The sequence below is a fragment of the Pipistrellus kuhlii genome, unplaced genomic scaffold (assembly GCF_014108245.1).
Source record: "Pipistrellus kuhlii isolate mPipKuh1 unplaced genomic scaffold, mPipKuh1.p scaffold_m20_p_9, whole genome shotgun sequence".
NCBI lineage: Eukaryota > Metazoa > Chordata > Mammalia > Chiroptera > Vespertilionidae > Pipistrellus > Pipistrellus kuhlii.
In genome coordinates this window covers 34,282,994-34,396,897 of record NW_023425595.1, presented here as the reverse complement: position 1 = coordinate 34,396,897, position 113,904 = coordinate 34,282,994, and the positions used below count along the sequence as shown (strand labels likewise).

General features: G+C 50.0%; 2 protein-coding genes, 1 long non-coding RNA gene and 1 pseudogene across 5 annotated transcripts; 3 read left to right on the top strand and 1 right to left on the bottom strand.

Annotated features, from left to right (window-relative positions):
* The first annotated feature begins 21,951 nt into the window (after positions 1-21,951).
* On the top strand, positions 21,952-25,728 carry LOC118712772. The gene is made up of 2 exons (XR_004986129.2): positions 21,952-25,160; positions 25,350-25,728. It is a non-coding gene; the product is annotated as an uncharacterized LOC118712772 (long non-coding RNA).
* Positions 25,729-26,130: 402 nt separating this feature from the next.
* Positions 26,131-79,642, bottom strand: SLCO2B1 (solute carrier organic anion transporter family member 2B1). Of its 3 annotated transcripts, XM_036426878.2 has the most exons (15): positions 79,176-79,639; positions 65,713-65,843; positions 64,085-64,222; positions 61,621-61,783; positions 57,780-58,016; positions 57,463-57,561; positions 54,689-54,867; positions 42,373-42,472; positions 37,228-37,585; positions 36,147-36,152; positions 34,276-34,441; positions 30,794-30,957; positions 29,361-29,425; positions 28,900-29,020; positions 26,131-27,580 (listed from the first exon to the last, which is right to left on the bottom strand). In XM_036426878.2, exons 1-15 carry the CDS (start codon positions 79,189-79,191, stop codon positions 27,403-27,405), a joined length of 2,121 nt encoding a protein of 706 aa, XP_036282771.1. In that variant the 5' UTR covers positions 79,192-79,639; the 3' UTR covers positions 26,131-27,402. The 3 variants fall into 3 exon arrangements, with proteins under 3 accessions (XP_036282771.1, XP_045433405.1, XP_045433406.1); XM_045577449.1 differs by lacking the exon at positions 36,147-36,152 and having other exon boundaries at positions 79,176-79,637; XM_045577450.1 differs by lacking the exons at positions 26,131-27,580; positions 28,900-29,020; positions 29,361-29,425; positions 30,794-30,957 and adding an exon at positions 32,853-32,975 and having other exon boundaries at positions 79,176-79,642.
* A 5,060-nt stretch (positions 79,643-84,702) lies between these two features.
* Positions 84,703-86,276, top strand: LOC118713726 (annotated as a pseudogene).
* Positions 86,277-100,745: 14,469 nt separating this feature from the next.
* LOC118713725 (olfactory receptor 2AT4) lies at positions 100,746-106,287 on the top strand. Its single transcript, XM_036428639.1, is given in 4 exon segments — positions 100,746-100,955; positions 100,957-101,452; positions 103,297-103,400; positions 106,213-106,287. Coding segments are annotated over 4 exon segments (885 nt in total).
* Positions 106,288-113,904: the final 7,617 nt, after the last annotated feature.

Sequence of the window (113,904 nt, the reverse complement as noted above, 5' to 3'; positions counted from 1 at the left end):
CCGCCACCCACAGGGTCCCTTATTCTTCAGAGTTCTGTTTATTCTGTCACACAGTCCTCTTGTTCCACCTGCCAGCTGGCTTCTCAGTCCCTCTGCTTTAGGAAGCTTTCCTGTGTTGATCTGCTTGCTCTGGCCTTGGGATGTAAATGTAGACCTGGTGGAAATTTGTCTTGGTATTTATCCCAGTTCTTGGCACAGCGCCTGGTACAGAGTGGAGGTTAATGAAAATATCTTGAAGAAAACAACAACCACCACCACAAAAAAATTAGTCTCACTATTTCCTGCCTTGTTCCCCACCCTTCTCCCCCAACTGCCGAGTTCTGGGATCTATCCATGGTGCTGAAAGTCTTTATCCTCCTGGCCACCGTCTCCTCAGAATAGCTGCATTCCCATATCCTAGAATTCAATCTCTATTTTCTCCCTCCCTCCATCTCTCCCACTCCCCCTCTTCCTCTCTTCCTACCCCTTCCTCTCTTTCTCTCTCTCTTCCCCCTCCCTTATATTCCATCTCCCCCTCCCCCATCTCCAGATCATTGGCCTGGACTATTTAAAAGCAAACTAATACGTGCTGTTGTATACTAATCAAGTTTAGGTTCAGCTGTCTGGATTAGAGTTCCCCAAACAACAATCTCTTAAATGACATAGAAATAGAAGTTCTTTTTTTTCTCATAAAAAAGTCCAGATGTAGCAGTACAGAGTCTGAGTGGTTTATCCACAGTCACAAGACATCATTCTGCCTTTCCTAGTGTTCAGTCCTCATTCTTGTGGTGAAAAGTGGCTGGTGCTCTGGCAGCCACTTGCTCTGGCATCACATCAGGTAGCAGATGGAGGCAAAGTATAAGAAAGGGTGCCCCTTTCCGTTATGGGTCCTTCATTCAACACTTTCACTTACATGGCCACATGTAACTGGTTTCAAAGGGCCTGGGAATATAGTCTATTAACTGGAGTCAATGCACCCAGCAAAACGTTGTGGTCATTATTGCTGAGGAAGAAGGAGAAATGGCTGTTGGGAAGTAGCTAGAAATCTTTGACATTAGTATTGGAACAGTGGTGTTGATGGTGACAGTTACTGTGGTATATTAGTTGTGGTGTTGATAGTGACAGTAATGGGAATGGCTGTGATGTTGGAAGAGGGGGTGATAATGGTGATGATGATGATGAAGAAGAAGAAGCAGGAGGTTATGGTGAGTGTGGGGATGAAAAAACTGATGGTCAGAATAAAGCCTGGTCCAGGAGCACAGACTTATTCAGGCATCATCCTGGATCAGGAGAATTCTGGAAGACGGGCCCAGTGATGACAGGTGTCTGGAGCCAGAGGCGTGCTCAGAGCCACAGGGTGTGATTTTTGGCCCTGCTGCTCCTGTGCAGCTCACCAGCTATGAGCCTCTCGTCATCTTGAATCCAAGTCACCCCCAGCAGAGCATAAATCAGGTTCTCTCTATTTAGGCTGGAAATAACTATGGAATAAAAACTTAGGGCCTTAGGGAGGTGGAGCAGGAAGGGCAATATTGAGCTTCCTTTTATTGGATAATAAACACTGATGGAATTTGTTATCACAGTCAAGGAAAGCTTTGCTGTGAAATACACAGAGAAACACATGGACCCATAGCTTCAGAAGCAGAGACAAATGGTGACAAGGACACGCGTGCAGAAAGAGTCACACAGAAAGGAATTGGGCCCACAGCTATGGAGACCCTCAGGCACCGACACGCTCAATCTCACAAGGAGGCACCAGGCCAGCCCAGGTTCTGTGGCTGAAGGTGACCAGAGGGGTGGGGCTTGGGTAGGAAGGGGTGTGTCCTTCAGGATGTCTCCCCCATGGGCCCAAGGACACACCTGGAAGCCATTAGCAGAGGAGCCAGCAGGCTCTGGCTCCAGGTGAGAAGGCGTGATGAGAACATGTGGCAGCCTCCTGCCTGCTGGAGTGGGGCCTGGAGGACACCTTGGCCCGAGTAGTTCCAGCATCACTTCCCCAGCACCCACTCGAATGCAGAAGTAACCACCGCACAGGCACTGGCGCTCAAGATGATTGGTGAGTCCACCTCCAGTTCACTTCCCGAATTTTTGACACTACATTTCCAGACTTTCCTTTAAAAAAAAAAAAAAAGTATTGATTTTTAGAGATGAAGGGAGAAGTACAGAGAGAAAGAGATAGAAACATCAGTGGTGAAAGAGAATCATTGATTGGCTGCCTCCTGCACGCCGCAGGCCGACGCTCTATCCACTGAGCCAATCCGGTTTTGGCAGTGTCAATTATTCTTGATGAGACACATCCGGTATTGAAATGTGTTAATTATAACTCCTATTATTAGTAAGGATTGATCAATAAAATCCATAAGAGGCCCTGGCTGGGTAGCTCAGTTGGTTAGAGCCTTGACCTGATGCACCAAGGTTGTGGGTTTGATCCCTTGTCAGGGCACTTACATCAACCAATGAATGCATCAATAAGTGAAAAAAGAAACCCATGTTTCTCTCTCTCAAGTCAGTAAATAAGAAAATTAATAGAAATGAAATAAAATAAACTTGGCAAGAAATAAAAATAATCAGAAGGAAGTATTGCCTGGTCCCACTGGCTGTGACTGCGGCCAGGTCTCTGGGCTCCTAGTGTCTGGGCGCTCACCCCGGCCACATGGGGACACAGAGCAGCTTAGACACTTGGTTTAAAACCTGAACTTGGTCTGACCAGGCACACAGCCCTGTCCGTGGCGGGCACACAGTGGCTGAGCTTCAGGTCCTGTATGGGGAGAGCAGTCACCCCTGGTTCCAGGGGAAGATGCACAGCGACCAATCATAACCAGGTCCTCTCTGAGGCCATGCCCTAGGGCCCTTTAAAAAAAATAAAAATAAATTATATATATATATATATATATATATATATATATATATATATATATATTGATTTCAGAGAGGAAGGGAAAAGGAGAGAGAGAAAAACATTAACGATGAGAGAGAATCATTGATTGGCTGCCTCCTGCACGCCCCCTACTGGGGATCGAGCCTACAACCAGGAATGGGACCTGAAGGGGAGTTGAACTGTGACCTCCTGGTTCACAGGTCGACACTCCACCACTGAGTCACGCCGGCCAGGCCTGGCTTTTCTAGTGACACTCCTTTTCCAGGAAGACTTCCCGAGGCCTCCTCTGTCCTCATGCCTTTGTCTCTTTCTCAGCTTCTGCTCAGAGCTCCTGGACGACATCTTCCTGACCTGCCTGCCCTTTCCATCGATCTGCGCTGCTTTGTTCGTGGCAGCCACGCCTGGCTGCAGCCACAGAGGCCCTCCTCCTCTCTGCCGGCTGGAGTAGCTTTATTATGCTGTGGCTTCAGTCTCTCAGAGATTGGAGATGTTTGGGTGCCACCCTGGGTCTCAGCTCCCTCTGCTGCTAATCTTTGGCCCTGGGACTTGTGACTGACGGATTTCCCACCACGGGAGTGGTGGAGCCCCTCTCTTTGCAGACAGACCCTCTATTGCCACCAGCCTGGGCCTCAAGAACTGGAGGTTCCCTGATCCCGCAGAACCTCTCTCTCTTTCCAGGCTCATGTTGGCCAGTCCCCAGGATGACCTAGTGCTGGTTTCCCCCTGCGGGTCTGGAGCTAAGTCTCCAGATTTTCCCACTGTATTTCCAAACGGTAGCGAAAGCATTCAGTCTCCGGTGAGGATGGGATAGCTTCCCCACCCTAATGAAGGCGTGACATCCCTGTGGATCTCTGAGCTCATCACTCTCTGGAAGGCGTGGGTGGGCAGGCAGACCTTGCAGGCTGACCAGAATATTGGCTGTTCCACATACCCCTGGGCTTAGGACAGGAACCTCAGGACAGACGGATGGACAGCAGCCTGATCAGTCAAGAAGCAGCCTTCTGTTGGGGCCGCCCCAACTTCTGTGCCTCAGCAGCCCCCGTGGCACCCCCAAGAGAAACAGTTCTCACTCCTTCCTCAGTGCAGGGCCTGGCGAAGGCGGGGGCTTCGATGTGGCCCTGCCAGTGTGTCTTCAGCCCTGCCCTGGGAGGGAAAGAAGCCGTTTAGGAGTTCAGAAAAGGAAAGGCTAAAAAGGAGCCCACAATCAGCACTAATTAGCCATTGGGAGGAGGAAAAGGAGGTCAGAGGACTGAGACTACTTCTGAGGGAGAGCACCTGGCAGGCAGACCACGCTGGTCTGCACCCTTACACCACCCAGCAGGGCCCCACACAGACCCAACTGACCCTGACCCCTAGGTCTCCCTCCTGGGAGAGGGCTCTGCCTCCCCCCACAGACCCCACTGTGACCCTCTCCTCTGGGAGAGGCAGCTGGCTATAGGGAAAGGATGGAGGAGGGAGGGGAAGGCAGGCAGGCTGGACTGAGCATCCACTGCATGCCCTGCACCAAGCTGAGAACTGTATTTAATCCTCACAGAGCCCTGGAGCGGAGGTACTCTGGCCCCCATTTAACATGAAGAAGTGGACCCTCAGGTTAAGTAGTTGACCTAAGATCACACAGCTTAAAAGGGGCCGAGTGGAGAGTCCAGCTCAGACTGTGCCTCTGCAGCCTGTGCTCTTGCTGCTATAAAACGAGTGCTCGGAGGGCAGGGCCCTGGCCTGAGTCATCTCTGTGCCCCCAGTGCGCAGCCCGGGGAAGGGACGGGCACGTGGCAAGTGCTGCGAGAAGCTGTTGAACTCCACGGGCAGGACAGGCTGAACCAGGGAAGGACACGATGAGGCACTCTGCAGGGGGCCCTGGAGGGAGCTTTCCTGGGATGAGTGCATCCCTGTGCCTGGCCGTGGGGGAGGCAGGGAGGCAGGCGTGTGGGAACAGTGCATTTCTTCTTCCCTCTTTGCCACTCCTCCTCCCCCACCCCTGCCCAGATGGTTAGGCTGCAGAGAAAACAGAATGGAGAACCTTTAGCCCTTGCTGGAGCCAAGCCACCTCGCTTAGTCTGGGCAGGTCACCAGCAGTGCAGCTGGGCCAGGGCCAGGTGTGGTCCGGGTGGTGTTGCGCCCCCCCCCCCCAGGAGGAGAGAATTAAGTACACCAGCCTCAGGGCAGGGCACGGTGCCCCTCCACACAGGCTGGGACTTCTGGCAGGGGCCAAGTGTCCCTATCAAAAGAGAGAGGCAGCAGGATGGCAAGGAAGAGGGGACCCCTCTTTCGCCTTGCCCAGGAGCACCCCAGTAGCAGCCAGGGAGTAATAGAGACACATTTTGAGTCCGGCAGACTTCCCATATCTAGCAACTAGTTCCGTCTTCACCCTGAAAGGTAGCAATTCTCGGTCCTGACTGCAAAAATAAGGAAACTGAGGCACGGAGAGGCTAAGTAACTTGCATAAGGTCCCAGAGTGAGTAGGAGGACGGCTGGGATTCCAACCCTGGCTGGCTGGCTCCAGGCCTGTTCTTCATCATCACCATCTCCTGAGAGGAACAGCAAGAAGCTTGTCTGTCTGCACCCACCAGTAATTAGGGGCCCCTCGGCGTTGTGAAAAACACCAGTGGAGTGTGTCTGATTAGGCTCATCAGGGCCCAGCATGGGACACATGAGTTTTTAAGATGGATCACCATCATCCTTGGCTGAGGAATGGCGTGGGGTTTTCTAATTACAAATTATTCCTGTTGGATTTCATTATGCTCCCTCTCGTACTGGCTTTTTGTGTTCTCGGTAATCTTAACAAAACTTTGAAAACCATAGCCAGCCAAGCTTATTTTCTCAGTCTTAAAATATGCAGCTAAGCTTTTACTCAGACACAATGTTGTTATATTTTTAACAAGTTAATGTTTGACCCAAGATTACAGGAAGACAGCAGTTACTCGAATCGCACCATCTCCATTTATGATGAACCAGAAAAGAAGGACGGAAATTTACCTTCCTGTAGAGAACCTTCCTTCATTTCCTATGGGAGAGGGAGGTTCTCACGTACATGTTTTAAACTGTTTTCAACCAACAGCCAATTGGTGTGGGCAAGTAACCTGGGTTAATTTGATAATGCCTAAGTGAGATGATTTCACTGAGGACTGAAAAAGCATTTCCAATTTAACAGCACTAACAAAGACAGTAGAAAAAAGGATTGATGTATATCACTTAAAGTGAAGAAGAAAACATAGTGGGTCCAGGACTTAGCATAAGTTTACTTAAAGGAAGCCAGCCTAACTTCCCCTCTCTCCTCCTTTGGGAGAACGGGGTAATGGATCAGGTATCTATCAGAGTCCTGAGAATCTTGACTTTGAAAAGACATTTGGAATATTTCCCAAAGTATTTTTTATTGTGAGATCGGGGCAGGATCGAATAGAGATACTCTGGGGGAGTCCCTGGCTGCCTGGATGACCAGAGGAAGAGAATTGATTAGTGGATCAATAGTAGCCTGGAGGGCAGGTCAGAGCCCTGCTTGGGGCTTGGTCCTCTGTGCTGACTTGCTCAGTTGATGTATTTTTGAAATACTTGGTCAGATAAAACACACGTATCAAAATCTGTAGGCAGGAGAGTGACTGTGACAGAGGCAGAACTGGGTTTCAAAATGATGTGGATTGACTTGACCTCTAGGTTCAAGTTCATGGAGGTAAATGTCAAGTCCTTATTGAAGATCAAAGGTTGGGGTGAAGGAGAGGAGAGGAGAATAGACTGCATAAAAGATAGCTCGTTTAGTTATGAAAACGCTTAGAATAGGATGTTGGTCTCATTTTGTAGGAGAAGAAATTGAGGCCCTAAGACACTCAGCATTTGCTCTGGGTCACAGCTAGTAAGAGGTGTACTGAGATCAAGACCGAGGCTGGTCAGACACGTAGGTGCACCGTCTCACCAAAAGTTCAGGAGGAAGGAGACAGAGCTGAAAGTAGTTTATGTAAAAAGAAGACAAACGTGCATATGCATGTGATGTCAGTCCCAAAGTCGGATGCTGAGACTTTTCTAACCATATCCTCCGGGGCCACCCTTGAGCCAGGCTCAGGGTGCAAAGATGAAAACTGAACCTGTGAGCAAGCGGAGCCCTGGTCTGGGAGAGAAATGGACACAACAACCAACGAACCTGACAGTGCTGGGCGCACTGAGCACTGTGGGAGCCCACGGAAAATGCGGCGTCCTCCAGGATGCCCCAGAGAATTGCACAGAAGAGGCAGTGCCTGAGGCCTGAGGCCTGAGGATGGCTGGCTTGTCTGGGAGCCCAGGGGAAACATGGGATGAGGGTCCAGGTGTACGGTACCAGCCTGAGCACTTCATTCCTGGGCTCCGCTGTAAGGCTCAGGAAGAGTCTTGGCTAAAGGGATGGGGAGGCTGGCCAACTCTCCACTCCAGCCCCCATGCCAGCAATGGAAGAAGGGAGTGGGAGAGGAGTGGAAGTTCTGGAAGGCACCAGGAGCCGGAATCGGAGACATGCTCTGGGAATGCTGGGAGGTTCTGGGGCCACAGGCTCTAAGCATGCCAATTGCTTTCCTACCACTGGCTGAATCCAGCAGCTGCTCCTGTGAGTGAGAAGGGCCAGAGATGTGTTCAGGGACAGTGAACACGCAAAGAACAGAGGTCCCGGGAGTCATTCGGGAGAGGCAAGGAGGTCGGCCATGTCCTTGTGCCTTTGGGGGGACAGTGTGGTTAACATGTACGAAGGTATCAGAGGTGGGGTCAAAGCCAGGTGGGTGGAAGACGAGAGGTCAAGAGATGAAGGAGGAATGCCATGCTTTCCTAAAATTGGGCAGGCCATGCTTTGTTCAATATTTTAACCTTTCTCCAAAGGCAAGAAGAAGCCACTGAAGGCTTTTAAGCAGAGAGGTGACAATCTTTTTTGCATTTTGGAGAGCTCATTATCCCTGCATGATTGAAGGAGGCTGAGTGCAAGAAGACAAATGCGGAGGCGCTTGGAGGGAGGAGCAGAGGTGGAAGACGGCTGCACTTGGGCTGCTGGGTGGTGGTGGGGAGAAGTCAGCTTTGTTACTTTGGGCCTGGTGACAGGCTGGATACTGGGCGAGGGGGGATGGCTCCGGGGTGTTGGCTTATGGGTAATGAGATCCTTCACTGAGAGAGGAAGACCAGGTGCAGGGCGGGCAGAGAGTGTGAACTTGGCCGTGGTCCTGGTGAGTTAGCGATGTCAGGATATCCCGAGTGGAGGCATTGGATGGGCAGTTGGACATTTGAGCCTGGAGCTCAGGAGCTGTGTCACGGCTAGAGATGCAGAGCTGGGAGTTGTCAGCATTGGAGTGGTCCTTGAAGCCGCCTGCTCACTCAGGCCCGTGGGTCCATTGTCTGCTGTGGGAAGCCGTGCCTGACCTCCCACCTTGTCCGAAGGCTGGCTGGCGGCCTCTGGGCTCCCACGGCTTCCCTATCGCAGTGTGTGGGCAGCATCTGCCTCACCCCATAGATGGCGAGCTCCTTGAGAGCATGGACCGCGTGCATCCCTGCACCCCCGGAGCCCAGCACAGGTCCTGGCACAGAGGAGGCATTGCGGGCAGTTTGGTAGTTAGTACACGAAGCGACTCTCCGTGGAGTGGGCGAAAGGAGGAGCTTCCTGCCCAGAGGCTTGTGAGCAGGGACCTAGGGCTCAGGAGGGAGTAGAGGGGAATCCCTGTAGCCAGCACGTGTCCTCTGACTCCTGAGGTCAGGATTGGGCTGGGCCTCTGTGGCCTCCGTAGAGATTGCTGTAGGCTGCGCTGACCTTAGCAGAAGCTGCCCTCCCCCACAGGCCTCTCCACGCTGGAGCTGCCACCCAAGCGCAGATGCCTTGCTAGAGTTGAGCAGAAGCTGCTGAGGCAGCTTTGGCTCGGGCTGCCAGGGCTGGCTGCACGCCCTGCCCAGCCTTCTCGACCTCGGCCTTGGCGTGGGCCCTCCCCCCTCCCCAGCCACTTCTGCTCTACCCCCTGCATGCTTTACTGCAGCAGCTTGGCCACTGCAGGAGCCAAAGTGGACCTCTGCCTGGAGATTCTGAGAGCTTGGCAAGAAGAGGGTGTACCTGGAAGGAGGAGGAGAGGGAACGCATCGGTGAAGATTCTGGGAGGGGAGGGAGAAGAGGAGGGGCTGGGAAGGAGAAAAAAAAAGAAAAAAAGAAAAAAAAAAAGAAAAAGAAAAAACACACAAAATGCCCCCTCCACTCCCTGGTTTCGAGGACCTTTAAGATTATCTGGCTCCCTCACTCTGTCCAGAAAGAAACTGAGCCGTGGGTCGGGTGTGGCGAGGTGGGTGCAATGCTGACTTGCCAGAGGATGCACCGGGCACCAGAAACCTTGTGCTTGGAGAGGGGAGGGAGGAAGGAGCAGAGGGCCCTGCAGGCCATGCTGGGGACTATCCCACCTGGGGGAATGGGTGGAGAGGTGTGAAGGTCCTGGGTGTGTACTCACCATAGAAGGTTCAGGAGTCAAGGTTGGCTGAGAGTGATTTCTTCTTTTACAAACCAGCCTCCCGTTCTCTCCCCCACTTGTCTCCCCATCTCACAAAAAAGCTCCTGAAAAAAAGAGAGACCGCCTCTTCCATCTGATCGGAACGTTCCTGAGGCAGGGAATAGTCAGGACTCCTCCTGAGGCCGGAGGCCTGGCTCCTCCACCGGACTGGGGCCGGGCCAGGACCAAACCTCCATCCTGTTTGTCCACAGCACTTGGGGTTGGAGCAGAGCTGAGAGGAGAGCGGACTGGGACAAGGAGATGCAGAAGGCACCTCTGAGGGCCTGCACGTCACATGACGGAGCAGTCCTGCCTCGTTCAGAGAGGGAAAGGTAGAACCTGAGCCTGGGAAAGAGAGAAAACCAGCAGAGAGGAGGATTCCAGCCTCATTCTCAGTGTAGCTGGGCCCGGGAACATGCACATTGTTACCAGAGGTGGGCAGGCGGGCGGGCGGGCGGGCGGGCACGCTGGGTTGTTCCTGGCCTGGCTCAGTGTTTTCACTCTGGTGGCAACACAAACACTGCAAGGGACTGCCAGGCTGCCCCGGAAAGCCCAGGACTCCTTTGGCTTCCAAACTACTCGAGGACAGGACTTCAGAAATTTAAAAGGACCCAAAACACAGCAGCGAATGCCACTTCTTTGTTAATACCATTTTTATGCTTGGTTCTAAAATACAATTGATTTTACTTCTTTTTTGAGTATGCTCACCGTAGAAATTTGGAAAAAATGTAAGTTGAAAGAAAAATATATTCATAATCCCACAATCCAGAGACTTAAAAAAAAATGTATTTTTTTGTTACAGTATTCAATATTTTGTGTTAGTTTCAGGTATACAGCATGGTGATGAGACAATCATATACTTTACAAAGTGTTCCCTCCAATATTTTCAGCATACATAGTTATTACAATATTATTTATTTATTATTTTTATTATAATATTATTTATTACATTTTCAATAATATTGTAATAACTGCCAGTTTGTACTTCTTAATTCCTTCACCTTTTTCACCCAGTGTTCCCCCCATCCCACCACAACCATCAATTTGTCCTGTGTCTATGAGTCTGTTTCAGTTGTGTTTGTTAGTTTACTTTGTTCTTTAGATTCCACATGTAAGTGAAATAATGTGCTGTTGGTCTCTCGCTGACTGACTTACTTCACTTAGCTTAATACTTTGTAGGTTCATCAATACAGTCCCAAAATGTCAGATTTCATTCTTTTTTATGGATATTAACCCCTTATCAGAAGTATCATTAATGAATACATTCTCCCATGTTGTATTTTAATTTTGTTGATGGTTTCCTTTCCTGTGTAAACACTTTTTAGATTGATGTAGTCCCATTTGTTTATTTTTTCTTTTGTTTATGATAGCAATATATCAGAAAAAAATATTGCTAAGAGACTGTCAGAGATTTTACAGCCTATGGTTTCTTTTTCTAGGAGTTATATGGGTTCTAGTCTTACATTTAAGATTTAATTTATTTTGAGTTTTATTCTTGTGTATGGTGTAAAAAGGTAGCCTAGTTTCATTTATTGAATGTATTTGTCCAATTTTTCCATCCTATTTATTGACTAGACTATCTTTACCCTATTGTATGTTCTTACCTCCTTTGTCAAATATTAATTGAGCATATAGGCATGGGTTTATTTCTGGGCTTCAGAGACATTTTTGACAAGTTTTCTTCCAGTCTTTTTCCTGTGAATATCTCTAATAATAAAAGCATAATATGCTAATTAAACCGGACAACCTAACGACCTTCCAGATGTCCTTCTGGACAAAGACGTGGCAGTGGGTGCCGAGGCAGAGGCAGTTAGGGGTGATCAGCCAGACAGGCAAGTGGTTAGGGGTGGGCAGGCAGGCAGGCAGGCAGGCAGAGTGGTTGGGGTGATCAGGCAGGCAGGTGAGTGGTTAGGGACAATCGGACAGGCAGGCAGAGTGGTTAGGGGCAATAAAGGAAGGCAGACAGAGGCAGTTAGGGGCAATCAGGCAGGCAGGCAGAGTGGTTATGAGCCAGCGGTCCTGGATTGTGAGAGGGATGTCCAATACCTCCTGTGGGATTGGGCCTAAACCAGCAGTATGACATCCCCTGAGGGACCACAGATTTTAAGAAGGTGCAGGCCAGGCTGAGAGACATCCCCCCCCCCCCCCCATGCATGAATTTCATTCAGTGGGCCTCTAGTTTTCTTCATAATTGTGTTAATGCTGCTATAACCTTTAAAACTTATACTTTATTTTTTTCTTATGAATATAAAGATTTTTAAAAACGAAAGTAAAGCCTGGCCAGTGGTTGAGTGTTGACCTAAGAACCAGGAGGTCATAGTTGTTCATGGTGTGATTTCTGGTGAGGGCATGTGCCAAGTTGTGGGCTAGATCCCAAGTGTGGGGAGTGTAGGAGGCAGCCAATCAATGATTATTTGTCATCACAGATGTTTATATCTCTCCCTCTCCCTTCCTCTCTGAAATCAATAAGAAAGTATATATTTAAAAATAAAAGTACAGAAGAACATTAAGGAGCAGGAAAAAATTACTCATAATCCCATATTTCATTAACCATTGTGCAAAGACATTGGGATATTTACTTCTCCTCATTTTCCTGCGCTCCACACTTTTAAAAAATATATTCGAACCATAAGTGCAAATGTTCTGCGCTTACGATTTGGGAGTCAGCACAATGTATTTATAACAACAGCCCTCCCTGCCACCCTGCCCCAAACACACGGGCAGTGAATTCTGGCTTCATCCCTCACTTTGGCCATGCACGCAGCACTTGATGAGTCCGTGGTAAAAGTATGACGGTGTAGTGCATATTTCTCACATGTTCGTTTCCTAAGACTAATCTCTTGCTTTGTATTTTGAGTGCATCTCCCTCTAGGTGAGTCCTTCTGGAAACTAGAACCCCATCTCCCACTTCTAAGACAAAGGAGGCCAGATTCCCTCCCACTCTAGCGCCCCAGCGAATTGGCCAGCTGTACCTGCCTCAGGACTTCGATGTGACCATTAGTGAGGCTGGGAGGAAGGTTGGTTAGAACTCATGTGTGCTTATGTCATGGAGCAGGGCCACATCTGGGCATGCAGTGTGGTGGTGATGTTTAAAGGCTATACTGGTGGGGGCGTTGGGACCAGCTGTTCCTATGGTATGACCTTGGCTATGAATCCAGATGCCCACTCATCTGGTTGTACAGCTTTCTCATCCATTCTGAGCTTCCCAGTGGAACTGCCAACACTTTTTTTTTTCTGTTTTGCTTAGTATGTGATAGTTTCTATTGCTTGCAACCACAAGAGTCAGTTCTTAAATCTTTTCAACAGTAGGATAAATTTCAGGCACTAGTTTTAATTCCCAGCCAAAGTTTCCATGCAGGTAAGTCCCAGATGTGTTAGAAGTGTTGTGCTTACTGCTGGCCTTTTGGACAAAGAACAAGGCAGCCCTAGATCTGTGTCTCACTGCTCAGTCCAGAGCCTGCTTAGAGAGAGGAGGCACTGAGAGTTGCTTAAGGGAAGAATAGAGGAAGGGAGAGAGCAAGCAAGGAGGCATTCACACATGCCCACTTACTGCAGGCAGTTTATGTGTCTCCACTTGAGCTTCCAAGGCTCTTTGGGCCTCCATCTGCTGAGTCCTCTGACTTGAGTGCCCATAGCTATTGCAACTCATCTTCCCTTCTCACCCTTATGGGCTCCTGTGTTTCCCAGAAGATGGCATGACCCAAGTTAAAAGCTCTGGTGTCTCCCAAAACCCTCCTGGTCGACCTTCTAAATGTTCCTCAATCCCTGCCTTGCCTCCCCACTACACCGTCTCCGCCTGCCACCATCATCTATCCAAATTTGCAAATGGTGACTTGCTCGGCCCAGAACTTGTCTTCAGAAGGCCATTTGGGTGGCAGGAGCAGGCCCCCAGAGGCCAGCTCACTTTTGACAAGCAATGCTGCTTGCCTGGGATTCTCAATGTTTAGGTAAAGGGCCTATGGGCAGGCCCAATCAATAAGCAGAGCCCCAAAGACTCAGGCCAGACATGAATCCCACCTGGAGCCAAGCTGGGACTATCCATCTTGGCAGAGGGAGATATTTGTGTGCCCTTCTACAATAGAATTCCCTGTGGGCAGGGCCTAAGTCTGGGTTCATCTCTCTTTCCCTTACTCCCCTGTCCCCAGTTCAAGCACAGAGCCTGGCCTGCTGTCAGTGCACAGGAAGTATGGATTGATTAGGAACTCTGGGATCATTGCCTCAGGCCTTTCTTGACATGCACCAAAAGTGAGACATGGCAGGGCCAGTGTGGCTCAGTGTTTGAGCATTGACCTATGAACAAGGAGGTCATGGTTTCATTCACAGTCAAGACACATGCCCGGCTGCAGGCTTGATCCCTGGTAAGGGGCAGGTCAGAGGCAGCCAGTCAATGATTCTCATTCTCTCTCTCTCCCCCCCTCCCTCCCTCTTTTGAAATCAACTAGCCATATATATATATATATATATATATATATATATATATATATATATATATATATCCATCCATATATGGACACACACACACACATATACATATACATATACATATACATATACATATACATATACATATACATATACAGAGAGAGAGAGACCTGGACCCAACTACCTCTCCTGCCTCATATCCCCAATTTCTCCCGTGAGCTCTAGGCTCCATCCACACCAACCCGTTCCCTGAATGTGTGCCAAGCTTTTGTACATTTTGTCCACGTTTTTGGACAAGCCGTTCCTTCCACCCAAAGCCCTCCCTCTACCATGTCATCCCAGTGAACTCACACTAACCCATCCTTCCTTTAAGGCTCAATGAGTGCAAGTGCTGTCGGCTATGGGGAGGCTTCTGGAGCTTGCCCAGGAGGCTCCCTCATTGTGCTCCTTTGGGCCCTGCCCGTATGGGCCTCTGTTATACCACTTGGCACAGAGAGGTGTGGGTATGTGTTCTTCCATTAGGCAACACCTCTGAGGGAACTGGATCTGTTCCTCTCTGTACCTCCAGTGCCTCGCCAGGCCTGGCACAAAGAGAAAGCCAGGATGTTTCTTCCCTACCCACCCGCACTCCTTGGCAGTAGGAGATGCAGCTGGAAAGCTTTCAGGGACTTGAATGCCAGGCTAAGGAGAGACTTAATCAAATTTTAATTGTGGAATGATAGTGGTGGCTGGACCCCCTCATTTGGGGAAAGAAGAGTGATTTTTTAATTTTTTCCACCCCAGAGATCAGGGGGTTAGTTCTCAGCAGGAAGATGGAAGAAGGGCCTCTGCCTGAGGGCTCTGCTGCCCCCTCCCCTGGACACTGCTTCTGCATCCACTCCCAAGTCTGATGTCTCTCTCCAAAGGCCTGGGTTCTGAGATCCACCCCCACTACTCAAGGGCCAAGTCCAAACCTCAATCCCCTGTTATGTAAGTGAATTATGTGCTGTTCCCAACCAGCGCCAGCCAGATCTCCTCCTCCTCCTAATTGATTTAATCTTCTCATGCCAGAGAGCTGGGCGGGATTGGGGAGACAGAAGCCAACACATCAGTGGCGTAGGCTCATTAATGACAGGGAATCTAGGTCACGGATTGGCTCTGATTTCCCCCTCCCAGTCATTTGGGTCTCTGAAAGGACACTTTCAGCTCCTCCTCAGTCCTAAAACCCTATCCTATATGGAGAGAAAGTTGAGGGTCTCACAAGACCTATTTATCTCTCAAGTCTGCCTAAACTCTGAGCTTTGGATAGAAATTCCCAGCATTCTTATCTGAGCACAGGGCACAGCAAAACCCAAGGTTTAAAGAACGAAGAGGTGAACAGATGATTTCATTTTGAGGTGGGAAAAGACCTTAGAGTTGCTTTCCACGCCAAACAAGTCCCCACTCAGCAACTTTTTAAATAATAATGTTCAGATTCTACTTATACATGCCCAAGATGGGAAGCTCACTCTCCAAAGATAGTTCTGTTCTTGTGTGATAGCCTTTCTCACAGAGGGCTGAGACATCGGCCTTGTGACTTTCTCTGGGACCCAGCTTTGCCACTGAGGCCACAGGACATGCCCCAGGAAAGTGAGACATAGTGATTGTCATCCATGACTTTGCTCGTCCCTGGGCTGAACACCCTGGTTCTCTCACCAGTTTCTCACTTGTGACTCCAGCGATTACTCTGCCCTGCATTTCCTATGGCTAAGCCATGGATGTCATCATCCCAGATGGGAAGAGCAAACACATACTCTAGAGCAGTGTGAATAGTTCACGTTCTTCATTTTGATATTAGACTTCCATTAATACAGCCTGAAATTGCCTGAGATCATTTGGGGTATTAGCACATTTTTTACTTAACTTAAACATGGAATTAGTCAACTCCCATAGCAATTTTTCTGACATTAGAAGGAAAATTTTCCATGAAAATGATATTTGTGATATTAGTAATGTCTCCATGTTTCTTTCCCATCATTCTTTTCATCCACCCTAAAATTTATTTTTTCAATGCAATTATCCATCCATTCATTCACCCACACAACTATCTATGTATTAATCCACCCATTCACCAACACCAATGTACACCTACATTCCCTTCTACTCAGCTGTCCATAAATTCACTCATTCACCTCTTCATTTATCCATCTGCCTACCAACCCACTTTCCCACTTTCTATCCACCTATCCTATCATGGGTTTATCTTTCCATCTATTCATTTACCCACCATACACCAATATACCCATTCACCAATTTATATCTCTTTATCTATTCTCTCTCCTAGTCACCCATACATCTGTATTTATTATCCGTTCATCCATCAATCTAATAATTATTGAGATTCTATTACATTTCAAATCTTGAGTAATTCTGAATGATTCAAGGCAGAATGAAATATAAGTGCGTTTTCTCCCTCCCTCCCTCTCTCTCTCTCTCTCTCTCTGTGTGTGTGTGTGTGTGTGTGTGTGTGTGTGTGTGTGTGTGTGTGTGTGTGGGTGTGGGTGTGTTCACTCTTTGGGGAGAGAGTGAGAGCCAGTAAGGCAGATGATGCTGACTACTGTAAAACAGCAATGAAGAAAGTGCTTTGGGGATTCAGAGGGGCATCTGGATAAGGTTATGGATGCCTTCCCACTAGGGGAGACTTTTTGGGCCTTAATGGGACAGCAGTATTTGGACATACACAGATGCATTGGAAGTGATTCTAAGTAGAAGAAGCACATCAAACATATAGAGAGCAGAATTCGAGTATCATTCTTTATATCTATGCCTAAGTGCATAGTACTGAGCAAGGCACACCATAATAACCTAATACTTACTTATTGATTTATATTTTTCCTTCTCCACAGAGGCATTCTTCCCCCTCTCCCCCACATACCAACACTTGATCTGAATAACATCTCACTCTTTATCTTTAAGAGAGTCCTACTAGATGGCTTTGGACAAGTCTTAGAACTTTTCTGGGCTTGAGTTTGTATTTCTTTTTTGAGTTTGGGGTTGTATTTCTGTATCTGGTGGTCCTCCCCTCCCCATTTTAATTATTTCTACTATGCTCTCTGCTTTCTGCTGAGAGACCAGCATTTCCATATATCTTAAATTTTATTATCTTTTGTCAGCACCAGTGAACTCAATCCCACCTGTCTTCGACTGCCTCAGCCCCAGACCCAGGCAGCACAGTGTGTGAGTGGATAACGGGGAAAGTTCTGTGCAAGTGAAGTGGGATTGCAGTAGGAACCAGGAGCCACGAATTTAAACCCAGCTTTGCCAGGAGCTTGCCGTAGTACCTCAGGCCAGTCTCTTTCCTCTTCTATTTTAAAGGTTCCTCTTCTGCGCACAATTTCAGCACGGACCATGGAATTTGAAATTGGCTAGTCCAATGTCCTCATCCTACAAATGGAAAAACTGACTCATAAAAGCCATGTGACTTGCTCTAGATCCATGGTCAGCAAACTGTGACTCCAGAGCTACGTGCATCTCTTTGGCCCCTTGAGTGTGGCTCTTCCACAAAATACCACGGCCTGGGCGAGTCGATTTTGAAGAAGAGGCGTTAGAAGAAGTTTAAATTTAAAAAATTCGGCTCTCAAAAGAAATTTTAATCGTTGTACTGTTGATATTTGGCTCTGTTGATTAACAAGTTTGCCGACCACTGCTCTAGATCACATCTAGATTAATGGTAAAGCCAGAACTAAACTTCAAATTTCCTGACTTTTGGTTCAGGGTTTTCTTTACTTAACCATCAGACTCCATTCACAGCCCGTTTTTCTCAAGGAAAGTTTCCTCTCCACCTCCATTCCCCAGAAAGAAATGTATGAATCCCCCAAGAGTTTCTGGCTGTGTGTTACTGATTCATGCCTAGGTGGGGGCTGGGCAGGCAGTATGTAAGAGCAAGTATCCCCAGCCTGGAAGAGTTAATTATGTTCATCAGGAAGAGAGAAGAGACGGAACAAGGCACTCTGGTTATCCACTGCTCTTTAATCAAATTGAGAAAAGAGGAAATCCATCACCCAGAGGCTAAGGGAGTTGGAAAGCTTGGCTTCTTCCGCTGGCTCCAGAGGCCTGTAATGGGTTGGGCGCTGTCCAAGGTGCTGACATCTTCACTTACTGCTCCAAGTTGCTGGGAGGATCTGGGAGGAGCCCACTTGCATAGAGGGTTAGCTTGTAGGAGATGCCCCAGGATAGAGAGAACAAGAGTCTGGACATATTGGAGATCCAAATTTTCCCTTTGCATCCTGAATCTTCCCTTTTCCATTCATTTGTCATCTGCTTTAGAAAAAATATCCTTTCTTGTGGTCAGAGTCCTGGGCTGGGTTTGCAGGAATGGAAAAAGAGGGGAGAACCCTAGACTCTCTGCTCTTGAGGCTACAGCCACCAGTATGAGGGCAGACGCCTAGTCATTGGCATTGGGGACTTCATCATTTTAAGGAGAGATGTGGCTTCTGCTTTTTACAAAATCTTCAGTGCAATGACAGAGACACGAACTTGCCTTTGAGAATTTATTAATCTGGTGGAGGAACATCATTCTACCTTTAACTCTAGCTCAAGTAAAATAGAAGGGAGTCATGGCTCAAGTCTACATGGTGCCTCAAGTCTGATGGAGAAAACTCTCAGGGTGGTTGAAGAAGACATGCTGTTGATTTAGGAGGAAGCCTCAGTTTCATTCAGGAAGACAGGATGGACAGAATACTTAAAATGTGCAAAATAATTAAAGAGCTCATATCTTCACCCATATAATTGTGGTTACTGGTACTAGATATTCAGTGTCGATCAAGGAAGTCTTCCTGGTAGAGGTGAATTTGAGTTTAAAGGAAAGCAAGGGACAGGACTCCATAGATCTTAGACCCCTGAGAATTATGACCATACTATCTTATTTCCTTATATCCCCTTTGTGATCTGCACAAGCCTGAGCACAGAGAAGGCTCTTGTTTTGTGAACCATCACCAACAGATAGAGAGTGAATGTATCTATTTGGTGAGTTGGAGATAGCAGAGAGGGAATGGAGTAGGGATCAGGGAGGAGGGTTGTTTGGAATGGAGAGCCTGAGGCTGGTGTGGGAGTATGGCAGTAAAGTGATAACAGGAACAGAGGGAGTTGCCCTCTGTGTGTGCAGGCCACTGAAGCACAGCATTTAGAGCAATGCCCTCAAGTTTCTGGAGTTGGTGAGACACTTTATTGAATCTTGGATAGTTTAAGCTAGAGACTATTAAATTATAAAATCATAGACTGCTCAGCTTCTAGAGCCACACAACCATGGAAAGTTAGAGAACTAAAACCATAGCATTGCCCTAGCCAGTTTTGCTCAGTGGATAGAGTGTCAACCCATGGACCAAAGGGTCCTGGATTCCATTCCAGTCAAGTGTACATACCTCGGTTGCAGGGTCAGTCTCCAGCCCTGGGCAGGGTGGGAATGGGAGGCAAACAATCAATGTATCTCCTTCATATGGATGATATTCTCTCTCTCTCTCTCTCTCTCTCTCTCTCTCTCTTAAAATATATTTTATTGATTTTTTTACAGAGAGGAAGAGAGAGGGATAGAGAGTTAGAAACATCGATGAGAGAGAATCATCAATCAGCTGCCTCTTGCACATCCCCTATGCCCGCAACCAAGGTACGTGCCCTTGAGTGGAATCGAACCTGGGACCTTACAGTCAGCAGACCAACGCTCTATCCACTGAGCCAAACTAGTTTCGGCTCTCTCTCTCCCTTCCCCCCTCCCTAACTACCCTCTCTAAACATCAATGGAAAAATATCCTTGGGTGAGAATTAGCAAAACCATAAAATAAATAAGTAAATAATCATAGCATCTTAACAGGGCAGAATCACAGTGTGTTGAAATTATAGAACTGTAGTATCTTGGAGCCAAAGAGCTAAAAATTCACATTAAATAATCTAAAATTCAAGCTATCTCAGTGTCAAAGGGGAAAAGAAACACTATTTTATGGACTCCCTCTGGTTTTATCTGTTATGGTGCTAGTAGTCTTAGTATATTATCCCATTTAATTTCTTTCACAAGTTTGAAGCCCTTCAGTTCCATCTCTACGCAATGGCAGTACTTCTGACAAAGATCTATCAAACACAGGCTCCCATAAGTTTCTTTACAGAGGAGTCCTTACCTCTGTGCATACCTGTACCCCCTGCTAAATAGCAGCTGGAAAGTTCTAACTTACAGAAGCTATACTCTGTCTCCTTGTGGTGTTCCCACATTAGTCCAGTTCATGCCCTTAGAGCTACATGGAGTAAGTCTAACCTCCATTCACAGGACAGACAGCCTTTCAGATAGGTAGAAGTCCTTCTTTCTTCTCTCAGATAGGCTGGTTGTTCTCAAGTAGCTAGAAATGGGCCAGCAAAGCAAAGACTATTTTATCTAGAAAGGCCCTAACAGTCATGTTGTCCAGAGAGTTCCATTTATTGCCAGGAAATCCTGCATTATGGTCAGAAAGCCTGGGCTGGAGAGAGAGAGAGAGAGAGAGAGAGAGAGAGAGAGAGAGAGAGAGAGAGAGAGAGAGAGAGAGAGAGAGCTCTGAATTCAAAATCCAGAGGCACAGCACTAACTTGCTATGTAACCATTGGCAAACTACTTAATGTCTCTGGACCTCACTCTCCTTATCCGTAAAACAAAGAGAATGATAATATTGACAGAGCAGAGTTGATGTGAGGATTGAATGGGATAATGCAAGGGACGCTCTTAGCAGAGTGCTTGGCACACAGTGAGCAGTCAGTAAATATTAGCTACTAGAGGCCCAGAGGGGCAGGGCCTTGCTCAAGATCACAGAGTAAGCCACAGGCAGAGCTGGAGTTAGACCAAGGACTCCTGCCTCCCAGCCCAGGGCCCTTTCCTATTCCACATTTCCACTCTGCCTTCCCCGGGGAAAGGAAGTGATCCCAAAGGGAACTGGAATACTTTGTCACCGAGTCAGTGGGAATGCAAGTGAGAGAAAACCTGGTAAGGATGGCTTAAACCTTTTATGTCTTTAACAAGGAGGCCAGAGGAAGATGGATCCAGGGTTGGCCTGGTGATCCGCCGTGTTTCTGATGACACAGACTTTTCCCATTCTAAGCCTTGAGGGAGACTCTCCTTGTGATCACAAAGTGGCTGATGTGATCACTGAGCACCATGTCCTCCCAAGCAAGAAGAAAGAGCATAGGAGCAAAAAGGGCCTCCTCCTCTCGTGCCTCTCCTTTACCCAGGAAGGGAGCTTTCCAAGTGGACCATCTCCTTATGTGCCATTGACCAAAATGAGGTCACACATCCCCTCCTAGACCACTTAATGGCAAAGGGGAAGGTGTTTCCACGAATCGCTTGAATCATCCATGTTTCTGGGCACCTTGCTCATGAAGTAAGGATGAGGGCATTGGCTGTGGGAAGGTGACCAATAGTGCCTGCCATGCTTACACTCTGCCTTCTCTCTAGATTGGCCTCTTCTCCTTTCCAGCCTCTTCAGGGAGCCCTCCCTATTTACACCCCTTTGGCCAGCACACCCTCTCCTATCATGTAATCAAACATTACCCAGTTCAGCTCACAATCTACTTTGACAAGGTCTCTCATCTTTTCTTGTCCAAATCTTGTCTTCTCAACCTGTCGGCTTTGGGAGACTAATAGCAGCTACTAATGAATAAGTACTTATTGTGTGCCAGGCACTGTTCTAGGCACTTGTGAGCCAGCTCCCAAATGGCTCCCAGTAATCCACACCTCCTGCTATCCCTAACCATTTGTATTCCCCTCCCATGTATTACTAAGGTTAGTCTGTGTGACCAATAGAATATAGCAAAAGTTATGATATGTCACTTCTAAGATTAGTTGTAAAAGATGAGTGACTTCCATCTGGGTAGCACACATTCTCTTTCTTGGATCATTCATTCTAGGAAAAGTTAACCACCATGTCATGAGCAGCCTTGTGGAGAGGCTTGTGTAGAAAGAAACGGAAACCTTTGACCCTGGTTTCAGAATAAGCCTAGAAAAGGATCCTCCTGCCCCAGCTGAGCCTTCTGATGACTGCAGCCCAGGCTAACATTCAATTGCAATGTCATGAGAGATCCTGAGCCAGAATCTCCTAATGGATCCTCTTCTGGGTTCTTTATCCTCAGAAACTGGGTAAAATAATAGAGATTTGTTGTTGTTTTTAAAAAAATTATTTTTATTGATTTCAGAGAGGAAGAGATAGAAACATCAATGATGAGAGGGATTCATTGATCAGCTGACTCATGCATGCCACCCCCACTCCCACTCCCATTGGGGACCAAGCCCACAACTGGGCATGTGACCTGACTGGGAATCAAACTGTGACCTCCTGGTTCATGGGTCAATGTTCAACCACTGAGCCACACCAGCTGGGAAAAACTTGTTGTTTTAAGATGCTAAGTTTTGGGGTAATTTGTTACTCAGCAATGGTTAACTACTTACTCTATTGCCACATTATCACATTAGATCCTCAGAACAAATGTGAAAGGTAGAATTTTTCTCCCATTTTTCAGATGAGAAAACCAAGGCTGAGATGAGTGTAGTGACTTCCCACCCCTGGGAAGTGGCTGAGCTGGAATTTTCCCCATGTCTATTGGGTTCCAAATCATAGGGAAGCTGGTTCTGTTTCCTTAGCTGGAATGTCTCCAGCTCCAGGGTGATGTTTGAGAAATCGAGGACAGGAGGATGTGGTCTCTTTATCTGAGGTGTTTCTCTCCCCCTTTTCATTTTAATCACATTAGTTTGCAGCTATGGCATCTCTTGTGTATATGTGAGTCAGTGACAAGTAGGTTTATTAGAAAAAAACATCAGAGTTTTATAAGGGGGATACTTGGGCTCTTGAGTGACCTTGGATAAGTTCTTACACTCTTGTAGGCCTGTTTCTCTATCTCCTTTATGGAGATAATAACCCCTGTTCCTCATTCCTTACCAGGGAACCTTGAGTATCCAGTACAAAGGGACTTTGTAAAAATGTCAAGTATTGTGATCCCAGAAAGGTTTGCTTTGAGTCAGGAGCATGCCTCACCCAGTTTGCCTTGAGGTAGCCCCTCACAGTCTGCAACAGTGACCTGTGCTCCCTCTTATCTCCCACCTGCATCTAGGTTCAGGAGACAGAATACTGGGAGAAATTGAGAGCCCCAACCCACTTCTTGAATCTCAGCCTTCACTATCATCTTCCTCTTCAGCAAGATTGCAGCCCTCCTGAAGTAGTGGAAATTCCCCAAGCTTTTCTGCATGCTGAGCCTCTGTCTTTGCAGTTTCTTCTCTCTGGGCACCATTCTCAGTATTCCACCTGGTGTGTCACTACTCATCTCTCATGACTCAGATGTCCCCACTTTCAGGAGACCTCTTGACCTGGTTCAAAGCCTGCTTCTCCTCTGCATTAGTGCACCAGCCTCCTGACTGAGCACGTGGACTCCAGCTTCTCTTTTCTACTTAACAGCCCTCGTGGCACAGCCAGCAGTCTTTCTAAAACACACATCTTGTCATGTCACTCCCTGCTTAAAATAACCGCCCAATGGAATAATCCATCCATCAATGTTTCAGAAGCTCCTCCTTGCTCTCGGGAAAACATCCAAAGCCTCCAGCTGGAACTCAAGGCTGGCTCCCCACTGGTGTCTCCAGCCTCAGCTCTCCCCTCTCCTGATCGCCCTGCACAGGTGGTACATCCTAGCCGCATTGATCTCGTTCCATAACTCAGACATGCCTCGCTCTCTTGTGCCTTCTGATCTGCTGGTCCCCTTGTTTTCCATGCCCATTCCCATCTTAGCCACCTAGTGACTTCCTGCCTAATGTAGAAGGCCAGCTCTGATTTAATCCCTTCTGGGAAGTCTGCCCTGGGGATCCCAGGAAGAGTCCATGGCTGCTTCTTCCCTCTCCTATATGACTTCTCAAGCTGTTGTTACTGTTGGTCAGCTTGCCTGCTTACACTAGAAGTTTCTTGTATCTGACACATGGTTGGGTCCCCAGCAGGGTCAGCACAGGTACTTGGAGCAGTCATGTAGGATTCGTTGGCTGGTTGAATGAAGGAAGAAATGAATGGTGAATGAATCCATCCTTGAACCATCGCTTCTTGGCCAGCCTCAGAACTGTTATTTTCCAGGGCAAGCCCATTTTATAGCAAAAGGGGAAGCAGAAAGGACTGCTTTGGAGTGGAGAAAATCAATAAAATGTAAATCTGGGTAAGAAAAGCTGTCCCAGATTGGCTGTGAGGAGAGATAAGACTGGGATGATGAGCCCCGGTTGACAATAAAAGAGATTAGGGGACAAGCAGAGCTGCAGCCAGGGCAGGGCAAAGGGAGTATCTCCCTTCATTGGTACCCCCCCCCCCCCGTCTTTGCCACTTTCCCTGCCCCCATGCTCTATGCACTCCTTCAGTTCTCTCAGGGATCCTAGATAGAGACGGAAACTTAAAAAATGTTGATCATCAAATGCACTCATTTGGTCTTTACAAACTTTTGGGAAACAGGAGATAGGAACGATCAACCTCATTTTCCTTTCCTCCGGTGAAGAAACGGAGGTGTAGAGAAGTTAAATCACTTGTTCAGGGTCACACCATGAATAAGTGCCAGAGTCAATATCTGAGTTTAAATCTGACTCTAAAACGCTGTCCTTTTCCCTCCATTGCACTGGAGGTCTTGAGCCAGGCTTCAACGGGTCCCCAGCCTCTGAAATCAGATGCACAATTGTGTTTATGTGCATTTTTTTAATGGAGGGTTTATATCTTGTATCGTCCAGGGTGATTGTCACCCATCACCTTGCCTATCCCATGTTCCCTCCCTGGAGGAGGCCTCTGAGCTGAGTATAGCAGATTGGGATACAGTGGAGTGGGGCGAAGGCCAGCTGGGTAGAGAAGAGCACATGTAAGGGTAGAATAGGAAGAAAGAATTCACTAGGTCTAAAGGATGCTGAGGGAGGGAGCTGTGGGTTCTTGCTTCTCATTCATTTGTGCTCCAATCATGGCTCCTGGCTCCCAACTTCTAAGGAGCATCTGCCCCCCCTGCAAGGTCGAAGCATGGGCCTACAGGTCAAAGGAACTCCAGGCCAGGCTTCAGGATATCCGCTCTGCCTCAGTCCTGTCCTCTGCTGGACTTGATCACCTGTAGAACCTTGCAAGAAATTTCACACCTTCTCCCGAGCACACAAGTCAATTGCGTGTGGTTCCTTGTGGACCAGCAGCTAATATTAGGGAAGAGGGCTGCACCCTGGGTCCCTCCGTCTCTGGGAGCCCCTTCAGTCCTTACCTGCTCCACTTCTGGCTCTCGGCCCACGTCTCTCTTACGATGATTCCTGGAGTCTCCTCGCCCTGACCAGCCTGAGAGGTTTTAAGCACAAGGACCTCAACTTCTTCAAACCTCTGCTGAATGTACAATAGATTCAGCATCAATACCCAGCTTGATGGGGCCTCTGCATGTGTTCACATTGTCATGTTCTCAGGAAATTTGCAAAGGTAAGATACTTTAACCACAATCAGTTCAGATTGCTAAGTCTTTTCACACCACCTTCCCTGGTGTCCCCACTTCCCTTTATATGAGGTGATTGGAGAGGCCAAGGGCATTTCTGGGACCTGGCTACGGGGGAGTGGAGTTGTGGATCAATATAATTTGGGTCCATGGAGATATATTTATGTGGTTCTCAGCCATCGCTGCATTTAGGTAAATCATTGCCAGCCACCTCTATGTACAGAGTGGCTTCTAGGAATCTTCCTTTCACACTGTCCATCTCACTCAGAATTGTGACATCAAGATGTCCAATCCTGAGGTCATCTCATGGCATGAATGTATTTCATGCCACCTGGCCCTGGGAGAACATGGGCAATGGAGGAGAAACAGGTTGAAAATGTACAGAAACAGAAGCTAATCTGTGGGAAACCCTTCCACTTGGGGGGTTGGGCAGGTGACGGGGGAATGTATTTTAGAGGTGTGCATGGCAGAAATGCCCTGTGCTATTTTTCTGAATTGTGTGACAGTTGTTTTGACTTTTTTCTCATTCTAAATAAATACTCATTTTCTTACCTCGTTTTGTGTTCTTTTTCTTAGAGGGCTCACCAAATTGTATAAGCTTCCAGTTCCCACAAAATCTGGATCTAACCCCAGTGCCACCATGTATGTTCTTGGTGATCTTGGGCAAGTTACTTAACCTTTCTGAACCATTTCCTCTTGGGTAAACATACATGATGATTTGGACAGGCGAGGACTCAGAAAGCCTCACGCCCTCATTCCATTTCTGAAACCATTACTAGAGGAAGTAACCCAGCCAAATGGAAATTAGACCAGAATATACAGATAGGGGAAGATGTAGACCACAAGAAATAATGGTGAGCAGTGAGTTCAGGAAAACTTAAATCTCAGTAATTGGAAATAATGCAGTTTTTGCAAATTCTAATGCAGTTTGTAAGAAAGGATTTTTGCAATAGGAGAGACAGTATGCAAGAACAAATTTAATAACAAGCTATATCTACAATTCCAGATTATTTCTGCAAAACCTGGGAAATGGGGGAAGGAGAAGGAATATAAACACACGAACAGCCTCTCCCTGTTGGGAACTTTGAAACTCTTGACACTGATAAATAAAGGCTCTGATAGTTGTTAACCATTTAAAGGTATCAACAAATGGTAGGATAAAATGGGAATGAGAACTCTTGTACTTCCCTCTTCTTTCACCTGAGATAGCCTCAAAGCCCCATGCTGGGAGCTGCTCAGAGGGCCCCAGCCAGGCCCTTCAGCTCTCCCTGGCCCCGCCCCCCCACATGGCTGGACACAGTGTGGGAAGCTGCTGATGGCTCCCTGTCTCCTGCCTCTGGAGCAGCAGGTCCCAGCGAGGTCAGATAGGTGAAGGCAACAGAAGGGGCAGGGAGCAGATCAGGAAACTCTCTCCTCCCAGGGAGATAAGCAGGCCTGGCCAGAGCATCAGACAAGGCCTGACATACACAGGCCAGGTTTGTTTAGACCTGAGCATTCCACAGATCTACTCATTACACAGAGCTGAACATTACTGCTCCCAGGAATTACAGGCCTGGGCAATACAAAGAGCAGGTCCTTATACCAACCCTTTCACCACAGAGAACCAGTTTATCCCCCAGGCTTAGGTGTCATAGAAACAGACATTATGTACAGAGCCCCGGGTGACACAGATTCAAGCACCTAGGAGGACGTGGTGGAATTAGGATTCTAATTACAAAAGGCACAGTAACTTTGGTGGGGGGCCCTGGTCAAATATGTCAAACCTCGGTGATGCATAGGGTACCAGTGAGTATGAGGTGGGTGTGTTTGGTCTTTGAAGTTGGAAAACACCCAAGTGAGGGGCCCAGGTCTCCCTCGCCACCGAAGCCCCTCACCCAGACTGTGGGCAAGGTCTGAGATTTCCTGAGTCCAGAGAGTGAGCCGCCCCAAGAAGGTCAGAGCCCTTCGAACCCTGACACAGATTTCCTACAGGCCCTGCCCGGCCTGGATGCTCACCTCCTGCCCAGTGGATCGCTCCTCAGAGCTCAGGGCTCTGCCTCCAGGGGGCGCCAAATGGACACTTCTTGTCAGAGGCCATCCTGGCCCCACCCCAGGCTGAGGAGGAGACCTGCGTCCATCCTGACAGCACAGAGGGTCACAGGGCTCCGGACAACCCGTCTCAGGCCAAGAGCCTGGAGGAGGCGCCTGGCGTGGCTGCCACTCTTGGCCAGGATCGGGCCCTGGGACGGCTCACACCCTGGATTCTTCAGGCTTCTTCTCTGGTCGCGACATTAACGGCTGCTGCTGTAGGCCAGGGCGTGTCACCGCCTTGGTCCCCTCCTCTTTGCCCTGCTGCCTCAGGATAGCCATGATCAAGGCGAAGCAGGCCAGGGAGCCGGTCTTGAAGAAGAACTGGAGACCAACGAACCTGGGAAAGAGCAGGAGATCCCTGAGCCCAGGACCTCCCTTCCAGGCTCCGGCGTCCTTGGGCGGGAGCAATCACCACCCACGGTGCAGGTGGAGACATGGAGGCCCTGTGGGGAGGAGAGGCCTCCCCAGCCCCAGTAGACTCTGCGTCACCACAGCCTGGAAGAGGGGGACACACTCTGCAGGAGGAGCCCCGGGTGGGGAGCAGAAGCCCAGGCACCCTCCCTGCCCTGTCCCCGATTGCCTTGTGGCCTCGGCCAGGGTGCCTCTGTCTAGGTCTAAGGGCTCAGAGGCCCTGCCTGACAATTGTAGCTCTGGATTGGCCTCCAGCCCCCATCTGCTCCACCAAGAGGAAAAGGGGGTTCCTTCTCCCCCACTTGTCTCACTCGGTGATTTTCACCTGGTGTGCCGCAAGGATTTTTAAAACATGCAGTACCTGACTATTTAGTCAGGGGCACTGACCTCTTTTCCCTTAGATGGTCAAAGGGAAAAAAAAAAATGACAACAGCCAACATAACAATAACTGTCTGGTGCAAATGAATCCAAATTATACCTTTTTAAAAAAAAAAAATCAGGTCATCAAAAAAAGACATTTTAGTAATTAGTTAATGTGTGCCATGAGATGAAAAAGGTTGAAAATCCCTAATTGAACTCACCCAGTCTCTACTTTAGACTTTTTCTTCCTTAGGAAGTCCCTGGACAGTCCCAGCCCATAGGAACCATGGCCTCCTCAGAGCTGGGAGTGACCAGCTCCATGCTCCCAGCCCTGCTAGCTAGTCTCCTCCCCATCCTCCTTCTCCTATTCCTCCTTTTCCTGTTTCCATCTCCCAACACATCTCAGGGCCAGCAGCCTCTCTGCCTTCAGGTTCCTTTGGGCTTCCCATTGTACAGGCAGGAAGACTGAGCCCCGAAAAGGCAGGTCCCACATTGAGGAAGAAAGAGCTGGGCCCAGATTGTGGGGTCCAGCATTATTCACAGAGAGGGCCTCCTTCCTACCCCACCCCAATTCCCTGTCTCTCTCACCACTGGGCTGCCCCCTGGCTCCCCCACCCTCAGCCATGATGATGCATGTTCCTGCACGGACTGCCATCAGAGGGCTGGTTCAAGGCCCAGCTTTCCCAGTTACCAGCTGTGTCTTGGGCCTCTTTACCCCTCACTTTTCCATAAAGGAGGAGACAGTATCTAGATCCCAGGACTGGATATAGCACCTGCCACCAGCAGAACTTCCCCTCCCTGCTGGTGTTCTGCCTGGTACCCCCCACCCCCCACCCAGTACTTTCAGCAGCCTTCCCACAATCCCCTGGCAGCCCGGGGTCTCACCGAGTTCGGAGCAGGTCGTTGTCATAGTAGCGGCAGACGGCCCGACGCCCACAGCTCCAGGCCCAGTGCACGCAGGTGGTGTCGATGGCACTGCCGTGGATCACAGGACTGGGCATCCAGGCTGCAGGAGGAGGTGCTCAGGGGACAACGGACCTGGAATTCTTGTTACCCTCCCCCCCCCGCCCCCTTATTCCCTGGTCTGCACAACCCCTCAGGGGCTCTGAGCCACTGGAGGCCTCCGGGCCCATCTGTCCTTGGCCCTAAGCCCACCCCTCACCCTGATGTCAGATGCGACCTCCCTGCTGGGCTGTCCAGCTGTTTATACACCACCTGCAGGGACCCGGGTTGGATCTGTGAACCCCATGGACCAGTGAACCCCAAGGTCAGGGCCTGGCTCTCACTCATCCCTGTGCCCAGCCCCGGCAGGCACACAGTGAGTGTCTGGACCAGAGGTTCTTTACCTAAAACTCTCAGGAGCATGAACTGGATTCCCACAGCCAGAGTCTTGTCTTCTTTCTTCACTCCCCTGGCAATCAGGGAAAGGGGTGACATGAGGATGGAGAGGGGCCCAGCCCTCGAGGGCTCTCACCATTCCTGCCCTCCCGCCACCCAATGCCAGCCTTCCCCCAGTCTCACGGCCCCTGAGTGGGATGGGGCCAGGGCCTCAGGCTCTACCCTCCATTTCCGATCAACCCGCACAGCCTGGTCCCCGGGTACCAGGCACAGCAACTGACCGACCGTCAGCCTCCTCTGCTGACCTCCCTGTGTTCCTGGTCACAGATACCTCCCAGCCCCATCCCCCCTGGCCCCACCACATTCTCCCCGTCCTCAGACACGTGACAAAACCTGGAGCTGGGCAGCCAGACATGCCTTCTAACTTCCTCAGCCATGGCGATGCCGTGGCCCAGGCGCCCCGAGAAGTACCGGCTCCTCTCCTCAGTGATATCAGCAGCCGGCGCTTACGAAGGACTCATTCCCTATTGCAGCCCCTCCCCACCCCATGAGGAGGTGTGTCATTAGCCCATTTTACAGAGAAGGAGACTGACAGCTTCTTGGACAGGCTGAGTGACTTGGCAAAGACCCCACGGCAGATGGTTTCAGGAGTTAGAATTTGTGCAGCACATTGCCTGCCCTAACTCCGCATATGCAGGCCTCATACTTAACTCCTTCATCTGATTTCTCTACTTTCTCTCTTGTGGCCAGACTATGTTATGGATCTACATATCTTCTAATATTTGTAAGGGGTTCCATCCCCATTCTAACTTTCTATAAAACAAGCAGGGAATAAAAATAGTCCCGGCGTAATGAAAATTGGAATTACCCTTACTACAGCCCCACCCGGGAGCTGCTGACTTTGGCCCCGGGAGACAATGTGTGGGTCCCAGCAGGCACCCTCAGGACAATGGCCAGGGAGATCTTGGACCTTGGGCTGGTTCACAGCGGGCCCTGAGGTGCTTGTTGGTCGGAGTGGTGCTCAGAATCATGCCACATGGATAGTGTTTGGTTTTCTGCATGCCCTCCTGAGGCCCGCCCCTGACAGATGGTCCGGGTGGGGAGTCAGAGGACAGTCCTCCACTTCCTCCCCCTGTGACTGGGAGGCAGAGGCAGGGCCTTGGTGTGGCAGGAAGGGGCTCGGGCTTGCTCCCCAACACTTGCCACATGACCTGTGGTTAGCTTCTGAACTGCTATGAAAACTTACAGATAAGTTTTCTTATCTGTAAGATGGGAGACAGCTTCATCTCCGCAGGATGGCATGAGGATGAAGACAGGACCGTGGGAGCCTGCTGTGCTGTGGGCCCTCCCCTCCTCCTCCAGACTCCTCCTTCGGATTCCTGTCCTGCCTGTGGCTAAGGACTGCGTGGTGTCCACCAGCCCTGACCCCTCCCTGTCTCACCTCAGGATGAGCATGAAGGAGGGAGTGTGGGTGACGCTGGCCATGGCTGCACCCAGGCTAACCAGGAGCATGAAGGGCAGCACCAGGTGGCTGCAGGCCGAGTCGCAGGAGCCTGCAGGCACTGGGCCGCCCCCCACCACGCAGCTACAGTTGGTGTAGAAAACCTGTGGGGAGAAGGGGGGAACCTTCAGGGACAAGCAGTACCAAGGGGCTGCGGTTCAGAGGCGCGACAGACCCAACCCAGCTGCGACAGGGCTGGTGGGAGGCTGAGTCAGATGGCAGGACCCGGACTCGGGCTGTCCGTCTGCACACACATGGGATGAGCCTGCATGACGCTGTGGGGACAGAGGGGAGTGAAAAGGAGGAAAGGGAGAGGAGCCTAGAGGAGCATCACCCTCCACACACACACCCCCACACACACACCCCACACACATTCACACACACACATTCACACATACACAACACCACATTCACACATACACACACACACACCCCACACACATTCACACATACACATTCACACACACACCATACACACACACACACACCACACACATTCACACATACACATTCACACACACACCATACACACACACACACACCACCCACATTCACACATACACATTCACACACACACCATACACACACACACACACCACACACATTCACACATACACATTCACACACACACCATACACACACACACACACACCACACACATTCACACATACACATTCACACACACACCATATACACACACACACACACACACACATTCACACATACACATACCACACACACACACACACACACACACCACATTCACACACACCATTCACACAACACACATTCATACACAACACACATTCACACATACACATTCACACACCACACACACACACTCACACATACACATTCACACACACACCATATACACACACACACATTCACACATATACATTCACACACACCACACACACACACACACACACACACCACACACATTCACACATACACATTCACACACACACCATACACACACACACACACACCACACACATTCACACATACACATTCACACACACACCATATACACACACACACACATTCACACATACACATACCACACACACACACACACACACACACACCACATTCACACACACCATTCACACAACACACATTCATACACAACACACATTCACACATACACATTCACACACCACACACACACACTCACACATACACATTCACACACACACCATATACACACACACACACATTCACACATACACATTCACACACACCACACACACACACACACACACAACACAAAACACATTCACACATACACATTCACACACACCATACACACACACACATAAACACATTTACACATATCATATAGGGCAAAAGTTGATTTACAGTTGTTCATGTGGAAAATAACAATAATTAGTAAAAACAATATAAGAATAAACTGTTTCATGTACTCACAACTGTATACCTACTTGTGCATTACCCTGTATACACAGACACCACACACATACACATACACATACACACACCCTCACATATTACTCCCCACACACACACCCACATACTAACTCATTCTTTTACCTGGTGATGCCAGAATGTTCCAAACTCCTGACCTTATGTGCAAGGAATCAAAGCAACAGAGAGTTTTTTAACCTTAAACTTCTTCTAATGCCATAGACTCGCCCAGGCTGTGGTTTTTTGTGGAAGAGCCACACTTAAGGGGCCAAAGAGCCGCCTGTGGCTCGCGAGCCGCAGTTTGCCAACCATGGGCCTAAGGTAACAGAGTCAGAGGCAGAAGAGGGATTTGAACCACGTGGCCTGGCCTCGGTGTTCAGGGGCCCATATTCCCAGTGCACTGTCCCCCTCCGGGATGCTGCCCCAGCCGCGAGGGCCTGGAGGCCCCTGGGGTGATCTCAGGGAGGTCACGCCAGGTCAGGACAGGGAGTGCCAGGAGGCCCCAAAGCCTTGGATTATTTTCGTTCTAAATGCAAACCGTTTGCCCAGCCCAGGTGCCGCCCTGCCGGCTTCTGAAGCTCACTCAGCCAGGTGCTTCGCTCCGCACCAGCCCGCGGGCCAGGCTGCCTGCCCGGAGAGCGGCAGGCTCAGAGGCCGGTGCCAAGTAGGACACAACGGCAGGCGGGAGGCTCTGGAGAGAGGACAGTGTTGTCATAACAATAAGCCTGACCCTCCCACCCTGCACACACACGCTTTACCACCCAGGGCTGGATTTTGTGCCGGTTTGCCATTTGTTGGGCCTGAGGAGAAAGGGGAGGAGGAGCCAGTTGGTCTCCTAGGGCTCACACAGAATGCACTGCTGCTGCGTGTGCCGCCCCTTTCCCACCCGGAGAGTTCCTGGAAGACAGGGCCCCCCGGGCTGGCTGACAGGCTCATGGTGCAGCCTCCCCTCTGGTCTCCGTCTCCCAGCCTGCACTCTGCTCACCTCCCTCCACGCCGGCCTCCGTGTGATCGCACACCAGTCTGACTCTGTCACCCCCCTGCTTCAGAGTCACCCAGCACTCCCTGCTGCTCTCTGGATGAACTTCCCACTCACGGTCTGGCATTCAAGGCCCTTCTAGGTCTGGGCCTTGCTTTCCCCCCATGAACCCTAGCTTCTGCTCCAACAAGCTCTCTGCATTTTCATGAAGCATTGTGTGTGTGTGTGTGTGTGTGCTTGCTTCCACACTGTGGGCTCCTGCTCTTCCCCAGACTGGGACTCAAATGTGAGCTGGCATCACAGTGTGGCGGGAGGAAACCTGCCAAAGAGCTGATGGCCGCTGAGAGCAAGAGGCCAGGCAGGCAGCTGGAGGGACTGAGGGCCTGGGTGGTGCAGGCAGAGTCCCGGGCAGCAATCTGTCATCAGTCGGGCTGGAGTAATTCAGTTCAATTTACCCACTTGGTCCAGAAAGGCTTCTTCAATGTATTAGCACCCAAAGTTGCGTGAGTTAATGGCAAGATTACAGCCTGGGGCCTGTCTGGCTCAGTGGACAGAGCATCGGCCTGCGGCCTGGGAAGCCCTTCCCTAGTTTGCCTGCTCACCCTTGAAGATCCGGCACTAACGCCACTTCCCATGAAGCCTCTGTATGTCCTTCCATCTGTGTGTGTGGCGGGGGGGGGGGGGGGGGGGGGGGGGGGGGGGGGGGGAACCACTTCTCCTGCCTGGAAGCACCCCGGGAATTCCTGAGCTATTTCCATCTGCATCTCTCCTGCATGGGCAGCTGGGAACAGATCTGCGTCCCCTCTGGGCGCTGGCACATGGCAGGGCCCAGGCTGGCAAGGAAAGCTTATTGAGAGAGAACAACGTTCTCCGTCTGCCAACAGGAGACAGACAGACAGACAGAAGCGCCAGAGAGTGAGAACATTCCGAGCTGGGGCGTGTGGCAGGCACAGAGACAGGGAAGGCGGAGAGCCCCTGAGAGGCAGAGGGAGCAGCCAGAGGCCTGACCCACCTGGCTTCTGTCCAGAGCCTCCTGGACCACCCGGTGTGTGCAGCCTGCGTGGCAGGGGGTGAGGTACTCCACACGGGCGCTGGGGTCGCAGACTGGGTTAAAGACGTCCGGAGGGCAGGCGCAGGGCTCCGTGCAGCCTGCGGAGATTTCCGGCCCAGGCTGGGACCTGGTGGGAGAGAAGGCCGGAGGGTTGGCCTGGCTCTCCCTCCCTCTGGCCACAAACCAGAGATGCCCTAGCCCTCGGCCTGGCTCCCCACTGAGAGAGCAGTGGCCAGAGGTGCCCACCCCATGCAGGTCCCACACCGTCCGGGCTGTGGTGAGCTCCCTGCAGTGGGGGGTGTGAGCAGGAAGGTGGCCAGGAGCCTCAGGGCCTCCTGAGGGGAAGTGGGGGGCAGGGAGCAGAGGGGACCAGAGGCCTCTGAGACTCCTCCCGCCCCAAGAGCCTGTGATGTTTGACCTGCTTCTGTGAACAGCTCCACTCCTCAGGGGCCCTTCTCTGGGGAGCATAAGATAAATCCCTCCTGGGATCTAGTCTCAGGTGATCAGTGCCCTTTGCTCACTGTAACCGGATTACTTCTTTTTCTTGGGACATTTGAGCTATGCGTGTGGAACTCAGGATACGTGACTAGCTATGGGGTCTCAGACATGCTCCTGCCTCTCTCTGGGCCTCAGTTTCTCTTTCTGTCACCTTGACTGAGGATCCCCCGCCCCATCGCCATTCTCCAGTCTCAGGACCTCTCAAAACTCTCGTTACCCTGGTCACTGTGTGCAGGGCACGTTTTATGTCACACACACCTTCCCTCAGAGATTCAGTCCCCAAGTCCCAGGAGAACCCCCATCCCAGTGAGCCAGGGCAAGAGGGGGCAGGAGAGAGGAGAGAGGCTGAGTCCCAGGGGTAGGTCACCCGGGAGGGACAGAGGTGCCCTGGGACTCAAATGTGAGCTGGCATCGCGGCGTGAAGGGAGGAAACTGGCCAAAGGGCCGATGGCCGCTGAGAGCAGGAGGCCAGGCGGGCAGCTGGAGGGGCTGCAGGCCTGGGTGGTGCAGGCAGAGCCCCGGGCAGCATCAGTGTCATCAGTTGGGCTGGAGTAATTCAGTTCAATTTGCCCACTTGGTCCAGAAAGGCTTATTCAATGAATTAGAATCCAAAGCTCAGTGAGTAAATTGCAAGAACACAGCCCGAGCCTGTCTGGCTCAGTGGACAGAGCATTGGCCTGCGGACTAAAGGGTCCCAGGTTCTATTCCAGTCAAGGGCATGTGTCCCGGTTGCAGGCTTGATCCCCCCAGTAGGGAGCATGCAGGAGGCAGCCAATCAATGATTCTCTCTCATCATTGATGTTTCTATCTCTCTATCCCTCTTCCTTCCTCTCTGAAATCAATAAAAAATATTTTAAAAAAAGAATATAGATGAGAACAGAGGTGAGATGAGATGTCAGAGTCAAGGTGAGAGGGAGAAGAAAAGAGAAATAAGTTATGTGGTATAGGCTTTTTAAAAAAAACCACCACTCAAGGATGTGCAGAGAGAGACAAGGAGGGAGGGAGAAAGAAGGGAAAGAGGGAGAGAGGGAGGGAGGGAAGGAGAGAGGGAGGGAGAGAAACATTGATCATTTGGCTGTCACATGCTCCCCAACTGGGTATCAAATCCACGATCCAAGTATGTGCCCTGACGGGGAATTGAACGGGCAACTTTTTGGTGCACAGGATGATGCTCAACCAACCGAGCCACTGCAGTGGGGATAGGCCAATTTAAAAAAGAAAAAAAATATATGTGGTCACATACTCATTTCCTTTTTATTCCAAAAATCAGTTCAAGGCCCTGGCTCCCTCCTCAGACCCAGGGCCTGGCTGAAGCCCCCTTGCTGTGCCCAGACCCAGGGCTCCGCACCCAGAAGGCCCGCCCTGGCCAGCGCAGAGGCCTCGCAGGGGGAGGAGAAGGAAAGGGAGGAGGGAACAGGGGGTGGGAGAGGTCTGTGCGGTGGGACCTGGGACGGGGAGGCCAGGACTGAGCATTCCTGGAGCCCGAGCCCAGTCCTCACCCTCTCCTGCCCCACAGGAGCCAGGTGCAGAGAGCTGGCACCGGTGCAGGGAGGAGGGGCCTGGGAGAGTCGGGGACGGAGAAAGTTGGGAAATTCTAGCTGAGCGTCAGGCCAGCCTACGCTGGAACAGTTCCTAGGAAAAATGAAATCATCCTGGAGAAGAGGCAGCAGTGTTACTTCCCACATCCTCTCCAAGTTGCTCCCAAGGGGAGAAGGTATGTGTTTTGGGGGGGCGGGGGGCGCTGGAGAGGGAAGGAGATAGTCACCAGAGGATTTCCTCCTGGGGGGTTGGAGGCAGGTGCTGCCCCATGGATGGAAAGAGAATCCTGGAATCTCAGGGCAGTGGAACGACAGAATTTAGCTCCCAGGCTCTAAGAACCAAGAACCTCCGAGGTCTCCAGGGCAACCCCTTCCCAAAGCACAGGTCTCCTCTGCAGTGTCCCTGCTAGGGGCCTCTCAGCCCCCGGTCTCCCCCTCGCCCCCAGGATGGAGAGCCTGCTCCCTCCTGAGCAGGCCTTTCCCCTGCCCGGGAGCAAAGCCTTCCTTAGGCCGAGCTGGGCCCAGCTCCTGTGGTGCGCCCCGCCTCCCCTGGCACACAGCGCTTATCTGCTCTGGAGATGCCGTGCCCACAAGGGACTTTGTCCTGATGCCCTGATTCAGACTCCATCCCTCCCCCGGCCTGACCTCTTACGCCAGGGCAGTTCCTTCCCTCCCTGCCCCTTGGAGTGCTGCCCAACACATTCATCAGAGAGACAAGTCCCACTGCTCACAGCTGAGTCCAGGGGGGAGAGGAGGAGACAGGGGTATGGGGGAGGGGAGAGTTGAGGTGCTCCGTTGCCTGGCCTTGTTTGGGCTGCACCCTTCCTGGTCCCGCCCTCTCGCACCCTGTTGTTCACAGGCCCTCGCACATACTCACCCAGGCGGGTGGAAGACGCCTGCGATCTGGTGGGTAGGGCAGCCCATGAAGAAGAGGGGCAGGGTGAAGAGTAGGCAGAACAGCGCCCCCAGCAGGCAGAGGACGCTGCAGCGCATGGGGCCCAGGTGGAGGCGCTTGACCAGGACGCCCCCCACGACGATGCCCAGGATGGCCGAGGGGATGGAGAGGCAGCCGAGGAGCATGTTGGCGTAGGACGCCGTGACGGAGAACTGGCGCTCCAGGAACTTGGGCAGGAAGGTGGCCATGCCTGCCACCATGGACGACACGCACACCTGGGACAGGACCACCAGCAGGAAGATGGGGTGTCGCAGGGTTCGAAGCAGCACCCTGGGGAAGACTGTTGGGGTGAATGGGGAGGAGGTCAGGGTGGGCGGCCACTCATGTCGTTCCTCTCTGTTCCATCCTGCCCTATCCAGTTTACGCCGTTCCATTCCTTCCAGCCCATCTCATCCCATTTAGTTGTTACATTTAGTCCTATCCGAGCACAGCGGGCTCCTTTCTGCGTAATTCCAGTTCGTTTCTGGAGTTCTGTTTCATTCTATGCCATTGAGTTGCACTGCATTTTATGCAACTGTGTTTCCTTCCACTCCATTCAATTCAAAATTCTATCCATGTACAAAATTCTATTCCATATCATCCTATCTGATTCTATTTCATCTCTGCCACCCCATCTCACTTCATTCATTCTGCTCTAGGTATTCATCTTTCCTTCTCTCCCCCCCACTCCCCCCGCCATGCCCCCAACTTGGCGCTTCCCATCCTGTCTGCTGTAGCTCTTTCTAAGCCAGCCCAGGCCTTTGTCCTCCCTTCTTCATCTCCAACTCGGGACATCGTCTCCCCTGATCTCTCCACCCTTAGTTCACGTTGCTCCATAACACTTCACCTAACATCCTGCACATTGTACTTATTTGGCCATTGTGCTGTCACCCACCAGTAGGCAAATTTCATTTAGAGCAGGGGTTTCTGCCTGTTGGGCTAATTGCCGAATTTCCAGAGACCGGGGCACAGTAAGCTCTCCACACACACTTATGGAATGAATGAGGGCATGAATGAATGGATTTACAGACTAACATGCGGTCAAATGTCAAAATGATGGGGCAGATCTCAGACCCCCAGGGAAGGTGAAAGCTGAGCAGGCTGGGTGCTGGGCAGCCTCCCGGAGGTGGGGCCTGAGGAATGGGAGGGTCTGGTGAGGTTGTGTGAGAAAGAAAAGGAATGTCTAATAGGGGGCACAGCAGGGGCAAAGGCCTGGAGACAGGAAGAGAAGTGATGAGCTCCCCAGTCTCTTGCTGACTCCTAAACCGGTGCCTGGGGACAGGTTCCTCACTGCAAGTCTGCTCAGAGGCACCTGACACTGGGGGAGCCCGAGCTCTGGGCCTCAGGCCTTCCTCAGCGGGCCGCCATGGTACAGCCAAGAGGCTTCTGTTCAGACAGACTGGGCTGGTCGGCAAAGGCGGCCATAGGGCTTCTCTGGGCCCCGTGAGTGGGGAGGGTCCCTGCATTTCCTGCAGCAGCAGGGCCAGGGTCTCTGTCACAGATTGCTGCCGCCCTCAGAGCACGCCAGAACCAAGCCATCGGGTTCCCTAGCCCCCAGGGCTGGCCCAGAGCTGTCTTCATGGGAGCCAGAAAATAGACAAACAGTCCTGGCAGGGGAGGTGGGAGCAGGGGCTGTGGAATTCCCCTTCATTCACGTCCCAGGCCTGCCTCCTGTCCCCAGTCCCTTGTCACAGACAGAGAACAGTCAGCCAGGATTCGAAGCAGAGAGATGTGATGCCAGGGCTTTGGTTCCAGTCTCCCTCCCTCTCTCCCTCCCTCCCTCCCTCCCTCCCTCCCTCCCTCCCTCCCTCCCTCTCTCCATGAGTTGCTGGTCCAGGATTGGCCTGGGCTTGGCCCATGCTATACAGGTACCCTCACCATACAGGTGGCAGGGAACTCAGCCCAGTTTGGCTGGAAAGGCTGGGGCAAGGCCAGGAGTTGCTGGGGGGTTCCTGACTCAGTATAAGGGCCATTCTCCCTTCTTCTCCCACCATCCCCCCACCCAACCTCCCCCGCCCCCCCTATACCCGGGCCTCTGGCTGCCTGACTCCATCTACTGTTTCCATCCCACTCTCCTATGCTAATCACTGCAGTGCCCATTCGCTACCTCCAGCATCTGCAGCCCGGTCCTAGAACAGATGCAAAATTCTCAAAGGGCACTGAGATAGGGATACTTGGAGGCATCTCCAGGGTCCATCTCTCACTCAGAAGTGTGTCTGATCCATTAGGCAGAGGCTCCCCTAGACAAGCCAGGCCTCTCTCCACTCAGAGGCTCCGTCTCCCTTATCAAAAAGGGCCCCCCACAGCTCAGAGGCCAAGTACACCCCCTCAAATAGAACAGTTCCCCTCCCCCCCAGTTTAGGGACTGTGTTTCCTCCACTTGTCAGAGACTTCCCTCAACTCAAGGACAATGTCCCCCATCAGATAGGGGCCTCCTCCAGCACAGAGGCCAGGTCTCCTCCATCAGACAAGGCAGGTGGGTTCTCCCTCCATTCAGGGACTATGTGTCCACCATTGGACAGGGACCTCCCGCAGCACAGACACTTGTCTCTCCCCTCAGCCAAGGCCACTCCCACTCAGGAACTATGTCTCCCCTATCAGACAGGGGACTTCCATAGCTCAGGGACTGTCTTCCATCAAGAGTTTGGAGCTCCTCCAGCTGAAGGACCACGGTTCCTCCATGGTGCCAGGGGGTCAAGGCCAAGCCTCAGGGTCAGATGGGTCCCTCTGTGGAGCTTCGCAGAAGGCCCGGCAGCCAGTTGGCTGGCCGCTTTCTGGCCCCTTTCCCACAGGCTTATGTTGAAGTTAAAACCACCAGAGACAATTCCAGACACCCACTCCAGGACTCAGTTTCAGTGACTGGCTCCAAATTCTCTCTGGGCAGGAGCCAAAGCAATGATTAATAAGCTCCCCCACGGAGCAGCCTGCCAGCGCCCTCTGCAGCTGAGGGTGAGCTGAGCAAAGGAGGCCAGGCCCCTGCCCTTAGGCCCAGCTCACAGGAGTCCATGCCCCCTTGCCCTGGGGACTGGAGAACTGGGGGCTAGATGACTGCTCTCCCAACATCGTGTCTTAGGAAACGCTTCTCGAGGATTGGGCTTAATTAACTTCCTGTTGCGAAAGTTCTCAGTGGGAAGATGATGTAAACCTGTGGTTATCACACCCTTAAACCACAAGCAGCTTGATTTACTGTCCCAGGACAGTCAGAATAATAACAGTAGGGCAAGGAGTGATAATTGGAATAATAATTGTACCTTATATACGTAGAGTTTAAAAAAATAATATACAGCCGAAACCAGTTTGGCTCAGTGGATAGAGCGTCGGCCTGTGAACTGAAGGGTCCCGGGTTCGATTCTGGTCAAGGACATGTACCTTGGTTGCAGGCATATCCCCAGTAGGGGGTGTGCAAGGGGCAGCTGATTGATGATTCTCTCTCATCGATGTTTCTAGCTCTCTATCCCTCTCTCTTCCTCTCTATGAAAAATCAATAAAATATATTTTTAAATAATAATAATAATAATAATAATAATAATATACAAAGGGCTTTCCATTCACCATCCCATTTGATTTTTCTAATGGTCCTTGAGAAAGGATGACAGACCCGATCCTTCAGGTGAGGAGACGCAGGTCAGGGGAGGAAAGGACCTTCCGTAAGACTGTACACTGGCCAGTGTTGGGGCCTCTGATCCAGGTCTCTGACTTGCCGTCCAGGGCTGTTACAAGAGCCTGGCTCACAGCAGGCAATCAGTGGTCATGGGATCCGAATCTTCAGAGAAGACGGCCTGGTTACTGCATGGACCCTGGTTACTGATCAACTGAGCTCATAGTCTCGGGACCAGAGTGGCATCAATATTAGATCATTGAGTCTACCCCAACCACCACCACCCAACACACACACACACACACACACACACACACACACACACACACATACTGCACAGGTGGGGGAAACCAAGGCCCAGAGAGGAGCAAACCCAGGACAAAAGTCTAGGTTTCTGCCCAGTCTGTGTGGCTCAGTGGTTAAGCATCGACCTATGAACCAGGAGGTCATGGTTCGATTCCCAGTCAGGGCACATGCTTAGTTGCAGTCTCGATCCCCAATGTGGGCCGTGCAGGCGGCAGCCAATCAATGATTTTATTTCATCATTGATGTTTCTATCTCTCTCTCCCTCTCCCTTCCTCTCTGAAATCAATAAAAACATAATTAAGAAAAAAGTCCAGGTTTCTGCACTTTAGCTCAGAGGTCACTCTACCCATACCACCGCCTGGGAACTTAATCAATATTTACTGAGAGCCTCTGCTACCGGCCTCAGTGGTAGCTGGGAGAAGGGTCACAAATGACACAGGCTCTGACATTCAGGAGCTCACTGCTCGGGGGAAGGACTGGACTAGTATGCAGCACAGATCTGAGCTGATCTGGAAGCCCTGGGGGTTCAGAAAGCTGAGAAGAGGGGAGGGGAGCCAGGCTAGGTGAGCAAAGGAGAGAAGTTGCACTTGATTTTGACCTAGAGGAACAAGGAAAATTTTGATGGCAATAAAAAATGATATTCTGTTAGAGGGCTGCTTGGGAAGGCTCATGGGCAATTTTCTTATATCAGCCCAGGTGTTGGCAGGGGCGGGACTAGATATGTAAATCCAGGCATGCTAGGGCCTACTTAAGAATGCAAATAAGTTGGTGATAACTTCCTGGTATTGGGTTTATAAAATAAATGCACAGGGAGGGGTCGTAGTCATCTTCTACCCGCCTCTCCAGCAGAGAGAGTGGCGGCCCACCCAGCTCCCAGCTTAAAATCTGTCTCTGTGTCTTCTCTCTTTATTTCTCAATTCCTGGATGCCTCCACTTAGAACTGGTTCGTTCATCTCTCTTTCCGTGCGGTAGGTGCAAAAGGGAGATCCTCGCCGCATCAGGCCCCCGCAATATTCCAGGCAGAGGGGATCACATGAGCAGAGACTCACAAGAAATGAAGGGTGCTCATGAGGGGCCTTTAGGTACAGAAGATGAATCAAGAAAGACAGGAAGGGGTAGACCCTGTACCATCTCAAATGCCCCTCCAGCTCTACGTCCACCTAGCCCGGCCTGAGTTTACCTACCTTTGATGAACTGGACCATGGTCAGGTCTGGTGCAATCTGGGCGAGGCCATCCTGCTTCTTTGGGGACTCCTCGGGGCTCTGCTCAGCGGAGTCTTCACCCTGGGAAGACACAACCACGGGGTCAGCTGAATGAGACATCCTGCTCAGAGATGCTTGTGGGCTGGGGAGGGGAACTCTGGGAAAGGAGAGGCTGGGGGTCTGTCACCTTGTCAGGAGCAATGGGGCCAGCAGTGATCTATTTGTTCTTGGCCCTATAGGTACTTAACAAGTGTTTTTTTTTTTCTCTCTGTGTGTGTTTTTAAGAAAACAGATTTTATTGCCCAGCAATTACAAGTATTCAAACATGTATTTTCTACATAATTTATTGTGAGGTGACCCATGTTAAATAAAATATCAATTTTCATCATTTGCCTCAGCTCACGACTTCTTGACTAATTCTTTGTTTTTCCTTTCAAAATGTCACTGCCACACCTCTGAGGCAATGAAGAATTTTTAAACACCACAGCTAAGAACTTGAATATTCATTCATCTGCAGTTACTTATATGCATGTTACATTCAATTGTGCTTCTAGGGGTTTAGTCATCCTCTATGAAAAGTTTTTTGGAAAACATTCATCATTCAAGTAGTTTTGAAAGAATGGATGAAATTCCAGTGGTCAAACTTTGTCATCACCATCATTAATATCATAATAATCACCAACATTATCATGAAAATTTCTTCCATAACTGAAAGCTTCATCAGTATTCCCATCATCTTAAACATCACCCCATTCACATCACCAATATCATCATGAATAAATGACTAATATTGTCCTAACTATTATCATTGTTTCTGCCATAGTCACCCACCACCAGCACAATCATTATCATCATCATTGTCACCTGACACTTCGGAGTCACTAATGAAATCATGACTCTAAGAATCACTGTCTCTAACATCATCATTATCCTAACCCTGCCACTGTCTTAATCACCATCAGCATCACCAACCTCTATCTGAAGTTAACACCACACCGCTGTCTTCAGTTATTATATCACTCATGGCTATCATCACTTAGAAAGTCACCATAGTAAGAGCCTCCATTAACCTATGCCTTCCTAGAGGTTGGGGTTGGTTGGGCCTACAAGCTTATCTGTTCTATACTGTCTGCTGAGAGAAGAGAAGTGGGTTGGGGGAGGCAAGAGGCAACAGCTCCTCTCCTCTCGGATGAGCCAGACCACACTCGGAGAGGGAGAGGACCACTCAGCTCTACCATCACGCTATGAGGAAACTCATGGCCACCCTGGAGTGTGACCTCCCATCTGGGTGAGGGTGGCCTACAAAAGAGGCCTTAAAAAATGTATATATATAAAAAAATCAATTATATATATATATATATATATAATTGATTTTTTTTTTATTTTTTTTTTTTACAGAGAGGAAGGGAGAGGGATAAAGAGTTAGAAACATCGATGAGAGAGAGTCATCAATCAGCTGCCTCTTGCACACCCCCTACTGGGGATGTGCCCTCAACCAAGGTACATGCCCTTGACCTGAATCGAACCTGGGACCTTTCAGTCTGCAGGTCAATGCTCTATCCACTGAGCCAAACCAGTTTTGGCCAAAAGAGATCTTTTATCCTGGGAAGAAAGAGATGTCAGGCCACAGTCACAGTCTTCTGATTGTCAGAAAAGAAGGATGAAATTGTGATAATAATTAACGGTTACTAAGCACCTATTACAAGCCCGGTGCTATTCTAACAACGAATGCATTAACTCATTGAAACCTCATAGCAACCTTCTGAAGTAGGGACCATTATAATCCCTATTTTTAGGGGGTAAAATGGAGACACAAAGAGATAAAATAACTTGCTTGGTCATAAAACTAGTAAGTGGTCTGGCTATGATGTGAACTCAGACAGTGCGACTCCAGAGCCTCTATGCACTTGGCTGGTTCGCCCTGAGGGAAGAGGGAACCAAGGTCATTGAGTGCTGAGTGTTCTACCTGCCTTGCTCTAATATGATATTGTCATGCAGGTATTATTATTGTGCATAGTTTTTACATGAGGAAACAAAATCTTGGAGAAGTTGCTACAGGCACAGGCTCATCTATAGTAATAAAAGAGCAATATGCTAATTAGACCAGGAGACCTTCTGGAGACCTTCCAGACATTTTTCTGGACAAAGCCATGGTGACAGGGCCTAGGCAGAGGTGGTTAGGGGCAATCAGACTGGCAGGAGAGGGCAGTTGGGAGCGATCAGGCTGGCAGTGGGGGCAGATGGGGGTGATCAGGCTGGCAGGCAAAGTGGTTAGAAGCAATCAGGAAGGCAGGCAAGCAGTTAGGAGCCAATGGTCCTGGATTGCAAGAGGGATGTCCCATTGCAGGATCAGGCCTAAATCGGCAGTTGGACATCCCCCAAGGGGTCCTGACTTGGACAAAGTGCAGGCCGGTCTGAGGGACCCTCCCCACCATGCATGAATTTTATATACCTGGCCTCCACTTCAACTATAAGATCAAGTGGGTCTGATTTCACTACATTTTTCTATGCAGCCTAAGGCCAGAATTAGAAGCTACATGCTCTATGGAGGAAGCCTGAAGCCCAATGTAAAGAGCCCAATGTAAAGATGAGGCTGTCCTGGGAGGAAGTGAGTTCCCCATAACCAGAAGCATGCAAGCAGAAGCTGACTTCTCGCTGGTCCATGCGGGAGGGCAGGTTGGGCTGGAAAACTTATCTAGGGGTCCTCTGGTTCTGCCTCTTAAGGACAAAAAAGAGATTGTGTAATAAAACTGACAAATCCAGTGATGGAAAATAACCTCACAGGGTGATCTGATCATAAATTTCCAACGGGGCAGGTCATGCGGGTAATCACACCCCAGGCCTATGACATTTATAGTAAAAGATTTATCAAGCCCTGTCCATTGTCCCTGTGCATCTATTATAGGTTAACACACCTTGAAATGCGAGAGTAATCCTCTTCTTCAGACCCCTCAGAGAGGTCCTCAGGGAGCCTATATCTTGACTATGCTATGCCTTGCTTTCTCCCACCTTCGTTGCTCCCTAACTCCAAACGTATTAAGAAAACAGCAGAACGGCTATTCTCCGGAGCATCTGAAATCTTGCTTCCCAGCCGTTGTCATCAGGTTGGCGCAGCTCCGTCTTGTAAAGCTCTTCTCTACCCACGGAGCCTTTGTCCCTACACGCCTCACCTTTCGGCCTGTGTCTAACACATTCTCCTTCCTTCCTCATCTTTATTTATTGTTAAGGGAGCCACTGGAAGCAAACACTGGATTATCCCACATTTCAGAACCTCCAAGCCAAGGGCACACTGTTCCAGCCTTCCCCCACCTGGCTCCTTGGTGCTGGTTGGCTCCAGACTGGCCTCGCCTGGCAGGGAAATCCATTCAAACATCAATTCCTGTGTGTGTTCCTCTCGTGGGCTTCTCCTCTCTCCTCTCCTTTATTTCAGCAGGGAGAAGGGCTCTGGGTTTCCTGGTTTCGGGGAGGTTTGCAGCAGGACAGAAAGCAAAATTGTCCTTCCCTGCCTTTGTTCCCGAAGCCTGAGTCCATTGAAAAAGCTGGGTGTTGTGTATGTATGCGTGTGTATGGGGTGGGGGGGAGTGCAGGGAGAAGGAGAAGGGAATGAGAGGTGAAGGGGTGGGGTCAAGCAGTCTGTGGGTCCCGTGAGCAATAGAGAACAGTTTACCTCAAAGGGGCAGGCTGCAGGCTAACCTAGGGCTCCCTTGTCCTCAGCTACACCAAACTCTTTTTTTTTTTTAATATATATATATATATATATATATATATATATATATATATATATATATTATTGATTTTTTTTTTTTACAGAGAGGAAGAGAGAGGGATAGAGAGTTAGAAACATCGATGAGAGAGAATCATCGATCAGCTGCCTTTTGCACACCCCCTACTGGGGAAGTGCCTGCAACCAAGGTACATGCCCTTGACCTGAATCGAACCCGGGACCTTTCAGTCTGCAGGTTGACGCTCTATCCACTGAGCCAAACCGGTTTTAGCTTCACCAAACTCTTATGCTCCAAGCTTGTTGAGGGGACCACGTGGGACAGGATGGACTTATGCTGATGCCTGCTGGGTGGCATGGCTCCTCCCTGATGCCTGGGCACCTGTGAGACCTCAGGACCTTCGCTTCATCTTGGTGAAGGAGCCTTGAAAAAGGCTGAGATTGCATTTTTCTTTTCTTTTTTAATATATTTTTATTGATTTCAGAGAGGAAAGTGAGGGCGGGGGGAGCGGATGATGATGAGAGAGAATCATTGATTGGCTCTCTCCTACATACTCGCACTGGGGATCAAGCCTGCAACCCAGGTATGTGCCCTTGGCTTGACTTGAACACAGGACCTTTCAGTCTGCAGGCCAACGGGCTCTATCTACTGCCAAACCGGCTAGGGCTGAGATTGCATTCTTGCTGATCTGGCAGGTGGGCGTTCCATGAGAAAGTTAACTTTCAGAGAAAATAAAGAAGTTTCTATCTCACACATACTTGGCTAAGAATCAAAGTTTGTTCATTATCTCTCCTCTGCTAGTCTCTGAGATCTGCAAGAGCCCACCCCCACGCAGGAGCACACTGCTCCAGCCTTCTTCCATCTGGCTCCTGGGTGCTGGCTGGCTCAAAGCTGGCCCTCTGGGACCCTGTTCTCTGTCAAAACTCTGGTGCTTCCCCAGCCAGCATGGCTCAATGGTTGAGCATTGAACTATGAACCAAGAGGTCCCGGTTGGATTCCTGGTCAGGGCACACGCCCAGGTGGTGGGCTCCATCCCCAGTGGGAGGGCGAGCAGGAGGCAACCAATCAATGACTTTCTCTCATCATTGATGTCTCTTATCTCTCTATCCCTCTCCCTTTCTTTCTGAAATCAGTAAAATAAAAACAACAACAACAAAAAACCCCTCTGGTACCTAGCCAAGGGCCTGGGGCAAAATAGCAGATATCTGATAAATATAGGAAAGAAGGAATGCAAGAAGTGATTCCAACCGGGAGTGGGTGCAGCTGAGACGCCAGGCTGTTGAAAGAAAAATGAGAATAGCAGCAGGAGATACCATCATGCTGCAAGCAAACTCCCAGACTGCTGCTGGCTCAGAGCGGGACAGAGGGTCCACACCCAGCACCCCCGGGCCTAGCAGAATGGAGGTGGCAGGCACACCAGGCCACTGGCTGTGTATGCTCAGGCCCCATCCTCACTGGGACCTGCAAAAAAAGAGACTAAGCACGCCACACACAAGCAAACACGCTGTGAGGTTAGGTAACTTGCTCAACATCACTCAGCTAGAGAGTGGCAGAGGTCCGAGCTCAAGCCTTGGCCTTGGAGAACATTTTATGAATTTGATCCCAAAAGCAAGGGAAGTAAAGGCAAAAATAAGCGAATAAGATTATACCAAACTCAAAAGTTTCTGCACAGCAAAAGGAACTTGCCAACCAGACAGAAAGGCAACCACCCAAATGAGAGATGATATTTGCAAACAAGAGCTTCAACAAGGAGTTAATATCCAAAACATATAAAGAACTCATTCAACTCAACACTAAACAAACAAACAATTAAAAAAGGGAAAGAGCCCTGAACAGCACCCCTCCCCAGAAGACATATAAATGACCAACAGATATATGAAAAGATGCTTAACTTCACTGGCTATTGGGGAAATGCAAATCAAAACTATAATGATTAGAATGGCTATTATCAATAAGACAAGTAATATCAAGTGTGGGAGAAGTTGTAGAGAAAAGGGAACCCTTATTCACTGCTGGTGGGAATGTAAACTAGTACAGCCACTATGGAAAACAGTAGGATGGTTCCTCACAAAATTAAGAATAGAGGTACTCTATGACTCAACAATCCTTCTTCTGGGTATCTACCCCAAAACTTGAAAACATTCATTCACAAAGATATATGCACCCCTACATTCACTACAGCTTTATCTATGGTGGCCAAGACATGGAAGGAACCAAAGTGTCCTTCAATAGAGGATTGGATAAAGAAGAGAAGGTACATACTACTCTGAAATATTACTCAGTCAATAAGAAATGATGAAACATTTCCATTTGCAACAACATGGATGGACATGGAGAAAATTATACTAAGAGAAACAAGTCAGTCAGGAAAAGCCGAGAACCATATAATTTAACTCAAATGTGGGATATAAAACAGAAACTCATAGACACAGTAACAGTAGGGTGGCTACCAGAGGGAAGGATGGGGTAGTAATAAATGGTAAAGGGGCCAAATGACTGTGGGTGGTGGGTGCAACATACAAAGCATGTGTCATAGAAATGTACCCTTGAAATCTATATGATCCTATTAACCAATGTCACCCCAATAAATAAGAAATATATTTTATTAAAATTAATGTCTTTTGTTTTTGAAGGTAGCTACTAGAACATTTAAAATTGGCACGTGGCTCACATACCATTTATTTTGGACCTGCTGCCTAAAACGAAGGAACATCTCCTTGTCCTGTCTCAGTCTAGGCAGGCTCCAGGAGAGCCATGTTGGGGGGTCCTGGTACCTGAGGGAGAGGGTGCTGCCCCAAGAATGGGAGTAGGAAGGGCAGGGATAGACTGTTGACTCCCCAGCTTCTCTTATCACGCAAGCACAGGCTTTCCCTCTGGACAGGCAGAATCTTGTGAGTTCCTTGCCTGGGACTCCTCGTCCTCAAGTGAACAGTAAAAACAACCACAGTGTCATCTCTGGCCACGTGCACAGCCCTGTACCCTGCACTTTCACTTCCACCATGTCCATTCATTCCCACAACAGTCTGGTACAAGGGTTATTACACCTATCCCTCAGAAGAAACTACGGCCCCAAAAGGGGAAGTGTCTCCTGGGGAGAAATTGGCAGAACAGCTCTTAAACTCAGATTCTCTCGTCGCCTCACCCCCCGCCTGTCCCATGCTGTGAAAAAAGAACATGGGGAGCAGAGACAGGAGGGGATGACAGACTTTCAGGGGCTGGGGACTCAGAGAAGGCACCCAGGGAGAAGTGAGGTTTGAGATTTGGATAGACAGGAAGAGAGAAGTCATCGGAAGCAAGGGCATCGTGACACAGGCTTGGAAGCCAGGACAAGCGGGAGAGGGAAACTGAGGCAAATAAACAGCCAAGCAGTGGACAGCCCTCGGGTGCCAGGAGCACTCTCTGTCCCTGGCTCCCGTCTCTGTGCGTTCCACAGATGCCCACCCCTTCTCCCCAGATCTGTGTTGAGGACTCCTGACTAATAGCGTGCTCCAGAAACAGGAAACATGCCTCTGCTCAGAGCAGGGCTCGGAGTCCGACCCATCTGGCTGTGGTTTGGCCAGGTCAGCAGGCTGGGCTGAGAGCTGGTTAGCATTTCCCCTCCTGGTGCTGTGTGGTGCTGACGGCTGCAAGCTTGCAGGGCATGGGACACTGTGTGGCCTGGTGCATGGAAGGCCTTCCTGTCTGCCGGGCCACAGGGATCCCCAGGAGCTGTCCTCAGGGGAAGCTGGAATCCTAGGAGGTTCTGGCCCGGAGCTGTGTCCCCAGCTCCCAGGAGCCAAGGCTGAGCCTGGCAAGGGATACAAAACCTCTGTCAGCCCTCAGCTTCCGTCACGTGTGGCCACAGAAAGCAGCCACAGGGATGGGGTATCCATTAAAATTCCTTTCCTCAACAGGAGGGAGGCTGTGGTTTGTAGCAGAGTGCCTGGGGATCTGAACTTCCGTGAGGAGCAAACATGCTCTGGCTTTCTTATCATGAGATTCATGCACCTGGCCACGCTTCTCTTTCCCTTTGGCTGCCAGAAAGCTCAGAAACAAGCAAGAGGCTCAATGACATGAACTGACTATGTTCCACACTTCCATGTTTCTCTCTCTCTTTTTTATTTTTATCTTAAATGTGTGTGTGTGTGTGTATATATATATATATTTTTTTTATTTCAGAGAGGAAAGGAGAGGAAGAGAGAGTTAGAAACATCTATAGTGAGAGAGAATCATTGATCGGCTGCCTCCTGCACACCCCACACTGAGGATCACGCCCACAACCCCATGACCTCCTGGTTCACAGGTGGGTGCTCAACCGCTGAGCCATGCTGGCTAGTCACACTTTGATGTTTTTCTCTAAGTCTGGTTACCTTTTTCTGTTATTTCTGTTTTCCTGCTTCTTGGCCTTGATTGAGCTGTGGCAATGCTCTTCCTGGGTCTGGATCGAAGAGTCAACATTCACTAGTCATGTGATGAGGCTGTTTAATCCCTCTGTGACTCAGTCCCTCCGGTGTAAACTGGGGATAGTAACTAACCCTATTTCATAGGTGGGTAATGAAGATTAAATGGGAGCCGAAACCGGTTTGGCTCAATGGATAGAGCATCAGCCTGCGACTGAAAAGTCCCAGGTTCGATTCCGGTCAAGGGCATGTACCTTAGTTGCGGCACATCCCCAGTGGGGGGTGTGCAGGAGGCAGCTGATTGATGATTCTCTCTCGTCGATGTTTCTAACTCTCTATCCCTCTCTATTCCTCTCCGTAAAAAAAATCAATAAAATATATATTTTTTTTTTTAAAAAAAATTAAATGGGAGAATACATCAAGGGTTTAGAGCAGCACATGGTACAAAGTAAGCAATACACATTAGCTTAACTTTCCACTTGTTTACTAGCACTGCGCATGTGTTTGGTGTAAGCTGTCTTAAACCTTCTATGGAATATAGTGAAAGTAGAACATAGAAAAGTCTACAAAAAGAGAACTAGAAGAAAAGGTAATTTTCCACTGTGTTTCATCTGAAGAGTTGGCCTGAAGAGAAAGACACTGAGAACAAGTGCTCCTGGTTATTGAACCCTCGTATGAGGCATTAACTGCCTACCTCACCACTTTGCCTTATTTCATTCTTCCAAAAAACTCAAGATGGAGATTTTATGATTATACCCATTTTATTTTACTTATTTACTTATGTTTTTAATCCTCACCCGAGGACATTTTTTCCCATTGATTTTTAGAGAGAGTGGAAGAGAGAGGGGAAGACAGAGAGAAACATCAATGTGAGAGAAACACATCAATTGGTTGCCTCCTGCATGAGCCCCCGACCAGGGCCTGGACGAGGGAGGAGCCTGCAACTGAGGTAAGTGCCCTTGACTGGAATCGAACCCAAGACCCTTCAGTCCACAGGCTGACACTCTATCCACTGAGACAAACCGGCTAGAGCTGATTATACCCATTTTATAGATTCCAGAGTCAATAAGTGTCAGAGCCAGGATTCATGCCCGGGTCACTATGGTGCACAAACCATGTGTCTGACTTCTGCCCCCAGTGGTGTCTTTTGGGCCACATCAGCCGCCAATCACCTCTCTTCTTCAGCCTCAGTCTCTTCCTCAGTCAAATGGGGGTACTGGACTAGATAAGTGGTTTTTTTAAAAAACTGGTTTTTAGCAACAGAACCCTTTTCCCAATTAAAATCTTACTCAAAAGACTGAAATAAAAATACATAAAAGTAGAACTGTCCAATTGAAGTGAAACTCAGTTCAGAGACCTTCTCTGGGTCATACAATCCCACCATCTACAATCCCAATGTACTACATCCCACCGTCTCCTGGGTATCATTAGAAACTGCATTTAGTTGTAGGAGGGTTTTAGGGGACCCCTCAACCTGGGAGGGAATACTGGAAGGGATTTCAGAAGTAATCTTTTCTTCACTTTCTCCCCCGGTCAGTCCCCTCGCCCTGCAGAAGATAACACATCCCATGCAGCCGATTCCACCTCCCGGGGCCCTTCCTCCTGGTCCATCCACCTCCCCATCAGCGGCCTGAGCGAGCGGGGCCAGCCCCAGGAACTTAAGCAGACACAGTCCAGGCAGCCTCAGGAGGCAGGGGAACAATTCCTCCCACATCAATATTTATTGCCTGAGAGCTGCTGGAAGCAGATCATCATGTTCTCAGCCTTTGGTTCTTTTTTAAGAACCTCTCATCCCCTTCCCTCCGCACTCATCCCCAATTCACCGACAGAGTGAATCCTGACAGCCAGGCAAGTTCACAGCCCGAGGACCGGGTTTTCAAGGCATCACAGACACAGACCTCTTAACATCCAAATCTCTGCCTCACAGCAGCTTCAACCCAAAGAATCACGCATTCTCAGAAGCCGGGTGCACAGAATATGTATGCTCCAGGGATCCAACCTCAGCATCTTCCACAACAGAACACGAGAAGGAAGTGACTTGCTCAAGGTCACATGACCAACATGAGACTGAGCCCAGCATAAGTAAATCTCTTCTACCGAATCCGACGCCCACGTAGCTATTCTTTCTGTTCTGTATTAAGACTCAGCTTGGGGATTGTCCATATGCAGCGGCCCAGGCTCTCCCTTTCCTCTGTGATCACTCTCACTTCTAAGAACTCTTCCCCCAGTTCTAGGAATTTTAGCTCGTTCAGATTTTTGACCTGGGCTTGGCAGAACCGGGAAGGACCATCTGTGGTTCCAAGCTTTCCCTTTCCCAGAAACTGCTCCCTCTCCAGCGCGTCACGTGCCTCCCCTGACTCTGATCCAGCATCAGCTCAGCCCTTCACTGTCTCTGGGACACCCCACAGCAGAGCAGTGCCCCTGGGCGTCTCCTGGGCTCGTTCCCATGCCCCCTCCCCCACTGCCTGTGCACTGGTAGCTCCCAGGCCAACGTCATGACCGCCACCTCAGCCTCCAGGCCTGCAGCTCCTCTCTCCACAGGCTTCACTGACTATTGCAGTTCGGCCTCTGCCGAGAGCCACAGGACCCCTGCCTACCCTCCTGGGCCACCTGCTGCTGTGGAAGCTGACAGGCAGGCAAGGTTCCTCCTGGTCTGGCCCCTGCTGGCAGTTCCAGCATCCTTTTTCTTAGGGCCCCACACATACACCCTGTGCTCCAGCAGGGGGGTGAGGCGGGAAGGTGCCTACAGAAGCCTGGGCTGGGGTCAGAGAGACTTGGGGTCAAATCCCAGCTTTTCTAGGCAGAGAGGTTTTCAGTCCTTGCTCATAGGCCCAAACTTTCTTGCTCTGAGAAGGAGGTGATAGCATATATTACAGCGAACGCATATGTAAATGCACCAACCTGCCACGTTAAGTAGAATTATTCTTGATGCAAAATATTCAACATGGTTTGTTTATTTTTTATAAATGTCCCTTTGAAATCAGAACTACTTGTCAATTGACTTAATTTATGCTTGTGATTTATCACCAATGACTTCCCTGTGAAATAATTATGTATGTATATTATATTGTGTCTGTTATACATACACAGGTCTCCATCCCCCGTTCCTGTCGCAGAGCTCCTAAAACACTTGTAAACAGGCGTGCTAGGAACATTGTTTGTTCTGACATGTAGTCTTTGGCCCTGGTTCCGGACACACAGCTCCTAGGATCTTTGGAATTTCCTGGGTTGATAGGAGCATCTTTTGTTTTGAACAGAAGACGTTAGTGGGGTTTTAGGCGGGAGCCGGTCACAGATGGACCAAGTGATGATGAAACACTTGGGACGTCAGCCCCATCCTTCCACTCTGCAGCGAGGGGAGAGGGGCTGGGAACGGAGTTAATAACAGATCGTGCTCCTTGCTGCAGCCTCCCAACAATGTGGGTGTGTGTGTGTGGGGGGGGGGGGGGGGCTTTCAGGCCGGGAACACATCTGCCGGCACACCCCAACTCCACAGGGACAGCAGCTCCTGCTCCGGGGACCCTCGCAGACATCGCCTATGTATCTCTTCATCTAGCCGTTCACCTGTATCCTTATCATATCCTTTATTATATAATAAACTGATAAACATGTTTCCCTGAGTAAGGGAAATCCCAGCAAATCACTGAATCCAAGGAGGGCGTGTGGGAACCTCTGGTCTGCAGCCAAGTTGGAGAGAAGCGGTGGGGAACCTGGGACCTGCTCCTTGTGATTGGCCTCTAAAGCGGGGCAGCCTTGTGGGACAGAGCCCTTCAGCGATGGGGTCTGACGCTATCTCCTGGTAGAGGGAATGAAGTGAAGTTTTAGGACGCCCAGCAGATGCTGCAGGGGATGTGGTCACAGAAGTGTATGTGGGAGTAAAGGAGAAACACGGGAGCGCTATTCCTTCACACTCCCATACTTGGGGAAAGAACACAATGAATGCACAAAATCTCAGAGCAAATAAAATCTGTAATCTTGGGCAGGTCACTTCCATCTCCGGCCCTTGACCTCCTCGGCTGTGGGAGGGGCAGGAAATGCTCCCTGCTCGAGGCTATTGGGGGGGATGCAGAGGAACACAGCAGGAGTGGCTTTGTAACCGTGCAGTGCCCAGGAGCGATGGCGTTTAACGTTACATAGGAGGACACACCAGTGGGGGCTTGAGCCTGGACCAAGGTGGAGACCTAGAGGGAGCTTACTTTGCTGACGATGGCCAAGACCCTTCGCCGGAAGTGAAGCTCATCTTTCTCCTTGGCCATCTCCCTGGGGAAGAAGAAGTAGGGGGTGGCAGCCAGGGCCACGGCAACAGCAGAGATGAGGAAGCCCAGCCACCAGGCACCCACCCATCGGGGGTCCTTCGAGGTCAAGTTGATGCCACCTGGAAGAGAAGACCATGGTGATATGAGGTTCAAGACGGACCCTCGATTCCTGGCCACCTCCCCTGGACTGACCTCTGAGGCACAAGGTTGCCTAGGAGGAAGTCGGGAGACCTAGATTATGGTCCTGGCACTGCCATTTACGTCCTGCGTGACTCTGGGCAAGTCCCTGACCATTTGGGCCTTGGCTTTTTCCACTGTGAAAGCAACATGTGTAATGGTCAAGGTCATGGACTTTGGAAGTGGACTCTGGGTCTGAATTCCATTACTAACATAACTTAGGGCAAGTTACTCAACCTCTTTGTGCCTCAGTTTCTTCCTCTGTAAAATACTGATATTAGTAGTATGTACATCAGAGGGTTGTGAGAATCATAGAAATAAATACATGTAAAAAGCACTTAGAATAGTACTGGCACACAGTATGTTCTACAATATATAGGTGTTTGCACTTCTCCATTTTACTGTTACTATTATTATTATTATTATTATTATTAAATTAGAGGCTCAGTGCACAAAACCTGTGTATGGGTAGGGTCCCTACTGGCTGGGGACTTCCTTTGTTCCAAGCTGCCCCCTGGTGGTCAGTGCACATCATAGTAAGTGATCAAACTGCAGAGGAGATACTTTACATATTAGGTTTTTATATATATATATATATATATATATATATATATATATATATATATATATATATATAGATGGTTAGGACTACTCTTGTGGTTCTCAGACATTCAGGACGATTAAAATCACCAGAGATGCTTATCAAAAATACCTGGTCTGACCTAAAATTAACTTAGAAATACCATGGGGTGGGGTGGAAAGGTGACCAAGGAATCTGTACCTTTAACAAGTTCCCCAGGTGATTTTGATCTTCCACCAGGTGTAATTAGGACTAGATTATCCCAGATGTAACTCTTGTCTAGAGTGCCCACATCCCCCAATCAAAACTCTTGACCCCAAGGCTGAGTTGGGTCCCTCCCCCTTCAATTGCCACAGCATCTGCAAACACTTTATAATAACACGATAGGTCTGATGCACAAAATTCGTGCAAGAGTAGGCCTTCCTTCCCCTGGCTGCCGGTATCAGCTTCCCTCATAGCCCTGGCTTTGTCTGTAAGATCGTCCAGAAGGACATCCATTGTAATTAACATATTACCCTTTTATTATTACAGTTGGATGCAGCCCCATGAGTCAGACTGGCTCCCAGGTAATCGATCTCGAGTGCCTCCTGGGCAGAGGCCAGGGTGCACAGTTGACACTCACCAAATCAGTAAAACTGGGATGGAGTTGGCTTTAGCACTGATGCCCTCCTCCACTTATTATTCCCCCAGTTTCTGTGCCAGGTGAAACTCATGTCTCTCCACTTCTCACATACCAGTCTGTGCTTGCATCGGACATGATCCACCCACCCCATGAAATTCTCCAGGGAGAAAGAAGGACTAGAAATTCACATCTCTCTGTGGAGGTGCCACATCTGCAGGATGATGCCAAAAGAGCTGGGGTGTGTCTTAGGAACCGAGGGAAGCCTGACTCCCACAAGAGAGAGAGCAGAGTGCTAACCAGAGGTCCCACTTGGCTCCCAGGCCCTGTTTTCTAGCAGAAAGGGAGGTATTGTGGGTAGGGAGGGGCTATCTTGTTCAGAGCTGCCCAGACCTGTCCTGGCTGGAGCATCATTGAACAGAACCAGAGAAGAACAGAATCTGCATGTCCACCTAAGTGTGCGTCAATCACTGAGGCTTCTCGTGCTTCCTGGGAAATCTCCAGGCAAGGGACAAGACTTCTGAGCAGCAGAAGGCGGAAGGCGTAGCTGGGGCTCAGAACTGCTTGGTGTGACAAGCAGGCGGCTGAGATGCCACAGTGACCTGTTCTAAAAGGAATGTTTTCCCACTCCCCGTAGGGCCCAAGAGCATCAGGACCCCCCGGCACCCCCACCCCCACCCCCGCAAACTCCTCCCTCTTGGTTGCCTTCATACCAAGCTCCAGTCCCCCCCACTTGGCCCACTCTGACCACTACCTGGGTCAGAGACCACTGTTCCCCAAATGGTGCCCTCGACACAGGTTCCCATTGATGGGGTAGGGTGGGAAGGTGGTCAGAACGAGAAGGGTCCTTAGAGGCCACCCAGGAAATTCATCGGAGAGAGGCCCAAGGGAATGGAGTCCTGCTCCAAACACTTTCTCTGACGCGCCAGTGTCCTCTCTGCTTCGCCTGCGTCTTCTCCCCCTAACGAAGGGAGCTCCCCAAGGGCTAAGAGAGTATGCACGCCTGTCTGCCCACAGGGCTGGGAACCGGGGAGGGGGGAAATCAGGGATGAAACAGGGTGAAGGCGTGATAACAACAGTGACAACAATCCTAGTTCCTTATCTGGTGGTGCTTCACAGCTTATCTCACTGGGTTCTGATTGCACCTTTGGGAGGTAGGCAGGACAGAGACTCTCTCAAAGATGAGAAAAAAAGAGAGGTTAAGAAGCATGTCCAAGGTCAGCAGAATTGCTGGGATCTGGACCTGGACTGCCTGGCTCCGTGTCTCCTGGGAGACCAGCTGGCAGTTAGCTAGCAGCCACGTGCCCCTGGGGGCAGCTGTGTGGCCCTGGGGCTCACCTTCTGGCATCCGGTCAATGTCCACATAAAGGCGCAGCATGAGGCCACCCAGCCCATAGGCCATGCCTGGCCCCATCATTGTCACAGCAAACAGGAACCCTGCAACATGAAGCGTAGGTGAGGCCACTCTGACCCTGGCTTCCCTGCAGGTCAGTGCCCGCTGGGCAAGAGCAGCCTATCTCCCCGGGTGGAGCCCAGGAAATTTCCCGGGGCTAGTCTGAACTTCCACTGGCCCGACCCCCCTCACTCCAGGCCTCTGGTCCTCTCCCCTGAGCCTGGCCCTCCCTCAGAGCCCGGAGGGTGGTACCACTCCTCACCGAGGTAAAGGGGAGAGTTGTTGTCATGGGCAAAGTCATCGATATAGGAGATGCCGAAGGGCTGGATGGGCACACCGCCCACCCCGAGCAGGGTCTGTGCCAGGAACATGATTCCCACCGCGGTCAGATGCTGGGCCTCCGTGGAGCTGGAACAGCTGCTGCCGTTGGAGGGGGTCAGGGCGGGGGCTGAGGCTGTGGTCAGGCACAGGGAAGCCTCAAAGTCCTGGGGCATGTCCCCTGAGAGGCGTTGAAAATAGGATGACAACAGCTAAGACTTTTATACAGCACTTCCTGGGCGCAAGGTACTGATCTAAGAGCTTGTGTATTTCCATCACAGTAAACCTCAGGGAGGATTGCTTTCATTACCCTGAGTTCACAGGCGAGGACACTGATGCTCAGGCAGCAACTAGCAAGGGTGGGGTCAGGATCCGAACCCAGGCAGCCCCGCTTTGAGTCCTTGCTCTTAAAGCACCCTATGCTACCTTTCTGGGCAGAGGTGTGTGCTCTCGCGTGGGGTGGGGCTGTCAGAGGAGGTCAAGTTTGAACTGGGTTGAGAGGAACAAACAAGATTTTCCAGAAAAAGAACTTGGGGAGGGCTATTCCAGGTCACAGTGCATTGCAGGCCTGGGGGCTCAGGAAGCTCAGCACCGCTGGCCCCAGAGTGTGAGGGGCAAGGCCAGGGCTGAAGGGCGGGATGGCAGGGGCGGGATGCTGGGGCGGGATTGTGGAGGGTTCTAGGACCCTTGGCCTTCATTCTGAGGAGGGCTCCGTATCAGCTCGGGACACGGAGGTAAAGTGCAGTGAAAGGGCATTTCTTAATTTAGTACCAGACATTTGTTCCCCGTAGCTAACCAATATTTGGTGAGCAAACTTAAGACCCTCATGCTATTATTATCCCAAATGTGGGTGCAGAAGTGGCCCTCCCTCCGCAGCCTGTCCAGCCCTTTTCAGGAACTGGGGCTGAGGAAAAGCTTCATGAACCCAGGTAAACAATCCAGACATTCCATCTGTGGTAGGCAATTAGACAGACATGGGCAGAGCGAGGACAGTGGGCCAGGTACAGAAGGTCACCAGGGCGGAAAGCCCCAGGTGCCTAGCAAAGGATGATTGCAGGGTGGGACCTCGCCCCCAGGGTGACCTTTCCTCCCCTAGCATATCGCTGGTCATAAGGTTTGGACCCTCTCACCTTTACTCCCTAGAGCACATGTGTCAAACACAAGGCCCGCGGGCCAAATCCGTCCCGCCAGGCCTTGCAATGTGGCCCACACCGCGCTGTCATCACTGTACTCCGCTGCGTTTCCATCACAATGACAGTTTATGACTGTTCAGTAAACCATTCGGCCCGCGATTTAAGCTGGATTTTAGATTTTGGCCCCTTCTCTGATTGAGTTCGACACCCCTACCCTAGAGTTAACATCTCGGCCTCAGTTCTATTTTAGCTTCAGGCCCAGGGAAGAAACAAAATCAGACCAGCAACTCCACGACTGACCTCAGGACCAGCTGCACTGAATAATGACCCCTGCCCTGGTGGTGACCCATCAATCAGTGGAAACCAGACCCTGAAAGGACACACCTGGAAAGCTGCTGACTGTCCGGTTAAGATCAGCCCCTGGGAATTAGTGGTCCTGATAAGAGGAGATTAGGACACAGATACCCATGCAGGGACAGCCACTGGAGGACCCAAGGAGGAGCCAAGGAGAGGCCTCAGGAGAAACCAGCCCTGCGGACACCTTTGTCCTGGACTTCCAGCCTCCGGATAGGGGAGAGAACTTCTGTTGTTTGAGCCACCCAGCTGGGGTAGTTTGTCACCCACTCCCCAAACTCCTGAAACTAATACTCTGCTCTCCAGCCGGGCTTTGCTGGCTCCAGCCTACCTTGACTGACAACCAACTGCTTCCCATTTTTCTGACCTGACCGTGAACCCTTCAAGAGCAAGGGCAAGTCTCAATTTTAAGTCATCAAACGCTTTTTTGGAAAGGGCCAGATAGAAAATACTGTAGTCTAGCTGGTGTGGCTCAGTGGTTGAGCATCGACCTATCAATGGTGCCGGTTCAATTCCTGGTCAAACACATGCCCATGTTGCAGGATTGATCCCCAGTGTGGGGCTATGCAGGAGGCAGCTGATCCATGATTCTCTCTCATCATTGATATTTCTGTCTCTCTCTCCCTCTCCCTTCCTCTCTGAAATCAACAAAATATTTATATATATAAAAGCCTAAGTGCCTGCTTGACTGTTTGACCTTTCAACCAGTAGCTATGATACTCACTGACCACTAGGGGGTAGATGCTCAACACATAGGCATGGAAACATGGAACAAACTGATGAATCTCAGAGGGAAGGGGGTTGGAGGGAGGGCAGGAAGAGATTAGCCAAAGATCTTATATGCATACTAGAGGCCCGGATCCACACACTGGTGGAGTCCCTCAGCAATCTGGGACCCCTCGGGGGATGTCAGAGAGCCACTTTTGTGAATCCATGCACCGGGCCTCTGGTATATGTATATGTATATGTATATGTATATGTATATGTATATGTATAATATATGTATATGTATATCTTCCCCTGGGACCTCCCCTAAAATCTCCACCCTTAGACCCTCAGGAAGGGGGACGCAGCACAGTTCTCCTTCCGGGGAGCATGCCTACGCCTTTCCCTTTCCGCCTCTCAGCCTCCCCCCTCTCCACCATGTGCTCCCATTATCTTCCTCACTCCCAAGCTCCAAGGGCCCATCCTTTACCTCCATAACGTATTTCCTAAGCCCATTTCTTCTAGGAATTACTTCTTCTACCTCTGTGATTTACCAAATAAATGTTCTCTTACAGCTTTGGTCGTGGCTCTGAATTCTTTCCTAGGCAGAACCCAAGTACCAAGGTTGCTAAACCCGGGTCTGGTCTGACCCCACCAGTCTAACACCTGGTGCCGTTCCCGCACCTACAACACACCGAGGCTGCCTGGGCTGAAGACGGTGACCCTTTTCAGCCCTCTGCGCCTCCATCTCCTCATTTTTCAAAAGCCTCCTACAGAAATGCAGAATTCAGAACCAGAATAATTCAGTAATTCAGAGCAAGGGTTCTAGGGCCTGGCTACCTGGGCGTGTCATAGCTCTGGCAGCTGTGTGCCTTGGAGAAGGCCCTCCCGCTCTCCCTGAGCTTCAGTTCCCTCGCTTGTAAAATAGGGTGATAGCACCTGCTCAGAGCATTGTAAAATGTGGGGTAGGGGGTGGGGAGGTGGATGGATGGGTAAACAGGCGGATGGGAGAAAGAAGGAATGAGCAAATGCTAAGGCTGCTTGGGCTGTTCTCTAAGGGACAGGCGTCCATCTGTCCAGTAGGCCTTTGACAAAATCCCAGTGGGCTGAACAGGGGCTTCACTATTCCTGTCTGAAATTCTTTCATTTTTCAGTTTGCTTCTTCGCTCACTCATTCTTTCTTTCATCAGCACATTGGCTTCTTGTAAAGATTAAATGCATGAATACATGCAAAGTGCTTAGAACAGTGCCTAGTGCATACATAGGAAGAGGTGTGTGATGCTGTTATTATCCCACAGGCATTGCCTGAGGACCTGCTACTGTCAGGCCCCAAAGCAGACTATGGTATGAATTTGCCTCAAAAGAAGCAGTGGCATACAAACAGGCCCTCGCCAAGACTAGCCCAGAGAGCTTTGCCCCAGGACTGCACCCTACCCCACACCCCAGGACCACGCTGGGATGAGGGAGGTGGTGGGGGTGGGGCGGGGAAGTGCCCTGGGAAGCAAGGCCAGAGTGGAGGCCTGGGGAAGGGCCCTGGTGCATTGGAATGCTGCTCCCCATGCCCACCTCCTGCCCGGCCTCTCCCGCTCTTACCGGGGCTGGTGTGGTCGTAGTGGTATGGCTCCGAGATGAAGTGTGGGAGGGTCATGAGCAGCCCCGCCAGGGCCACAAGGATGGCCCCACAGCCGATCAGTCGGGGCCGGTGTACCCTGCTGCCAAAATAGCTCACAAACACAATCAGGGCTGTGTTCCCCACCTGCAGAAGGATGAGGGGACCCGTTAAAGTGGAGCAGAACCCAGAGCTGGAGGTCTACACCGTCCATGCCTCTATCGCCAGCCCCAGTGTTCCCATCTGTATAATGGACTGGCAGACTAAATAAGAACCAGATTCTGGGCCCTCCTAGGAAAGGATCACTACCCTATTAGGGGAGAGAAATGAGGGAAGAGTGGACAAGGTCAGAAGTTCAATCCCATTCTGAAACGGGTTGGATCCCATATTACAGCGATGTTCAGCAGGTGTGCCCCAGAATTTTAGTTTATGAGCGTCCTGAGATGAAAAGGTTGAAAGTCACTGCCGGATTAGAGTATGGAGGGGGCAGGCAAGGAAAAAGGTTCTGATTTCTGAGGTGCCATGAATGAGAGAAACAATTAACAATGACTAAGGCTTGGAATTTTGAACGTTGGAATCAAAATCCTAGGATATGGGCACTGGAGGAACAAGAGCTTGAAAGTAGAGAGCAGGCTGCTATGCCAGCATCTGTATCCCACTCTACTGCTTCCCAGCTGCTGACCGTGGGTGAGGTCCTCACCCCCAGCCCCGGGCTCCTTGCTGGTGGAGTGGGGCAGCATCAGTAGAGGGCTGGGAGGAGGGCTGACCCTGAGAGGTGCGGCAGGCAGTTAGACAGATGTGAGCAGAGCAAGGACGATGGGCCAGGAACAGGTCACCAGGTGGAAAGCCTAGCAAAGGACAAGTGTAGGGTAGATTTGGATAAACTGCTTTGTGTGGATTGGGAGATCAGAAAGTCCAGCTGTGCCAGCTGCTCCTCCACCAGCTGTTTGGAGAAGGTCATATGGTTTGACCCCCCTCACCTTTCCACACTAGAGATAACAAGGAGGCCTATTTGTATTTCAGCTCCAGGCTCAGAAAAGCATCAAAACCAGACCAGCAATCCCCTGGCTGCCCTCAGGACCAGCTGCATTGGATAATGACCCCTCGGCTGTGGTGCCAACCAATCAGTGGAGACTAGATCCTGGAAGGACACCTGGAAAGCTGCTGAGTATTCTACTGAGATCTCCCCCCAGACCTCCCCTAAAATCTCCACCCTTAAACCATTTGGCTGGAAGACCCAGCCCAGTCTCCCTCCCAGGAGCACTTCCTCACTCTTTCCCTCCCCTTTTCCTCTCCCTCTCCTCCTCCTCTCCAGGCGAGTTACCATTCGTTTCCTCACTCCCAAGCTCCAAGGGCCCTTCCTTTATCTCTACAACTTGTTTCCCAAGCCCATTTCTTCTAGGAATTACCTTTTCTACCTCTGTGATTTACCAAATAAATGTTCTCTTATTGTTGGAGTCTCGGCTCTGAATTCTTTCCTAACCAGAACCCAAGCACCAAGGTTGCTGAACCCAGATGTGGTCTGTCCCCACCGGTCTAACACCTGGCACCCTCCCCGCCGCCTACAACAGAAGGGCAGCCGCTCTCCGCGGTGGAGATGGGACACGGAGGCCCAGAGACAGTGGCTTGACCAGAGTCCCAGAACTAGACAATGACTTTCTCTTCCCCTCCCCTGAGGCCTGGAGGTGGGCGTAAGGAACATCTGGGAACGCTGTGGAGCTGGCAAACCGGGTTTGGGAGGAATGTGACACATCGCTGCCCAGCGGGGAGAGGAGCTCACAGGAATCTGCTGGGGCTGGGAAGTGAGAGTAACTTCTGGACAGGGGCCTTCTCCAGACATCTGGTGGGGGAGCGGCTGGCACGCCTGGACTCTGATCTCCAAATCCACACAAAGCCGTTTATCGACTCCTCCCTGACTGTTGGCCCCAGAGGCAGAGGCCCTGGATCCCTGGGCAACTCCGAGCTCAGTACAGCCTGCTCTGGTATCAACCTCTCCCCAGCCGCCCCAAGGTTCCAAAGTTCTGCCTCTGATCTAAGGTAACCCTCTCTCACTGCCATTGGAATGACTTCCTCTGATCCTTCCCTGGGACTGGCAACAGCCAGGTGCCCGAAAAGGAAAGGGAATCAAAGGGAAAGGGGCGGCTATGGGGACAGGGGCTGGCTCTCAAACAGCCCCACCAAAGGCCCCCCCCCCCCCCCCCCCCCCCCCCCCCCCCCCCCCCGCAGGATCGCCTGTCCTGTGACTGTGCAGGGAGGGGAGGTCTTCTCATTGGGCCTCGTCCTAACATGTGGCTTGTCCCTCATTGGCCAAGACAACGCTGTGATGGGGCAGCCTGCAGGTCCTGGGAGGGGAAGGATGTGCGTTGGACCAGTGAGAGGGGAGGACGGGGGTTGATGGGAGTGCGAGTCCACCTCCCACCCACCCTGTGGCCGGGGCGGGGCCAGTACCTCGTTGAAGGCAGCCAGCAGCCCCGAGGTCTGGCTGGAGAGGCCAAAGCGCTTCTCCACCGTGGAGATGGAGCTCTTGAGGTAGCCGGAGATCATGAGCTGCGCCAGCTGCAGCAGGCTGTGGCACAGCACGAAGAACTGCGGGAGGGAGGAGGGGACACAGCGATGCGGGGGGCAGAGGGACAGGGAGACAGTGGGGAGATAGAGGCATGGGGAGACAGAGACGGAGGTGGGGAAAGAGGAAGAGGAAGGCCATGAGAGGAGCAAGGAATAGAGATGGGGAGACAGTGAGGGAGACATACACACAGGAGGAGAGAGTAAGGGAGAGCCAAGAACAGGAGGAGAAATGGGGAGAGGGAGGGAGAGAGGGAGAAGGAGAGGGAGGGAGAGAGGGAGAAGGAGAGGGAGAGGGAGAGGGAGAGGGAGAGGGAGAGGGAGAGGGAGAGGGAGAGGGAGAGGGAGAGGGAGAGGGAGAGGGAGAAGAAGAGAGTGTTATTGAAGTAGCCGTAGCTTCTCACACAAATGAAAAGCTGCCAGGATACCCTCAGTGGCCTGGGGTCTCAAGTAACCCACATGACTGAGAGTAGGGTCTTCCTGAGCCTAAACTGGTGAGAGGCCCCTCTGAGCCTTAGAGCCCAGAGCTGGACTGGCCCACCTCCCTCCCCTTTCTCCTGGAAGCTATCCCACGACCTCCTCCAACCCCCACCACCTGCCCTCAGAGCTCCCCTGGGAAACAACCTGTCTCACCAAATCCCCCCTCCACCCAGCCCCACCTCAAACATCCCCTCCCGCTTCCTAAAAACATGGCAGAGTTCCTAAGAGGAAAAAACCCTAGCCTCAGAGAATTAAAAAATAGCGTTTTTATGCCAAAGCTTAATAACATCCACTCTGTTCTTTTGAGGCTGGTGTCCCTGTGTACAGCAAGGGCAATGTTTCTCCCCTCCCCTCCCTTCCTCCCCCAACTACTGTGAGAACTAAATGAGAGCCTGTGGAGACAGCACTGGCACAGGGCCTGGCACCCTGTAGGTGCCAGTGGGCGCTTGAGTATTGAGGCTGCCTGTGCTGGAGACACAACTTCCCCGATGCCACACAGGTTCAGACCCCTGGGCCCCTCTCTTTCCCTCTAGACCAGTGGTTGGCAAACTGTGGCTCGCGAGCCACATGCGGCTCTTTGGCCCCTTGCGTGTGGCTCTTCCACAAAATGCCATGGCCTGGGCGAATCTGTTTCAAAGAAGTGGCGTTAGAAGAAGTTTACGTTTAAAAAATTTGGCTCTGGAAAGAAATTTCAATCATCGTCCTGTTGATACTTGGCTCTGTTGACTAAGGAGTTTGCCGACCACTGGGCTCGGGAAACGAGAGGTAGAGACACTGGTCTCCTATCGCCACAGAGCAGCCCCTTTTTCGTTTCTGGAAGGGGGGGCCTCGTGCTGGGCATCTTCCCTGTGCCCCAAACCAAGCTAAGCGCTTTCCTAGATGATCCCTTTGATTCTCACAGCCACCCATTCTACAGATGAGGAAACTGAGGCTCAGGAAGGCAGCAGCTTGCTTGGTGATACACCGCCAGCAAGTGGCGGAGATTCCTCTGCCGGGTTCGGTTGGCCCTGCCGCCGCCAGGCCCCGAGCGGTACCTTGATGCTGTGGAACACGCTCGGCCGCAAGTCCCGAGAGTGCGGGCCGGCTTTGCCTCCAGCTGCGTCTTCTGTGCCCATCACGGCCTTGGTGTCCTTGTCTGGCATCTGGGGCTCCGTAACCACTGGCCCTGAGGGACAGACAGCCAGAGGGTCAGGCGAAGATGGAATCCCAGAGAGCGGCCTGGCCCAGGCAGCCAGCCCACGGTATTTCAGGGGCTGGTTAGGATCTGAGAGTCCAAGCGCCTTTGGACACCGGAGTCCCAGGTGCTGGAGGGTGTTCACGCCTTGTGCCTGCTTTGGCCAGATCCTGCCTGGGGCCACCGATTTCACACCTTCGCTCCGTCCCTAGCATAAACCTGCCTCCTAGGGAGAAGCTGCTCAGCACTACACAGCCATCAGGCAGTGGCCCCAGTGGCAAGAACGCAGAGTCTCCGCCTGCCTTGGGCTGGAGCAGTGACATACGGGTGCTCTTGGAGACTGGGTCTGTGTCTGGTTCTGCCTGGCTTAGCCTGGGATCAGACGTCTGGGGCCAGGCTTGGTGCATAGTCAGGGCATAAAGACTTTTCCTGGAATAAATACCAACACCTCCATAGGAGAGTACCCTGCATGCCATTACAGGGGTGACCAGCCCAGTCCCCAAATCATACATCAAACCATGTTGTGATTGGTGTAGAGGGCCCTCAGAGTTGTCCTATTCAACATACCTCCCCCCCCCCGCCCCCAAAACTGGGGCCCCAAGTGGTGTGATGATGACTCAGGAGGCAGAGAGGTGATAGACAGGACTCTGGCCCCATCACACAGGTCCGTTTTCTCCCATGGCAGCCACAGCAATCACGTCAGTATCCCACTCACGGTCTTGAGAAGAAGCTGAGCCCCTCCAGAGGCATCTCCTAGGGTCTCCTGAGGTTTAATGGCAGCGAGGAGCCAGAAGTCCGGCCTTGAGAGACTCTGCCCCTGACTTAGATGGAAACCCCCTGTACCTTCTGGCAGCCCAGGCCTCCATGGCCTTCCTCCCCGCTGGGGCTCCGCTTCCTGTGGGAACCTCCTCCATTGTTTCAGATGCTTCTCAACCTGCAGGAGTTTCCTCCCATTCAACAGACCCCTTCTGGAGCCTGGAAACTGATCTGAGTACGCCTGTGCCCAGCCTGGAAGGCACGCCCAGGGAGGGGGCTCCGGAGGCCAGGAACTGCCCCAGCGGGTGGTTTGTGCTCCTCGGAACCTGGGAGCCTGAGGACATTTTTTAAAATTGAGATAATATAATTCACATGCCATAAAACACAGCCCTTTAAGGTACACAATTCAGTGGTTTTTAGTATAGTCAGAAAGTTACATACCATCACCACTAATTCCAGTGGGGTTTCCATCACCCCACTAAGGAATCCCATACCCATTAGCAGTCACTCCCCATTTCTCCATCCTCCAGCTCCTGGCAACCACTAATCTCTTTCCTGGCTCCCTGGGTTTGCCTATTCCAGGTATTTCATATACATTCATGTACGTGAAACCACACACTATGTGGTCTTTTGTGACTGGCTTCTTTCACTTAGCACAGCTTTCAAGGTTCTTGCTTGTTATAGCATACATCAGTACTCCATGCCTTTCCAGGGCTGAATAATATTCCATTGTTTGCACAGACCCCATTGAGTTTACTCGGTCACCTGTTGATGGGCACCTGAGTTGTTTCAGATGCTCTGAACATTCATGTACAGATTTTTACGTAGACATATGTTTTCAGTTCTCTTGGGTATATAGCCAGGGGTGGAATTCCTGGGTCATCCGATAACTCTATGTTTAACTTTCTGAGGAACAATCAAACTGTTTTTCCCACATGCCTGCACCATTTTATCCTGCCAACAATGTATGATGAATTCAATTTCTCCGCATTCTTATCAGTACTTTTTGATGATACCCATCCTTGTGGGTGTGTGAAGTGATATCTCATGTGGTTTTGATTTGCATTAATTCCCCCAAGGGCTACTGATGTTGAGTGTCTTTTCCTGTGCTTGCTGGCCATCTGTGTATCTTCTTTGGAGAAATGTCCATTCAAATGGCTAGAGGCGCTTGACGGAGGAAATGAAAGTGTGTGTGGCTGGGAAGGAGTGCCTTTTGGCGGCATAAACACCCAGAGGAAACAGGAGATATTGAAACAAAAGCGACATCTGACAGGGAGGCGATGAGGGTTTGGCTTAGTGAAGGGCACGAGGGAAACTCTGCAAAGCTCACCGAAGGGTTCCTAACAAACTCTCCCAGCGGATATCACGGGGCCGTTCTAAGCCCCAGGGCCCTCACCTGCAGAGACCAGGGAGTCACTACTGCAGGTGCTGTGCTACATGCTCTACATGCTCCTGCAGGCTCTCCACAACTCAGTGGTGCTTTCCTTGTCTCTGTGCTTCTGAGGAGGCACCGAGGCTCAGCGGTAACTAGGTCTGCCGGGTGACATTAGTGCAGGGACTCAAGCTCAGGTGTGAATCTCACCATCACTTGATGCTCCTTGTATAGGTGTGATGAGGGGAAGAAGCACAGTGCACTAGCCCAAGCAAACCTAGCCAGGCACCCGGAAGACAGCAATGCCACCGGTCCTGGCCAGCCAGACGATAGGCTGGCTCTGAGGCCAGGAAGGCAGAAGTCACTGATTCAGAGGCTCAGCTCTGAGAGAAACCCATGGGATAGAGGAAGGAGAGGGACAGAAGGTCAGTAGACTTGCTCAGAACCTTCCACTTCCCTGTGGCCCATTCCACAACCTGAGCCTCTGAGCAGAAGAGGGAAGCACTGGGCCTACCCCCTGGGTTCTGAGACCATGAGTCAGTGTATGGAGTGGTCAGTCAGTCACAAAATGGGGCTGGTCCGACAGGTTGTCAGTCTCCTCTGAGCCCTTCCTGTGGGCTGAGGCCTCTCCTGATCGGCAACAAACTGTCCAACTCCCTGATGGAGATCAGAGCTCCCCTCAGAAGGAGGGTCCTGAGTCCAGAGCTGTGTGTCCTTCTCCTGTGACATCCTGGGGGCCCTTCCCATCCCATGAAGACTGTCGGGGGCCAGCCTTGACAGGAGAATGGCAGCTGGGGGAGTGAACCTGGGCTGGGCCGGGTAGCTGTAGGAATGAAGGGAAGAGCAGGGAGCCAGACCCCAGTAAAAAATCCCAGCTCCTTTCTCTCCAGGGAGGAAAACAAGGTTTGGGGCCCCAGGAAGGTCAGGTAGTTCCAAGAGCCGGAGCCCTCAGCTCCAGAGCGAGCAGGCAAGGGGTCTGCGTGCCGGTCAGTGGGCTGTGTGGCTGGTCCACACACAGGCCCACTCGTGTCCATCTGTTGGCAAGTCACTAGTCTGGCTAGCCTTTCAGGACACTTGTCCACTTGGGTGTTGCCTGGCCACCTGCCTGCAGCTGCCCGGCAAGTTGGTCAGACAGTCGCCCTGAGACCTTGTTTACCAGTTCAGTGAGACTCGGGATATAGGTCCGCAAGGCAGAGAGTCTGCCTCTAGCTACCCCCTCCAGAGACAGGAATTATCTTCCCTCTCACCAGCTGAGTCAGGGTGGTGAGGGCCATGGTTTCAGAGAGCTGTCGGAGAGGGAGGGCCACCTGCTCCTTGCTGGAAAGACTCAGGGGCCTGCTTTCCCCATCACCTTCCAGCTGTCAAGGGCAAATCCCAGCCAAAACCGGTTTGGCTCAGTGGATAGAGCGTCGGTCTGCGGACTGAAAGGTCCCAGGTTCGATTCTGGTCAAAGGCATGTACGTTGGTTGCGGGCACATCACCGGTGGGGGGTGTGCAGGAGGCAGCTGATTGATGATTCTCTCTCATCTATGTTTCTAACTCTCTATCCCTCTCTCTTCCTCTCTGTAAAAAATCAATTATATATATATATATATATATATATATATATATATATATATATATTTTTTTTTATTTTTTTTTTATTTATTTTTTTTTTTTTAAAGAGCAAATCTTAGGTACATAGTCGGTTTTAAATCGTCAGACCCGGGACTGAACCCCAGCTCTCCCCGTCACCACCGACCTGCTGCGTGAGCCTGATGAGACCCTCCACTCTTCTGAGCCTATTTCTTCATCTGCAGACTGAGGACACAACCTCTACTCCCAGGAGATAAGGCATCTGGGGCGCCTGGCTCAGGCCTGGGACACCGCAGGCCCCAGTGAGCACCACTGCCCTTCCCTTTTCTGGGAAACTTCAAGCCCTCAGGACCACGAGGCCCAACTGATCCCATTCCCTTCCGTGCACACCTGACTCCTCCAAGCTAACGCCATCTCTGGATCGTCTCTCCTTCTCATCCTGCCCCAGTCAGCCATAAGCCCTGAGCACTGGACCCCTTCCCTCCATGCACACGCACTGTCCTGGGAGGCAGCTGCCCAGGTTTGACTCCCCAGCTGCGATCCTGCCGCCGTGGCCTTGGACGAGGCGCCCCTTGCCTCTTCCTCCCAACGCAGGGACGATGATCCCCACTGCCCAGCGCAGACAGTGTCCACCAGGACACGTCCACCCCACATTCAGCTGCGACACTAAAAGCCTCAATGTCCATGTTAACTTGATTTTGATATCCCACTGTTTTTATTAGCATTTTTCCTTCTTACTCTTCCCTGACTGACCAGACCAAGCAAATGGGTTGATTGCTTATGACAGGAACTTCCTGAAAAACTTAATCTGCTTTTCAAGGGAAACCATCAACAGAGTGTGTACCTACAAATTCTTTGAATCTCTATCCCCAAGAGGCTTGCCTTGCTGTTTCCACCCACAAACCCTGTACTGTTGGGTCATGATTCTTACCCGGTCCTAGTCAGGATCCCTCACGCTCTATAGCAAGTGGCTCGGGTGGAGGACCTTGTCTTAAGAGCTTCCACAGTCGAGCAACACTGAGCTGGGCACTCACCCATCCTCCTGGCAATCCTTTCAGGTGGCTGCTGTGGCTCCATAATACAGATGAGGAAACTGAGGTACAGAGAGGGGAGGTGACTGATCCAGGGTCCCTGGGCTGGTAACTGGAAAAGCCTGGACTGGAACCCAGATCTATCTGACTCCAGCAAACACCAGATGGTGGCTATAACAATGGCTTTAGAACAAACACAAAAATAATCCCCATGGAGCCATTTCTTCTTCAGGCCTGGCTTCCCAAAATGTCAAAGGTGATTGCATGGGGACAGTCCGTCATTCTACCAGCTGATTCTTCTTCTTCTTTAAAATATATATATCAGAGAGGAAGGGATAGGGAGAGAGAGATAGAAACATCAATGATAAGAGAGAATCATTGATTGGCTGCCTTCTGCATGTCCCCTACTGGGGATTGAGCCCACCTGGGCTCAGTGCCCTTGCCTGAAATCAAACCTGGGACCCTTTAGTCTGCAGGCTGACGCTCTATCCACTGAGCCAAACTGGCTAGAGTTTACCAGCTGATTCTTCACCTAATCAGGGACTCAGTTAGTCAGTTCACTGGTCAGTCAACACCTTGATGGCCGCAGGCAGGGCTGAAGAGAGGTGTGGTGAGAGGGAAAGGTGCTCCCAGTCCGGGGGGCTTGAGGATGGTTGGAGCTTAAAACTCATAACCAAAGCCCAGATTTGAACTTTTAGGAGGGATCTGCTGGGAAATGCCTGAAGATGAAGGAGGAGGTCTTGGATCAAGCAGGAACAAGGCAATGATGCTTTCTCTCTAGAATGTTCCAGCCTGCCTCTCAGCAGAGAGAGCAACATCTAGGGTCACTTAGACCTGGTATGGCATTAGGCCAGCAATTCAACCTCTCCGAGCCTCTAAACTATAGCCATAGCTTTGCTTCTCAAGCCTGTGTGACGGTCACACAGGATAACGTCCTTGATCAACTCCAAGATGCTTCATGAACGTCAGTGTTGTCAGCTTTTGTCTGCAACTCACCAGGAAACCTATTTCCAGGCCTCAGAATAACCTAGTTTCCTTCCTGCGGGGGACTCAGCCCCAGCATTACTCTCTCACCTCCTTCTGATCTCTGAGCAAACCAACCCCTCTGGGTGCCCCCTCACACCCTATTCCCACCAGCTGCATTCTCTTCTCCTCCCTCCACACCCATCCCCACCAGCTGCATTCTAAGACTTTTTCTTTTCTTTTCTTTTTTTCCTAGTCATTTCCCTGTGCAAGAGAAGGAAAGGTCCCTCTCCTACACACGCCGCCACTCACACTTTGCCAGAACCATCAGGGGACCTGGCAGAGACAAAATATAAGGCAGAGGTTACAGCTGGGAGGGCCGGGCCCATGCGTAGCTGTGTGAGCTGTGGACCATGAGGCGGATGACACCCTGAGGAGTTGGGCCATGCCTCGTCCCGCCTGGGGTACGGCTGGCTCCTGGGCATCTTTGAAGGGCTTGCACAATGCTTGGCTTGTTGAGTGTTTTCAAACAAGTTAGTTTCCAGCATTTAAAAATCATAAAATTTCACACAAAACTCCAGATTTTTGTTTTCTTTTCTGGGAAGATCAGCAGATCTGGCAACAATGGGCCCACATTCCCAAATGGCAACACTCAGCTAGTCCAAGCTGCTGGGTCCACACGTGGCAATTTGTCCTGATGGAACCTCTTTGGGGGTGCCTGCCTGCTCTGCTTCCTGGACCCTCTTCACCTGCCTGTAGGATTCCCTGTCTGTGCCCCCACAATAGCACTGGGCCTGGGAAGTCCACCAGAGAGGAAGCCAGAGTCTGGTTAGCCCCTTTGCAGAGTGAGAAAACAGAGCCAACTAGGACCAGGACTTGCACAGAGTCACCATGGCAGGGACAGAGCTAGTCCCTGTTGGTTTAAGAGTGAGAATGAAATTCACTCCCCACACACTGACAGCTTCCCAAATCAGGCCACAGGGGACCCAGAGATAAGCAGACCCACTCTCTGTCCCTGAGGAACTTCCAGTGTGTGTGTGTGTGTGTGTGTGTGTGTGTGTGTGTGTGTGAGAGAGAGAGAGAGAGAGAGAGAGAGAGAGAGAGAGAGAGAGAGAGATGGGGCAGGGGTGGGGGAGGGGAGGAGTGTGGACAGACACCTAACACAGAATCACAATGACTTGTGCTCTAATGCGACACTAGGGGTTTTGAGACTATGGAAACACAGTGTAGAGGCCCTAGCCTAGATTGGAAGATTCTGGAAGGCTTCTTACAGGAAGAAACATCAGAGAGAAAGGCAGAAATATGAAAGTGCAAAGACTGTTCACAGAACAAAGAGTCTGGCAAGACTGGAATGTTGGGGTCAAGGTAGGGAGGTAAGGCTGGAGCAGTTGGAGGGGCCCGGCTGAAGGGCTGGGATTTGTTCTGAGCCCAGGGATGAGGTCTGATCAGGCTTCCTAGGAAGACCTCCATGTCTGTGGGGGAGAGTGGAGAAAGCAGACTGCGAACAGGAACCAAGGAGAAGGCAGGAGTGGGGTCTCGGGCAGGGCGTGATAATGGGACGGGGCCAGGAAGTAGCACATGGAGAGCTATCCGTGGAGGCACCTGTGGGGAGCAGGATGGGCGGGGCTTGGTGGGAAAGCAGCGGTGGGGAGTGCAAGAGGCCGAGGTGTCCTTGCTGCAGGGAAGAGGCACAGATTTGGGTCTGGGTGTGCCACCACTGAGGCCAGAACTGTAGGGTGGTGGTGAGGCCAGCCATAGACAAGGTGAGTTTGGGGTGGCCCCGGGGCGCCCGGGGGAGAGCCCAAGAGCAGGGGCTTCAGGAGGGCCCATGAGAGGATCTACCTTGACTCAGACCTCGGGAAGCCCGGGAGGCACCTGTGGGAAAAATGTAGCAGAAGCTGCAGGAGGTGAACTTGCCCAGGGAGCCTGAGGAGCCCCCACCGTGTGCTTCAACTGAGGAGAACACAGCGAAAGGAGGAACCATATTGGAACTCTGTTCAGGTGCCAAAGGTGGTGGTGATGGGAGAGAGGGGGAACGAAGGAAGGAGGTGTATTGTCACTAAGAAGCCAGGATGTTTTTGGAAAGTCCACCAGCTTCTAGCACTAACACACCCACAGCCCAAGCCTGCAATAAAAAAATAAAAAAAAATTCCCTGCACAGATATGGGCCAATCCATTCCTCATTTCGATGGCACAGTCCTCTCTCTGGAGGTGCTGGGGTGGAAAGAGGGAGCCTCATCATAGCCAGCGCCTGCCTTAAGCCCTCCCCACCGCCTAGATTCACTGGGTTCCCTCGGCCTGCTGGCCCGCCTGCCTCGCCCCTGTGGCCCAGGCCAGCTCTCTCTCCCTTCATAACCACCCCCTTTGGGGGGCAGGTCCCTCAGCTGTTCCTCTGGACTCATCACCCCCCTACATTCTTTCTGGCCCCTCTTCTCTGATTAGGCAACGATCAACCCCACTGAGCAGAGGCTGAAATGACCTGTGTCCTGAAGGACCACGTGAGTGAGGTTCCTGCTGAAACCCTCTCGGCCAAAGGCTTTGGGTTAAAACACTGGTGTTGCCACAACATGGCTGTGTGACCTTGAGCAGCCTTTTTGGCCTCTCGAAGCCTCGGTTTCCTTCCCTGGACGTGAGAGAAGTGTCTCACAGGAAAGTGCGCTGCCGGTTACACTGAAGTCGTCAACTACGGTCAGCCCCTCCTCCCTCCCACGTCATCTGCCGAAGCCTGAGAGCCGAAGCCCCGGCCTCTGGGAGGTCAAGGCCACTGGGAGCCATTCTGTCTCCTTCCCTCAGCCCTTGTAAACATCACTCTCTGGGCCCCACGAGGTGCTTGCCATTCCCCAAATTCATTGCGGTTTTTTCCACCCCTCGACATTTGCATAGGCTCTTACACATCCTGGAGTGTCTTCCTCCTCGACAAACCATTTCTCATCTCTCAAGGCCTGGCCCACCTAAAAATCACGATTGTTGATTTTGAGGTAAACTGAATGAGGGGGAAAACAGAGTGGGAGTGGTGGGGGGCTGTAAGGGAATTCCAGGTCCCCCCAGTGTGGCAGGGCTGGGCAGGGAGGGGGAAGACTTAAAGGCATAGACCTTGGCTGTCGTCTTTGGGAAATTCCTCCTAGCAGGACCCTTGGGTGGCCTGCTGAGAGGACAATAGCCGCTTGAGGTCCAGCTGTTGCAGGCCTCCCAGCTGTTGCTTCTTGAAGGAGATCCATGCAGGGTGGGGGAAGGAGCCAAGCACTTTCTGGTGGTTTCCAAGCCAGGTCAGGGACCCTGTGCTGGGACTTTCTGTTCCCGGTTCTGGCCCCAGCTACCCTTCTAGACCCAGGGTGACCCTGAACATGGAGATGAGGGCTTATGGGGAGGGTGCGCCCTGAGCCAGTGTCCTTAGGCCTAAAACTCAGAGCCTGAAGCTCAGAGATCAGTGTCATTGGCCCAGGCCTTGGGGCCTCTAACCACTACTTCCAGCTCCATCACTCCCTGTGCTTTACCCCCAGTGATCCCCGTTGTACTTCACCTCACTCCAGATCATGAATCTCCAGTCCTCAGTGGGCTTTTAAAACAGGTTGGAGGGAGGGAAGGCATGCCATGAGGGGAGGGAAAACATGAAGAGGGCGGAGGACAGCTTAGTACTGAGCCTTCCCCGGGATGACCTCTGCCCAGCCTGTGCTGAGTCCTGGGGCCTTAGGAATGAATCCAATGAGACCCCACCCCCAGGGAGCTGCCAGGCTGGTGAGTTAGGTGTTGTTCTTTGTAATGCCAAGCATTGGTGCTTAGGGCTCGGGGCTGCAGGCCATGAGGGGTGGTAGGAGCAGTTGGGGCCAAGTTTTCTTCCTTTCTACCGCTAGGGTGTGGCTGAGGCCCAGGCTGGCCTCCTACAGATAGCCAAGGCCCCTAACACGGAAGGGGAGACCAGACCCTGCCCTCAGCAGAGGCCTCTGCTTCTCGGCTCCCGCCAAAGATCCAAGACTGAGCTTCTCAGGATAGGAAGGGAGCGAGTGACCACCTTAGCCAACACTGTTCAGATGGGGAAAGTGAGTCCCAGAAAGGGACAGAGGCAGACTGGACATTGGATGCCTGGCACCCGACTGGGGGGTCCAAGCAAGCGCCCCATGTGGTTCACAGCTGCCCGACATCTGGCTCAGCGGGCAGGGCCCAGCCTGGGGGGAAATAACGCCTCCCCACATACGTACTGCCCGCTCCCCAGTCACTGGCACCCGGGGAACAGCTGGCTTTGTCTGGAGTCAGGGGGGAAGTGCCCAGCGTAGGTGGAGGCTCCCCAGCGTGGAGACTGTGGGAGGGCAGAGGAAGCCGCCTGGGCACGGACAGAGAGGAAAGGGCTTTGGCATCAGGGAAAGCTGGATTCTGGCCCCTACGCTGCCCCATGCTTGCAGGGCGACCTTGGGCGAGTCCCTTGCCCTCTCTGACCATCTGTTTCCTCTCCTATAAAAAAGGTGAGAGCATGACACCGCCTTCTCTGCGTTCTCGCAAAGGCAGTGCTGCAGAGCTGAGATGTGAACCTCGGGCTGCGGGTGTTTTCTCTGGCCCCAGCTCTCTGCCCTGGGTTGGCTCACATTTGAACCCAGAAGTGCTGGGGAAAAGCAGCAGAAACAACACAGGGAACAAAGGAGGGTGAAGCACAAAGAGAGGGTCACACAGCATGTGGGAGAGAGGCTGCCTCTAACGCTAGCGGAGAATCGGTCTGAAAGGCTTGCTGGGGGAGTGGGGTTTGGAGACACTGGGAAGTGGCAGATTTCACCAGAACGGGATGTGGGTGGAGGGCGGGGCTTCCAGGTGAAGGTAAAGCTGAGCAAAGGCGTAGAGCAGGGGACAGTGGCTTTTCCGAATCACAAAATGGGACTGGCACCAGAACCGGTTTGGCTCAGTGGATAGAGTGTAGGCCTGTGGACTGAAAGGTCCCGGGTTCGATTCCGGTCAAGGGCATGTACCTTGGTTGCGGGTACATCCCCAGTAGCGGGTGTGCAGGAGGCAGCTGATTGATGATTCTTTCTCATCGATGTTTCTAACTCTCTATCCCTCTCTCTTCCTCTCTGTAAAAACCTCAATAAAATATATATATATTTTTAAAAATGGGGCTGGCTTTAGCTCAGGGGTGAGGGACGGCCTGCCCTTTGGGCCGCACAATCACCCGCCAAGGCATCAGGGTTGAGTCAATTAAATGTTTGACCACGTACACAGCAGGCTAATTTTTAAGTTGATAATTTTGTATGGCCGGCAGATGATGTTATAATTACCCACATGGTCCTTGTAGAAAAAAGGTCCCTCATTCCTGCCTCAGCTCCTGTCCTCCAACCCCTCCCCCACAGACACAGAAGCTCTCCCTGTGGCCTGAGGGCACGTGGTGAGCTGCCGATGGGTCCCTGCTGAGAGCCATGTCTGACCACGGCTCCTCTCTGCCTCTGGCTGGGACCGCTGGTCCCTCCCCCTCCAGCGACCTGGGACTAGGTCTCTTTTCAGGCTGCGGGCTCTGGACCTGCCCCACCTGCATCCCCATGTCCCTCAGGATGCTTTCGGACCGGAAAGAGAGCCTGGGGAAGCGGCCACAGCTCGGGTTGGGACTTAGGGAGATGGGCCAGGTGTGCCTTCTAGTGGCAGAGCAGGCAGATGCTGGGGCCGGCTTCCTGCTTCATGGCTGTAGGTGTTGGTGGTGGTGGGGTGTGTGTGTGTGTGTGTGTGTGTGTGTGTGTGTGTGAATTGGGGGGCAGCTAGAGAATATTCCAGAATGGAGCCTAGCAGGGCTCAGAATAACAGTCAGGGTAGGGCGGGGCTGGGGAGCTGGTGCAGTAATGAACCAAGTCTCTAGGTTAGTTCCTTCCCATGCCCATAGGATCACCCACTCTCCCGTCCCATAGCTCCCAAGGTCGATGGGGAAACTGGTTTGTCAGTGGCCCATCTCCAAACCTCATCGTCATCTCTCCCGTGAGGCCCCCAGAGGAAGTGTCCGTCCCCACCCTTCCTGCCAGGCCACGGTCCCCACACCGTGGCTGTGACAGAGCCCAGTCTGCCTGCCGGGCCTGCTCAGGCTCCATCAGTCCCGCAAAGCCCTCACGGCCGCACTCCAGGGAGCAAGCCCGGCCTTGCCTGAATCGGCATGAGGCCAACACGGTGAGGAGGGACAGGCAGCTGGAGGGATGCCAGCGGTGATCGCTGCAGGGTCCAGCGCAGAGAGCCACCCTGTCCGAAGATCAAAGATTACTTGTTTCTTCCACTTTCCTCCCCAGGCCTACGAAAAGTTCAGCACTAAGTTCAGAACCACCGCCCTCTCCGCAGGGCACTTCAGTCACTCCCAGGCCTGGCTTCTCCGGGCTTCAAGACATTTCTTTCCCCTCCAGCCTCCTCCCCACCTGGCAGCCAATGCACACAGTCTCTTCTCTGCTGGTTTTCCTGTGGCTCTGTCTGCAGATCTGTAGGTCTGTCCTGAATCTGTCTCCTTCTGGTCCTCTCTCCTAGTCTCTCCTACAGCCCTCTCTCGGGGGCTGGTCTCTGCATGCTTCTGGGTCCCTGGGCACGCTCCCGCGGACACCTGCTAAGCTTTGTCTTCTCTCTCTGTGTCTGTCCCGGCCTTTGTCTGACTCTGCATATCTCTGGACTTGTTCTGCCTCTGATTGCACTGTGTCTCTACCTCTCTTTTTTCCAGCGGTGTTTGTCTCTCTCTTTGGCTGCTTCAGAGAGGGGAAACGGGGCTTGGTGAAGGAATCGGAGGGGCAGGTTGCCTTTCTATTGCCCTGTTGGTTGTGTGGGCGAAAGGGGCCACACGCTAACCTGACAGGCTCATGGCCATCTGGCAAACTCAGAGACCTAAAGTAATCACGAAGGATGGTCTGAAATTAAATTTTAACTAAAAGCCGTTATGGTGGGTAGTCCTAGGGCCTTTACCCTAACTGGGCGTATTTGCATCTATGGTAACATATCCTTGAAATGTCAGGGTAACATGTAACTTCCCTTTTTCCGGACCCCTTGGAGCACCATCTAATGTGCCTGAGCACCAGGATACCACAAATTCCTTCATTGTTATTACTTTCGTTGTTGACTGTGAACTATCCTGCACCCACCCAAGTATGTGTCCAGCATTTTACTTTTTATCCAATCCCAAAGGCTTCCCCACTTTGCTTTCTCCCAGCTCTCTCAGTCACCGGTGGATTTCATATAACCCACCTATGTCCCCCTCCTTTGATAGCAATGGATAAAAATAGATGAAAAAACTGCCATTCTCTGGAGCACTATCCCAGTCCCTTGAGACACTGCTTCCTGGCCATTGTCGACAGTTTGGCTCAAATAAACTCACAACAATTCTTTACGGGTTTGAATGTTTTTACGCCAACAGTCGCTCGGTCTCATAAGGTCTCTTACATCCAGCTGAGTAAACAGCGTCCCTTCCTGCCCCTCCCGCAATTCACTCATTTATTCCACACACTCTCACAGGTGCCGGGTAAGGAACCGTGAGGTCCCCTCCTCCTCCCCCCCCCCCCCCCCCCCCCCCCCCCCCGCCCCACCTCACCCCAACACACCCATTTTGGCTCAACAGTTGCACCCACCCCCCAATTGAGAATGCGGCCCCCATATTCCCTCTCGATACCCCTTTCTTCCTCTGTCCGGACTTACCTATCCTGGGTCCCATGACGGTGTGGGGTGCAGTGAGGTCCAGCCCCTGTTTCAGCCCCCGGACCGGAGCGCAGCAGGAGAGAGGGAGTGAGCTCTTATCAGGGACTCCCAGAGGCGAGGCTCAAGCCACAGCAGGCACGCACTACTGTGGGGCCTCCAGGCGCTGGCCGGTGCTTCTTCGATCACAAGGCAGCAGCTGCCTTTTCCAGGTGTGGGCAGGGAAGTCCTGCTCAAACTTGACCCCACTCTGCAAGTGCCTCTCTGCCTTGCTCACTTGTTTCTTCTGTCTCTCTCTCTCTCTGCAACCTGGCTTACAAACTCACAATCTCTGTGTCTCTCTCTCTGAATTCCTCTGATCTCTGCCTGGGGCAGCCCGGGGCCAGTTGTGAAGGAGGCTGGGTTTGTTTAGATCCAGCCCCGCTGATGGGAGGAGGCTGCCGACAGCCTGCTTCTCCCCAGCCTCTGGCCTCAGCATTTCCCTCGGATATTTTTCTTCCTCTGTTAGCAGTGGAGAGGTGGGGCCAATGGGAGTGTCCCCAAGCCCTGGGGTCATTCAGTCCCGACTCTTCTCACTGTGCTCCCTGGTCCACTAAGCTCTTGTCCCCCTCGCTGAGCTTCTGTCACTGTTCCTGAGCCCGTTTCCCCACTGTCCCCCTTCACCGAACCCCTGTCCTCCTCAGGCTCTGGTTCCCTCTCACTGAACCCCCATCTCCTCCGAGGATTTGGAGCAAGGAGGGACTCTGTCCACTGGGAATCGCAATGGCCAGCCCACTTGGTAGGGACTCAGAGTAGCAGCTCCATAAAGCATGGCCCTCTTGATGGGGGAGGGTGTCAGAGGGGAAGAAAAGCAGGAGGACAACTGTGTATGAGATTGGTGGAGGTGCAACTTTCCTGATTCCAAATGGAAGGGTCATGGTTGAGAGAAGAAAGGTTCCTTTAGACTTTCTGGAAGCCCAGTTGCCCCTAGCTTGGCTCTGGGGGATGAAGAAATTACACATAGGGATTGGTCTGGGTGTGTCCTGGGGTTGCTGTAGGCAGTCAGGCAGACATGGGCAGAGCCAGGACGTTGGGCCAGGGACAGAAGGTCACCAGGATGGGAAGCTCCAGGTGTCTGACAACAGACAATCGATTGTAGGGGGGCCTCCCCTGCCTACACCCCAGGGTGGCCATTCCTCCCCCAGCACATCTCTGGTCATGAGGTTCAGACCCCCTGATCTTTCATCCCTGGAGATGACAACTGTGCCTCAGTTGTATTTCAGCTTCAGGCCCGGAAAACCAATAGAACCAGACCAGTGACTCTAGGGCTGTTCTCAGGACCAGCTATGCTGAATAATGACCCCCTCCCCGGTGCTGAGCCATCAGTCAGTGGAGACCACAACCCTGAAAGGACACACCTGGAAAACTACTGAATATTCTATTAGCATGGCGGGCGGATCACGAGAATTCTTGCTTCCTAGTACACAGTGTTTTACAAAGTGTCATACTTTAAAAAGATATTAACCTGTAAGAACATGTAATAAATAACTTCAAAATGCAGTGGGGATGTAATTTTAAAGCGTGCCTTTAACGTTTATGTAAAACGTGTTTTGTACTCGCTCAGTAGAAACTTATCTGGCCACTGGGTAAAGCTAGCAATAAAATCACTGGTCCGCAATGTGCTAAGATCTTCCCCTGGGACCTGCCCTAAACACTCCACCTTTAAACCCTCAGGAAGGAGGACCCAGCGTGCTCTCCCTCCAGGGAATAGCCTTGAGCCTTTTCCTCCCCTTTCCCCGCCCCCTCCTCGCCCCCTCCCCAGGCGAGTTACCAACAGCTTCCCCGCTCCAAGGCCCTTCTTTTACCTTCAGAATGAGCTTGTTTGCTAAGCTCATTTCTTCTAGCCATTACTTTTTCTACCTCTGTGATTTACCCAGTAGGTGTTCTCTTACAGTTTGGGTCTGGACTTTGAATTCTTTCCTAGCCCCAAACCAAGTAATGAGGTTGCTGAACCCCGTTTAGTCTGAGCCCCACCGGTCAGACACGTGGTCCATTCCCTCCTACCACAGGACTGACTTGCCTGATAAAGTTCACCTCAATGCATAGCACCCCCCGAGGCATGGAAGACACAGGCACAATCTTCATTGACCACCTCAGCCTCCCCATGCTGACACATCCTGGTCCAAGAATAATCCCGAACTCACCTGTGGACTAGGAGCAAGGGTCATGTACCCAGGAGCCTCTGGGAGTTAGGCTCACAAGCCCTTGAATGGCTCTTGGCTCATCCTGCATTGAGGCCCCACTGTGGGCAGCCCAGGCTGAGGTCTGACCAACAACGTGTTTGCACTCCGGCCCTGCCACCGGCCAGTGTGGTGTTTGCTGAGCCCTTTGCACTCTATGAAGCCCCACGGTATGTGCGGATTGCAACACCATTTGCGAATCCCCCACTTTGCAAACATGATGCCTTTTTTGAGTCTGGTGCTGTTGGCAGAGCCTGACACGGTTTGCAGCGTCCAGGCCCCATGACGTTCGCACAGTCCCGTGTCCTCGTGCCGAGCCTGACGCTGTTCATCAAACCTCAGGGAGTTTGCAGAACGAGCCCTTCCCCTCTCTGCATCAACCCACGTAGGAAAATATTTTTGTTTTTGTTGTTGTTGTTGGTTTGTTTACTTTTTTGCAAACCAGGCAAAATAGGAGACTTCATTTTCTAGAACTCGCTAAGCTTGGGTACAAGGGAAGAATCCTGGGCTCCAGGCTCAAGACCTCAATTCCGGTCCCAGCTCTGTCACTGCCTTGCCGTGGCACTTGGAGCAAGTCCTTTCCCCTCTTTGAGTCTCCGTCTTCGCATCTGTTTAATGGAGATTGTGAGGTCAAGATGCCGACCTTCTGAACTGTTATGAGAATCGCTGTGAGGATGCCCAGAAGATTGGCGGGGGTGGGGGGTTGGGCAGGAGGAACAGTGCCCAGAGGCTTCTTCCTGAAAAGGGTCCAAACTGCCCGCTCAGCACCCTTGCTCCCACTTCCCCCTGGCCTGGCAGCCAGGGACCGGATATCTATAAATGAGCGCTTGTCTGAGCAGACAAGTGAAAGCTTCAGCCAGAGCCACAGCCTTCCCCACCCCCAGGTGCTGCCTGGAGGTCAGACCCCAAGCTGTGCAGACCTGCCCCCATGCATGGCTCTTTAAATCCGTCCAAGGAAGGAGAAGTCATAGTTAATTCCACTCATGAGGACTCTGACACTCAGCGACACTGGCTACTTGCCCAGGGGTACATGTCAGGTGTACGGACAGCAGAGGTTGGGATCTGAGGCCAGGACAGCGAAGAGGGATGCATGGCACTAAGGAGGTCAGAGCTGGAAGGAACGTCAAGTTCATTCCATTCCACACTTCCCTTTTTGAGATTGGGAGACTGAAAGCCAAAGAGAGGCTGGCTCTGCTGTATGTGTCAGGACCGTCTGTCCTCATGTTTCAATTTCTCTCTGTGGTGGATGAGAAACAGACCCCATCCTGCCAACAGTTCAAGACTTCCCCATCTTCATTGGCTCGCCTCTTGGGTCAGAACCCAGGAAATTTCCCAACCCTGTAAGGAGGAGCTCAGGTTGGCAGGCAGATGGGCATCTGGCCTGGCTCCACGGCCCCACCACCTTGGCTCGGCACAGCCAGCCCTGCACCTCCGAAACCCCTCTGGGAGGTTCCTCCTCAGGAAGCCCTTTTGCCCAACCGCCTCCACCTCCCACCAGCCTCTCCCTCCAGTCTAGAGAGAATGCATGCCATGCTAGAAGCTCTGTACCCCTCCCTGAACCTGTGCCCCAGAAAGAACATGAGCTTTTCCGTCAGATAGTTCAATCCTAACCAGTAAAAAGATCCGAAACTCAGTCTCCCCATCTGTAAAATGGAGGTGACAGGAGACCTCCTGGCAGAACTGCACTAAATTCTATCATCTTGCCCTATCGTCCCCGGGGCACGTGCATAGCTTCTCTCTCCAGGAGAGAGTAAGCTCTCCCGCGGCCTCACTGGGGAACCCGGGGCTGGTTACTTGCCCTCTCTGATGCTCAGTGCCCTTGTCTGTGAAATGCTTCCCATGGCCGCTATGAGGCTCAGATGAGCTGATGGATGGGTTAGTCCTTGCTAAGTTCTGGAGAGCCGAGCAAACGCAAGCCATTATTCATACAGAGATGCTGGCAATGGCAGCGACTTATAATTCTGGAAGCGGAGGAAAGGGAGACGTAAATCAGGGATGTGCCAGGTGGGTCTGACCTCACTGACAATCCCATGAAAATAAGTCATAGGAAAAGGCCTCCTGAGGTGGGAGGGAGCTCCAGGGCCAGTTTGGGTTCAGCAGGCAGGCTGGGTGTTAGCAGGCCATTGTTAGCTGCTATTGTTCTGTGGGTGCTACAGGGTGGCCCCTCTCAGAGGTCAGGACTCGGCATTGGCTGGCCTGTGGCCCCAGCCCCGGCTCTGCCACCAGCACATTGGCATTGGTCAGGTTCCACTTCCTGCCTGGTCCTCAGTTTGCTTATTATATAATGAGTGTGTGTGAGAGGGGGTGGGGGGAAGTGGTAAGAGGAAAGGTCTCATTGTGCTCCATCCCTGCCTTTTGGGAGGGACTGGGGGAGGCTGGCATTTGTAAAGTGCCACGTTCGGGATGTGAGGGATTACAGTAATTAATAATTAAGCTCCTGGAAGAGAGGGCATGGGGGCGGGGATGCTGGGAGAGAAGACCAGGAGCAAGCATATGCCCCTGGCTGGAGGCAGTTTGGAGCAAGAGCCCCAACTTCCTGAAGACTTTGCAACACTGCCCCCTGGGGGCCACAGAAGAGATTTGTGCTCGGGCTTTTTCTGTAAGATGACAAATCAGGGAAAGGGGCTGGGAGGATTACTGGCAGGGATAGGCCAGAAGCAGCCCGGGAAGAGCAACCACCGCCCGCTCCTCACTCTCCCTCCCCTCCACACAGTCTATTCCTCTTCACACGTCTCTCAAACCGGCCCACTTCCTCCCACCACCAGCAGCTCTGGCTGGGCCACACCCCAGCCTCCTCTTCACCTCTGGCCTTACCTTCCAGCCCATCTTCTTGGGAATCAGAAGAAGCTTTCCAGCCATTGAAACTAACCATACCCATCCTCCCTGCTTACAATCCTGTTCCTGCCCCTGACCCCAGCCCTCGGGATAAATCCATGGTTCTAAGCCTGCTCTAGAGGGCCCTTGTTTCTCTGTCACTGTCATCTGCAAGTTCAGTGTCTTCACTTGCAAGCGAGATGAAATAGTGGGTGGTCAAGACCATGAGGGTGTAACTCCTGGCTTCTCCACTTGGGAGCTATGCTACTTAATTTTCTGTAGGTATTTTTGTTGTGCTAAATGCCCATAATATCAATTTTACCATTTTAACCATTTTAAGAATACAGTTCAGTGGCATCAAGTGCATTCACATTGTTTGCAAACATCACCACCATCCCTCTCCAGAAATTCTTCGTCTTCCCAAACTGAAACTCCATATCCATGTGTTACTTCACTCTTTATGCCTCTGTTTTCTCACCTGTAGAATGGGGCTAAAAATGGACATGCTTGGCACAGTGCCTGGTAGGTAGGTTGATGCTCAACAATTAGTATTGTACTTTTTTCTATCTTTAACAGGCAAAATAGACTTTATTTTTTTTACTTTTTTATTGAATTTATATAGAATTATATAGGTTCCAGTTGTACACATCTATAATACATTACCTATATATCGTATTGTATGTTTATCGCCCCAAGCCAAGTCTCCTTCCATCACCATTTACCCCCGATACTGTCTTTTACCTACCCCACCCCTTTCCCTCTGGTCACCACCATACTGTGGTCTGTGGCTATGAGTTGTTGTTTGTTTGTTTTTGCTTAATCCCTTCACCCTTTTCACCCAGGAAACTGCTCTGGAAAGGAAGTGAAGCAGCTCGCATGGGTTATCTAAAGAAATCCAAAGGCCAGTCCCGCCCTTCACTGGGATGCCAAGACCACCAAGCAGACCCTCGCTGTCCTTGCTGTCTCGGCTGGTGCTTCCCCCTCTCTGAAGAACACAGCCGTCCTCTGCCCAGGGTATTTCAGGCAACCAGGATCTTTCAACTGGACACCACGTCTTGCCCCTGTGCCACCTCTTCCTAAGTATGGGGGAAAGGCTTGTCATGGGCTGACCCCTGAGGAATTCTTCCAGTTCCTTTATCCTAAAACCAGTGTGCCAGGACCCTGTGTGCTCAGAACAGGGCTGAGCCTATGTTTTCTGTTCAAAGCAATACATGTGATTATTCCAGACACCAACTCGGCCGTATCAACAATAGGGTTGATTATGTGATTTAAAAATATGGTACCTCAATTGAGGAATCTACTGATGAGCAAAAAACACCCAACTGCTGTAGACGATGCAAAACAGGCTTCGATCAAAAACATCCAGGATGTGCCCTAACTGGTTTGGATCAGTGGATAGAGCATCAGCCTGCAGACTCAAGGGTCCCAGGTTTGAGTACAGTCAAGGGCATGTACCCTGGTTGCAGGCCCATACCCAGTAGGGGGTGTGCAGAAGGCAGCTGATTGATGTTTCTCTCTCATTGATGTTTCTAACTCTCAACCCATCTCCCTTCCTCTCTGTAAGAAAATCAGTAAGATACATTTTTTTAAAAAAACATCCAGGATGCAATTGATCTGGAGAAGTGACAGCAGGCAGGGTTCAAAAGCACCATCACCTTTCTCATGTCCAGAGGACTAACAGCGCTATGGCCTGGAAAGGTTACTTACTGGGAACGGCTGCATAGTGTGTACAAGGAGGCGAAGAATAACCGGGACCATCACATCTCTGTGCACAACACGATGCGTCGAAAGGAACAAGAGCAGGTGGCACGATGGGTGGAGAAACACGTGGTGCCGAGCTCCTCAGCACAGCAGGAAAAGGGGCGGCTGCCAAGGGCACTGCAGGTCTGAGGCTGCTGGCACAGCAGGCTCAGGGCAGCCAGTTCTGTAAACGCATCTATCCCAACGGAGACCGCGAGGAGCAGTAGCTAAATGGAAACCAGGCCGTGTGACAAAATCTGTATCGCCGTTCTGCTGGAGTTACAGTTTACCCCACATAAAAACAAAACGCTGGAGTTTCATAGGCTCTCCACTCCAATAATGACAGGCTATGTTCCTTGTGATTCAGCCCCTATCCCAGGGGTCGGTCAACTCATTAGTCAACAGAGCAGCAAACCTCGGCTTGGGAGCCACATGTGGCTCTCGAGCTGCAGTTTGCTGGACCACTGATCTATTATAGTGAGAGAATTACAACAATCTACTGGCCAGTGAACAAAAGAGATCCACAGGCCGTTACTGCCCGATTCATTTCTGTGACTGGGGGTTTAGGACAGCTGCTGGGGCCGCCTGCCGCCTGCTTCATCCAGCAAGATGTCGCTTCCTCTCCTGGTGGGGCTGGGAGCCTGAGACGGGGAAGGTAGGAAGCAGAGTGCGTGCAGGCAGCTGCTTCTCAGCCAGGCTGGCCCTCCGCAGGTACTCCAGGGAGAAGTACTGGGCAGGGAGAATTCTGCCTGGCATCGGGCCCAGGCTGGGCTGGTGCAAGACCCCCAGCTTGCCTCTGTTCTAACCCTTTCCGGAGTGGCTGGAACAAGCGAACTTGTTTTCATCGGTGTTGGTAGTTGGGACATTGTCAGCTTGCATTTTGCTTAATTCTCTCCTTCTTATGTTCCACCCCAAACACTACTCCCTCCACTCCACACACACTGTGCCTAGATTTGTTCACTCCAACTGTTCCTGGCACTCATGTCTATAATCTTCTCACCACCGGAGTGGTTCTGTCCTTGTTTAAATGCTTTTAAATTTTTCCTTTGGATGGAAGATAGATCTGTCTATCTAGGGGAGGGGAGAGCCCAGGCCTGAGGTGTCCCACACGGAGCAGGCAAGGACAGGAGTGGATCTCTCAGGCACACAGGCTTCCTGGTGGTGGTGTTACCAGACAGGGACTGGGCTTGGAGTGGGCCTGCCTTGGCTGGCCTGTAGTGTGTGGGTTCTTCCCTTTGTGCAGGAAAAAGTTCACCGCACGAGTCCAGGTGATTTTGAGAGAACGTTTATTAAAACTGGGGGCAGTGAAACAAAAAGGGCTGAGGATAGAAGCTGCAGGAGAGAGCCCAGGCGGGGCTGCTCTGGCTCTCTGGAGATGCTAGAGTAAAGAAGTGAGCCACACTGGGCTGCGTGAGTTCACTGAAAAGTGAAAGTCAAAGAGCAGAAGTGAGGCAAGGCGGGGCTGCTTTTGGCTCACTGGAAAGTCAGAGAAAAGGGGCCTTGGAGACAGGGTCAGAGGGTAAGCTCAGGATGAGCTGCTGCTGCTCATTCCTACTCTGGTTGAAAGTCTGGTGGGAATCCTTAGAGTTTAGGAAAGGAAAGCAAAAAATTCATGCCCAAGAAAAGGCGTGGGTGTGCTCCAGAGAGAGCCTGTGCTGGGTGCTTTGTCTTGAGGCTTTTATCTCTCTTCTGAAGGGCATCCTACGGAAGGTCTCCAGGGAGGGTGATAACGGAATATATATTAGTTTTTCAGGTGTGTCCTTCAATATGTCGATTCATCAAAATGAGTGTATAGAGGAGTCAGGGTCATTCTCTGGTTAGTTTTATCTTTTTTGGTTTTTTTTCCTGGTTTTATCTTTACAGAATGTCATTGGAGAGGGATGGGAGGAGACGGGTCTGCCCCTGCATGGTCTGAGATGTGAGAATCATTGCTACTAAGTGTCCTTGGTCAGGAAAGGCAGCCCTTGTGATTCACTAGCTGACTGTAAATTACTTAAGTCAATGGGCTTTATTGAATTATTATGTCTCAATTTCCCTCATTCCATTTTAGAAAGAATTTTCCTAGCTTCTTACTGTCCTGCCTCGCTGTCAGAATCAGAGCTGGGCCCAGACAGGGAGCCTAGAGGGCCACAGAATCTCCTCCAAGAGGCTTTAAGTTGGCTACTCCTGCCTCTTCAGCTAAAAAACACCAACCATCTTCCAGAAATGACCACAAGAGAAGGCACGTCAGCATAAGCAAACCAATGCAGTCTTTGGAGTCACGCAGGCTTGAGCTGTGCCAACTGTGTGGCGTTGGGCAGTTAGTTCCCTTTTCTAAGCCTCAGTTTCAACTATAAAATGGATACAATATTAGGGCCAACACTCATATGTGCCAAGCACTGTTCTAAGTATTTTACTTGCATTAACTCAGTTAACAGTTCCCAAGTGCTCATTATAACCCCCGGTTTACAGATCCGGAAGCTGAGGCACACAGAGCTTAGGAGACATTTTTGAGATGTTTGGCTGTGAAGAGAAGTGAATGGTTGTGGGGCAATGAAGGGTGAGGGAAGATTTTGTTGTATTTTTAAATCAGAGATAGTTGAGCAGATTTCCCACCATTTGTTGATGGGAATCAGCCAGTGGAAGGAATGGAAGAGGAAGGGATGGTGAACAGAGAAGAAGAGAAGCTTCTGAGCCCAGAATCTAGACTTCTCACGATCTAGTGAGAGAGAAGAAGGTAAGGAAGGGGATGGGGGCAATAAAGACAAGTTTGCAGGTCTAGGGGCCCAGGTTGAGGAGAAGTCTCACTTAAGACAGAGTGGTGGGAAGATTTTGTGAAGATGCTGAGATTGTAGGAGAGTTTGTTCTCCTCCTAACGAGAGACCGTATGGTAAATACATACTCAGATCTTGGTACCAGACTGATATAGGTAGCTCTTAAAGATTCTGTTTCATCTTTTGTAAAATGGGTTTGTTCATTGAATAAGTTTCTATTGAGAGCAAGCTCTGTGCTAGTGTGGTGCAGGTTGAAAAAAAAGGGAAGGAAATAAGCAGGTGTCATTAGCATTGCCCACTGAAATTGGACCAACCCTGCTCTCTATCCTGGGACCATGGAAGGTCCATAGCATTCACAGTCCAGGTCTCACCCTCCTCAGAGAATGGGGAGGTCCAGAAATGTCTCCAGGAGGTAACCCGTGTATTTCAGGAACATTTCTGAGCTCAAAACAGAAAACAACTCTGAAGGTCCCACCAGAGTGGAGGCCAGCTCCCTGCCCTGCGAAGTCATCGGTGACACTCTGTCTCTCTCCGTCTCACCAGCATTGCTCCTCACCCTCAGTCAATATCGCTGCATCTCTCCTGACATCCAATCCAGAACACTGAGCATCATCTTGGACGCTTCCATATGCAGTTGTCAAATTCTGACTACTTTGCCTCAAACACTTCTCTAAGCCTTGATAGTTAAGAGATATAGGCCTTGGGAAGAGATAAGATTCTAACAGTGACTCACTGTGGTCCCAGAGGAGGGACCAAAGCAGGCTTGGTTACGTAACCTCTTTGAGCTTCCTTCATCTATAAGGCAAGAGTAATAAAAACCACCGCTCAAATAGACTCTCGTGGAATATGTGAGCACCTGGACACAGTCGTTAGCATAAGCAAGCACTCAGTAAAGGGCAGCGGCTTCTGTTATCGGAGTCATGATTACTTCTCCCTGTTCCTCGCCTTGCTATCCAGCTCTCTTCCAGGGTTGCCTATTTCTAGAATCCTCTCCCACTCACATTTTTTTTTTTTTTTACATTTGTCTGGCTAGTTGGTTCAGAGCTAGCAAATCTGAGACCAGATCCCGCCCTGTCCTTGGCTTGCTGTGACATGGGCCATTCCTTTCACATTGGAGCCTCGGTTTCCTCATCTGTCACATGGGGATACCTGGATTGCTGCTCAGCAGGCGGGAAAGGCTTCAGAGACCACAGAGGTCTGTGCCCCTGGGAGGACTGTTCATCTTGTTGTTCTAATATCAGCAAAGCCCAGGAGTAGCTGCTAACCAGTCACTAGGGAATCCCCCGAAAAACATCACTCAGGGCCAAGGAGAAGGGGATGTCAATGGGCAGGGGCCCCTGCAGGCTAAGGATGGGCAAGGCCTAGGGTTCAATGAGACCTGGCTCAGCCCCACTCTGGTCCTCCCATTGAGGCTGCATTGGCTTGGGGAGAGGAGGGAGCAGCTGGAGTGGCCTGGGTTGCAGGTGAGCTGGGCCACCTGTAGAGATCTCGGGTAGCAAAGCTACCGAGGAAGTGCCCAGAGCTGGTCAGAGCCCAAGGAGGGACTAGGTTCTGGGAGAGCAAGGTTTAGGGGGGGCAGCTAAGGACCCTCACACCACCATGAGAGGAGCTCTAGGAGAAGGGAGATGGGCTGAAATATTTCTGCCCCAATTATAGCATTCTGGCTGGCTGGCTCTGCTGCTGTCTTGCAAACTGGGATGTCGGCCAGGTCATGGCCCCTCTCTGGGCCTCCCTTACCCTGTCAGCAACGGCAAACAAGCAGGACCAGAAGCTGTCCATAAAGCCAAGCATTGCCTCGCTGCAGGGATGCAAGAGAGGAAGGCCTGGATCCTCAGGCCAGCCTGCTCCGGTCTCTGCCTGTGGAAACACTGAGAAGCAAGGTTCCCCCTGCAACTCCACTTATATAGGGGAGGGGTCAGAGCGAACCCCCAGGCAGGTGAGGGAAACACTCAGAATGATCTGTGCTGCCAGACCGGGCTGCTTCAGCGCCTCTCCCACGGTGGCCCTCGGGAGCCCTGGGCAGGAGCCAGCAACTCCCTGTGTGACCTTGAGCAGGTCACTCCCTTCTCCAAGCTCTTTGTATTTGAAAAATAAGGGGGATGGGGATTGGACGACACTGCCTGCACTTTAAGGACAATTCTGGCTCTGACACTGTGATTGCCCAGCAAAACCTGCACCACCAGCTTCCTGGGCCTGGGGGTGGAGGGAACGGAACAGCCTCTCAAGGAAATGCTGTTTGTGTCAACTTAGATGCTAAAAGAAAAGAAAAAAATCCCTTCCGTCTAGTCCATTATGGGGGAAAGTTCAGTTTAACCCAGATTCATCCATTCATTCTTTCATCGATTTACTTACAAAGATTTGCCGAGGGTCTATTGTGAGCTGGGTTTCCCCGGCCGCTGGTGTGCAGCATTGCTGCTTGGGACCTGGGGCCTGGCGGCCATGACCATTCTCCATGACCACAGACATGCCCAGTCCATCTCTTCTTTAGGTCATTTGTTGAAAAGGGCTTTTTTCGTTTCTTTTCTTTTCTTTCCCCATAGAGAAACTTCGTTTAGTAATCAGTCCATCTGAAATGTTTGAAAATGCCCTCAGGAAAAAAAAAACAAACACAAATTTATAGTTGTCTCTGACATCAGCCTAAGAAATAGAGAGAAGATGCCGAAACCGGTTTGGCTCAGTGGATAGAGCATCGGCCTGCGGACTGAAAGGTCCCAGGTTCGATTCCTGTCAAGGGCATGTACATTGGTTGCAGGCACATCCTCAGAAGGGGGTGTGCAAGAGGCAGCTGATTGATGTTTCTCTCTCATCGATGTTTCAAGCTCTCTATCCCTCTCCCTTCCTCTCTGTAAAAAAAAAAAAATCAATTATATATATATATATATATATAGAGAGAGAGAGAGAGAGAGAGAGAGAGAGAGAGAGAGAAGAAAGAAAGAAAGAAAGAAAGAAAGAAAGAAAGAAAGAAAGAAAGAAAGAAAGAAAGAAGGAAAGAAAGAAAGAAAGAAAGAAATGGAGAGAAGAAAAATAAAACCTTTGGTCTAACTTTCCCCCAGGTTCCAAACACACCAGGTGGCCTGGCTTGGTGGGCGGAGTCCAAGGCCAGAGCCAGGAGGCCTGGTTCCCAGGACCCTGCTGCTCCCCATCCCCACCCTGAGACTCCATGTGTGAAGGAAGGTTTGGGGCCTGAACAGTCTGCAGGGCCATTTCCACGGTTATATTTCTGTGGCCCGAGAAGAGTTATGTTAGAAAGGGGAGAAGCTGGAGGTGGTTTGGGAAAGCAAGAAGAACTGCTCCAGGGTATGTGGGGGCGGAGAGGCAATGATCTGAAAGTCAGCACAATCTGGCCCTGCATCGCTCTGCTCCGTCAAGGTGAAGAATGAGTCACACTCCCCTCAGCTCAGTTCCGGGGGGTTGGAAAGCCTCACGGAGGTCTTGGGCTGCCATGGAAGCACAGGGACTTCTTCATTGCCGAGCGCTGGGTCTTCTCTCCTGACACTGGTTCTGGGGTTTCTCAGTGCTCTGTGCTGCCCTCTGAGCTGGGGCCACTGCAGGGCATGGGCATGAAGTGGCTAAATAGTAACACCTGCCGAGCTGCAGCAGTCTGGAGAAGAGAGACATATGGAGTGACGCAGGGGGGACCCCAGAGTCTGTTTTTCCCCAAATAGAAGGGGAATGCATCTTCACTTTGGATTCCATTTGGGAAATGTCTCCTGCCAAAGGCGTACATAATTCCTCTACCCTCCCAGGGTGACCAATTATCTGGGTTTGCTGAGAACCGAGTGATTTCCTGGAACATGGGGCTTCCAGTGCTAAAACGAGGCAGTTCTGGGGAAATCAGGATGGTCAGTCCCTAAATGTGACCAAGAGACAGAAATCAAACACAGGTCACAGGGCACCCAGGTTAGACTGAGGCAGAGGGAGAACCGGCAGCAGCTTAACCCATTCTGTGCCAAGCAGACAGCCTCCTTGGGGACTCCTATCCGCACCCCCACATCGTATCACAGAACGGGAACCCTCAAGTGAATAGGAATGCAGACAAAGAATTGTGACTCAAGAGAAATGACATCCCAGCTCAGAAGGAGCTGGACAAGAATGGCTTGGGTCAGTGGTTGGCAAACTCATTAGTCAACAGAGTCAATATCAACAGTACAACGATTGAAATTTCTTTTGAGAGCCAAATTTTTTAAACAAACTTCTTCTAACGCCACTTCTTCAAAATAGACTCGCCCAGGCCATGGTATTTTGTAGAAGAGCCACACTCAAGGGGCCAAAGAGCCATACGTGGCTCTCGAGCCGCAGTTTGCCGACCACGGGCCTAGGGCACGGAAGAGGAACTAAATCCCGAGCTGCACAGGGTGGTTCTTGCAGCCTTCCCTGAAGAAGGGTCCCGCTGGTGCCGGAGGGCTCTCGAGCTGTAAGTCCTTATCATAGGCCACTGGCCGTCATCTAGGCTCAGTGGTACGTGAGTCAACAGAACCTTAAAGGACATGGAGTTTTCTTTCACTCCTGCGTTTAGCTTCATCACTCTCAACCAGTCATCCTGGCGTCTTCACCTCAAGGTAGAGCTCCACTCAGGAACTGCTGGGTAGATACATCTGGACGGACTGGACCGGTGCCAAAGGACAGCAGTCACGATTCTGGTGCTGATAGCGGACAAAGTCTGGGAAGTGGTCCATCAACACTATCACACCCAGGAACTAGGCTACCACATCGGACATCCTTAAAGGAGCCACGTGAACTATTAAAGAAGCTACTTGATTTTTTACATTTGAATATAAAAGGTGTTTCTCAAGAATATTTCTCTCAGATAGAATAAATGTGTTCCCCAAAGCCTACAATCTGATTGATGTGGCTCATTTATGTTACTTTAAAAAAGAGAGAGAGAGAAGAAAAGAAAAAGAATCAATGGATCTAGGTATAGAAGGTTGCTTAAAGGTCTTTACTTTGGCTCCTATCCAAATATTGAACTTCCTATGTAGCATTTCAGTCAAAAAGACCCCGGCCTTCCATACCTCTAGTTACATAACATTCACTAATTTTTAAAAAATATATTTTATTAATTTTTTACAGAGAGGAAGAGAGAGAGGGATAGAGAGTTAGAAACATCGATGAGAGAGAATCATCGATCAGCTGCCTCCTGCACACCCCCCACTGGGGATGCGCCCGCAACCAACGTACATGCCCTTGACCAGTATCGAACCCCGGGACCCTTCAGTCTGCAGGCTGAAGCTCTATCCACTGAGCCAAACTGTTTTCGGCGAAATTCACTAATTTTGAAGCCACTCTTTTGCGTAAAGTTCTGATGATAAGAAACTTATTCATATCTGGGCCTCTGGAGCTGCTAATCCTGGCTCTGGTTCTCTGTAAGTGTCGCTCCTGCCCTTTGACAGCCCTGCTGGGCTTCACCAGACAGGACCAGCCCTTTCAACCATTGCTCACTAGACACTCCACTATCCTGGGCATCTTCGTTGTGCAATGACATTTCAGGCACAAAGAAACTGTCAGGATTGAGAGCCAGGCAGGGAAAGATAAAGGATGCATGCTCTAGTTAATGTTTCCTCGGTTGATCTGACTTCTAGATGTGTTGATGTTCCAATAGGTAATTTAGGTTCCATGGGATTTTTTAAAATTCTTCTTCTTTTTGTTTTGTTTAAATCCTCCACCCGAGGACATGCTTAGAGAGAAGGGGGCTGGGGTGGGAGAGAGAGGGAAACATCAATGTGAGAAAGAAACATTGATCGGTTGCCTTCCGTACATGCCCTGACGGGGGACCGAACAAGCAACCCAGGTATGTGTCCTGAACGGAACTGGCAACCTTTCCGTGCACAGGACAACGCTCAACCGACTGAGCCACCCCATCTGGGCATGTCATTTATGAATAACGACTTTTATCTTTTCCTTTCTGATACTTACGCCTTTTATTTCTTACCTTTTTGCACTGGCTCAGACGTCTAGCACAATGTTGAATAAAAGTGGTGAAAGAAGATAGGCTATCTACTTCCTGATCTGAGAGTAAAAGGCATTCAGTTTCACACCATTAAATATGCTAGCTGTGGATTTCTCATACATGCCCTTTATTAAGCTGGGGATGTCCTTTTCTATTTCCCATTTTTCTGAGAGACTTTAATATGAACTCTACTTTGGAATTCTAATAGGATATCTTGGTGAGTATAAAATTCTAGGCTAGGAGGTTTTTTTTTTTTTTCTGTTAGCATTGTAATGATGCTATCTCATAGTCTGTTGGCTTCCAGAGTTTCTATTGAAAAGACAGCTCTCAGCCCTATTGTTGCTGCATTAAAAGGAAAGTTTCTTACTTTCTGTGGCTATTTTTTTTTAGTTTTTCCCTTTCACATAGGTTTTTAGAAGTTTGACTATGATGCAATGTGGTTCCTTTATGGGTTTTTGTTAGTTTATTTTTTTGGCTTGGGATTTGCTGAGCTTCTTAAATCTGTAGGTTGATTTGTCACCAGTTTCTGGAGATTTCTCAGACATTATTCTGTACAAATTGTTTCTGCATCATTCTTTTCTCTCAGAGGAACTTAAAATGCATGGATGTTAGATCTTTTGAACAGGTGCCACAATCATTTTGCTCTTTCATATTTTTAATTGTTTTTTCCTCTGTGATTCACTTTGGTTATTTTCTATTCATCTGTCTTCCTTTCATTGATCCTTTCTTTTGTATACCCGTCCAAAAAAAGTGAAGTTCACATATTATATTTTTCATTTCAGCTCTGAAATGTTCAATCTTTTCTATAGATTTCAATTTTCTCTTGAAATTCCCATTTCTTATATTTTGTCTATCTTTTCCTCTATGTGGTGAAGGGGAAGACTATATTCATCACAGTTCCTTCAGGGGCCCTGTCTGCTAAATCATCTGTGTCTTTGCTTCTACTATTCAATTTCTCCTCATTTGGTCTGATTTAACTTTTTTAACCTTGACTCATGCTTGTTGACTGGGTATGGACATTGAAAATGAAAATGTTTTAAAGCTCTAAATGATTTGTCTTCCTCCAAGAAGGGCTGTATTCTTCTAGCAAACTGATCGCCAGTGGGTCATCCTTGCTGTGGCTTGATTGTAGGCCATGTGGTGCCTCGTCTACTCTAATTCGGTTCTTATATTTAGGGTTTAGCCGTTTTTCCTAGACCATTTCCAGGGTCTCGACAGGAGTCCTGGGGCACTTACCAAGACCCATCCACTTAGATAAGCCTTGGGTTCCAACCTCTGACTCTCCGCCATCATGTGGCTGCTCCAATCTTTCTGCAGCTCGGTAGCCTCCCAGGGGCTATATGCTCCTAGTTTTTCCACATCTTTCCCTATATGTGCACTTTAGGAGTTGGTCAAGAAGGGAATTTGTATACAGATTCTTTCTCTTTGTAAGTACTCTGCTCTCCAGGATCTTGCCCCTCAAGCGTCAGTCACTTTGATTACCCAAATTCCAACTCCATGTCTCCTCAGCCAAGGGAGACTTTCCTTTTCTGATTCAGCTCTATTCTCCAGTCCTGAAAATTGGGAAATGCCCTCAGGTAAAAATTTGGAGTCCTGTGGAACTCACCTCATGAGCCTTTCTTCCTTCAAGGACTGCAGTTCTTCAAGACCTGCCCTTGGTTGCTCTCTGAATTTTTCAAACAATTGTTTTATATCGTGTCCAGCTTTTCTAGTTGTTTTTACAAGGAAAGTTAGTTAAAACAAGCTATTCTGTCATAGCCAAAACTTTAGAATCCTCTTTAAATTTTTGAGGCAACACGTGCTAGTAATAGGAGAATCACAGCACTGGGCCTAGAATTTTAGAGTGACCCGCACTTTTTTCTATACAGTAGACAACTATTCTCCTTTTGAAAAATAGTTCCTGGTACAGATTGAATGCCGACCAGGGAACATTTAATGACTATAGGACCCTAAGCTGTCCCTTATGTATTGGGTATGAATTTGAATAAACAAAGTATAAAATTGGATATGTATAGAAATATCCCATCATCAATTGTAAATAATAAATGTTATATTAGATCAAGCAGATCTCAAAGGCATAAGTAAATTGCATAAGCTGTTTGTTGTCTTAGACTCCCATGACACACAATCTTGCTACCTTGACACCTTTTCATCAACTCTAACATACAGCCTCATGGAAAATATCCTATAACCAACTCTCTCAAGAAGAAAAACATTCAGGCCTGACTTACAGTTTTTCAAAATATGCTGAATCCACCCAAAAGTGGACTGCTGCTGCATTACGGCCGCATTCAGAAGGGCCTGAACTGTCAACAAGAAGGTAAATCCTGTCTGTGGGCAGAAACTTGGACAATGCATCTGGCTTTTTTCTTGGCAGGTCTAGAAGGTGCAATGAAAAGAGGTAAGGCTCTATTTACAAATTTATAAGCAATGCCTAATGGTTTGGCTGGAATATGAAGGAACTTGGAAAGAACAAGATGAGAGGATTCATAAAGAGGGAATCTGGCCCTAACTGGTTTGGCTCAGTGGATAGAGCATCGGCTTGTGAACTGAAGGGTCCCAGGTTCAATTCTGGTCAAGGGCATGTACCTTGATTGCAGACACATCCCCTGTAGGGGTGTGCAGGAGGCAGCTGATCGATGTTTTTCTCTCATCAATGTTTCTAACTCTCTATTCCTCTCCCTTCCAATCTGTAAAAAAATCAATAAAATAAAAAATTATATATATGTGTGTGTGTGTGTGTGTGTGTGTGTGTGTGTGTGTATATATATATATATATATATATATATATATATATATTTTTTTTTTTTTTTTTTTTTTTTTTAAAGAGGGAATCTGGAGAAGAGTTAAGGTATTAGATCTCTCAGAAGGGGCACAAATTGTGAAGATACTTGAGTCCCATGTAACTATTTACCAAAGGGCATCCATGGTAGAAAAAGCTCTCCAAAGTCATCAAGAGTAGGCAAAGTCAGGTAGACAAGATGGTTGTCCCATGGAGATCAGTCAAACTCATAATGAGAATGAAGGTTACACCATTGGAGTAAAGTGTTGGGCCACTGAGGGCTGTTAAAGATATTCTCCTCATTATCAGCAAAGCCTAGGGACATCCTTGCCCCCTCTCGTTAGGAGATGTGAGGGAGTCCATCTCTGAGGAATTATGGGTGCAGTGCCCCATAGGAGCATCATCTTAAGGGAAGTATCCCAGGAGGGGCTGACGGTTGAATGGGCTATGACTCAGCCTTCAACAAGGGCTTGCAGAGAGATGCTACTGGAAACACCAGTATGGACCAGGCTTAACAGGTGAGAAGAGCTAGGGATGGAGTCCCCAGAGATAGATAGAGAAAACTGGGGTGGGGAGGCAGGGGCAGGGAGGCCAGAGCCTGTAAACCAGGGATCAAGAAGACTTATTGGGTGTGCACAAAAGGCAGGGAACTAGGATCCAGGATGGCTGTGCATGCATGGGCTCTGAGATCTTAGACCACATATTCCGGCAGGTCTGGGTAAGAGAGGGTGCTCACAGGCGGGATTCGAATCACATTGGCCAACAGCTTCCCACAGGAAAGCAAGACTTAATGACAGTGGTAGCCATTGGAAACATGCAGCAAAGTGCACTCTCACATGTTCCAGGTTCTGGTGTAAGCTTTTCCAGAACTCTCTCTGTAAAGACTCACAGCCACTCCAGGAGGTCACAATGAGGGAAACGAGCTGAGGGGAGAAAATGGCTTGCCCAAGGTCACACCTGAAGGCAGGAGTTGGGATTGCAATTCCATCCTTTCTAACTCACAAATCCACACCCTTAAGAACTAAGGTGCACATGACATAATGAATGTAAAGAACCCACTGGCAGCAGATGCTCACTAGGTGGGCTTTTCCTCTAAGCTCCTCACTGAACCAATGAGAAGACCAAGGCTCAGGGCCCCAAAGTCCCAGCAGTGAGTGGCAGAACTGGCTCAGGAGCCAGCACTCATAGCTGCCAGGCGGGGCTCAGTCTCTTATAACAGGTCAGCTAAGGAACAACCTCTCCCCAGCCATGGCCTTGGACAATGGCCTGTCATTTTCTGATCCCTAGCTTCTCATTTGTTGAAGGGGGATAACCACACCCTGGCAGGGCTGGATGAGAATAAGAAGAGATGATGTACATAAAGTTTGTAAAACGCACTTCTGGATTCTCGGGGTGGGGTGGGGGGGGGGGAATGGCATAGAAGAAAGAGTCCTGTCCTAAGAATCAGAGACCTGAGGACCTAAGTTCTGGTGGTGACTCTGGAACCAATACAGATGGCCCCTGAGAAAGACTCTGCTCAGTCCCTGGCCTTCAGGGGAAATTGGTTGGCCTTGAAAATAAATAGATTAATAAAAAGATAAAGATTTTTTTTTCAGTTTTTTTGTTGGTGGTTTTATGCATAAGAGGTGTTGTGAGAAGAGAAAGGAATTAGAGGTGACTCCAGGAAAATCACAGGGACATTGCTCATGGAATCACCAAGATCAAAGAGGCAGTCATACCACTGTCAACATGAACTTGCCGGGGGTGGGGATGGGGTAGTTGCTTAGTCTGAGCAACTAAAGTGGAGCGGGGTGGATCAGCACCTCTTTTAGCTCAAGTGTCTCCCCTCCCAACCCCCCCTTCCCGCTCTGGGAAGAGTTCTTTGGCTTTGAGCAGGTACTGCAAGCAGATCTTCAGTTCCTATCAACCGTGCCTCCCAAGCCTTCCCGGGCCACATGACCACTTCTAACCAGGGATGTGGGAAGCCTGCTGGACAGTGGGCACTCAGTGGTTACACAGGGGCATTGGCTGGGCTGCGGCAGCCAGTAGGGAAGTGAATTCAATGGAGTAACACAGACCTTGTCTTGGATTCTCTGTTGCTACCCAACTGCGGGAGAACCCGTTATGAGTTCAGACTCTCATCAGAAAGGACCCTTCCCACCAAGAGCATGTTCATTGTCATTCCCCTCACTGTCACATGACAAAGGCCCCACAGCCAGAGACAAGATGCAGAGTACTCGTCTTAGGCAGAGACAAGGAGAACTATAGCACCAAGCAAACGAGAGAGAAAGAAGCCATTCCCAAAATAAAATTTTAAAAAATAAAAGAAAGAAGTCATTCCCTGGTTAATAACTATGGTGGGAAGACAACATGTCACTGTAAACCCTGGAGAAATCAGCCCTTCCTAGCAACGTGGTGGCAAAGATGTCACTTCTTTTTTTAAACTTAAAGTAAATGGCCAAAGAGAAAGGAGTGCAGAGGCCTGGTTTAGGAGATCTGATATCCCCAAAAGGATCAGATGGGATGGGGAAAAGAGGGCCAGGCCAATGGAAGTTCTTCCATAACATTTAACTCAATTGCAGTTAAGTGATGGTGTAATTTATTGCTTAGTGTCTTTCTCTGCCGCTAGAATTTCAGTCCCATGTGGTTGGAGCTCTCTGTCTCATTCAATGTGTCTACTACAAAACCATGTGTTGTTGTTGTATGTGCCAGCATATAACACATGGTTTTTGTATATCACAGGAGCTTTTTCCATACTGGGTTCAAAAAGAAAACAGATTCTGGGATAGGATGAAGAGAGGGCCCATCATGTTTCTTTTAAAGTCACTGTAAAAAGACTGATTCATATGCCTTTCAGCATAACGATTATTGCTTGTCGCATTTTTTATTCTTATACGTATATTTCCAGTAGGACATGCTCTCACTCATCTGTGGGAAATGGTGAACAATATAGACTGATGAACAAGAACAGACCCAGAGATAAGGAGCCATGGGTCAGACTGTTGGACCTCAAAGGGAGGGTGAGGATAAAAGGGAGAGATCAACCAAAGGACTTATGTGCACACATATGAGCCTAACCAGTGGTCAAGGACAATAGGGGGGGTGGGAGCATGAGTCGGGGGAGGGGGGATTGGAATGGAGGGCTGAGGACAAATATGTGATACCTTAATCAATAAAGATTAAAAAAAAATAAAGTCACTGTAAATAATACGGTTACATTGACTATACAGTGGTCATTATTTAACTCTCATTCCAGAATCACTGATTGTTCTGGTTTCCAGATGTGCCTGGTTCCCACGGTATCACTACCCACCTTCTGGGCATCCAGCTTAACCCATCATGCAGGCCACAGCCTGTAACGGATCAAAGGATTCCTTGACCATCTCCTACCTAACAGGCACCCCCTCTCTGCCAAAATATCTCTTCCTTTCCATGTTCCGTGTCTTTCTCCTCCTCCATCTGCTCATTGTTGCAGGTCACACCCTGATCCTGGTGGCTGTGGTGGCAGAGCCCAGCCTCCACAAGCCCATGTACTTTTTCCTGATAACCCCTCTCTGTCTTGGACATCCTTTCCACCACAACCACCGTCCCCAAGATGCTGTCCCTGTTTCTGCGTGGGGACCACTTCCTCAGCCTCCCTGCCTGCTTCCTGCAGATGTACCTCTTCCAGAGCTTCTCCTGCTCTGAAATCTTCATCCTGGGGATGGTGGCCAATGACGGCTATGTGGCTACCTGCCACCCATTGCACTACCCTGACCTCATGACTCCACAGACCAATGGGGCATTAGCAGCCAGTGCCTGGCTCATGGCCCTCCTCCTGCCCACCCCAGCAGTGGTGCAGACACCCCAGGTGGCTTTTAGTTCTGTGGCCCAGGTCTACCACTGCTTCTGTGACCATTTAGCCATGGTCCAGGCTTCCTGCTCTGACACCGCGGGCCAGACCCTCATGGGCTTCTGCATCACCACAGTCATGTCCTTCCTGCATCAAAGGACACCACTCCGGGAGAAAATACATCTAATATACTTTCTTGCAAATCACATATCTGGTAAGGTGTTAATACCCAGAATATATAAAGAACTCCTCCCATTCAACAACAACAAAAAACAAACAACCTAACTCCAAAAATGGGCAAAAGACTTAAATAAATTACTTCTACAAAACAGATATACAAATGTCCAATAAGAACATGAGAAGATCCTTAACATCACCAGCCATCAGGTAAATTAAAACCATAATGAGCCGAAACCGGTTTGGCTCAGTGGATAGAGCGTCAGCCTGCAGACTGAAAGGTCCCAGGTTCGATTCGGGTCAAGACATGTACCTGGGTTGCGTGCACATCCCCAGTAGGGGGTGTGCAAGAGGCAGCTAGTGGATGTTTCTCTCTCATCGATGTTTCTAACTCTCCCTCTCCCTTCCTCTCTGTAAAAAAATCAATTAAATATATTTAATAACTAAAACCATAATGAGATACCACTTTGAACCCATTAAGATGGTTATTATAAAAAATAGAAAATAATAAGCATTGGTGAGGATATGGAGAAATTGGAACCCTTGGGGAAAATGGTGCAGGCACTGTGGAAAACAATACAGAGACTCCTCAAAAAACAACAACATAGAAATATTGTTGTACAAACAAACAAACCAAAAAAACACATAGAAATACCAAATGATGCATCAATTCCTCTTCTGGGTATATATTCAAAAGAATTGAAAGCAGGACCCTAAGAGATATCTGTAAACCTATGTTTATAGTGGCTTTATTTACAATAACCAACTATCCATCAACAGATGAACAAATAAACAAAATGTGGTATATATTATACATACACTAGAATATAATTCAGGTTTAAAAAAATAATAAAATTTTGATACATGCTACAACATGAATAAAGCCCAAAGATATTATGCTATGTAAAATAAGCCAGACACAAAAGGACACATCGTATGATTCCACTTATATGAGGCACGAGGAATAATCAAATCATAAAGACGGAGAGGAAAACAACTGCCACAGGAGCTGGGGGTGGAGCGGGGAAGGGAGGGTTCCTGTTTTATGCCGATGGAGTTTCCGCGGGAATGATGAAACACTTCTGGAAACAGTGGTGATAGCTGCACAACATTGTGCATCGATTTAATGTCACTGCAGATTAGATACATTAAGAGTCTCATGCTCTACCGACTGAGCTAGCCGGGCACTTCAGATTAGATACATTAAAAATGGTAAATTTTATATCACGTATCTGTTGTCACAATCAAAATGTATTTTAAAAAGTTTCACCAGGCCCTAGGTCCCAGGCCCCTGAGTAGCTGGGGGCCTGGCTGCCCATGGTCAGATGCCCACAAGCTGTGGCCAGAGGGAGGTATGTTGTTCAGTCACATGGCTTACCACGGACACACACAGTAGTGGAGCAGCTTGCTGTAAAAAGTGGGGTGGGAGGAAAGGCATTTGACACCTGCTGCATTTAGGGGAGTCCTTTCCCCATCTGTATCAGGAGGTTGTTGTGAAGATCTGAGTGAGAGCAGGTAATTTCATCCCCCCAATACCTTGAGGCTGCATCTGCTCCTCTCCATCCCCACTTCATCAACCCTGCGGCAGGTGTTCCCACCTTCTCTCTCCTGAATGAGCACAATAGTCTCCTCACCGTCCCCCCCCCCCCCCACACACACACACAGTGTGCCCACCCTCCATTCCATAAGTGGGCAGAATGGGTTTTCCGACAGACAAATCTGATTGCCTTACTACCCTCCACATAACTGGAAGGCTCTCGCTAATGTGGCCTGAAAAGACCTCTTTGACCTCAAATTCTCACCAGGGCCTCTCTTCCTTCAGTTTCCCAAACACACCCAGTCCTCATTCTCACCAATGACGCACTCTTCTCTCTTCCAAAGCCCTCTTCCGCTGTGTCTATGTCAGCTGGAATTTTTACTCGGGCTTCTCCTCAAACATCGTCTCTCAGGGGAGCCTGCCCTGGCTCCTCACTCTGAAATGCGAGGTGGGTGCCATTCACATGTTCTCCCTCAGCAGTTCCAATCCCCCCCCCCCAATGTGGCACTTTTCCGCTTCTGGACTTTAGGAGAAGAGAGCTCTGAGCACATTATAGTCTGTGCATGCTCCTCGCTTGTTTTATTCATCTTCCTCTTTATCTCCATCCCCCCAATTCCCATCCCATTCTCCTTTCCCCACTTAAGCATCCATTCCGATGTGCTGGATGTACATCCATAAATATAAACACATCTTTGTAAAATATGTAATGTGCTATGTATGCATGTACACTTTTAATTTATATATGATGTTACACATTTCAGGTTTTTTCTTATATTTGCATTCAGTTCCAAGTTTTAGATCTGCCTATGTTGCTGTTTATACGTCTAGTTTCATTGGTACCAACTGATGTATAATATTTCCATGGTATGATTTCATCACATCTTACTTCTCTCTTCTCCCCGTGGGGGACACTGAAACCACCTCCAACGCTTTGCTACTCCAATGTCTTCACAAATGTCCTCGTGTCTGTCCTTTCATGGACCCCTGGAGAGTTTTCCCTGGAACACAGGACAAGGAGTCATTGGGAATGCATAGACTTGAGCTAAACATAGTCTGTCCTCATTATTGGCAGATTCTGTATTTGCACATTTGCTTACTCACTAAACCCCACACCAATGCTCACGGCACTTTCAGGGCCACTCACTGGCCAGAGCAGCAACATACCTGAGCCACCCACTTCCATGCTTCCCGCTGAGGTCTAACAAGACAACACTCTGCTTTCTTGTTTCAGCTCCTACTGCACACAAGTGTCCTTTTCATAGTACATTTAAGACCATGGGGTGTTTTTGTTGTTGTTGTGGTGGGGGTTTTTTTTTTTGCATTTTTTGTGTGCTTTTGGCAGGGGGTGATTTTGCTATTTAAAATGGTACTCAAGCACAGTGCTGAAGTGCTGCCTAATGTTTCTAAGCACAAAAAAATGTGTGATGTGCCTTCTAGAGAGAATACACGTGTTAGGTAAGCTGCATTCAGGCACCAGTTACAGTGCTATTGGCAGAGATCAATGTTAATGAATCAACAATACATTAACTAAGGGGTTTTTAAATAGAAGCACACATAAAACAAGGGTATGCTGATGAAGATGTTGTGACCAGCGGCTCACAAGAAAATAACCCTGTTTTTTCCCAAGAAGAATGATTCAGTGTTCACTGCTACTTTAATAGAATGTAACTACCACAAATGATGAGAATTGAATTTACTTTAATATTGTTTTCTAGAATAGTTGTGCCATTTCCACTCTCAACAACAATGGACTATGTAGTCTCCATCTTCTCACATACTGACATTTGGTATTATTCAACTTTCTCATTGTTTGCCATCCTTATCAGGCTAAAAGTGGTACCTCATTCCGCTGAATCTGCATCTCTCTAATTACTAATGCAGCATCTCCGTAAATACTTGTTAGCAACCAGCACTTACCCTTATGTGAATTGCTTATTTGAGAACATTTGCTCATTTTCTTTGGAATTCCTGTATTATTTTATTGCCTACAGAACTTCTCTATGTTTGTTCCTTGGTAACTTTAAATATTGCAAATATATTTTCAAATTTGTGATGTGTCCTTCATGTAGCAGACACCTTAATTTTGATATACTCAATTTCATCACATTTTTTTACCTTTTGGTATGTGAGTTTTCGCTTTTTCTTACCTCTATTTCACCAAGATATTTCCCAATGTTTTCTTTAATTAGCTTCCTAGTTTTATCTTTCACATGTATACTTGAATCCATGTGAAATTCCTGTCGGTTTAACATGTAAGGTACTAATTCTGTTTTATTTTTCCTCATGCTGAAAGCTATTTTTTTTTCAATCTATCTTTAAAAATATGTTCTTCCTCATTGTTGTATAGTACCATCTTTATTAATTTCAAATTCCTATACACCTTGTCTACTTCTGAGCTATTTAGTTCTATTATCTATTTGCCTATGGCTAGACCAGTACCGTATTATTTTATTATTGTAGCTTTGCAATATGTCTTTTTACCTATCTGATTCACCATATACACATTTAAATATATTTTAATTTATTTCAGAGAGAAAGGGAGAGGGAGAGAGAGATAGAAACATCAATGATGAGAGAGAATTATTGATCAGCTACCTCATACTGGGGATCGAGCCTGAAACCTAGTCATGTGCCCTGACCGAGAATCAAACCATTACTTCCTAGTTCATAATCAACACTCAACCACTGAGCCATGCCAACCAGGATACATGTAAAATTTTCTTTTATGTCTTTCCTTTAAATGTCTAGATTTTTTCAACAAACACGGTAGTAATTTTTGACATTATAACGTTGTTACTACTGTAAAAGGCATTACAATTTTTGTTCTAGTTATTATGCTAGAAAAAGAACACAGATTCTAGCTAGTATCAAAGCTTCCCAATCATAGCCCTTATCACAGTGAATTGTAATTCCCTTTTTACTGCTTGGATGTGTTCTTCATCAGACGCCAAGCTACATGAAGACTGGCACGGGGCCTGCCTTTTCTATCTCTGCATGCCCAGCACCTCTCAGAGGGCTGGCACATGGCAGCAGCTAAACAAATGGCTCAGCCCTTGACACATGCTGTCATTCAACAGCAGTACCCTCCCACTCTCTAAACAATCATCTCATCAGATGCCACTTTGTGGAGATGGATGTCCTCGCAGCCAGAGAGGGGGGGTGTACTTCCCAAGGACTCAGAGCAAATGAAAGGAAAAGCCACAGCCCAGTTTCCTCACGGAGATCCATTTAGCTGATCCATTATGCACCCTTCCTCTTAGCGCCCCGGGGAGGACAGACAGCAGATCCTTCGAGAGACGGAGCAAAGAGAGCAAAGTTACCACCTGAATCCCTAGGTCAGCCTCACCAGAAGCCAAACTACGCCCTTGGACTTCCTGGCTAATGGCACACCAGACCCACACTTTACCCAAGCTGCTGTGTTGGACATGTGTTATTACATCGGCCAGCAAGAGACTAGGGTTCCAATGGCACTTGTCACAGCCCTGCTGTGTGTCCCTCCCCAAGTCCTTACCCATCTTTCCTCTCCCTGTAAAATGAGGGGATTGGACCTAGATATCCTAAGGGCCCTTCTAAGTCAGGCCCTCCACATTCTAAAACGATGCTTACAGTTCAGGGGATCTCAATGCTTTCAAAAGGGCTGCCTTCAGGGGACATTCTGAATTTACTACTTTCCTCACTGCCTTTTCCTTTGGGCAGAATTGGTAACATTCCTTCATTCAACAAACATCTATGAAGAAAAGACTAGAGCTAGGAATGGGAAACAAAAGAGGAACAAGAAAAAGTTCTTGTCCTTGTAGAGTGCACATTCTACACACGAGAAGTGAGTAAATAAACAAGATAATTACAGTTTATGTAATGCTATTAATAAAACAAGCCACCAGACACCTAGGTGGCAGACCTAGCTAACAGTGTGTCTTCAGGGAAGTCACTTTCCCATTATGGGCCTTATTTCTTTTTCTGGAAGGGGTCAAGGGGAGGGCATGAGCACAGGGTGAGTTTCCTGCTGCACAGCTGGGAGAGGGAGAGGGAGAGAGTCACAGTTGGTGAAAGGAACACACACATGCTGTGGTTAAGGAGAGCAGGCTTGTTCATGGCACAGAGGGAAGAGGGAATGGGTGGGGGGAGAAGGAGAGAAGGAGAAAGAACCTATAATGAGTGTCACTGAGCACTTGTGGAGTTTTAGGCCGTTGTAAGTCTCACCACAAACCAGCCGTGTAAGCACTGCTGTCCCCATTTTACAGAGGAAGAAACTGAGGTTCTGAGAGATGACGTGATGTTACCGAGTAGCAGAAAGAGGATTCAAGATCAGGTTTTTCTGAAGCCAAATCTAATGCTGATTCCGATATCACAACTGTAATGAGATGAAAAGAGGTATATTTCAACTTTACATTCTGTGGGAAGAGAAGTGTGAGGGCTGAAAGGTTAGGAAAGTCTTTCTGGAGTAAGTGGGTCGTGAGATGTGCCTTTGAAGGTGAGTGGGTTTGAGAAAAAGAAGAAGGAAGAAGTAGAGAGCATGGGGCGCTGACCTGAGTCCTGGGTCAAGTTAGGGGTACATAAAGGCTCAGGAAAGATGAGGCTGGGAAGGTAGACTGGCCCAATAAAGAGCCTGGTGTGCCTTATTGAGGAGTGAGGTCTTGGTTCTTAGGCCTTCAGGAACAGAAGGAGGCAAACAAACAGGCGAAGTGTATGGCACAGGAGAGTAGAGTTGGTGTCAAAAGACCTAGAGTGGTCATGATTCTTCCTCTTATTAGCTATGTGGCCTTAGGCAGTTTAATTCATTTCTCTGAGCCTCAAATCCCTCATCTAAAACATGCCTGACTTAAAGAGTTGTAAAGAGTTCATTTAGAAGCTATTCTATAGATGTTTACTAAATGAAGTAAGATTAAAAACTGCCTCTCTCAAAGACCTAAACACAAGAGTTAAAAGTATAAAACTTTTAGAAGAAAACATTGAAGAAAAGCTTCATGACACTGGATTTGGCAATGATTTCTTTTATATGACAACAGAAGCACAGGCAGCAAAAGAAATATATAAATAAATTGGGCTTCATCAAAATAAAAGTCTTTTCTTCATATAGGATGCTATCAAGAGAGTAAAACGGTAACCCACAGAACAGGAGAAAATATCTGACAAGGCATTAATTCCCCAAATATATAAAGAACCCAACAACATCACCAAAACCAAACAACCCAGTTTAAAAGTGGGCGAATTCATACACATTTCTCCAAAGAACATACACAAATGGCCAATGAGTACATGAAATGAGGCTCAAAATCACCAAAATGCAAATCAAACCACAACGAAATAGCACTTCGCACCCATTCGGATGGCTAGCATCAAACAGAGAACAACAAGTGCTGGTGAGGATGTGGGGGAATCAGGACCCTGTGCATTGCTGGTGGATCAAGAATGTAAAGGGCTAGCCCAGGGCTTGGACCCTCGTGAGTGGCCCTTACAGGACCAGACTGCGGAGGGGAGGGGGGTTTCTGTGAGGAGGATAATGCACCTCATACAGTTCTTAGACGATGGAACCGTTCTGTGATTATCTTTGCACGTTTCCTCTAAGTGGACAGGGTGCCCCTGAGGCCCTACTTTCCCCGAGAGGCACCCAGCCCAGCATGGTACAGATGGGTCTGCCTCAAGCACATGCACACATGCCTCCCCACCACCCAAGTTTTCAGATATCCTAATTGGCCTCCAGAGAGGAAACCGTACTCATTGGCAGGCCCTAATTAATTCCTAGGGACCTGGGTCCCCACATTCTCCTCTCATTCCACTCCGACTCCCCAGTTATGTGTTTCAGACAAGAAAGGAAGGTTGCAGACTCCCCAAGGAAAGAGGCCTTGGGAGGGTCTCGTGTGTGGTCTGTGCCGACTGTCGTAATGAGGCCCCAGGAGGGCCTCCCTCATGAAGGCAGACCCAGAACTTGGGAAGTAAATGCCAAGTGCCCTTTCCTTCCCAGCACCTGCTCCCGCTGCATGCCACACCCACCTTTGCCCTGTGGTACAGACGTGTATATTCTCACCTGGCTTCCCCAGGGCACCTAATTTGGTCATCTCTGTTCATATAGCTCTTTCCACCCCATGGTTCTGGAGCCATGGTCTGTGCTACTGCCCTGTCTTGTTCTTAGAGACCCTGACTGCCTGGGATCCTGTGCAGAAATCTCACAGACGGGGAAACTGAGACCTGGAGACAGCCCTGTCCAAAGCCACACAGGGAGGCAGTGGGGAGACTGATCCAGACTCAGGCTTCCTTTTCCCGACAATCGCACAAACAGCAGTAGGACCATGCAGGTCCCACAGAGCCTTGAATGCCAAGCCTGTGAATTTGCATCATTCTCATGAGCAACTGGGAGCCATGGCAGCATTTCTTTCTTTCTGTCCATCTTTCTTTCTTTCTTTCCATCTTTCTTTCTTTCTTTCTTTCTTTCTTTCTTTCTTTCTTTCTTTCTTTCTTTCTTTCTTTCTTTCTTTCTTCCTTCCTTCCTTCCTTCCTTCCTTCCTTCCTTCCTTCCTTCCTTCCTTCTTTCCTTCCTTCCTTCCTTCCTTCCTTCCTTCCTTCCTTCCTTCCTTCCTTCTTTCCTTCCTTCCTTCCTTCCTCTCTCTCTCTCTCTCTCTCTCTCTCTCTCTCTCTCTCTCTCTCTCTCTTTCTTTTTTCTTTCTTTCTTTCTTTTTTTTTTTTTTTTTTGGCTTCCCCCAACAGAAGCTGGGTGTCACTACTAGAGATCTTGTCCTCATAAGAGCTATTTCTGCTCATCCTTCAAGGCCCAGAGCAAACATTCCTCCATGAAGTGAGTGCCAGACAGGCCACCTGGTCTACCCCGGGACACCCGTTGTTTCTGGCTCAGGCAGGGCTGATAGCACTGTGGGCCCTGCAGCAGAACTGGCCATTTGCCTATCATTCATCCTGGCCAGACCCCAGATCCACAGTGAGGAGAAGCTGGACCTGAGGCAGAGGAGGCCTCAGTCCTGCTTCTACTCTACTACTGTCTTCACTCCAAAGTGGATGTCTGCATAGTGTCATGGCTGTTATTTAAAAACAGGTTCTGTCATCAAATACAATTAGGAAGCAAGGCATAAAGGCTTACTTCCTGCAGAACCCCTCGGAGCCTTTGCTATGTGCATGTCCAGGTGAATCTCTAACAAGGCTCTGGGCGCAGCAGTCCCTAAGCATTTTTTACTACCAATCGTTTTGACTCCTGCACATCTTATAGGACCAGAATAACACTCTGGAAAATTCTGACCTAGATTACAGTTCACATGTACACAGTCCAACTTGGAAAAATCGTTTTTAGAGTTTCGCTTTATATCATATGCCCATGTAAATCCTAAGTGAGTTAAAGAACAAAATATGGAGATGAGATGATAAAACCTAAAAGAAATGAAAGCATGGACTGTGGACGACCCCCCTCTCCCCACCCAAGCCTGGCACCCAGGCTCGCCCACGATGCTCTCATTATTTGCAGAATGAACACAGGGTTCTGATTCACGGACAGACATGCTATGTAGGTAACATTTGATTTTGCATCTTGAATAGGCTGCTTCAGCTGTTGGCCATATTCTTCCTAAGAAATTACATCTAGGAAACTACAATAATAACCCAACACTCGGAAAAGCTCCCTAATGGTGTCACTTAATGCAACCATCACATTGGGCCTGCATAAAACAGCCTTTCACACAAAGCAGTGACTTCAGCCATCAGACAATGGCTCCCTGGAAGGTGGTGAGGGGCCTGGGAAGAACCTGCCAGCCCTTCCCCTATTGGCGAGTTTGGGGAAAGCCCAGCCTAGTGTCCGAGCTGGAGAGAGGGCAGGGAAGGGTCAGGTGAACAGCCTGAGCAAAGGCGTGGGAGAGGGATGCGGAAGCCAGCCTGAAAGGTGCAGACAGAGCCGGGATAGAAAGACAAGGCGGGGCCAGGTCACGCAGGATGTTACATAGCAATGTAAGGAGGCTGACAGGACAGTGAGTCACTGAGGAAGGGCTTGGCACAGCGAAGGGGGCGGCATGGTCAGATACATGCTGTGACCGGAGTATGGCCTGGGGTGGGCGGAGACCCTTTGCTATGACACCGGCAAAGGGGCTCCTGGCCCGGGAGAAAAGGGGAGTGCCGAGGGAAGGCACAGCCATGATTGGAAAAAAGGGATGGAGCAGGGGACACTCGGAGAGACAACAGAACTTAGTCATTGGTTGGTTCTTAGGGACCCTGATTGCCTGGGATCCTGTGCAGAAATCTTACAGACGGGGAAACTGAGACCTAGAGATGGCCCTGTCCAAAGACACACAGTGAGGCAGTGGTGAGACCCAGGCATCCTGGCTCCCCGCCCCCAACCTTCCCCCACAATAGCACAAACAGCAGTAGGACCATGCAGGTCCCACCAAGTCTGTGAATTTGGACCATCCTCATGAGCAAGTGGGAGCCATGGCAGGCTCTTAATATTTGACAGAATTTTTTTTTCCTTTTCTTTTGCCTTCCCCCAACAGAAGCCTGCCAGTGTTGCTGCTAACATGCACAGTCTGGCTGCTTGTAGGCCAACCCCACTCCCTCGGTCTTTCTATAGAGGAAAGAGTCACCCTCTCCTCTTTACAAGGAGAAAGCACAAAGCCCCGAGAAGTAAAGAGATTCACCTACAGCCACACAGCAGGTTAGCAGTCCAGATCTCCCCCACCCCCAGCACAGCTCTCCCACAACCTGGTTTTAAAAAATCAACACCTGGGAGCCTGACATCATGGGCTCGGAGAAGGAAGGGTCTGACGGAGGTCATCACAAATGGGTGGCAGAAGCAGGACCTGGGTCTGGGTCAGAGGCCTGGGGCCAGTGCAGCCAGCGAGCTGCCTTCCCTTCTCCAGCCTCCCTCCATGGCTGCAGTCCTGCGAGGCAGGCTGTGTCCTGACTCCCTCCCTCACAGTCATTATGCCCATCTGTCTTGCTGGGTGCCAGCGCGGGGACATCTCCAGGCTGCCTTCAATTATGAGCCAATAAATATGAGATGTGCTGTGCCACAGCAGGCCCGCCCCCACGCACCCCTGCCAGCCTTTGCACCGAGGAAGATTGGATTTTGCGTCGTTCATTTTTCATCTCTAGTCCATGTCGGATGGGAAGGTACAGGGCGTGGGCGGTGGATCATCACGACTTCCCCCTCTCGCCAGGCGCAGCACTGAGATGAGGTGTGTCATGTCCTCAGGTCGCCTGCTGCCCTCGTGTGGAGAGGGTCTCCACCTCAAGCCACCAACCCTGGGCTCCCACTCTCTGCTGGGAGGGAAGAGGCCTGGGCAGGAAGACAAGGGACCTGGGTTCAAGTCTGGATCATGCTCCTCACCGACTGTGTGACCACGGGCAAGTGTCTGAAGACATTCTGTGAGGCCCTTCTCTGCGCTGAGCCCTGTGCAGCCAGGCGGGGGCCACAAAGAAGAATCCAGCCTGCTCCCTGTCCTCAAGGAGCTGGCCACTGACTCCAACGAAAGGAACACCCCGTGGGGGTAGGGGGTGGGCACTGGCACAGGGCATGAGGGTGGGGATTTCCTAGGTAGGGTGTGAGTAAATGGAGGGAAAGAAACAGCCAGGCAGAGGCAGAGGGAGCTGAATAAAACTTGGCAGAAGGCAGTGAGTGAGTAGCCGTGTGCTTAGAGACCTGAGAGTATGGCTGGGGCATAGGGCAGACGGAATGGGGGAGAGAAGAGGTGTAGGCAGGTAAGTGTCATTATCATATTTGCATTTTCCAAAAAAAAAAAAAAAATCTCTTCAACTACTTTCTGAGAAGTGGATTTGGGGATAGTGGTGGAGAATGAAGGCAGAGGGTTCAGTGAGGAGGAGGAGGCAATGGTCTAGAAGAGAGAAGATGTCCTAGGTTAGAGCAATAACAGTGAATCCAGAAATAATAATAGTAATTATCGTCATCATTATAATGATGAATACCATTAAGTGTTACTATTGGCAGGCACAGTGCTAGGTATTTACATCATTGTTTCTAATCCTCACAACAACTCTTCAAAGTGGTTAGTACCCCATTTTGTAGATAAGGAAAGTAAGCGCTGGGTGAATTAAGAGAGTCACCAAAAGTCATATAGGCAGTAAGTGACAGGGGCAGGATTTCAGGCCAGGTCTAACCCTAAAGCCCATATTCTTTCTACTTTGTTCTCCTCCCTAGAAAGTGTCCAGAGTCCAAGGGAGTGTGAAATCCATCTGATTTCTGCTCTTGGTTGGATGTGGGAAGCAAAGGACAGAGAGGATCCAAGGAAGCCGTGAAGGCTTCTGCCCAGGGAGGCCAGATGGAGAGAGGGAGCACAGGAGGAGGAGCAGGTTTGGGGGCAGCAGAGGGGTGTGGTCTTGGCCGGTTGAATTAGAAGGTAGTTGAACATCTGCATGTAGAGGCAAGACCTAGCTTGGAGAGAGACTTGGGAATCATTCCCCAGCAGGTGGTCACAGTTGTGTGAGTGGAGTAGATCATTAGGGGGCGTGTGTACCGTGGATGAAAGATGGAGGCTGGAACTTCAGAGAATTCCAACCCGTAGAGGAGGATAGACAGGGAATTAGAGTGAGGCCATGTGCCGACAGCCCAGCAGGAATGGCATTGCTTCAGGAAGGTAAAAAAGTAGGCGTTCGCTGGTCTGCCCAGTGGTCAGTCACATGAAAGCTAAAAGCGGGTTCAGGGATCAGCAGGCAGCAGGGCAGCGGGTGCTCCGTGGAGCAGTCACTGGGAACCTTGGCAAAGCAGTTTTCAAGGGCCCAGTACAACCAAATGGTTGACAGGGCCTATACCTGCCCTTCCCATGGTCCTGAGTCATCTCTCTGACTAGGTAGCTAAGGGTGGTCTTTTGACCCTGGCACACTAGTGATTCTTATCCAACCTCTCCCAGAAATTCCAAGCCCGGTGAGGGAAATAGCAATGTTAGGAAGAGAAACAAAGATGTGAAGGGAAGGAAACAATAAGATTATAGGAGGAAGAGAGAAAGGCT

Excerpts from the sequence above, each read along its gene's own strand:
- SLCO2B1 (XM_036426878.2), bottom strand. Across the intron at positions 64,223-65,712 it reads GCGTGTTCCACAGCATCAAG|TTCTTCGTGCTGTGCCACAG; the intron begins GTACCGCTCGGG and ends TCCCTCCCGCAG. Across the intron at positions 27,581-28,899 it reads AACGACCTGCTCCGAACTCG|GTTCGTTGGTCTCCAGTTCT; the intron begins GTGAGACCCCGG and ends GCTCTTTCCCAG.